Here is a 144,179-nt window from a genome sequence, read left to right as displayed (position 1 = left end):
ATGTGGATTGAGTGAAGGCAACAATATTAGTAGAACACATCAGTGAGAGTTTGAGCAAAATCGGACAATCCGTTCAAAAGTTATGAATTTTTGAAGTTTCTGCTCAGTCACGGCTGGATGAAAAGACTACTATAGCTTGTGATGTCACATGAGTACAATGATATAAAGAAAGAATAAAGAACATTCAACATATTTCCATTTTTCTCGCATAACAAAAGAACACTTGACTTCTCTCTTTCAGAAGGCAGGGGGAATAATATTACCCTTAACATACGTCAGTAGCAAGTCGAAAAAATGTGCACTTTATTCAAAAAGTAAAGTTTTGTGAAATTCTCTTTTTATTTTCCTTATATAGTTGTACGCATGTGACATCATACACTGTAGTAGTCTTCTCTTCCAGCAGTGACTGTGCAGATACTTAAAATATTTGTAACTTTTGAACGGATTATCCAATTTTCCTCAAACTTTCACTGATGTGTTCTGCTAATATTGCTGCATTCTCTCAATCCTTACGTATATGAAGGTGGACTTGTCCTTTAACAACAGAGCAGCATATTACACTTCAACCCTTTCAATGCCAGGTACTCTGGACAGTGTGTACAACGCTATGGGGGTTTCTTTGCCAATCAGCACACACAGCACACAAAGAGTTTAACACTGACGAGTACTTACCTGCATTTCGGATCCAAGCCACAGAAGAATGGGATGATATAAAAAGATTTCCTGCCCACGCATTCAGTCTTTTTCTGCAGCACGCACTCTTCATAACTCTATTAAATGGCGAGATCCAAGAGAGGAATATAAATCCATCTGTTCCATTGTGATAATTTCATAAATTTCATGTGTAATTTAGTCACTTGACCATTTATTCTGGGGTGGGTGTGGGTGTTTGTGATCTGGGACACATGTGTTGTGGTTTAGTGGTTTAGATTATGTGGTCCCTGGTTCAAGTCCCTTTGCCACAGCAGAAGTGCCCCGAGGCAAGGGATTGACTCTACCCGCATTGCCTAGTCCATGGGAGAGGACTGCACCTATTCAGTCCCAGAAATCTTATTTCCGTGTTTTAGTGCTGTACTTCTTTCACCTAATGGGTACAAAGAGTTTGGTTTCACAAAAAAAAAAAAAAAAATGGCAAAATGCTATTTTGAAACATATGAAAGTCAGTCCATCATCATAGCAAAATAAAACCTTTCCAGTGACACCTCACTTGTTACACAGCAAGGAATGTTCTAAAAGTTGCATTTAAAGAAAACCCCATATTTTTGACATTACTATCGTTGCTTTTAGCAACTTTAATTGCAAACATTTCAAATTAAAAAGAATGGAGTTAACTCCTTATGCCATGAAACTCTTTAAGTTCTTTCTCATTTGAGCTGTTTGTTTTTTCATATGCATAAAAGGGGAAAAAATTCATGTCTGCAAAAGATTTATCGTGTTCCTTCCTTTTTCCTTTGCAAAAGAAGAAATCAAATGTCCAACATGCTGCATTCAGAAATCTGTCATTTTCATAATTATGTGTTTTTTTTTCAAGTACTGACCAAGAAGTTTTGAAATTCTTTCAGACTGCAAAGTTTATAGCACTATTGTACAAAATACAGGATGGAAATGGAGAGGTTTTTTTTCAGCAGCTGACAGACCATTTTACACAACTCACCCTCTCCCCACCCCCAAAAACCTAACAAAACAATACAAAACAACAACAACAAGGGTATTCATTCCTTGCTTTAAAGCTCATAAAAACCAAAGAATTTCATCACCAAACCCTCTGCTCACATCCCCCGAATTTCAAACTATTCTGCGGTCTCTCAATATACAACGTAGTTCGTGGAAGCATTGAACGACATGATTTTCAGGATATATGTTCTCCATTAAAACAGCAAAGTACACTTGTGAGAGGGCTGTCACAGTCTCGCTCCTTTTGCCCTCCTCTATGGCTCTCAATTCTTAGAGCTGAATAGTATACAAATATCGACTGCTGCAGAGGGAGATGGTAAAACTATTTGCACCGAGGTGATGTCTCAACAGTGCTATGTCCCGAGACGAAGTCGAGGGACATGGCACTGTTGAGACATCACCGAGGTCAAATAGTTTTACCATGGCCCGAATGAAAGCAGTCGATATTTGTTTTATATCCCTCTCGAGCATTTTACTAGAGTAATGACGGTTCCCTTTTGGAAAAGTGTGCAGGTTTCGTGAACGATAAATCTAACGTTAGGCTGTAGCAGTGCAGCAGCAGTGCGTGCAGCGCGTAGCGAACGACACCGCTGCGCTGTTGTTGATTCCTACACACGAGCTACACTACAGCGTGCAAAACTCCGAAAGATCGAGGTCCAGGACTACGTTAGAAGTAGGCCTAAAGCGGCTTCGTTACCCAGATCATCTTCAAAATCGGTTTTAGTTTATTCCTAATTCGTACCTGATATGGTGTCCTCCTGCGATTATTCTTCCGTTACTGGAAGCAGTCACTTTGTCAATTGAGCTGAATGCATTGATCACGTATCACACGTCCACACGTTACACACCGACCGGCCACGCCATCGCACCACACAGATTTCTGTAATGCTGTCGCACATCACACCGCGCGCTCTCTTAGCGCTAGCTAGCTAGCTACAAGCCACAGGACTGTCGCTCAAAAGTATCGCTACTACGCGCACTGCGTACATTCTTAAGTGAGAAATGTAGATATCGATCACACGATCACGATGGGTGCAAATCGTGGATTCCCAAAAGTACTATATCACGCTGGCTAGTAACCAATTGCACTGCATCCAGCTGCTCGTAGCTAGCTAGTAAAACTACACCATGTTCGTGCTCTGTACAATCCTATGGCAAGAAGCTTTACATGAGGGATATAAATTACACTATAATATATCATAATATTGGTTCACATTTTAGGACATTTTTTTTCTTTTTCTTTTTTTTTTAATCACATAGGCATAACCCTCTTCTCTTATTTGGTACCATTAAATCGCCTGGTCCAAACTTCTATCTGTTCTCCGTTTCTTTTTCACAAACATTGATTACCGTATACTAGGGGTTTACAGCCAAACAAGCTTGCTTTCATGTAGGTCCTATCATACTTGTACAAACCCATTTCGATTTCGACCAGTTATCATTACAATTACCGTGTCATTATCATGTTGTTTTTGTACATTGGTGACAAGGTAAAGAACTTGTGCTATTATTTCTGATGTAATATTTTCAAATAAGGAGTATGAAATAAATAAATGAATTGAATTGAATTGAACTGAATTATGCTACAGGTGAAGAGATTTTGAGAAATTGAGAAAATTTACCATAACTCTGGCTGGGTCTGTTGAGTTTGCGCTGAATTTCCTTTCATTTTTCATCTCGTCACCATAGCGAATGAAGTAGTACTGTGACACCGCCCTCTGAAGAGGATCCCTGATGATGTTGATGTATTTTGGCCGAGGAGCACCATACCTGAAAAACGAAACAAAATAAAACGGGAAGTGTGGAAAGTGAAGTGATGTCATTTCAGCCATTCAAAACACACAGGCCACTATGTGCCACAGCCTAGGAGACAAATTTGGTTGATTTTGCTTACTTTTGCTTACTTCGGCCTTTAACCCTTGCTGGTTTAGTCTGTGACACTCAAACACGATCAGAAGGGAACAAATGCCCAGTAAGAAAATGGCAAAGGTAATTTTACAAAACTCATATATATAGCCACATTTCATTATCTTTTTTCTCTTTTTAAATTCTTTTAATTAATAATTCTCTTTTTGCATACATGTTATCAGAACAAAATAAAATCTTACTCTACAATCTCAGGATATATATTCATTGCAACCCATATTACCATGTATATTGTTTGTTTTTGCATATTGTTTACAAGGTAAAGAACCTGTGCTATTATTTCTGATGTAATAGTCACAAATGATAAGTATGAAAAGTAAATGAATTGAATTGAATTGAATTGAAAATATGATACACAAACACGCATTATGTAATACACACATACACACACACAGACATCATATCTACAGTGTAAGTAAATCTTTATGATAATATCCAAACACCTGCTGTTATTTCTTTTTTCACTATTGAAGTCACTTCTCACTGTAGATATATGATATTTGCACTTGAACAGAAATTACCTGAGAACTTTCTCTGCCTGGGAAGAGGGTAAGCTCCCCACCCCCACCCCTCCCCTCCAACACACACCTACCCTCCCCCTGCTTGGTCAGTTCAATTCGCTCCCTCGCCAGGATTCTACCGCTTTCTCAAATCTATACATTGGCAAGTATCTCAATTTGTATGCCCAAAGACTCCACTAGTACTTGTACAGTGCATCTACGGTATCTACAGGCATTCTGATACGCCTGGCACCCGAAACAAAGTGTGTGAAAGGAAAAACCCATTACTCATGCTGGTTTCACTCGGGGAAAAAAAGTTGATGGTCCAATCCTATGGCACAACTGGGCCTAATTCAGGCACTTCCCCTCCCCTCTATGGAAGGGTTTTATGAGAGAAAGTGACAAAGACTATAGTCGGTCGTCGGCAGGAAGGGACGGACGGCAGGAAGGGACGGACGATTGTGTGATCCTGAATCATCATTGGCTGTCACTTGGGACAACGCACACTTTCAATCCACTGCCCTACATTCATGTGATCCTATTTTGCGAATCAAAGTCGGCATGGAAAATAGAATTGTACCTTTAGGGTCCTGCTTACCTTTGGGAGCAGTGATTTAAAAAATGTTCAAGATATCAGATTTGGTGCATATGTGTAGGTCTGTTGTGTCACAAAACATCCTACCGTATACAATTTTCACAACATCCACTGTATACAATTTTCACAATAGAGCCTAAAATATAAGGAGATATCAGTATTTTTCTCAATAAACCATAACTGTAGATGGTTAAGTCTGGAAAATTCTATTTACTATTGTTCACATTTTGTGTATTTGATAATACTTAACATTGACTATAATATGAATTCACATTTTTACAGAGGCTGTTACTGTTACTATCCCTCATCCACATGTTAGAACTATTTTAAAGCACTAATGCTTGGTTTTTGTTTTATTTGCAAATGGTAAATTATGCCTTTAATTCCTATGCAATTGCCGCCTTCTCCTTTTAAACCCTTTCCACAGCCGAATGTCAGGTGCTTGCTTGCTTACATATACATATGATGCACAGGTCTGAGTGCGTCAGTTGAAATAGAATGGGGGACGATTATCTATTACTTTTTTGTTTGCCAGAAATCCATTTTTGGGTATTCCTGTAACCTGATGGCAAATATACTGGATGCATTTCCTTGGCTAGCCATAGATGCCAAGCTTACAGTTACTTGACAAAGTTACTGGATGCATGGTTATAACTAGCCAATAAAGCATCTCCAACTATAGTGCATGAAATGCTTGCTTGGTGTGCAAACTCTTGCTACTGTACATGCACATGTGCATGATCACATGTTTGCAGTGGCTATTGTGCACGAATCATGGTCGTTTGAGGCAACGTGCCACCAGTAAATAATCAACTCACAGTTTTAAATCACTAAGAATGCAGAATTTTCTCAACATATTCTATTAACTGACTTCATGAGATAGGTTAGTATAACTGGTGAGCTCCATTTTCCACATTAAAGTGACAAACCACTTTAACTAAGGCTCAGAGTCAACTTTTTGCATAGAAAATAATTCTTGGTGGCTCGATCTGCTTGATCATTTATCATAATGTATAGTCCATACTACAGGCATATATACAAAGCCCTGCATACTATAAGGGCAAGCTCTTAGCCCGTTGAGGACAGACTGATTTTGCTAGCAAACACGCATTTCCCATAGACACCTGCCCGAGTATACTCTGGGCTCGTCCGCAACGGGTTAACTACAGGAAAACAACATCCTTCCTGCTGTGAGAGTACAGATTGAACACAACTTTCATATTCATCTGATTTTGGGACTTGTTGTGTTGTAAACAGTCCTTCAACCTCATACCACACAGGAAAGGGGGTAAAGGCCATAACATTTTGGGTGCCTATCAGTGATCATATCTGACTATGCCACACTTGTGGAGTAATGACATCCAACTGCCGTGCCCATTTGCCCACATCCCTTCAACCAAATTTATGTTAGTCCCTTGCGTGCACATTCATTAATGGAGACCTTAACTTCACCGACTGATCGCTTTTAGATGTGGGCTACATTTCTCGACTCTTCTACAAGGCAAAGCATATAACACATGCACACACACATAATTTATTGCTGAAGTATGACATACAGAAAGATCGACAGAATGTTGTGTGGCAAGGACATAAGTGTATACTTTTGAAGTTTTGTATAGCTTTTATAAGATACATATAAATACATCTAGGCCGAAGCCAAATGGATTAGTCCTAGGGCCTTTTGAGATCTGCAAATATGACTTCAATGTTATTATTTATGAGCTCGGAAAAAGCCCAATCAGCACACCAATCCTACTGAAAAATTCAGCACTCAGTAATTCAATCTGATGTATGATCTACCAATCTAAACCGCTTGGCTCATTCATCAGAGTTCAAAGTGAAATATCAATTACTGTAAAACACGAGATGAAAATTTCGCGAATTGGAGCCGACGGCCTTTCTCGCAACATAAAATTTTTCGTGACTTGCCACTGGCATCCAATGCATATTGTGTAGGCAAGAACTTTCACGTGCATTTAATTTCGCAAATGCTGCCGCTCGCTAAATTCGCAAAATCAAAATGCATGTGAACATTCCTCATTTTACAGTAATATGAGTCTCTTCAAACAATCCTCTCCTGGGTGGCCAGCATTGTTTGTTTGTCTGTTTGTTTGTTTTTGGCAACTAATACACAGTTAGCAAATGTAGGAATTCAGAGGTGCAAGAACTGAAATCAAAAGGCCCACTCGAGAGCTGGGGTTGCCCCACACCGTCTGGCTTTGCTCACAATTGTCACAGTGAGAGGGCTTGTGACAAAGGCTAATGAACAGCTTGCCTGTGTAGAGAAGTTGGGAGACATCTGCCCTGTAACCTGAAGCTAGATCTCACTGTTATCATACTGTGTCTGCCAAGAGAAGATGCTTGTTTAACCCCAAATACTCTGACCCCTGGGTACTTGTAGCCCTCATAAGTTGTTGAGAATCGTCAACATTTCGTAATTTCATATTCCTCTTGAAGTGAACTCCATCTTCCCTTTAAAGTAAAGCAATGAACAGTATGCACCACAAAATAGCGAGTCTAAATTTATGCGAATAGGGATTTCCCGACAATTTCACAAGTACAATGTAGATAAATTCGCAATTATGGAGTACAGTACTGAATTCATGGAGAAATGTATGTGTGCACATCATATTCATGTAGGGATCAGAGGCATTTTTGTGTGTCTTTAAATTCGTGAATAGCAAAGTATTGGGCATATAGAGTATCGTAGTATATTACTTCTTTTCCCTACTCCTTTGCTAACTTTCACATCTTCTCCCTTTCATCTACTTCCCCCTTTATTCTCTGGGGGAGAAATGGGGGAGGAGCGGCAAGGGGCAAGTCAACAAGTGGGAAATTTGAAAATGGAATACATCGTGTACTTGTACTAGATTCAAGTTTAATGAGGTTCTCAATCAGTATAAACATGCTATATTATAGATATTTTAGAGATTCATAGACACAGGTAGTACATACATTATAGATATGTGTATCAATTTATTTAAATACCAATTTACATTCGATCTGACTTGTATGATCCTCTACTTTTACTAGTATGCTTTTATCGGCATGCGACTTTTCCTCTCTTTTTCCACTGGAAGGTGTTTTTTTTCTGTTACTTTTTGGACAATAAAGCATCTTGAATCATGAATTGAATTTTATATGGTATTTCTCATTTGATCCCATTGCCTTCCTTTACATTCCCTTCTTCTTTCTCATCGTCTTCCATCTCTGCTTCTACAGTATATCTTCATTCCCTTCGTTCTCCCCATCCTTCCACTTCTTCCTCTTCCTTTTCCTTTCTATATCTCTTCATTCTCCTCCACGCCCTCTTCCGACTCCTCCGACTCCTCACAACCATTATTACTCTGTACAAGTACCTAACTTTGTATCTTATATCTTTAATGTATACCTCTTATACCACATCAGGGAAAGAGCTGTATGTAATCACATCATTAAACTGTAACACTGCATTGACTATCCCTGTGTATACTGGGGTTGGTGTCTATGGGAAATGTGTGTTGTAGCCATATCAGCCAGTCCTCAATGGGTTAATGTGCGACCTAGATTGCCATAATATCCGTACAGGCTGTTAACTTAACCCGTTGAGGACGGTTTGATTTTGCCACAACACACATTTCCCACGGACGCGTGCCTGAGCATACTCGGGACTTGTCCTCAATTTGGGTAATTACTCATTTGTTTTTTCTTTCTTTTTTCTTGCGAATGCATGTGAGGCAAGACTGTATGCTTTTTAATTCAATACATTACGTGCCTACTGTGGTGCAACCGAAGGCCAAAAACATTCTCTTTAAAGGGATCGTATAGTTTTGGTTGAGACCTAATTTCAGGTTTCTAACTAGTAAGATAATGAGAAACCTCTTTAATATGAAATGTGAAAGAGCATGTAATTCCATGAGAAATTCAATGTTTATTTGATGAAAATTGGTTTTGAAATGGCTGAGATATCCAAAACAGAGCGATTCTAATAAAGTGTGGGACCCACATTTTATTACTATCGCTTTGTCTTACTTTGTTTTTGGATGTTTCAGTCATTCCAAACCATATTTTCATCAAATAAACTTTGAATTTCTCTTAAAATGGTATGCTCTATACTATTTCATAAGTGTTTTCTTGGTATCTCGCAAAAAGTTACAAGCCCAATTTTCATCTCCACCAATACTGTACCATCCCTTTAAAGTTTAGCTGTGGAAGCAGCACGAGAGTCATGTGCCACACTGGGATTAAATCTCAACAGAAATCACTGCACTGCGAAGGATTTGGCAAATTAACTGAAAATTGGCATGCTCCTTGACAACATCCTGTTTTTTCTCTCTTTTTTTTTCTGTAAAATTTGCCAAATTTAATTGTCTTATCTCCATTTGAATAGGTATAATTATACAAGGTTGTCTAGCAGCATGAATTCAGAATTCCATATCCCCCTCCCATTCATGTATGTTTGAAGTACTATAAAAGTGGGTATTTTTGCATTTTCATGAGTAATTTTAAGCGCTCAGCCAGGAAAGATATTTTTTTTTGATGTTTTTAATTCAATTCAATCATAGTTTATTTCCAATCATCGAAAATCAAAAAACATAGTACAAAGTATACATGTGATGAAATAAGGTTCAAACGTTTGCAAAAGATTCATGTAATATATATACGAGACAAATTATAGAACAACATATAACATGTACAATATTTAGGAAAAACACTGTATAAATTCTTCGTGGGCGAGCGGAAAATAAATTCGATTATGGAAAATAGTGATCCACTAAAAAGCAAAGCTTGTCGGACGTGGATTGCTAGATAAATAATGAGTAAATTATATACTATTCTATGATAATATACATGTAATTATTTTGAGATACACCGGTTGGGAAAAAAATATAGAATACCAATGCTAGTGCCCGGACACTGCTCACTGAACCACGTGCACCGGGAAAATATGATAAGGACAACACGTTCGTACACACATTCGATTAATTTAATTCTGTGAAATCAAGGCATTACTAAATACATAACATAGATTCATTAAAGTCACTCCTTCAAACAATTTTTTTTTCAGGCAGCATTATATGTGTTAGTAGTAGTAGCAGTATTTGTAATTGTAGTTATACATGATTGCTAACTGTAGTTATATGTGGATGTACTTATTCATTGTTTTCTTCTTCACTCGTTCTCTACCTTTGTTTTCACTTCCCTAGCGCTTAGAAATGTGATACTAAGTGCTCTATAAATGTTATGTATTATCATGTGAATATTGCAGTTAAACCTGCACACAGCTTTGTCATTGAAACTAAGCCATATAAGATTCTTGTTTGGATCAGACCATGATCAGTTTGGGACCACGGAGAAGAGTGAAATGAGGAAAAAAAGGGGCGCAGCATGTAAACGAGACTAGCAGAACTGATCTCCCGTTGACATGGAGAATTTACAGGGAGTATCATATGTCCACATAGGACTTTTTTCAAGCACCTCCTTAAGATCGAGCACTGCTCTTAAGGAGGCGAGGATAGAAATGGATATCCTCAGAAAAAAGAAGAAGTAAAAGTGAAGTGGCTATGGAAAAGGGGTCAGGGAGGTCTGACCCTCAATCCAGCCAAATCTCTGGAACGGCTGATACAGTTTAAAGGGTGTGTACAGTTCTGGTTGAGGTGAGGATTTAGCTTTTAACATTTTGCGAGATATTCAGAAACCACTCTATGAGATGTCAAAGAGCATGCAATTCTAAGGGGTATCAAAAGTTTATTTGATGAAAATCGGTTTTGAAATGGCTGAGATATCAAAAAACAAGGTGAAAGAAAGAGATCATAATAAAAGGCGTAGCCTGTCGCCTTTTATCATCATCACTTTTTGGGATATCTCTGCCATTTGAAAACCAATTTTCATCAAATAAACGTTGAATCCTTCTTAAAATTACATGCTTTTTCATATTTCATAAAAGGTTTCTCAGTATCTCACTTAGGAATGTTCAAAACATGAATCCCCACCTAAACCAGTACTGTACAGTCCCTTTAAAGTGCAATCTAGTTCTTAACAGAGAATTTTCTCTGTCAACTATATCTCGGGAAGCACTTATATTGATTAAGCTTCACTAGCCTGCGGGATATAACACGGTATAACATCATCACTCTCTTAAATATTGAGCCCTGGAGACGAGCATCAGAAGAAATGAATGAGACATTTCAAAGGAATGGTATTCCAATTAGGTATTGGTTGAGGTGAGGATTCAACTTTTAAAATGTTGCAAGAAATTTAGAAACCATTCTATGAAATGTTAAAAGAGTATACAATTCTAAAGGGAATCCAAATTTTATTTCTAATTGATGACAATCGGTTTTGAAATGACTGAGATATCCAAAGACAAGGTAAAACAAAGAGATCCGAATAAAAGTCATAGCCTGTCGCATTTTATTAGGATCGCTTTTTTGGATACCGGTATCTCAGCCATTTCAAGACCATTAAGAATTTCATATTCATATAAGAAGTTTCTCATAATCTCATAAACACACACACACACACAAAAAGTTGGAAACCTGCAACCCTATCTAATCCAAAACTCTATCATCCCTTAAACAAATGCTGTTGTTATTGGGTCTTTTTTTAATTCACCAAATGAATGATCCATTCTATAGTTCCAAATTACTAAATTATACTCTCTTTTTCTTGTCTCCCCTCCCCCATTAACACTATAGTTCCTTGGTCAAGAATTCACAGACGGAAATTGTTGCTATTCAAAGTAGGGCAAATTTTGTGGTTGTCGAGGGCAACTTTTGCAATAAAAGCATGCATAATATGAATACAGGCACATTACTGAAATGGTCTCATACGTTCTTCAATGCAGACTTTGGAGAGCAGTTTGCTTGTGATAAAAGAAAAAAAACCACATTCTGTGTAAATGCTCTTCCATTTTATGACAACTTCAATCATCTCGCTAAACTATGTGTACATATGTGCTCGTAACACAGAACCATGAAAAATTTTACAAAAATAATACATGACAAAGACAGGGGAAAGAGGGATTACAAGGAAATATGTAACACCATATTCAGAGTATATGAGTCCAATAATAGCAAAGAGTACAGGGAAAGCATGGGGGTGGGGGGGGGGGTTGGACCCAATCCAGAGTACAGCTGTCTGTCACGGTGACTGTACTCTAGATGAAAGTGGCAGCGACAAACTGAACGTGACATTGATGGTGGTGACTCACAAGGGTTTATGATACCTATTCCTGTGCAGTGCCAATATCGTTTCCCATCCAGCATTCCACTGCTCTATGACAACGAGGGGTGGGGTGTGGGTGGGTGGGGAGGAGGCAAAATTAAAAATACTCACTATTTCCTCTTTCTGCCTGGCCAATTAGAGTCATACTGATCATCGTCTAATTGTCTCAGCCTTAATTGGTAGCATTTGTTAACCCGTTGAGGACAAGCAAGCATCTAGCGGAAACACCTGTTGTGGCAAAATCAGTTTGTCCTCAATGGGTTGAAAATCTTTTTCCTCACTTGTTTGGCCTAAATAGTTATCTGGGCCCCATTTCATAAAAGATGTCAGGATAGTAACTCTTGCTAGAATAACAACTTTCATCTGCAACAGCCAATCAGGAAGCTGGATTCTTGTCATTATCATGACAATTGCCATTCCAGCCAGAGTTGCTTTCATATCAACTTTTTTTAAATGAAATGGGGCCCTAGTCTAAGTAGTTATCTGTGCCCCACATTTCCTTACACCTGACTTTATTCTGGGACATACAATTTTGTATGACTGCAAATAGCCTACATTGTAACAAGCTTGCTCTTTGTAAGTAGACCCCATCATATTTCTCCAACTTTGTAAGATTATAGTCACCAATACTACTGTAAACAAACCATTATATTCATTTTCCTTTCAAAACAGTTTATACATTCAGGTGAATGTTTAACATAATTTCTATTTTGTAACTTTTGCACTTGTATGATCATGTCTATTTGTCAATAGCTAGCTGCACCAATCACTGTCGCACATTAAAAAGAAAGAAAGAAAGAAAGAAAAACTTTACCGATTTGCATTGATATATGTGTAGGGATTTATTTTGAACCAGTTATACTAGTGTATCCCCCCTCTGTTCATTTTAATGATGCTTTTGATGATGCTTTTTTACATTTTTCTGTTCACTGACTGGGGTCAAAGTATAGTCACTTTTGCAGGGTGTAGTAACACCCACTGAAAGAGTAGCTCAAGAGAATGTGGACAGCAGAAGTTTGTGAAAGGCAGCAAGAGTACAATGGGTATGGGGAGAGTGCTGATGATGCTCCCCCCCCCCCCCTAAAAAAAAAAAATCTAAACTACATTGTATGCAAACCTTGGTCTTACCTTCAGAGTTCTTGTTAACTCTGAGAATGCCACATGTATGTTGTTGCTTTTTTCCACTATGGCAGAGTGACACCTTCATGTTTTCTTAGATATGAGGGAGTCCCACATGTGGGTTTTCATATAAAATTACATCAAAGATTGCACAGTCATCATCTTCGTCGATGATGTTGGAAACCAGTATGGAGAGCATGGCGAATTTCATCTCTTGACAATCTGCCAGCATGCCATATTTAAAATTCGAAAGAGAAAGTGTAACCTGTTAAAAAGTCCTGCTTCAGTTGATTACCAATGGTAGCATTATTAACTAGAAAAGCACTCTGAGAGCACAGACCTCCGCCAAGCATGAAGCTTATTTCCACCACTACACTGATCTTGTTCTTCCATACAGATATCATACGTACACACAACATCGGTGCTAAAAGTCGCCAGATTTCCAAATATAGAAGCCTTTGTTACATCATAAGCCTTCAGCTGCACGGCGCGCCTCGCCCCAGCAGAAACTAGAGCACGCACTTTAGTGCGCGCAGGCAAACATCAAATATGCGCAGCCTGAACTCCCAAGTTCACTGACCCTACCTGCCAAAACATCAAAAATTCTTCATAAATTCCCCCAAAATTCTTGGATCAATACCAAAAGTTAATCGTTTGTTACTTGTGTCATTCTCAACCTTTCCTGCAAGTTTCATCCCAATCCGTTAACTACTTTTTGAGTTATTTTGCACACGGACAAACTAACTAATGAATGAACACACAAACCAACAGTAACGAAAACATAACCTCCTCCCTTGGCGGAGGTAATTAATACATTGGCTCTGGATGAAGACTAGCTGGGCGTGTTTAAGGTTACAAGTCAGCGGGTAGCAAAAGGTCAGTGGGCCAGCAGCGCCTCTGATTGGGACAGCGGTTGGGACAGGGGGAATCCACTTCCCATCCTGGCATTGTACTATCTATCAACGAGCTGTTCCTTCCTGCTCCGTGTTTCAGGTTTCTGCTCCTAAACTTTGATGCGAAACAGTTGTCCCTCCCGTCTGGGGGAGACCGACGGGCAAACTTCCTTGCCTCAGTCTCCTCTATGGCTACCCACTATTGTTATCCGGCAACACATTCATACAATTCAGCTCCTGGCAAATGGTGTAAAAAAAGAAAAACGGAAAGGAAACAATATTGGCCAAAACACAACCCTCAGGATGTGTGGGATATATGTAATGTATCCAAACCTGTTACTAGCTACAGCAACCCACATCTCAGTTTGCAGTGAGTGTTTTTTGTGGTCATAAAATATGTACATGTATTTTGATGACTACTTACAGATATTCAATACGTTGGTGTCTGTTATTTTAGGCACAATTTTCCTAGGTCCTCTTCTAGATCCAAATTGTCATGGACCCAAAAGCCCTGTTTTGAAAGTCCATGCAAAATCTTGCTGAGACATATAAGGCCCTATATACACTTTGTATAGTATGACAGGTCGGAATATTATGCATAAAGCAAGAACCTGTGCAAGTTTCATTCATTCATTTTTTTTCAAGGTACTAATTTCCTCAACCCATAAAGAGAAATGATAAGGAAATAGTATTCTCCATGTCTTCTGAAGGTGCTACATTGTACATTGTAGCTCAAGTGCACTTTTAATGCCAGAGGGAATTTAATTTCAATGAACATTTCTTTTTTTCCATTCCACAACCATTGCTCTTCTACTGTGACATCGCAAATGGTTGTCGAGTTCCAACAAGACATGGTGGCAAATGGAATTAACCAAATTTCCAATATTCTCGACTTTCAAACAGACTGTCTCATTTTCTTCAACCTCTTCATGTTTTCCTAATCTTTGGAACTGCAGTCCCTTAATCAACATATTTCATACATTTAGGGAAACTTCTCCCTTTAAGGTCTTTTTACGTGCTTTCAAGAAAGCTGGGATGTCGGGAGCAACCACATCCTCAAAATCAAATGGCATAATGCCATGATGTCGTAACATCATGAAGTCATACTTGTAGCCTCAAGGTTGTCTCCTACCCTGTAAGACTGCTGTGGTACATGTTAAACATAATGACAGGATATTCAATGAATCCATCAAAAGGCTCACTTCGGTTACAGTTTCATTCGACGTAACGCCCTATATAGGCTACCCTCTCCCCAAGGGAAAAATATTGTGGAAATTGTGTGGCTTAAAAAAAAAAAATACTGATACACGATGAATGATACAGGGCTCGACACCAACCTCTGGTGTGTGTGTGTGTTTTGTTTTTTTTTGGTCTGGTGGCCACTACAATCTTTCAATCTGACATTTTAGTAGCCAGAAAAAGATATGAAGTGGCCCAAAATAAAAGCAAAAGTAACAATCTAATTTGAATCTTAGTTGCCTGCGAGTGATCGGGCCACCAAAAGAGAAATTTGGTGGCCCGACACCAATTCCAAGTGGCCTGGGCCACCGGGCCTCCGCTACTATCGAGCCCTGGATATACGAGGGAGATTGTGTTCTATCAGCTCGTCACATTCAGTCAAAAAAAGGCAGAGCAGCCCTGGAAAAGACTAGCAAGTCAGACATACACTGTTCATGACCTCTCTCAATCAAGGTCAACACAATTACTGCCCACGAGGTTGCTGGGTCACAAAGTTACTTTTGTCGAGTCTGTCGGGGAAGACAACACAATTACCATCATTATATCCACCACACCTCACCATCTGGACTTCTGATTTATTTTCTTTTTCTACCCACACTGCTGGATTGCAGCAGATGTGCACATGAAATATTTACTTCATGCCGCCGAAGGAGAGAGAAAAAAAATACTAAGGGATGTTTCATTCATCCAACATTCTTTCTGGTTTGACCTCCGGCATTCAGACAGTGAAATAACAGTGAACAGATGGATGGAACATTACTGATGAGATATACAGACTCATCTGCAAAATGGCTGCTCTTACATTCACTAGGGGCATTCACATTGAGGGTGAAATACCGTCGTGGTATTTAATCACTCAGTCCTTCGTAATGTGAATGCAAGCACACATCACACAAACTATGCCACAAAATATGTCACAAACTGTGGTACATGTACTCAGGGTGGTAATTCAAACTTCACATGAAAGAAGCATGCGAGATTTAATTGGGTCAGCAAATTACCATGGTAATACAAATGTGAATACATCTCGCGAAGGGTCAAGGAGCCTTTTCAGGCTAGAAGAAGGATTCTTTTTTGTTTCATTGTTTTCCTTTCATCAGTGTCCTGAGCATGATTTCATTCAATACAAAAACATAGACTATTGTTAGAAAAATAAAGCAGATATATATGCCTGTTTATCAAGAGATGTTTGTCTCGTTTTAAATAGGTCATCAAGAAAAATCATATGTGCTGTCTGTACATTACCTTACTTCAAACTTCTAAAACTTTTACAGTAAAGTGGTCTTTAACGAGTCTGTGCAATTTCCTTCTCTCACAGTCGATCCATAAACATTAAACTTGCTGCATAAACCTGCTGCGTGATAAATCTTACAACCAAGACACATTATTCCAGCATGGAGATTTGACTTCAGGTCAGAAGAGTGTTTTTTTGTTTTTGTTTTTTGTCTGTGTGAATGCCGATGGGTCCCCAAGTTCAGACATTCAGGTTTGAGCGTCGGCATGAGCTAGCAAATCTGCTGGCATTGTGTGTGTGTATGGGGGGGGGGGGGGGGGTAAAATGGTGGTTTTGACTAGAGGCAATGGTACATGTAGTCCTACTGGAGACGAACTCCACCTTGTGCCTTTGTTATGCGGAACTAAAAAAAGAAAGTATTGCTATTTGCTGTTTGGACAATGAATTGGGGTCAACTGCATGCCACAGGACACAAAAAAACCTTTGCATGCTGGCCGAGAATTGTGAAGCCATGCCTGAAAGTTGTGTAGTATGTAAACATAGACATCAATGGGACCTGTTAGAGGGGGAAAAAAGTGAAAATACAGAGCATAGCCCCTCTAGCAAATCTACTAACCCTGATATTCAGTAAACAGGAATGAATGGGGGAAAGCGTTGCTTAAAAAAAAATAATAATCACAAAGGAGATGTTTTTCACTCATCTCATATACATCTGCCGGCCACTATCAGTGGGTGTACTTACATACATGAATGCAAGGTTGTGTGAATAGGAATTTTCCTTTAAAAATCAACAGGAATATAGTTGGCAGGCATGTTCTGGCTCAATTGTTCAATGTGCATTCACAGTGTAGGAAATGTGTATGCTGTTCATGTTACTTTACCATCCCATTCCCAGGTAAGTTGCTGGGTATTGGCTATCAGAACCCCTGCTGAACATTAAAGGTGCATGGTCCTGGTGTTTTAGTCAAATGCGTATGCGGGCGCACGGCGCAAAATTCCTATATAGAGACCTATGCTATCGACTCCTCTTTGGGGCTTACGCTGTGGCCCACTTCCCCGAGTCCGAAGAAGTCCGATTCACTGTAGTCAGTGGTCCGATCACAGTTCGGCTCATGATTCGTCTGAGGGGGATGACAGCTTTAACAAACTTTTTTTGTGATGTCATAATAAGAAGCACATATGCACGCACCCTGGCATTACTACAGACTGCGCGATGCACAGAGACGACAACGAAGGCAACATTACTTAGCAACACCTACGCAATTTACACTTGATGACAGCTCAACTTCGGTAATCTTCGTATCAATACTAATGGTGATCGGCAGTATCATCAATAGCGCCCTCTACACTACTGGGACTATGCACCTTTAACATTTTCATACTACGTGGGCATTATCAATGAATATTATGTATCCTGCAGGTTGTGTTGGAATGAAGGACACACCAAAAGGCATGTAAAAACATGGGTCATAGGAACTGATTTACTGGAAGAAAGAAGGCATCCAAATATGACCATCATGCAATCCTCTAAATCCTAAGCTTACCTTGTAAAGTTGACGAAATGGAGGTGCCGCTGATACATGTATGGGGCGTTCACTTCACGCAGGATGGAGACAAGTTTTTCCTGTGGAATTAAAGACAGGATACGTAAGGAACTCATCCTCCTACAACAACAGGATACTTACAAATGAATCTACTCCACCCATCTGTTGTAATGACATCAGTAGTTATAGATAAGCTCCTTATTTCACTCAATTGTTTCCATTCTTTTAACCTGTTGCATACTGAATTCTGAAATCCCCATATGCTTAGTAAACAGGCCACCGGGTTCCTGTATGGAACAGGTTAAAAATAATTTTTCCTCATATTACTGGAAGGTCACCTGTCATGTTATTTGTCATGCACTGATTGTTGCTACGTCTGGCAAGTCAGAGACAAATCACAGAACAACTACCCCACCCGCCTGAGGCAATTAGTAAATCTCAATGCAGGGCAAGTATTAAAGTGAAAAGGCACTTGCCCACTATTTTCGTGAATTTTGTGAGTCGGGTGCTAGTCGCGAAATTAAAGAAACATGAAAATAATGACTATGATCCCGATATGAATGTGATGCACAAATATAATACATTTCTCTGTCCATTACAGTACTCCACAATTGCAAATTTGTTGAATATTCTTTATATTTTCTTTGTATTGTTCTACATAAGTGACATCATCAACTGTAGTAGTCTTCTCATCCAGCAGTGACGGTAGAGAAACTGTAAAAATTAAGGTGAAACTGTGGAAATTTTTCCATAAAGATATGCCATATTTAATCAAAAAGCAATCGATGAGTAGTAGGTCCAACATCTCTTAATTTCTGGGCTGTTTCATCAAAATATGCTAACTGGCAAAGGGACATCGACTGGGCAACAAACTACTAGACTGAGATGATCTCCCACAGAAATATCTGGCACTTGTCACTGAAATACTACTTGAGCAGCAACTGCCTGGCCAATTACGACTGCCTACCTCTTCTGAAGTTGTGATGTGTTTGTCATTGAACGTCTGTGAGCAGATGAGAAAGAAGTGGTTCCTCGCCGCTAAGGTGTGCAAAAGTTCCAAGATGGAACGACTGCCGCATTTCCCCACACGGTTGAAGATCACATGATCTTCCTGAACAAGAAATGAATTTATAAGGGAATAGTGTTTACTTACAGTGGTGCAGTTGAATTTTTCAAATCGTGTACTGTACGAGCCGACATTTGCATAATTTTGCGAATCATGACAGTAGCAATGGACAAATTCAAAAGCATGCAAAAACAGCAAAGCACAAAAATATCAGTCCTTAAAGGACAAGTCCACCTTCATATACATACACTACATGTGGATTGAGTGAATGCAGCAACATTTAATAGTAGAACACATCAGTGAAAGTTTGAGGAAAATTGGACAATCTGTTTAAAGTTACGAACATTTGAAGTTTCTGTACAGTCACTGCAGTTTATGATGTCACATGCATAGACTGATATAATGAAAATATAAAGAGAATTTCACAAAATTTAATAGTTTGAAAAAAAAAGCACACATTCCCTCAACTTGTCACTGACGTATGTTTAGGGTAATATCATTCCCCCTGCCTCCTGAAAGAGGCGAGTCAAGTGCTATTTTATTGTGCAAGAAAAGTGAAAATATGCTAAATTTTCTTTATATCATTTTACAAATGTGACAGCACAAGCTGAAGTAATCTTCTCATCGAGCAGTGACTGAGCAGAAACTTCAAAAATAACTTTTGAACGGATTGTCTGATTCCCCTCAAACTTTCACCGATGTGTTCTACTAATACGGAGCTGCATTCACTCAATCGGCATTTTATATTTAAAGGTGGACTTGTCCTTATAATTCAGAAATCTTAGTCCAGGGGGTTGCTCTCACTGGTGCAGCGATAGGCTAGTCTTGTACAACAACCCTCTCCTCGCTTCTCTTGCAATCACTACAGCAGGAAGGCCTTACTTTGACAAAGACTACATCTCGTATACTGACATGGACGTACAACTGTACCATGCAGAGTGCATTTTTGCCAATCATTCCAAGGAATATGATACAGCATCCTTGGCAGACAACATTCGATCTGCATCTTCCTGTGACACAAATAAAACACACTTTTCTCATTGCACTGGGACTGCAAGTCACTTGCACATATCCTATGTCCACATGCTTACATGCTGTATTCTGTGTCAAAATGTAATATCGAATGTTCTTCTTGAGGCATATAGGCCTACCTGCCAACATTCAATGGATGAAGGACCTGTATTATGTAAAAATTGTACCCCATTTTTTTTCTTGAATCATTTATTTTGATATGATTCCATTTCGATCAAACTTTGACAGCGTACAATGTATTCTGACTTTACAGGCAGGAGTTAGTCCTGTGTTAAATTGCATTTATGAAGTGTTGACTACATAATATGAACGTGTTTGAGCTATAGACCGACACACTCAAAACAATATCTAATTGGGAGTTGGGGGGGGGGGGGGGGTAGGAGGTTTGAGCATCAGAATAAAAAAACAAAACAAAACACAATAACAAACTCAGCACGTCAGGAATGTTGGGGTGGGGGTTTGAGTCTACAGATCAAAATCATTTAGGTAGCTCTATCATATGCCCCAAATAATATTTCAAATTCGATCATGAAGTACATATCATTTTGGTGTAAGATTCCAAATTTGATGAAAACAAGTACAGGATAAAATTAGTTGTACATGTACCTGCTCTTCTCTCCCCCCCCCCCCCCCAATCCCCATCACCAAGTCATTGCCCTTTGCATGTGTGCAAGCCATCCTTCAGAGATAATGCCTCCATTCATTCTACATCAACACCCTCTCTCTCTCTCATCAGCTCACACACCATCCATGTACACAGGCAGCATGGCTAGCGAAATAAACATAGGAACAGAAACACTGTGTGTCTGTGTATCCTTTGAACTTCTATCTACACCCCCATATAAATAGTTTGCATACCAAGGGGTTGAGGTATTGGGATGCAGGGATATAAGCTGCTTGTGTACATATCTTGGGAGTAATGATGTCCAATCAGTTTAGTCTGTATTGTACAGACCATGTTTTTATTTTTTACTCAATGATTTTTTTTTTTTTTTTTTTTTGGGGGGGGGGGAGGGGGAGGGAGTAGTAGACTAGTCTATCTTTGGGGCAATCTTAAAGGGATGGTGCAGTTTTGGTTGAGATGGGGCTACAGGTTTCCAGCATTTTTTAATGATTTTTTTTTTAGATAATGAGAAACCTCTTATGAAATATGAAAGAGCATAATAATTCTAAGATGAATTCTAAATCTATTTGACAAAACTTGGTTTTGAAATGACTGAGATATCCATAAGAAAGCAATCCTAAACAAAAGGTAGGACCCACCTTTTATTAGGATGGCTTTGTTTTACTTTGTTTTTGGATTCATATCTCAGCCATTTCAAAACCAATTTTCATCAAATGAACTTTGAATTCCTATTAGAATCATATGCTCTTTAGCATTTCATAAAGTGGTTTCTAACTATCTTGCCAAAAGTCAAAGGCTGAATCCTCAACTCAACCTTTGATACTACACTATCTCTTTGATATCAGACAAAATGTTGTGAGAAATTATCAGGTATTTGCCCTGCATGGTTTCATTACAAGTGTTTTTCAGGAACAGTACAGGTCATCAAATAACACAGGATTTCTAGTTGTGAAGGAATAATATATGTGCATAAAAATGCATAAAAGTATCTAATTCACAGAGAGACCCACTGTACTTATGGCACCAGATTCTAGTAGGCCTACATAGTAGCATTATGTAAGCTCTTGAAAACAATGAAATTGAAACATGCTGACCGGTTTGTGTAAAAGAATTCAGAATGTTCAGATTGTCAAAGAAAAACAAAATGTAGCCACCGGAGAGGTGTATGATACTAAAAAGTGCCGAAATTCCTACTCAGTGGACATGGGCGACAGGGTCTGATGCATTAGACTATCACCATGTCTTACCAATTCAGTTTTTTATTGATTTCCTGGGGCGGTGAAAAAACAAGTTTAGTGAAATACCAGCAGTATCATTCTTGAATCTCACTGTGTCATTACATTTGGGGTCAAAGGTCAGCTCAGCCCTCCTCCTCCTCCTCCTGCCCCTACTCACTAAAAAAAACCAAAAAACAATGAACTGTTGCAGAGCTCTTTCGCTGCATCAAATCAGAGCTTTTCCTATAGGCCTAAATCTAATACTGTATAAGTGGAAATTTTCACGGTGTTGTAATTTTCGCACATTTCGCGCAACCAAAAACTAGCGTGAAAATAAAAGCACGCAAATGTTTTTGCTTGCCATTATATGTTCCTGTGCGTGATGTCCTGATTCCGTGAAATTAAAAACACGCGAAACTCTTCTTAACCGGGCCCAGCGCGAAAAATTAGTCGCGCGAAAATATCCACTTTTACAGTACATGATATGTAGTTAATTATATCACTTTATAGTGAGTGAACTCCAGTTATGACGAACACTGTTACAACAAAATATTTGCTACAATGAGGTAAAAATTCAGATCCCCAAAGTAGCACCTAAATATGTCTCTACTGTATACACTGTTATTTTCGCCAATGAGGAAGTCATGGACATTTTCGCGCGATGTTGCTTTCGCGAACTGACGCTGATAATGTAAATGCACTATTACCTGTAGTGCATGGAGACATTTTCGCTTGCTGTTAAATTCGTGATCCAACTGTGATTCGCGAAATTTGCGAAAATTAAACCCTCACGAAAATAACAGCTTAGGCCTATACAGTATTACTCTACTGGTTGAATATATATTCCAAAAGTTTCAGTACAGCTGAAGAAAACTCCTGGTCCCAAGGACTTTGTTGTCATGGGAATTGCCTGTAGTCTAATATTGAACAAAAACTAATTTTGCGAACTGTTCTTCCATGGTAAATTCGAAATACCCTTCATAAGTTCTTGGTAGAAAAGATGCTGTATTCCAAAAATAATTGAATAAAAATGATAGATTATGAAAATGAAGCTTTTCCATGAGCTTCGTGTTGCACTGCATTTTGTTGTATCAGTGTTATGATGTATCATCAGTTGCCAAATGGTCAAGCTTTGTGCTTATTCTTGTACTACACAAGTTGTAGCTACCATTCTGTATGGAATATAGGTAGGCCTATATGCAACAAAAATAATTACATAAGATGTATACTTTGTTTTAGTAAATGTAATTAACAATGTTGAAATTGTACAATTAACTGTACTTTGTGAAGCCATATTTGTATGACATACAATGTCAAATCAAATTGCTGAAATTTGATGTACAATGTAATTAAAGAGATGACATGCAGAGAATGCCTAATTAATATGCTTCCTTTGGGTTTTCATCTCATTTGCTACGAGTTGCATTTGACACTCTGATGAGTTCCAAATAGTTCAATATTGAGACCACAATGGTGTTTTGAAAAAATGGGCTGTATTTTGAGCGTGTTGAATACCTAGTCCAATCTGTCTAGACATCTCCCCTGCTGAAGAGACTATTTTTAGACTCTCCTCCTCGAGGTCGGGGGAGAAAAAGTACAAACCACACATCCATGTGCACTTGACCTGACATCCCCTCGTGACGTGAAAGCAGTGCACAGGTGGTTGGGATATCAGCTCCTATAGGGCACTTGAGATATTGGCTGAGCAATCGATTCAGGAAGAGGGTGGTTAGGGGTCCCGCCCTCCTCTGCTGGCTGACGTTTCACACACACACACACACACACACACACAGAGTATACTAGTCAGGGGCGGATCCAGGAATCGGGTAAAGAGGGAGCGCCTTTAATTTATTATACAAAATTAAAGGGGAGTGCACGCACCCCATCCCCCCACATTTTTTCGTTTTATTTCTTTTGTTTAAAAAAAAAATAAAGGGGGAGCGCGTGCCCAGTGCGCCCCGCCTATCTGCCACTGCTAGAATATCATGCCATGGTAAAGTTCTGTTAATATACTTGTACAGTGTACCATTGTAGGACAGCTAACCTTCTGACTCATATGCGGTCAGACACAACTATTCGTGGAGTTCGTCATGACAAAGGGGAAATGCATTGATACGTTTCCATGCCAACAAGATCATAATACATTGGTTAATAAAGTGGGGAGGGGAGCTACTCTGGGACAGGTAGAAAAAATTCACTTTACTTAAAGGGAATTGAAGTTCATTGAACTGTAAGCTCAAGCTGAATCCAATGGAGTGAAGCCAAACAAAAACAGCAACAAAAGTTTCTTTGCAATCAGACAAAACGGGGCTAGTTTTTATATATCCTCAACTTTTCTGTTGGTTTGCATGAAAAATGTAAATAATTTTGCCCTTTACTTCACAACTCTATCTTTCCAAACTTGTCACTGATTAGTCAACAAACCTCTAGAAAAAAAAAACACCTGACCTATTAGGTGTGTATAAATAAATATTACCTTTTCTATTCATTTCTACAAGAGATGTTGGAAAAGAATACTAATGTGCAGGCTGGTGGGAGATCACCGAGGTGATGACACTGTCAACTCATCTACTTTACTCATTATTGTTTTAATTTTTATCATGTACTGTTTCATACGAGCTTGAAAAAAAAATCTGAAATCAGGGTCCCATTTCATAAAGCTTGTTATCACTAACTGCCACATTTCTATAGGGCTTTTTACACTTGTGTTTCTTAACCCCGGACTTTCTCTGACCCAGGACTATCGTTAGTCCCGTACCAATTTTTTCAGCTTTTTACACTGGCCAATTAGTCCCGTACTATCTCTTGTCCGGGGCTAAGGAGAAAACTGACCTTTTTACACTCGTATTTCTTAGCCCCGGACTTTCCAAACCACATGAATATTCATAATTACGCTGTGTACTGTACACGTACACGCACGCACCGGCAGCACTTGATTGCCTCGTTTCTGATTGGTCAGTGAGGGTCGGACTTCGTCTCTGTCGCTTAGCCCAGGATTATTTTTTCGTTCTGTTTACACTCACTTGCTTGGCACCGCAATTGCGAAAAAATAATCCTGGGCTAAGCGACAGAGACGAATTGCGGTGCTAACCCCTGCTATTTTGCAGGGCCAGATAGTACCGTACTATCGGTGGGGCTAGCCCACTTTGGCAAAAACGAGTGTAAACAGAAAGTGGGCTAAGGATAGTCCCGTACCAACGGTAGGGCTAAGGCCCCCCCTTAGCCCCACCGTTGGTCCGGGGCTAAGCAAAAATTTACAAGTGTAAAAAGCCCTTATGACAAATTTGCTCTCAGCCTATCAGATGCAAGGATTTCAGTAGCAAACAACTATTGTAACTTGTTATTGATAACAAGTTTTATGAAACGCCCCCCCCCCCCCCCCCCCCCCCCCCCGATTAAGCTCTGAACTCTGACATGCCTGGTTCTTCCTCTCAATGTATGAATTTCTCAGTACAATTTATGCATTCATCAGTGCTACAGTGTACATCACACATGTTTCATCGGTGTACATCACACACGTTTCACTCCCAACATATATTTAGGGTCTGTGCAATTTTGTATTAATGACTTTGCATTTTTGATATAATTTGCCATAGTCAGACGTCAGCATGTTTAAAAGATTCAATGCATCAATAGTATATTATAATGTTCTATTTTTATAGTCTCAAACATACCTCTTCATTCCATTAGTATTTCAGTTTAATTAGTTAGGATATAAAGTTTGATGTATGGAATTGTTAATTAATCATCAGTCTTTTTTTTATGTATGTGATCTGTTTGTTATTCTTGTCGTGTAATGCTCTGTTATCTTGCCAGTGGACGAAAATTTTCTGTATTTTTTAAATCAGACAATAAATGATTGAATTTAATTGAACTGAATTGAATTGCTTCTTTGTCATCTGACAATTCTTACAATGTCCTTATTCACAAAGGGAGTTGAAATCATATCATGGTTTTTATCCAATCAAAGGACTAAAACAAGCATGAAATAGTAAGACATACATAATACATTGCTTTCAGGCATGCCAGAGTGTGTTCATTATCGGACATTCAAAAATGGCATACCTCAGTATGCAATTTGTCGCACACATACAGTGTACATGCCACAAAAACTAACTGATTACTGTAAAGTAGAAATGATTGTGGTGTTGAAATGTTTGTGTACTTCGTGCGACATGAAACTAGTGTGAAAATAAACACATGCAAATAATCAATTTGCTTGTATTACGTATATTCATTGTATCTCTTTGATGCCACGGCATGAAAAACATACAAAATTAATATCACCTGACCGAGTGTGGAGCAAATTACTCACACAAAAATTTCCACTTTTACAGTAATCCATGGACTAAATGATCTAAAAGTTATCTTTGTGAATCAAAGTTTCATACCTCATTTGAGTGAAAGTGACCGGTCCCCACTGAAGCTGGCAGTTGTGGTGGATGGTCAAAGTATTTGTCGTACCATTTGATCTGCCAATGCTGCTTCCAAAGAGGACAAAATTTCAAGGAGAAAAGATTTTGAGAAGGTCGAAAGAGGTTAGGAAAACAAGGCCAACATCTAAACTGCTCAAATCAAAATTAAAATCACATACATTATCCAGTTCAGAATTTACTTCCCCTAACCTTCCAATAAAAAAAGGCAAACGCAAATATCTCTGATAAAGAAAATAGGTAACTTTTGGGTTCTTATCAAGAAATCACAATCATTCCCAAGATATCTACAGTGTAATATTCCTTGGCATACAGTCAACTGAATCTTGACATGTTTTCTAAATGTACGGACCAAAATATATTCCTCTATCCATCTCTTTCTCTATCTCTCTTATTCATCTCAACTTGAAGATGATATAGTTTATAGGTGGCCGACATGCTTTTTCACTAATAGATGTGAACTGAGGCACAATTCTAATGCCTTTCTGCTATCCCCCTTTCTACATGTAAAATAAATGTTTCTACTGTCACAATACAGAAATTATGAGTTCTTCTTCAAATACAATGTACATGTACATGACTCCATTAATCAAGAAAGCCTATCTGTCTAGTATATACAAAATACCATCAAGCATATCTGTACTTTTCTCTCTTTCTCTCTTTTCCTTTGTTTAAACATGCTCAAATACATTGCCCTTTGACAGATCAAACAATTGATTTATTTTGTTGCCCACTTGATCACTCAAGATCAGACTAAGACGGTTTCTTGTAAAGTACAGGTGTGTACATCATGTAGTTTCATTGCTATCACAAGGCCTTGTTCACTGCACTCAAAACACATTTTGAATTGTATACTGCATATATCTCAAACATACCTCTCAAATCACTTTTGACCATCACAATTACATTGTGATGATGAACTTGAACATTCCTTTACCCTCTCCAAATTTTATATCAGATGTCAATAAAAACAAGACTTCTATAGTCTGATTGAACATTTGATTTTATTCTGTTCAGTATAGCTTCTGCAAACTTGAAGACATAGTTATTCCACTTTCATGACATTCAAATCAAACTATCTAACTTTATGTGTGAAAAATATCAAATTAAAGGTTACAAAAGAAGTGACATTTGTAATACAAGTTCTTTTGGAGTGCAAGTGTACATTGCACGCAGACGAAATTTAGTTGAAGAAAAGAAGTTTGGTTTCCCATACAAGCCTACCAAATTGAAATATAAAGATGTTAAGTTTTTGTCAGCATTTTGTTACCTTTCTATTTCTCCAATCTGGATCCTCACCCTGTTCATTGTTGCCTCCTGCTACAAAATAAGATTAAAGAAAAAGAGAGAGTATTTGAAATGAGGATTTTGTCTTGTAAACACAAATATTTTCCATAAGATCTATCAAAATCAAGATATCTCCTGCACAATGCTTGTATACTGCCTATGGTTGCCATCACACTATCAATGGCTTCATATGTTGCGAATACAAGCCAATTTGACTGAACATCAAATCAGATGAATATTATCTATTTTATAAGGTTACAATAGTTTGTATGACTAGAGCACTGAATCATTTCGATTAGGTACTTCGGGCAAGGGAGAGAAATTCCAGCGCTGGCAACATGAAAATCTTAACTGGCACAGAGTCTAGTACCGTTACGGGCAATTTTGATACAAAATTTTATACTATTCTTTTGTATGGATTCTTGACCAGTCAACTTCCATCGGCAAAGACAGATAAATTTGTCTGTCCAGAGGAGTTTTGTAATCATTTTTTGTACTTGTACAGCTCTCCTCATAAAGCCCGAGGGGCCAGAATCTGTGAAGCCAGACGTAGTAATCTCCATGGAACATATCCCTGATGACAAGATTAAAAATCCGACCTTTTGGTCAACCAGTGGCATTAGGCCTACCCTTCTGACAAACTTTTCATATATTCATGGTATGATTCATTCCTTCAATATTTTTTTTCATAAGCTTGACACCGAGAGGAGAGCATGGCTTTCATGTTTGACAGGAAAACATGTTAAATATGTTTAAATGCTACCGACATTAATGACAGGATAGCTAACTGCAAGACCTGTAAAAACAGAGCTATATACAATGAGCACATATTGCTGCAATTCTACTTTAGAACGTCACTTGAAATTGTCGATTAAAGAAGAGTGTTCTACTTCTCTAATACGTTTCATCGTTTATTTTCAAAATTCAATTCTTTTAGTACATACCTTCATTGCTTGGCAGAAGACTCGTAGAAGACAATTTGGAGGAAGGCTGCTGCTCTAATGTTGAAATATTTCCTTGTGAATCTTGCACTAAACTTAGATTGTCTAGTGTTTGTTTCCAATTTCTGTTGCTAATGAAAGTAGTACGAGTTCTGTTGTAAATGTATCGCTTTTTGGCAACTGACAGGAGAAAATAAGAGAGACTGTGATTATTATTTGGATCACTACTGCTTGGAGAAGAGGTTATTAACAGCCAAACCGCCAGGCAACAAAGGGCCATGAGCTGCAATTTGATGAAAGAAGACACTTTTGAAGATGGCATCTTGGCAGAATTCGACACAAAAAGAGGAGAGAGTCGCTAGAAACGAGCAATAGAGTACGGTATATTCCAAGCGATACCACCATCACATCGTCATCGGCAAACGTCGCGTTCTGTACGACCACCGCAGCTACTACAGCACAGGCCAGGCGAGGAAGATGTGGCCCATATAGGCTACACAGGATCCTAGGAGCCAAGGCGTGTTGTATAAAGATGACGTTCAGGATTCATGTCCAGTCCAGTAACTCGCTCATTTTATTTAGCTCAGTTCTCCACAACCAAATCGAGAAGTCTCGCTTGCACTTGTTGCTGTCCTCTTCATTCAAAGGGAGCGTGTCCACTTACAAACGGCAGTTACTCTAGAGAAGACGTTATTATTCCGGCACTTTCGGGAAAGAACCCCATCTCATCGACATCTCCCGAACGAGCAAGTGGATTACACATCGCATTGCGAATATGAAAACCTACGATGCAAGGAGTCCTCTGACCTGTAAACGTTGGACAGTCGAAATTTGTACGAATCGTACAATCTCTGTATACTTACACATTCATCATTTGAGACACTCGCAATTTGTACAAAAATATAGATATTCCCGAGCAAACCACAGTGGGCTGTAACTGGAGGAGAAAGGTAATTTCGAGTAGAGTACGAAATACTTAGCTCGTACGTACACCACGTACCGCGTGCGTGCGAGCGAGACGACGAGTATTTTATGTGTGCGAGGTGATTGTATGGACACCATGGTACCATACCGCGAGGGAGTTCCGTAATATTTTCACAACAAAAGAAATGGGCGGATCCGACCACTTACTTTCTACCAATCACGTTTCCTGTAGAAAGTGATCAGTGAAATTTGCGTTTTGCAAGATAGCGATGTGCGTGAACACCCACTACACGGGCTCTTCTCAGAAAATATTTACAAAATTAATTTGCGTGTAGGGCCTACTGATGTGATCTTTAATAAGAACGAGCATTTTATGCGTACGTGGTTGAAAACCAAGGAGTTCCTAAAAAGTGCTATTTCAGCCTTGTTCACAGTTCAAATTTATTCTATTTTCTGTGAATTTCTTCAGAGGGGGAGGGAGAGAGGGAGAGAGGTGGAGAGAGAGATTGATGAAATACGGTACACTTTTTTTCTGAAACAGGCAAAAGTTGTTTTTTTTTTTTTTGGGGGGGGGGGGAGGGTCAAGAATCTGACGACGACTGCAGAGTCCAAACTTGAACAATTGTCACAATTTTCATAAAGTCAATGCTCGGATTATTCCATAACGGTTCTCTTCCTGAATTATCACTTATGTTCACTGGTATATTTCTTTTTTTTTTCTCTGTTCTCTACTTGGTTTATATATACCTTCTTTTTGTTACATTTTCCTCTCTCTCTCACTTCCATCCACATCGTTCTTGTTTTTGTTACAATATAGGCTAGGTATTTCTAAAATTGATGACATGATTGAACCATTACAATCGTATCAGCAGTTGTCCCTTTGATTTCTATCAGAGGTGGAAATCATACTAGTTGGCTTTTATATCATTAGACATTCATCTCTTTGTTTTTTTAGATGTTGCACTTTATCTCGCCCCTATGGACGCAATTAAAGGGATAGTCCATCCTGATGTTACGTTGCTTTGTGTGGAAACATATATATCAGAGTATAGATCAGTGAACATTTTTTTTGAGAAAAAAATAGACACACAGACACAGACACACAGTGATGAACTCACAAAGTTCTAGAGAGTAAAACGAACCGGCAACTCCGTGACATAGGTTTTGAATAACTTTTTTTCTTTTTTTTTCAGTTTTACTAATTTTCTCAAACATATTTGCACAGACAGCATAGTACGTTAAGGAAATTAACAAATGTTACTCTTATTATATAGGCCTACCAAAAACAGAGCTGAACAATTTTGGTTTTCAAAAGAATGACAAAATGTGTGTTTTTGTGTACAAACAAAATGGAGAGATGCTCATTATCTAAGTCGCACTGGCTGCCAAAATCTGAAATTCCTATATATTTCTTTATTGGTAGTGAAAAATGGAAACAAAAATAAAGTTTTATCTTGTCTATGGTGGTGAATCCAAAATCTGGATGATGCAACTTTTTGCAGTCTTGAGGATTTTGAGATATCAAAGGCAGCTGCAAAAAAAAAAAAATAATAATAAATTCCCATATATTTTCATTTAAATGGTGAAGGCAAATTGTGCTCCGCTCTTAATTCTAATGGCTCATATAACTTATTTTGTATGTCCATCTCCCCAAGAGTTTTCACTGATCTGCTTTTCTGCTTCTTTTTTTTTTTTTTGGATTTCGTACAAAGCAATATTAGTATCAGGATAAAATTCTTCTTAAAGTGCAAGCAATGTGGTGTCAGTTTCCCAATATAACTAGAGATTGGGATGTTCTGCCGATCAAAGGGAACTGCCAGTGTACTCACCCAGAAACCTCATGATCTGGAGCCAATCAAAGTGTATTAATCCTCTTCGTGCCTCATTAATTACCTCTCCATAGGTTTGTGTTTTAAATTTGTGCACATTTGGCTCATTGGCTCAGAAAGGGTTAATCCCAAACATCCCGCTCTCTATTTTTTTTTATAGCTTCTTTTCAAAACATTTCCGTTGCATGCATGTCTGCAGAATTTCATCTGCTTGAGATTCTTTGATCCAAGTGGTATCATCCTTCCTTTTTTTTCCCTCTCTCATTTTCTCTCTCTAATGAAAATGTTCTGATCCTCGGTGTTTTCAGGCTTTTCATGGACAATTGTTTCAAGACAAATGTTGGTAATTATATTAGATAAATGGATGAAAATTTCAAGCTTGTAGGGAAGAATATTATACCTAGGTAGTCACATAGTAGTAATGTCTTTGATTTTGCCAAAGACGCTTGTAGGTTGACTGTGTATCAGGGAATGTTCCTTTCTTTAAAAAGATTGAAAAAAATACACACACATATATAAATAATTGAATATATATATATATATATATATATATATATATATATATATATATACATATAATTGTGTGTGTGTGTGTGTTATTCAATGTAAATAACTGAAATAAAAGTGTGGCAAAGGATTGGTAGTACATAGAGATAATGATATGGAACATATACATACCCAGTGTTTGACAATCATCCATTTGAAAACAAGTTTAAGAAAGGAATAATCTATCACACAGCTCATTCTCCCATTTTGCACTTCATAAATATGTGTATGATGAACACAGTGTATTCCTGTTATAATGCAGTACTCAGGACTGTCAATTTTCTTTTCTTACATTGAAATTTTGTTATAACCAAGCAATAAAGTGTATAGTTATATAGATAATTTTGGGATGTGATATTGATTTTGTTGTAACAAGGATTTTGCTATAATCGTGTTAGTTATAACGGGAGTGCAATATACAACATTAAATAATTTTCTCTTTCCTTTTGTATCACTGCTGAGGCAGCTATCCATCTAAACTCAGTTTTTTTAATTGAAGTCTAACAGCAAACTGTGCAATTTGCTTCATCCTACATTACTACTTGAGAGTGAACACAGACTAATAAGAGGATTCTCTGCACACATTTCTCTGTATGTACAATGTACAACGTTTACATAATTGTCCCTTTATTTGCTGCCATCCTTGGGCAAAAAACATGAAAACGAATCAAACCAAAGTCAAGATGGTGTCCACAGCAACACTAACATGATAATTCAAGTGACCAAGTGATTTCAGAACAACGTTCATGTCCACTTTTACACTTTATCTCTGATGATCAGATCAACAATAATCAATACATAGACATGCACATATAGGCACTTTGAGTAATTCTTTTCAATCAATCAGCGGATCCCGTTCTAATGAAGTCCTCAGGACCAGCAGTTTTCCTTCATATAATATAAGGAAGGAAATTTTGTTATAACCAAACAAATGAACAATAAAAGACATTGAGCCAATAATTTTGCAATCTGGAATTTTTTTTCCTTCACTGGAACTGGAATTTAGTTATAACTGTGTTCATTACAACAGGAGTGCACTGTACTGAAGTTCGGTTGAATCTCTTTTGTTCATATGTCAAATTTCCATAAATGTAGAAAAAGGAAGAATTAGCCTTGACAGGTCAGTGACCTCTACAGTTCCTGTAAATCCATTACATTTATACCGATAAAAATAATAAATTAATAATAGATAATGATAAATAAATATTTCGCGAGGTTTTTATCTTCATGAATTTTGTGAGTCAGGTGCTATTCACGAAATTAAAGACACGCAAAAATAATGACTCTGATCATGATATGAATGTGACGCACACGCATACATTTCTTTGTTCAGTACAGTACTCAACTGTCCTGAATTAACCACTCGCGAAATCATCGGGAAGTCCCGATTCGCGAAAATTTAGACTCACTAAATATATGACATATACAGTATTACGCTGTGTTTATTTTCACAAATTTTGTATTAAAGTTGAACGATATTCATGGAACTGACAACATGCAAAACCTGTCTTCGGTAAAACAAATACAATTCATACCTTCTCGAAGATGGAAGATTGTCAACTTTGCTTCTGTACACGGAATAATACTTGTTTTTATTCTATTGCCATGAGCTTTTACCATCCCTTAATTCAATACCTTGTCAAATTGTGTAACAAGATGCAATGCTTACAAAACATATGGAGTCACTGAAACTCCTGAGCACAAGTAAAATGACTTGAACACAGGAACAAGATGCAAACAAGAAAATCAGGTCATCGTAAAATGAACACACATATTAATATGTAGGACAATGTGTAAAAGCCAAGTGGGCATCTATTTACACTGGAAATGTTACAGAAATGGCTGAATTTTCATCTTCAAATAACATTAACAAAATAGATTTTAAGCATGGGAGCTTGTCCCATGCATATGCATACCTACATCATTCTGTTATTAGATCCAAGAGTATGCAGTCTTCATTTTTTTCTTATAGTAATTTTGATTCTTTAGTGTCATTAATGATAATTGAGAAATTATCAAGGTGGGAAATCTATGAGAACAACTTTTTGTCTTGCTTTATACATTTAAGTTACATTGAACTACTTTCAATTTGAGGTTTAGGTAAGAGTGTTATGATGTTGGAATCTAATGACAGACATTAATACCAACATCTTCACTGAAATGCATGGCTCAAGGATGAAAACTGTTGTAGAATGAAAAGACTATCAAATTCAAGTCTTTGATGTATGTTATCATTTACAAGCTAGTACATTCTTGACATACTGCACCATCAATCAGGTGCAGACATACGTTTCCAACATAATTCACATATAACATTGACAGTTATGCAAGGTACTGCTGCCAGTAAAACAAATACAAGACATACCTTCTTGAAAATGGAAGATTGCAAATGTTACTTTTGCACAAACTTTGACAGTTATGCAAATATGAGTAAAGAAATATCAATAAAGCAGAGTACAAATGTAAATATGAAACCTACGAGTAATAGTTCATCAAGCAAAGGTGGCTTGACTTTAGCAGCATCATGTTATCCTCTGCACTGATATGGTCTGATGTAAACCGTATGCTTTTCATCTCTCCTGGTGGAAATCTGCTGTGCAATTTGCATGCTAATCTCTGATGGTTGGTCACTGTTTTAACAACCGTCAGCTACATTAGTGTGTGTGATGTACTTGCGTGTGTGTCAAGACTCTATCCACGTCTATATTAAAACTCATCAATAATCAATGATAAAAGCTGACAATCATCATCAGTGTAAACATTATAAATGAAAAATAATCTATGCGGTGATAAACATACTTGGCAATTATACAAATGTCTAAACATGAGGAAACACTAAGTTAAAAAAAAAAAATCTATCTCTGAGCAAATTAAACAAACAAGCCAACAAGGTATCTTGACTCTTCCTATCTAAAACTGAAAAAACAGAGTTAAAACTTTTCAAAGGCTATTAAACTGCTGCCTGATGATGTTAATACCGGTAAACTTACTGAAACAAGAAAACATGCTCAATACTGCAGTTCCTCCGCTTCTGAAGTAACCACAAACTGTATCATGGTGCGTTATCCACGTTGGGATCAACTCCCATAAGTGACATCCCACTTTACAAGAAGAAACATTAAACTTCTCAAGCTGGAGATACTTCTCTTTGGAAGTCTATGAGTTTGTGCAGAATCAAACTAGTGTTGCATGCTGCTCGAAAGTCTGCAATCTCCAGAGCTATTCCTCCATGTTTTCCTTGACCTTGGTGGAACTGACCTTGGCTTGTATCTCTGAAAACAGTGAGGTCATCTAAAAGATAAAGGAGACAAAGTGTTATCACTCATAGCATACAGGTCTGGAGAGTCAAACTTCTGTGATTATGATCATCCTCTCTATCTTTACCATGGCAGAACACTGTCATCTTTGAAATCCAGAATTCACATCAACAGTTCGTTCTCAAAATGTTCCCACTTTATCAAATCAATGATTAAACAAAATATAGAAAGAAGGTGGTAAAAACGTCTGCTTTTATAGGTATGTTCCTTTTGATCGCTTTAAGGTTCATCCACAGGCAAAATTTAGGAAAAAGAAAATTAATGAAATGTGGCTTGTTTGATCACACACGCAAATAGCTTGAACTCTTTATGTGCCGCGTTCGCACGCCCGACTAAGTCGACGGCATGTCAACTTCGCATGTTCTGCTCAAATGCACAAACCAGCCCAACATGATCAATAATTCACCAAATGGACGCAGCGCAATGATTCCATTCATGTTACATGTAGCTTGCATTTGATGTGGTGATTGACTATCAAGGGGTGTTCCCTACTGAATTTGTGAATATATTCCAAGTTTTTGTCACTGTTTTATGTGCAAGAATCATTCCCCTTATACAAAAATGTAGCTATTCTGGTCATTTGAAAGAAAAGCAAGCGTATGTAGATTTATTGTACAATTAACATCAAAGCAAAGCTTGGCATTGTCTCTACAATCTTGCTCATTACATGTCCAGGGTAACATAAAAGTTTCACAGATGCGAAAAACAGAATGTCTTTCCCAAAGCATGACTACTTTGCTGTCTCAGAATAATGTGGCACAAAGGGGGTTTACGCCACGACAAAAAGACTTAATGGCAGTTATAATCCCTCATGGAACAGAAGATTAGCAAGAGATGGCGCTGTTGCAAAATTTGGCGTTGTTGATGCTACTCAAGGTTTCTACCTTTTCCTCGTAGTTCCGTTTGAGACCGGTCAAATGGCCCATGAGTTCCATGCCCAGAGAGCACCAGACATCGGCCAGGCTGTACTGACCAGCGCTGAAGGGACGTTTGTTGGTCCACATTCCAATGTTAATATCAGGAAAGGAAACAAGAATTATGCAGCATGAATTCATTCTGTGCATCAATACTGAATTTTAAATATATATATTCTGGTTACAATGTGTTAGGCATAATACTGATTGGATAACAATGATGGTAATGATAATGATAATGATAATAATAATGATGGGATTCAAATCTTGACACTTACTTGATAAATCAGAGTCATTCTGTGGTAGCTTTTATTCTTCAAATCATAACATAAATACCAAATTTGAAACAGAGTGGGATGAAATGGCTATGGTATTTAACAGCTGTAGCATGAGTTCATCAAACTGACCACAATAAACTCACCTCACAAAGCAAGTGCTCAGCAGAAAATGGCTCAGAATTGCCACTGTGTACCCACTTTAGTTTCACAGAAGCCCACTTTTTAAACTACAGCACATAAGGCAATAACAACACACACCCAATGCTACCCTGCATACATAATCTATGGGCATGCACACAGTGAAACTTTCAACTTCTAGCAGTAGTGCAGTGTTCAACTTAAAGCAGTAGAGAAAACAGCTAAACACTGTACCACTAACCTGTATGAATAAATGCCTGTGTTCCAAGCTTTGGTCATCAACCACAGAATTTCCATCTCTGGATATTTCTCCTTAGCAGTGTACGAAAAACAAACACATGAAACAGTAAAACATATTAAACATTACAGACCATAAACATATAATGTAAATGAAAAGCTGTCGTGTACAAAACTTGCAGGCATAGTTAAACACAGTCAAGCCTTTTACTGTAAATTCTGCAGTATTTATATTTTTATGAATTTGAAGTCGCAAAATCAACAAACAGCAACAAACTTGCCCCCGTTACACAAATGAAAGTTTTATTCTTTATATCATAGTATTATGATTATAACATTATATCTTGGATGGAAAGTTTATCCTCAAGTAATTGGTTGAAAGAGTTTCACGTGATTATAGGTATTATCAGCTATGTCAGAACGTTGGCATGCTTGACACCCCATGGCGTACTTGTGAAATGATGTCACTTTCTATGACAACATTTTCCGAATAGATTATACTACGTGTGAAATGATATGTCACAGCTCATTAATTGTACCTACTACGAACAGTAAACTCCTGCCGAATACTAGTGTTCAGTGGTCATACAAGCACTCGAATACCTGTCATGGGCAACTCATGCGGGGTCATGGCTACAACGTTTTTCAATTTCTGATCACTCGCTCTGTTGCCCGAGGCCCACTGGCTGGAGCGTCAGCTTCCAATGGGACATATATTTTTAAACAATTCTATCAGTCATCTGCTTGATGTGAAGATGGAATCCCTCAGAAATAAGCCATTTGGTGAATTTACTGACAAAGATTTGAACGAGTCCATCACACCAGTGGACAGTGAAAAAACATAGAAGCAAATCAAATATTGACTATCAGTTTTCCGGAGATTTCATTCAGAGGTTGGACAGTCAGAGAGATTTGAGGATCTTAGCCTTGAAGGCCTCATGGAATCTTTTGTCACAGTTCTACGCCGGAGCACAAGACAAGGAGGGAGAGTTGCACACAGAAAAGTCACTGCAAGATATTCAGTTTGGGCTTCAACACTATTTCATGAAAACTACAGAGAAGTGGGCATTGTGAAGGGTGAACAATTTCCTCATTCTAACAAGACTTTAAAGGCTCCTCTCGTAAAATTGAAGACCAGTGGCAAGGCCAATGTGAAGCATCACGCCCCTATCAGTAATGATCATATGGCATGTATTCGAGCCACCCTTAACCCGTTGAGGATGGACTGATTTTGCTATAACGTGCATTTCTGACCTGCCCGAGTATTCTCGGGACTCGTCCTCAGTGGGTTTATTTAGATATGGCTGAAGGTCTGCAAAGGAAGGTGTTTCTCAACACAATGATATAATTTGCGATCAACTGGATGGAAAATATTAGAGAGATGAACACTGATCATTTTGTTCTCCATGTGGAAGGTAACAATGAATATCACACGCTTCGAGACACGCACACTAGAAACCATCAAACCGATGAAGAGAAAAGTCAAGGCGGACGAATGCATGCTATCACAGGAATTAACCCTACGTGTCCTGTTACGAACATGAAAAAGATGGTCTACCTGTCCAGCGAATAGAGACACTACGGTAATGATATGCGTACACGTTCTATAATTTAAAGCACTCTGTTATTATTATCATTATTATTATTGTTGTTGTTGTTGTTGTTATCATTATTATTATTATTATCATTATTATTATTATTATTATTATTATTATTACTACTACTACTACTACTACTACTACTACTAGTACTACTACTACTACTACTACTGTTATTATTGTTGCTGTTGTTATTATTATTATTATTATTATTATTATTATTACTGTTAATCTTTTGTACGTACGGATGTGACAGAGGCCAAAGCGGAGGGTTTGTGATGAAGATGGAGTGTGGCATGCCAATTCACTTTCAGGAAAATGGACTCTCCTATCTGCAAGATGACTACTGATACATCTGTGAAGCTGCTGGTTGTTCAAAGCACTACACAGCAATCATTCATTGTGAGCAACTAGTATCACCTTGCTAGACTATGTACAGTATGCATTTGACAGGTCACCACTCTGAGACATTGATAAAGAACTATGCATGTACTAGTGAGCATATCAAGCATCAGATATCTGACACCTTGTCTGCAGTTCATTCTGATCAGCCATCAACATCTGTAACATCAGATGATAAAGAAAATGACAACATTGATAATGATGGCACAGCCCGACAGTCAGCTTCTAAGGATTCTGAGCTTTGAAGAAATTCTCAATTAACAACCACAACAACTGCCAACACAAGCCAAACTGGGCCCTGTTTCATAAAGCTGTTCGTAAAGTTACGATCAACTTACGAGCGACTGGTGATCAGTTCTTGTGCTGAATTATTAAAATTCTGATAAGTATAGCACATCAGAGCTGATCACCAGTCGCTCGTAAGTTGTTCGTAACTTTACGAACAGCTTTATGAAACAGGGCCCAGGACCGGATGTTTAGATCAATGAACATGAAGCAACAAAATCTCCAACCCCAGCAATATCATTTCCATGGCTGTGTTGCAAATTCTTATAACAATTAGCCATGCATAACAAAAACCACACAATCGAAAGATGTAGATAGTGTAAATATGTTGAGACAATAGTTTGACATATCAAGACTTTTTCATTGAAAATCATTAAAAATCATTAAAACTTGGATTTCACTGAAATTGGTTATAGGCACAAGACTGCAAGATAGGATACACCTTACAAGTAACAATGCAAACCTTTAATCTCTTTCATTTCTTTTTAAGTTTTTGATTCAAAACAGAAAACAAATATACTCTGCGTAGTTGTGAGTTCCTGGTTAAAACTATGCGCCTCAGTGACTCTAAAACAGCACAATTTACTTTGGGGCTGCATCCCTCAGTGAATACTACAATTTTGGAGTCACCTCTGGACAGAGATGAAATTTAAAGTATATATGAATGAATGAACTCTTCACCGAAATGTCCCAATTTTTCCAATGTTACCCCCTTTGAATTGGCAAGTGTGAACAAGTGTGAACATGACTGGACGGTGCTTACCTTGTGTTCACTCTCCAGGACCTTGAGGACCACCTTGTAGTGACCCCAGGCCTCTTCCCTACCGGACTGCTGAGGGCTCTCTCCCTCACCCAAGCACAGTCGGATCAGGCTGTGAACTGTTTTGCTGCAAGAGGGGGAACATACAGAAATGTTGTTGAGAAAAAAGCATTAGTTAGATTGTAACATGTCCCTTTTAATTCTGCTGGAGCCTTGCGAGTGTATGTTACTGTTCTTTGTAGATGAATATCAGATAGTTTCTATGCCATGTCTGCACATTTTAATGCCCCCCCCCAAAAAAAAAACAACAACCAAAAACAAAGGGGCAAACGTGATCTGCTTGCATGTGGATTGGAATTATTGACTTGATACCAAAAACCCACTCGCTTACATTTCATTCTTGTCTTGAATGAATCAAATAATATTATTTCACGTCATTTCTCTTCTCATTCTCTGGTTCTATTTCTTTGCTCTCTATAATGTTTACCTCCCAATACAATTCCATTCACTTCCATTTGGGTCAAATATTAATTTTCCAATTCAACTGTACTCTGTGTGACAACCTTCGAATTCTAATTTCCATTCAAGTCTCCATTCTTTTTCGCACCTCGATCCAAACCTATTTTCCATTCCAATTTCATTCTGTTCTGTTATGCTTTAATTCTAATTTCCATTTCAATTCATTCTGTTCCCAGGCTTTCAAGTTCTTTTTTCCATTCCAATCTTCAGTCCATTCAGCGACTCTTAAATCCTTACTTTCAATGCAACGACCATTCTGCCCCATGACTTGCGGTTCTTGCTATGTTTCAAATCCATTTTTCCAATTTCCCAATTTTCGACTCAATCTCATAGGACATTTTCCCAAATCAGCCAATCAATGACTGACCTACCTGCACCTTTCCAGGTCAACCTGTGGGGACTTGAGATGTCTGTCTAGGGCTGCCTGCAGGAGGCGCTTGCTCAGCTGCTTGTAGTGGGCAGGAGGCTCAATGGCTAGTGCTGGGCACATGAAGAAAATAAGTCAGCAAAAACGTGACAGGCAACTCCCTTTATAACAAAGTCCTTGGGACCAGCAGTTTCCTTTCGATACATCAAAATTTCATTTCAGACAAACAGTAAAATATGTAGAGATATACATGTATACATAGATAAAGATTTCAGGACCTGAATTTTTATTTCATCATGACCAGTTTCGTTATAACCGTGTTCATCATGACCAGTTTCATTATAACCGTGTTCATCATAACAAGAGTGCACTGTAAGCATTTCATTACTTTTCAACTACAATCATATCCTTTCCCTTCACCTCAATTACAGAAATATCACATTATTTATTTCCCTAGTGTATTTTTACTCCTTTCACTTTTGTCCTGGTTTCAATTCTCATCTTACCTGTTCGCTTTGGAATGTACTCCTGATATATTTTTTTTCATTAATTAACACATGGAATATTTCATAAATATATAGTTAAAAGTTTTTACACCCATCTTGCATGGATTTTGTATGCTTTTAACATAGCGTGTAACTAAACTCAATAAATAATAGTTTTATCTTATTGAAATTTTGTGAAATTGGAATAATTTTTGCATATGGGCAGTAAGAAATTGTGATTCATTAAAAACTAGAAATGTCGCTATGGCGACTGATGCCTCCGCCATAATGCATGATTCTCCCAATAGGCATATAGTACAATGTCTTCACAATGTGTGATCCATGACAGTTTCACATAACTGGCAAAATATTGATATGACAGGTTTGTCAGAAATGACTCGAATGTTCACTTTCCTTGAACTGGGTTTGCTATAATTGTCGAAGAGTGAAGGGTACACATATTTGGGGATTTGAGAATTTTTACTTGAATTCTGACGGACCCTTTTATAAGTTTATGCATTGAGTAATTTGCAAGGTATGAAGAAAGAGTGTAATTACAGTTCAAAATAGATTTTTTTTTTTTTTTTTTTTTGGGGGGGGGGCATTGAAACCTGGCCTTTGACCCTTAACCTTTGACCCGTGACATTCTGGCTGGAAATTTCCTGGAGAATCTCCATTAGGCAATATATATTAAGTTTGAAAACTAATAATGCAAGCATTTCATATACTAGTGTATGAGGGAAATAGTAAAATATTGAGGAGTTGACCTTGACCTTTGACCCCATGACTATTGACCTATGACCCCTAAATTCACTAGATAATCTCTGCCGTTCAGTACATGCGTATGTACCAAGTTCCATGAAGATACATTGAACCATTTGTGAGAAAAGTGATACTACAACATTTTCACCTAACCTTTGACCTTTTGACCTTTGACCTAATGACATGAAACTCTCTCTGGAGAATCTTTATGCAGTAGTACATATCTACACCAAGTTTCAAGAAAATACCTTGGGGCATTGCATAGATATTGGGGAAATAGCAACATTTTTAGCATTTGACCTTGACCTTTTGACCTTTGACCTCTTGCCAATGTCACTAAAATCTACTCAACTAATTGTCCCATCATACATCATCTTTGGACCAAGTTTGGTGAAAGCTACTTCATCCAGTTTTGAGTTATCACGTAAACAGATAAATTTCAGGATTTGACCTTGATCTTTGACCTTTGACCTCAGTCCGATTTCACTAAAAAACTAATCAAGTAATTGTCCCATCATACATCATCCTCCGACAAAGTTTGGTGAAATTTGCCCCATCCAGTCTTGAGTTATCGCGTAAACGGATACAATTTCATGATTTGACCTTGACCTTTGACCTTTGACCTTTGGCGGATTTCACCCAAAATCTAATCAACTAATTGCCCCATCATACTTCATACTTGGACCAAGTTTGGTAGAATTCAAGTCAATATTACTCAAGTTATCGCGTAAACGAAAGCGGACGGACGTACGGACGTACGGACGTACGGACGGACGGACGGACAACCCGAAAACATAATGCCTCCGGCACCACTTCGTGGCGGAGGCATAAACAAAATAATCCACGGTAGGATGAGGGAGATAGTGGAACTATAGTTTCTTCCCTCCAAGGTGTCATACAGCTTATGAGACTTACCAGCCAGAGTTTCAATCGTCTTGATGTCATGGGCGGAGGAGGAGAGAGCCTGAGTGATGAGGTTCTCCAGGGCCGACTGACGTCCAAGCTTGGCAAGGGCCTCAAACTCGTGGAGCAGCAGCATGGATGGCGCTCGATCCTTGCTGCCAGCATCTGAGGTGGGAGGATGCAGAAATGTGATTGAATCACCTATCATTTCAATGTGGTAGAAATCTGCAAAAGATTTTGCAAAATCATGCAAATATTTTTGCTTTATATGTACCACTAGGTAATGTTTCATTTCCGCAGAATTACAAACATGCGACATTCATCTTAATTGGCAGAGCACGAAAAATTACTTGTTAATGCTCTTTTATATCCACTTTTATAGCACTCCATTCACTGCCATTCAGCTAATTATAGCAAGCAACTCTAGAAGGAGTTCCTGTCTTCATTCAGGTATCTTGTTAAGATTTGGAAGAGCAAAGAAAAAGAAATGCTTTTTTTTTTTAGCACTGATGATTCTGAGATAAAATTCCAATATCAGTATCTACAAATGGGCATCTTTGATACTATTTTTTTCTTTTAGTTACTTTTACTATGTAGAAAAAAATTATGACATATGGAAATTGACCACAATTTTCCTATCAAAATCATTCATACTAGTCTATGATTGCTGCAGATGAGATTGAGCAAAACATAAACGTACACGTCTGACAAAATTCTATTGCAGATGGGAGCAAGTTCAAATTTCAAGATTTTTACCATCTGTGCTGAATTTTTACCATAAGTGTCTCAAATAAGAATACCGTACATCAGCTATCTATGATGTAACAGGTTGACTAGTTAATAAGAGCTCATCTCAAGGATTAAGTTAATCCAAGACCACCAAGTCCACGGCCTTTAAGGACCCTCAGACTGGCTTCACTGACCCTCTCAATAAAAATCGCAGTTTGGCCTCTGACATTTTATGATGTCCTTTCTAGAACTTTTCACTTATGCAACTGTAATAGCCCTGTAATATCTCTTGATTTAAGCTGTGTCATTTATTAGATATGGAATCACAGCCACTCACCACCATCTCCTAGGTTCTGAAGCAGATGACATATGTTCCGACAAGTTTCCACATGCTCCAACACTTTCTCCAATACAGGGGTCTGCATGAACAAGAAATACATGAAATTTTTTTATATCATTAATGATAAGATGGATGATAATATTAGCAATATTGATGATAACAATAGTATTTATTGTTAGAATCAGGATAGCACTTGTGTCATTGTCTGTACCAATGTCAGCATTTGACTATAAGCATTTGTTACAGATACAGTTGTTATTAAACACAATGCACTATTGTTGCTTTTACATAACATTACATTGTTCATTGATTGCTGCATACAGTAATGGAAGGAGCAGCAGTATTAATCCGTTGAGGACGGGCTGAATTTGCTACAACACACATTTCCCAAAGACACTGCCCAAGTGAAACGTGAAGTGAAGTGAAGTGAAACGAAGTGAAATAAAGTTAAGTGAAGTGAAGTGAAAGTGAAGTGAAGCGAAGTGAAATGAAGTGAAATAAAGTGAAGTGTAGTGAAGTGAAGTGAAGTGAGTGAGTGAACTGAAGTGAAGTAAGTGAGTGAAGTGAAGTGAAGTGAAGTGAAGTGAAGTGAAGTGAAGTGAAGTGAGTGAAATGAAGTGAAGTGAGTGGAGTGAAGTGAAGTGAAGTGAAGTGAAGTGAAGTGAAGTGAAGTGAAGTGAAGTGAAGTGAAGTGAAGTGAGTGAACTGAAGTGAAGTAAGTGAGTGAAGTGAAGTGAAGTAGGTGAAGTGAAGTGAGTGAAATGAAGTGAAGTGAGTGGAGTGAAGTGAAGTGAAGTGAAGTGAGTGAAATGAAGTGAAGTGAGTGGAGTGAAGTGAAGTGAAGTGAAGTGAAGTGAAGCAAAGTGAAGTGAAATAAAGTGAAGTGAAGGGAGTGAAGTGACGTGAAGCGAAGTGAAGTGAAGTAAGTGAGTGAAGTGAAGTGAAGTGAAGTGAATTAAGTGAGTGAGTGAGTGAAGTGAAGTGAAGTGAAGTAAGTGAGTGAAGTGAAGTGAAGTGAAAAGTGAAGTGAAGTGAAAAGTGAAGTGAAGTGAAAAGTGAAAAGTGAAAAGTGAAGTGAAGTGAAGTGAAGTGAAGTGAAGTGAAGTGAAGTGAAGTGAAGTGAAGTGAAGTGAAGTGAAGTGAAGTGAAGTGAAGTGAAGTGAGTGGAGTGAAGTGAAGTGAAGTGAAGTGAAGTGAGTGAACTGAAGTGAAGTAAGTGAGTGAAGTGAAGTAAAGTAAAGTAAAGTAAAGTAAAGTAAAGTAAAGTAAAGTAAAGTAAAGTGAAGTGAGTGAAGTGAAGTGAAGTGAAGTGAAGTGAAGTGAAGTGAAGTGAAGTGAAGTGAAGTGAAGTGAAGTGAAGTGAAGTGAAGTGAAGCGAAGTGAAGTGAAATAAAGTGAAGTGAAGGGAGTGAAGTGACGTGAAGCGAAGTGAAGTGAAGTGAAGTAAGTGAGTGAAGTGAAGTGAAGTGAAGTGAATTAAGTGAGTGAGTGAAGTGAAGTGAAGTGAAGTAAGTGAGTGAAGTGAAGTGAAGTGAAGTGAAGTGAAAAGTGAAGTGAAGTGAAAAGTGAAGTGAAGTGAAAAGTGAAGTGAAGTGAAGTGAAGTGAAGTGAAGTGAAGTGAAGTGAAGTGAAGTGAAGTGAAGTGAAGTGGAAAGTGAAGTGAAGTGAAATAAAGTGAAGTGAAGTGAAGTGAAGTGAAGTGAAGTGAAGTGAAGTGAAGTGAAGTGAGTGAAATGAAGTGAAGTAAGTGAGTGAGTGAAGTGAAGTGAAGTAAGAGAGTGAAGTGAAGTGAAGTAAGAGAGTGAAGTGAAGTGAAAAGTGAAGTGAAGTGAAGTGAAGTGGAAAGCGAAGTGAAGTGAAAAGTGAAGTGAAGTGAAACAGTGACTGGAACAGGGCCCCTAGCATTCAAGTGTGCAGACCTACACAAATTAACAGTCATTCACATCACATATTACAAAACTAAAGTTTGAAAATGTGTTAATTAGGGGCCCAATTTCATAAAAGGTGGAATGGGAACTTTAAATACCAACAGCCATTCAGGAAGCTGGATAGTTGTCATTACCATGACAGTTGCCATTCCATCAAAAGTTGATATCGTATCAATTTTTCTATGAAATAGGGCCCAGGATGTGTGAACAGCACTCATCCCTCCTCCACACCTTGTTCCCTCCTGGAGTCATCTCTCTGGCTGTCTGAAGTCCTGCTGCTGCAGCCATCACCAAACAAGTCTTCTGTCTCCCAAGGTTGTTGGCATCGTTTGGGAGAAGCTCACAGAGCTGTGGATGGCAGTGAATGAAGGGGTTGCAGGGACAGAAACATTACTGTCGATTTGATATGCGTGTAATAAATGGTAATACCACCAACCTTGCCTTCCACTTAAAATATTCATATGGTTTTTGTGAATACTCTCTAGCAACCCCCTCCCCCCCCCCAAAAAAAAGAAAAAACTAGAAATATCACTAAAGGTGATTAATACCCCCGCCCCGTGACGACAGTCTTACCCAAGGAATGATCTTTCCTTGATCTTCTGCCATTTAAATGCCGTTACCATGGCAACGCAGCTTCCGACACGTCCGAAAAATATGTCTTGCACATCTTCTCACCAAGACTATTGTGCGTGCCACATTTCATGAGCTTCAGTCGAATACAGAGGAAGTAGTTCAATCCGCAAGATCTTTCCTTGATCTTCTGCCATTTATATGCTGTTACCATGGCAACGTAGCTTCTGACACATCCGAAAAATATGTCTTCCACATCTTCCCACCAAGATCAAGGTGTGTGCCACATTTCATAAGCCTTGGTTAAAAAACTGAGGAAGTAGTTAAATCCGCAAGATCTTTCCTTGATCTTCTGCCATTAATATGCCGTTACCATGGCAACGTACTTTCGGGTACTGTCAAAAAATGCGTCTTGCACGTCTACAACCAAAGGCACACATCTGTACCAAGTTTCATGGAAATTGGGCAAAAACTGAGGAAGTAGTTTGCAACACAAAATTTTCCATCATTTTGGCTCATAATATGTGAGCTGTTACCATGGCAACATACTTTTTGTCACTGTCAAGAAATGTGTCATGCTGACCTATATCCTAAGACAAACATTCAATATGAATTCCATGAGAATTGGAAGAACACTGATGAAGCAGTTTTGCCATTAAGCATTTTGCCCTATATTTTACCAATAACATGCCGTTACCATGGCAACGCACTTTTTGCCACTGCGGAAATATGTGTCTTGCACATTAACATATTCAGATGAACATCTGTACCTAATTTCATAAAAATTGATCAAAAACTGTGGGAGGAGTTCGCGACGCAAGATTTGTACCCATTTTTGCCCATAATATGCCGTTACCATGGCAACGTACTTTTGGGTACTGTCAAAAAATACGTCTTGCACATCTACAACCCAAGGCACACATCTGTGCCAAGTTTTATGGGAATCGGTTGAAAACTGAGGAAGTAGTTCGCGACGCAAGATTTGCAACGGACCGACCGCCCGACCGACCGCCCGACCGCCCGACCGTCCGCTGATTCCTATATATACCCCCTTCAAACTTCGTTTGGCGGGGGTATAAAAAAGAAAAAAAAGAGAGAGCTACCACTACGGCTTCAAGGTTTGAGTTTTAACCCGTTGAGGACGAGTCCCGAGTATACTCGGGCAGGTGTCTATGGGAAATGTGTGCTGTAGCAAAATCAAACCGTCCTCAACGGGTTAAGATACTACTTCTTCATAAGTACTACTCAATAAGTATTAGTCACACTAGTGTGTACATGATTTTCCACAGTGATTTAGACAAGATTTATGACACTACAATGAAAACTTCATACATTTTGCATATGTATACTTAGCACTGCTTTGATTGAATACTGACAGATTAACAACTTTCTGTAAAGATGAAACAGTAACTCATCATGTTAAGACTAGAATATCTGAGTGATATGCAGAGATTGTACAAGGGGATAAATTTGATACAAACAGAGCTTTCGTTAATAGAAAAAATATCAATATTGACATTCTCCGTTGATAAGTTATACTAGTCAGACACTATCACACACACTTTTAGCAAGAGTGCTCATTTAAGTCGAAACACTGTACAGCATTATTTTGCCATTGTCTGCATTCAAGGACATGGAAGAGTTTAAAAGAGTAGACCATGGTAAAGCTTGGTGTGTGTTTCACCTTTCCACAGAGTTCAAAGAACTTGCAGGTCAGTCGACTGTCAGTGGAGTGTTCAATGGCCAGGTTCCAGGCTGATGAAAAAACAAAACAAAACAAAAAAACATGCAGCGTAAACAGTGTCAGGTGATCCCATTTTAGGAACTTGACTGATACGAGCCAATGAAATTCACTGGCCTGAATACACAAAGGCAATTTAACTCCAGTCCTTGGACTCTGCAAATTAAGATTGCATGTATATGAAAATGACACTTTGTGAATGCCAATGGACATCCAATGATTAGCATGCACTGACATGTGCATGTACAAGCTACACCTATTTCACACTTGTTTTAGTCCATGGAGTACACTCGTGATATTTCCCTTTTTTTTGGTTTTTTTATAATGAAAACTATCTACACTTAGACTCTCAAAATGTTTTTGTGTCAAAAAAAAATGTGTTGTAACTGTGGTGATATTGAAGAATATGTGGCAGATTATTCAACTTCAATGAGTTGAGATTTAAATAGAAGTGGAAGTCAGGAAATGTAATCTCCTTCAGTTCAATGTAGGAAAGAAGATATGATTGAAGAACTTTGCCTTAAAATTCATTGGCATGTTCATCTATTTCTTCTTTCCATTTTGAAGCAGAGATCATTGAGCAACAAAAAAAATCTACCCCTGATGGAGTATAGAAGATATACAAATTGTCCCCATTACCACTGAAGAGTATAATTACGGATAAAAACCAAAGGCAACATAAAATCTTACATTGTATATTGATATTTAAAGAAGCCATGCATAAGTGGTGAAACAAATGCACTTTGTGTCATGCCATTACCAATGGTATATCTATTTCGCAGCAATGTCATGAAAGCTATTCAATTTAAAGTAAACCAACCAAACCCAGGGGTGTGAGAGTACTTGCAGAAAAACAAAAAATCTTGAAAAGAAATGGAAACTTATGAAAAAAAGTCCGAAGTGCACTGAACTGTGAAAATTTAAATAGATTTGAAATGCCAGAAAGTCTGAAAAGTGGGCTTTGACCAGAGTGAACAAATCTGAAATCAGATTAAACCATGAACTTTCACATCCCTGCAAACAGTGACACATTTACATTCACTAGATTACTAAATTTTTTGCATTGTTATTATTATCATTATAATAATAATGATAATAATAATAATGATAATTATTATTATTATTATTATTGTTATTATTATTATTGTCATTGTTGTCATTATTATTATTACCATCATCATCATAAGCATTATTTGTTCACCATTACAGGAAAGCATGCAATTGTTACATATCATTAGTAGCCCCATATCTGTTGCCTATAGTCATTCTCACAAAGTAGGACAAAACTCACCGACTTTCATGAACCATGCAGCCTCGTTCCGCCGGGTCTCTTCATCACTGAGTGATACCACTTCAAGCTCTGCCAGACTCTTCAGGTGCACCAAGACTGTGGATGAAATAGAAATTGAGACTTGCCTATTATCTTCTTCTTCTTCATTATAATCATTATTATTGTTGTAATCATTATCATCATTATTATTATTGTTATTATTATTATTATCATCATAATTATTAATATTATCATTATTTTTTTATTATTATTATTACTACTACTACTACTTCTACTACTACTTCTATTTTTTCAAATTCAAATTCAAATTCAAAGGTTTTATTTTCACTTCTTTCAACAGAATGTACAAAAAGTATAAATTCGACATGCGTTTGAAGGAATGATACATAGATAGCAAAAAAATAACATTTGTCAGTAGTCATTACAAAATGAGGCATTTTTCATGGAAACATATTTATACATTCGGCGAAAAAAAGTGGAGGTACCCACTCAAGAGACTATGCCTGTACAATGTGGGCACCTCACAGGAGAAAAAAAAATTACTGTAGCCCACTACCTTAAAGGTACCCTTTACCACTGGGAGCAGTGATAAATAGATTTTCAGGTGATTACATTTGATGCACAAATGTAGGCCAGTTGTATCACAAAACATCCTACCATATAGAAATTTTGCAATAAAGCCTAAAGGAGATATCACTATTTTTCTCAATAAACTATAACTGTAAACTGTTTAGTCTAGAAACAATCTTATTATAACTATTGTTCACATTTTGTAGATTTAACAATACTTAACATTGATTCCACTGATTAACATTTTTAGATTTGTTTCCATCCCTAACTCACATTTTAGAACTATTTTGAAGCACCAAAGCTTGGTTTTTGTTTCATCTGCAAATGGTTCATAATGTCTTTAACATGAACTTAGTTTTAGATGCTTGTTACTATGCTGCGAAGGTCACAAGGCACGAAGTTAATACATGGGTAGAATTTCAAAACTGTTGGTTGGTGACAAAAAAAAAATCGGGTATATATACCTATCCATGTAAAGAGCAGCGCTAAAACAATATATCTCCTTCAAGTCCTCAGAAAGGGGTAACCTGAGCTTTTAAGCTACACCTGTACATGCATGATCATTACATTGTAGGCCTACACTTTTATTTATGATCTATTGCAGAGAGGTTAGCGCACTGTTGATTTGGTTCTTTTCAATTTTTATTTCAAGAAGTTTCTTTGGCAAAATGGGTATGTTGAAGCTGGTGGTTCCATTGAACAGTTTCATTGAAATTTCCTTAATTTGACTTGCATGAACTACATATATGATTATCAAAGACGAGCAACAAATACCTTAGTCTTGGGTAGCAGACATCTTTACCCAATGGCAATTTGTTATTTCCTTTCAATGAGAAATTTCAAAAGTGCAGAGTTGCCTTACATCATTCAAGAACTACATGTATAGCGACAGAAAGAAGCCCCGTAAACGTTCCGTGACTTTAAATATTTGGTCATCATCATTTTATGTAATCTGTCATACCTGATTCTAAGTATTCTGCCACAACATTTGCCTCACTCCTGAAACACAAACAAACAAACAAACAAATGACAGGAATCATTCACAGCACTCTAGTTGAATTTGATGCATTTTTTCTAACATTTTGGTTGTGTGTTGGGTGTGGTCTTCGAACGAGTAGCAGGGGGAGCCATGATAGCTGGTAGAAGCGTCCTCCCAATTACAGAACAGAAGAAAACTCAGACCAAGTTGTAGGGGTGTGGGTATCAAATGCAGACAAGCGCTGGTTTTGAAAAATAGCGTGAATTAAGGTATTTGTGTTGAAATAAAAGTGGTAGCCGAGAGAGCAGGAACAACTGCATGTCTGTCTCCATATGTGCAATTGACTGTCCAATGAGAGATGATTTGATGAATGAAATCCTTCATATATCCGAAAGACATAAGTCTGAAAGATAATCATTATTGATGGTTGTTTTGAAGGGAGAAAAAAAAGAGAGCAAAAGATGTGGACAATACTATGGTCACAACTACATGATTACATGTAACAGCAACTTTTAGTAGATTATCATATCACATCACATCACATCATCACACCAGTAGTCTTTCATTTTAAAGTGCTCTAGGAGAAGGAGGAATTAGTCTTGTCGTTTCACATTTTGCTCTATGTCCAAAAAAAAAAAAAGGGTGAAGTTGTGAAAAGGCCTATAAAAAGAAGCAGTATTGCTACTTGGAAACGGATATTACACAGACTTGTTGATTTATTGCTTTCAATATGTACAATAACATTTCCAATCGGCTATGACATGGTATACTCGATTTCTGTAAGCAATGGATAAAACTGACACACTCTCAAGAATTTTATTGCTTACTTTGGATCTCTGCTCCCTTCAGACAGGGTCAACCTCAGTCTAGTTAGGCATCTAGGAACAAAGAAAAACATTATTTCATAGCTCGATTATCCAACGTTTTTTCTTTTCTGTGAGTCCAAAGGTGGTCTATATGATCAGCATTCACACAAAATATTACAAACTAAAGATGACGTGAAATGTCTAACCTCATCACACTGCCACAATGTACGTACAAGTACTGACATGATTTTAATTAAATTCTTTGTTATCAATCCTGTCCATAATCGAAAAGTTCATACGTAACAATTAATAATCAATACTTCTACATAAAAAAAAATGTTTACATGTAGAACTATCTTGATACATTCATCTAAAGATATCACCTGGTACTTGAACAACTTGCAATCAATGGACAGTAACATTAATATTTATAAAATTGCTTGAGCCTTTTTGTGATATAACCTTAAATGTTTTATCGGGGAAGCATAAAGTATCACCTGAAACAAGTGAGAATCTGCCGAGGATCCATGGAGCTGTGGACTAAGTTTTCTAGGGCAGCTATGGCAACATGCTTGTTACTTCTCTGGGAAAGAGACAAAGTAAAATTGAGAAAGAGAGAGAGAAAAAAAATACAAGCAAATAATAGGAGAGCACATTCATTCGAGATATGCGCAGTGACAGATTTGTTAAATGTTTTTCTCAATCGATTCAGTGATATATTCCTTCATATTTTCAAGGGATAGTGAGTGTTAGTTTTGAGTGAAGAATGACATTCCAGTAGTCCATGACAACAGTGATGATGTGTTCATTGCACAGAAGTACTGGAAATTTGTACAAACCTCAAAAGCTAGCTGAGCAGCCAGTGAAATGAGACTGTGAACTTCTTCCTGATGTGGAAGATCCTGTGTGGTTTCCTGGCCCGATGCAGCTGCACCGAGCTTTTGAATGGCAGCGATGGCTGGGAAAGACAGAAAAAGCAATGGTCATCAATAACAGTGCAAAAAGTTACAATGTGGATGAGGTAATGTGGAGTGAGGGAAAGGACCTATGAGCATTCTCACTATATGCTTTCATGTATTTGACATGCCGGATAAGAATATCTTTAATTAAAGTTAATGAAAATTTTCAAGACACATTTCTGGGATCAGTGCAATGTCAGTTATCTATATCCATTCAACTCTTCAGCAACTTCTATGTCTGTACTAGTGTAATAAAATATTCAAAAGCATCACATGATCCACTTACAAAGAATCAGGTGACCAACTCATATAGAATACCACATGACTCACTACAAAGCATCACATGACTCACCCTGTTCATCCTTGCCCTGGTTGATGGCTACTTTGAAGAGTAAGTAGTGTGTGTAGAGGTTGCTGGGGTCATTCCTCTCTGCCTCCCCCATTGCTTCCTCAGCCTGAAAGTAGACATAACGTATTCAAAATGCAACAATATCCACAAATGTGACCGTGCATCTCAAAACGAACAAAAAAAGTCGCACGTACTGATTTTGTGTGAGGACTCAAAACCGGTGAAATGGGTCATCTGAGCTGATCTTGACTTTTTCATATTTTCTGGAAGAGTAAATCTTCTTCTACATTATGCTAAATTTTGGGATCATAAAATGGGCAGGAAAGTGTGTTTTCTTGCAGTTTTCAAAATGATTTGAATCTTAATTTTATTCTTTCTTTTTCCCCTTTGCAATACAGGCAAGGAGAGTGGGATGATTAATAATCTTTAGAAGTTCATTGAAATTGGTTCCATGGAAAAAACAATCTGACAAAATAACTGTGCTATTGAAAAGATTCTCACACTGAAAGTAACCCAAGAGATGGTAATGTCTTTACCAGGAAGCTTCAGCTTCAGTGGTCTACTGGCAGCCTTACCTTCTGGAACTGCTGCAGTCTGATGTAGCAGGAAGCTCTATTCCTCTGCAGCTTGGCGATGTTTGTCTTCTCCATGTCCGGGTTGTCAGCCAGCAAGCTGAGGGAGAAGTTGTACCACACCAGGGCGTCGCCGCAGTCGTCCCCCTACCATGTGAGGCCATCCAATGCAAGGGAGAGGGGAAATCATTGTGGCTCATGTAGGCTTGTATGAAAACTTTGCATGTAACTTTGTATGTTTCAGTGAGTTTGTAATACCTTGCCGCCAACTGAAAGTTTGTGTATGTTAAAACCAGAAATTTTCAAATTATGCATGAAACTTTTGCAAAATCTATGAAAAGCTAAGATTTGCAAAAGTAAAATGCATGCAGAAGTTATTGTCTACACAGTGCAAGTTGCCAGTGGCAATTCATGAAAGTTTCATGTCACGAAAAAGGCCATAGGCTCCAATTTACAAAAGTTTCATCCTGCAAATGTTTCTGATTTTATAGTGCTCCCTTCCACAAGGAATAGTTTATACATCAAATAACAGTTTGAAGCTTCCAAAATGTGATAATCAGTCTGATCACTGCTAGGAAATAGATATATCATTGCACGAGTTCACAGAAAATAAGAAGAATAGTATGGGTGAATAAAGAATGAAAATTGGGTTATTCCTTTCCAATAGGAATAGTTGGCAGGTATAAACAGGGGTCGCACTTAACTTTTTTTTTAACTAGCCAGGTGGACTACTTAGAATCAATTTTGACACTGAAGCAATATTTTGGCTAGCCAGACGGACTAGCAACTTCAGAATTTTATGATTTTTAGCTAGTCCGATGTGATTTTGGGTGGCCAATGGCCAGCGGACCATCGCTAATTTCGAACCCTGTATAAATAACTACTGATGTTCCTACTAAAAACAACAACGAAAAGCAAGATCAATATTCATTCAGCAGTTATAAATTCATGTTTGTTTTTTTCATTTTACCCCATTTAAAGAATGATGAAACTCAGGTTTTTAAAATGGCAACCATTTCACATGATGACCTCATGTACTATAATGAAACTCAGGTTTACTTTGACAATAAAAACTATTTCAGTTAATGACCTTATGTGTATAATGAAATTCAGGGTTACAAAATTATAGCTTTTTAAGACAATGACCTCATTAGTAAATTGAAAGTCAGGTTTACTAATTAACAACTATTTCAGGCAATGACAGTAATACCAAGCATGCCATGATACGAGTGTGATTTTGACAGGTAACAATTGTCAATTGGATTCAATTCAATTCAATTCAATTCAATTCAATTCAATTCAATTCAATTCAATTCAAATGATTTTAACTCTTTATGTGCCATGTTCACATGCCCGACTCATTCGACGACGCGCCAACTCTATATATTCTGCTCAAAACCACACACAAACCCAAAACAATTGATAAATTGCCAAATGCCGCAGTGCAATGAAAACAATTCTTGTGATTTATTTCCTGTTACATGTAGCTTGCGTTTTATGTGGTGATTGACTATCAAGAGGTGTTCCTTACCAGATTTGCGAGTAAGATCTAAGTTTCTGTCACTGTTTTGTGTGCAAAAGTCATGCCTTTTATGCAGTAATTTAGCTACTGGTCAATGAAAGAAAAGCCATCATAGATTTGTCGTACAGTTTATAAGAAAGCAAAACTTGAAATTTTCACTACAACTTTGCTCATTTACATCATGTCCAGGCCCCGGGGTAACAAAATTCTATGATTTGAATACAGAATGTTCTCCTAAAGCGTGACTACGCAATTGCCTCAGGACAATGTGGCACACAGGGGGTTTACACCAAGGCACACACAGAGTTATTAGAGAATACACACACCTCATAGGCCTCTGCTGCCTGTTCCCACAGTAAAACATGTAGCTGCCTCAGTGCACTGCCATCCAAGGCTGCATGGTGATCTACAGCAAAGCATTACATAAGTTGTCATCTATTTCTTTCACTTCTAAAACGCAGCTCAACTTTGCTCACTTCCAACACAAGTTATTGGGGGTTGGCTGGCAGCCACCTTTATCAGGGGTAGATATGAATATGTTAAGTCCTCATTTTCTTGGAGGAGTTGATCATTGGACCTGGAGGTTTAGGGACAAAATCCTGGTGCCAAACAAACTACCTAGACTGGCCCTTTGCACTAGATTAAAGCTAGATTCAGCTAAGTTATACCACACCAGGTACTCATTGAGAACGTTGATACAAAATTCATAACATAAACTGAAATGAAGAGTGTCAGTCCTTGTACAGTGGTGAAAATGCACACGAGGCTTGCATAAGAGTCATGTGATTTCATTAGAAAGAGTCACATGATTTCATCTCAAAGAGCACTGTGATTTTATTTGAGGGAGTAACATTATTATTTCCCAGTGTGGGAAGAGTGAAATGAAAAGCGGCAGTCCTCTCATAATGGCGACGATGTGATTACGGCATGTGAAAGATTACTGTCATTTCATTTGCCATACATTACTCCAACAAGTTAGAAAATGCCTAGGGTTAGGCAACATCACAACAGCATTTTAACAGGGCAAAATCTGAGCTGACACAAAGCTGTTTGCAAGTTATTCAACAATGCATTGTGTTACTGTGGAGGCATGCAGTCATGATGCAATGTTTGTTCTCACCTGAAATGATGGTCTCCACTAGACTCCTTGCCTGCTGCAGCCTTTTGTTGCGAGTCAACAGCTCCAGCTGCAATACCAGCAGCTTACCCAGACCGGCTGAGCCGGCGAAACGGCTGGTCAGACGCCTACAGGCTGTCAGGGACAAGTCATTCCTACAGAGAAGGGATAATAATTGTGGCAAGGAATAGAATTCAAGAACTGTCTTGAGGTACCACACCCCCCCCCCCCACCACCACCACCCCTTTTTCCTCTACTCATGCACTTTTCGCTCATTATTAGAGATCGAATTGTAGTATGGATACCACGAAATTATAGTGACATAGGACCCCACTTATTCAGTGTGCACACATGCACTTGCATGAAGAGTAAACAGAGGCGGAGTGGTACAGGCAATAAACAGAGACTGTGCTTAGTGGGGTCCTATTTGACGATAATGTCGCTATCACTATAATCAGGGTGACACTACAACATCCCTCATTTTGATGGCATCAACTACCAAGGAAATCTCGTCTACAAAAATTCATAACTTGACAGGGGAGGAGAGATTAACCTGTTGAGCATGAGTCCCGAGCATACTCGGGCAGGGGTCTATGGGAAATGCATGTTATAGCAAAATCAGCCCATCCTCAACAGGTTGAGAGAAAGAAGAACAGACCAAAAGTGACTCTTTGAGGGGAGTTCAGTATTTGACCTGTCTGGTAAAATGAATTGAAAGCAGTTCCTAAACACAGGTTGTAATATTTCTATACACATGATATTAGCATAACCATAGCCTTTATCCCTCTCAGATTAATGTCTCATTCTATTTGAGTAAATTCCTCTCCTTTCAATATGACTATTAAATGACTCATACAGTTAACTTACTTGTCATGTTTGGCCAGCAGTTTGACTGTTTCAATGGCCAACTCAACGGACAAATCTTTATGAACAATGGCCTCCTCTACAGCTATTGAGGAAACAAGAAACAAAATGAATGTATTCAGTCTTGTGTGACGGATTTGTGTCTTTTACTGTGATTTCATACATTATACTTAGTGTCAAGATAAAGGGTTTTCATGGTAAATACAACAAACTTCTTTGCAGTGCCATATCATGTGACACTCCATCAATTAGACCTCAATCAATAGGGAGTCTATCCACTCTTTCCTCACATCAAACAACTATTTCATTTTATCAGGAGGATGTAACATTACAATATTATGCCAATATCACACAGGAAAAACTAAAAATGCACACTTTTCTCCAGAAGAAGTGTTTGGAGGAAAAGTAAATAGTATCATAGAGGAAAGTCATGAGCAAATTTAAACATACCATATTTCATTGAAATACCCAAACAGTGGGTTTGGGCGTGGGGCACTTGGGAAAGAGGAAAAGAGCAGCTTGGCCAGATAAGGAACATTATGTCGTCTTGGGGTCAAGACGGTCACTACCTAGAGGTCCAGTAAGGTGAAAGCCGAAGGGTCATCTTTAGGTGTGGTAGCTAATCTCCGGACATTACTGATGTATGTAGTGATTGGTGAAGTATGAGAGACTTACCAGCCTGAAGCAGCTTACTGTCAATGGTTTCACTCAAGAGAATTATCTTGATCTTCAGATGGAGACCAAATGGGTGACTGTGCTCCTGAAGATGAAATCAATGAGTAGCATAGATAGAGGGAAGGAGACTGATGGATAATCAGATATGACATATTCCTTTTTCATTTCTTTTAATACATTTTGTCATATGCATATCACATTGCAAACTGTAGAATTCAGCTTGTCACTTATAAAAGATGTAATACTGCTTTCCAGTTGCAGAAAACTTGTCCTTTCCACCATACAATAAGAAAAAGTTTTCATCTGGGGCTCTTTTCTTTTCATTCTACCTTTTTCCTGCGGTGTGTAAAGGAGCCAGGGAAGGTTGCTGGTATGTTGTCCAAACATGTTGATAAAGGCAGTTTGAAAATGAGGATTTCAGTATGTCTTTTACCAACAATTTTGTTCACTCTGAAAATGATCACACATGCACAGAGTAGCACACTGCAGCCACAGTCACTCATCAAAGCTACAATAGCTATATCAAGGCATGCCAACTGCAATTTCAATCTAGCCATCACATTACAGAATTTCTTCATCATCTTGGACAACTGGAGAATACTGGAAGTAGTGATGGCAAAGAAAGGGAGATCAAAGCAACATATTCTCCTCCCTGCTAGCTGAACTGGAAGATTAATGGGCAATATAGATAAACCATATCAGGGAAATTACCCCCCCCCCCCCCCGACTAAATACTAGTTAGTGGTAAGGTTAGAGAAAAGATTAGGGTTAGGGTTAGGTTAAGGTTTAGAGTTTGGGTTAGGGTTAGGATTAGGTGTAGGATTAGGATAAGGATTAGGATTAGGAGAAGGGTCCGGGGAAATTACCCAGGGGTAATTGCCCTGGACCCATTTTGTTTTTTCTGATGCATGTTACCCTCAGTGAATGATATGTGGTGTAAAGGGAGAGGGTTTGGAGGAAGGGGTAGCACTGCATTTATGCGGTTTAGTGGTTCAGGGGGAGGGGAAGGGGGGGGGGGAGGGGGGACTCACAGCATTGGCCAGACTGACGGCATTGAGGGCCTTCTGAGAATACTGCACTGCATCCCAATCCAGGTAGGCACTGGCAAGGAGACGGAGGGTCTTTGCCTGATATCATCAAAAAAAAAAAATCATGGTGCTCATTTTGCAGCTTGGAAAGGAGCCATGCGTACATGTAATCTTTTACAGGCAATATAAAGTGAACAATTTCTACATTTTATTACCAATTTTTTTTTTTCAACAAAACCATTCAACAAAGATAGAGGAAAAGGCTAAATTTATCATCCTCAGTTATTGGTTCAAGCACTAACTTTTCCTACTCGTGGAATTAATATTGATCGTGACTGAAAGGGAGCTTTATTGAAGTCCCTTTGACTTGCCAAAAAAATGAGTTTTGATTATTTCTTCTGGTTCTTCGCCTTCCTGCACTACTTCTTTCAGTCCTGAAGATTATTGCAGCTAGTTTACCCTATTTGTCTGTGCGTGTGAGTGTACGTGCGCCTATGTGAGCATGTACTTATAATCAAGGGCACTTCTGTAGAAGGGTGCAAGTTGGCTATTAAGAGCAAGAACAAAATAAGATACATCTCATGTGATAGGTCAGAAATAACCTTTAACTGTTTGACTTCTGTATTATATATCCTGCATGTTAGCACACAAACAAAGCTAGTGTCACTTACCTGCATTTTGCTGTCAATATCATGGCAATCTTTCCCAAGCTCATAGCTTTGTCTGGTAGAAAATACATGTAATCGGAGAATATTCATTAATTCCTTATTCATTTGTTAAAATTCCCCTTCTCCAACAGAAGCACAGAAGTACAAAACTTTGTAGAAAAAAGTGCATATTATATCAACATGAGAGTGTTGAATAAAAAACTTCTGTAAGTATGTATGCTATCAACAAGGTTAAAAAACAAGGCAAGTGAGAAATTGTGTCTCGCCCATTCGCGTACAAGAAATTAATATTTTTCTAACTCCCAGAGGTTCATTGACCCGCCTATGACCTTTGACCTTGTGGCGACCTTCAACTTCCCAAGGGACATTTACCATCCAAGTTTGGTCACAAACGGACTTAGGGATCAAAAGTTATGAGCCACAATCGAAACGCGCCATAAAAACTTAACATTGGGCCCTAAAAGTCTGTTGACCCCTTTCTGTGACCTTTGACCTTGTGATAACCTTCACCTCCCCAAGGGACATCTACCATCCAAGTTTGGTCACAAACGGACAAAGGGATCAAAAGTTATGAGCCGCAATCGAAACGCACCCTAAAAACTTAACATTGGTCCCTAAAAATTCATTGACCCCTGTCTGTGACCTTTGACCTTGTGATGACCTTCACCTCCCCAAGGGACATCTACCATCCAAGTTTGGTCACAAACGGACAAAGGGATCCAAAGTTATGAGCCACAATCGAAACGCACCCTAAAAACTTAACATTGGGCCCTAAAAGTTCATTGACCCCTGTCTGTGACCTTTGACCTTGTGATGACCTTCACCTCCCCAAGGGACATCTACCATCCAAGTGTGGCCACAAACGGACAAGGGGATCAAAAGTTATGAGCCACAATCGAAACGCACCCTAAAAACTTAACATTGGGCCCTAAAAGTTTGTTGACCCCTGTCTGTGACCTTTGACCTTGTGATGACCTTCGACTCCCCAAGGGACATCTACCATCCAAGTTTGGTCACAAACGGACAAAGGGATCAAGTTATGAGCCATAGGCCTAATCAAAACGTGCCATAAAAACTTAACATTGGGCCCTAAAAGTTTGTTGACCCCTGTCTGTGACCTTTGACCTTGTGGTAACCTTCAAATTCCCAAGGGACATCTGCCATCTAAGTTTGGTCACAAACAGACAGATACATCAAAAGTTACGAGCAATAAACGAAACGCGCCCTAAAAACTTAACATTGGGCCCTAAAGTTCATTGACCTCTGCCTGTAACCTTTGCCCTTGAGGTACCCTTCATGTTTTGTAAAATGTGTAACTTTGTATAACCACTCTTCCCTCCAAGTTTGATTGAAAATGAAATCCTCAGTAGAGAGTTATTCAAGTTTTTGTAGCGTTACGGACAGACGACAGACGGACGGACGGACGACGGATGGATGGACGGACGACGGACGGACAGACGCCGCAGGTGATCCCTTAGTCTCCCCACACCTCCGGTGGGCTCGACAAAAATCATGATTGATATACATTTAACAGTTTATACAACAGGACATAAAGTCATTCCTCTACCCGAGAATAAAGCGATGGTTTGTATGCATGTTAAACTGCAGATGAAGAAGTAAACATAGCTCTTCTAAAACATGAAGTGACTAACTGCCGGGTTGCCAGCCCTCAAAAAATGAAAAAAAGCATGTTGATTTGGGCATGTCATGTCAATGAGCTACCCTCTACCACAAACGACTGTTTAACCCGTTGAAGACTAGCCCGGCATACTTGGGCAGGTGTCTATGGGAAATGCATGCTGTTTGAAAAATCAGCCCATCCTCAACGGGTTAAAATCATGATGGTTACCGTGTGCTTCACCTTTCCTCAGAGTCTCCTTTCTATCTATTTCTTATTTTCAAACCCTAAATCTTAACTAGCATTTGTACAAAGGCATCTATCTACAGTGTCCTTTCATACCTATCCCTATGTTAATGATCTGCACATAAAATCTCAGGTACATGATCTCCTTTGAATTTTAGAGTTATGATCTATGAGGCTGACCATGGAACTTCTTACACCTGTAAATGTAATGACAGCTTTTACAGCTTACCACTGTCATAATATATGCATGTCGGATCTCAGTGTTTGAGACAAGCAGTTAGAACCAACAATTAGGGAAAAGAGTTACAAAAAAAAAAATACTCACAAGTATTCAATAGGAAGCTCTTTGAACACAGAAACATTAAAATTATAAGATAACCACAGGAACACGAAGAGGTGAAGTGATCCATGGCAAGTACAATCAGTGCTTGACTGAATTTTGGACAACCTCACAATTATCTAGGTACTTGAACAGAAATGCCTGAACAAAATAGACACTTTTTTGCAGTACAACTCATATGTTTGTCCCCCTCCCAGTACATCTGTATATACAGTATGTGTGTGTGTGTGGGGGGGGGGGGGGGGGCATAAGTACATTTCTGGTGAAAAATATGATGTAAGGTCACACATTTCTTGAACAATCCAAATAATCACTTGTTGCTAGGAGAAAGTTGTGATGAACAATAAAGACAAACTTTGCTTTAAAAAAAAATGAGCTGCATATTTACCTCAGCCAGGAAACAGCAGATTCAAACTTTGCTTTAAAAAAAGATGAGCTGCATATTTACCTCAGCCAGGAAACAGCAGATTCAAACTTCTCGCTCTTTTGTGCATCACAGCCAAAGTTGTAGCACAGCTTGGCCAAAAGTGATGTCTGCAAATAAATATTATGACTTGCTAAAAATTATTGAATTCAGTTAACATATGATATTATTTTACCAATCTTCTGAAAGCTGAAATCCAAGCATTTTGATCTGTATGACGTAAGATGTCCAATTTAAGTTTTGCTTCACATTTGAAAGGTAATATTTTGTTTTCTTCACGGGAAATATCTAGCATGGAATACATATACAAATCAAACATCGGTATTTCAGGACTCTGTAAGCCTTATTTGCAACAAGATGGTACTCTTGCAACAAGATAGTATTTTTCTCTTTGTTTCTGTCATGACAAGCTTTCAAAGACTTCTTCATATTGTGATGGACATTGAAACACAATCTTCTGAAAAGTCAGGAAAGGGAGGGAATGGCACTGATTAAAGGGAAATACAGAAAATATGCTACATGAAGTGTACAACATGAAATACATGGCGACGTGACAAACCCTGTTGAAAGCAACTGGAGGTTGGATATTGTAGATTGTTATGAAGCGATAGATGTACATGGGCATGAGAATATGAATAATGAGAAATTGTGAAGGAATATAGAGTAGCTAAGGTAGTAGGGACAAAATTATATTGGACTATTATACCTCTGTGGTCAAAGTTGACAGGAGAGCTGTGGCTTTTTCAATCCACTCCAAGCCTTGACTGTGGTCCTCTTGTGCCACAGACTGGAGAGGGAAAAGAATGACAAATTTCAATTTATGTATATGAAATTATTCCTTTTATGTCAATGTATGATGTACATCTGTGCAATTTGTTCTTTGGTCGCCAGTCATATTTTTAATGAAGACTTTTTCAATTCAATTAAAAAAACAAAATAATATGGTAGAGTCACATGGGCAGACGGATGGATAGATTGATGGTCAGATGAATGGATGGATGGACATGTGGAATATGTTACAACAATGCCTCTGACTTCAAGTTCCATAGGCAAAAGGCAAAAATAAATTTGCATGATATGAAATATTGCAAAATATCTTTGACACTCATGCAAAGACTATGGAAAGAAAGTGAAATTTCGCAGAACAAGACCATGCATTTTCTGGGCCATAGACTATGTTAATCAATTTTGATATTCATTATACAGAACAAACACTGTTCAGACTGTGCTTGTTTTTTAGTACAAGCACTTGTTTTTGAAAATAAACTACACCGTTTCTCTTTGTATGTATGTGTTGTTCATTTGGTGAAATTCAGTTGGCTTTACTTCATTTTTAGTAATATCCATGCATCTTTTATTTACATGCTACTTCATGTTGAGAATTTAACAAACAATACATCAACCGTGATGGCTAGATTGTACGATATTCATGCCACAGCCATAGGAAACAGTTCAGACTGCAGTAAAGTTCTACACATCATAAGTGGAAGTAGATAAACTTTGTACATTCATTTTCCAAATTGAAAGCTGGACGATGATATTCCTCTTCATGCATTTGTTTTCATAGACTGGTGTAATTCAAATTGGCTAACCCATTGAAGACAAGCTGACTTTGCTACAACACGCATTTCCCATAGACCCCAGCCAGAGAACACTTGGGACTTGTCTTCAACGGGTCAATAATGTCTGGATCAATTTTTTCACACAATAATCATCACTTTGCAATCTACAAGCCTGTACCTTGGTAACTTACCACCTTGGCCTTGTAGCAGTAAATCTTGAATGCCTCTCTGTCCACTTCTTTCTTTTTTTCCGCCATCCAGGCACTCTCGGCCAATGACAGACCAGAATCACCTGCCGTCTGAACGTGCCTCTTCAGCTTGTCTAATCCCTGTGAGCGCCACATATGCGGACATACATTCAGTATAGGGCACTCGTGTCATAACAAACATGCTTATAACAAAATTCTCCTTACAACGAAGTAAAAGTGTGGGTCCCAAAATTATCATCTATACATTTTTCTATAGATTACTGTTTGGGTACAGTGGACTCCCGTTATAACGAAGTTCTCCGGACCGGCAGATTTCTTTTCTGATATCAAAATTTTGTTATAGCCATGTTCGTTATAACAGGAGTGCACTGTATAACAAAATTTTGATATGACAAAAGAAAAAGGTAGGCCCTGACAACAATAACAGGAGTGCATAGTATTAAAGTTTGACTAGGGTGGATTAATACTGCATGCATGTGAAAATGTCTGCAGGATCATCCTTCTAGAAATTCATTACTAGTACTTTGGGGGTGTGGTTTATATGTTGGGGGGTGATAACTGATCGATGCAGGTACTGAAGGGAGCTTTGACAATTTCACACTTAAAATGGTACAATCTGGTGTATGCTTTCTGTTGGGGGGGGGGGGGTTCAGCGTGAGAACTTGTTCATCAGAATGAGACAATCAGAACTGGATGAATTGCATGAGTCTAGTGCTGATTACATGAGAGTTGAAAACCCCATTATGCATGGTGACACTATGACCCCTCATCTATTGGCAATGGGATGCTACCATCAGATAGGTATGGTTTTAACACTGATTTATTCAAGATTCAGAAGAAATTACTGCCTCCCTATGGTTTTAACAGTTATATTCAATATTCATTTGACTATTGATATTTCTACAAGCATTTATTTATTTCAAGACTACTTCCAGACATCAATAGTAACATTCAGAGACTGGAAAGTTGCTGTATTGTGTGGCTTAAAACTGTTAAATGCAATCTAACAACATTTACCTCCAATGAAAGAGTGAGACACTGCTCTGCCATTGGCAGCTGGTCACAATCTAGAGAGGCAGATGTGATAAAAGCAGACAAAATCTTATGGAATATCCATTCTGTCTTCCAGAGATGATTATTGAGAGTAGCTCCCCTTGTAATGTATCATTGATCATAAATCAAGAATAAAGGGATTTAGTCATCATATTCTAGCAAATTACCTCAAAATCATAGCTGACTGAATTTATCAATGGCTTTGCAGCACAGGAAGCAACATATGTGACCGTGCATCACAAAACGAACAAAAAGTCGCACGCACTGATTTTGTGTGCAGACTGAAAATAGGTGAAAAGGGTCAATTTGGTCAATCTTGACTTTTTTATATTTTCTAAAGAGCAAGTCTTCTTCTACACTATGTAAAAATTTGGTATCATAAACTGAACAGGAAAGCGTGTTTCTTAGCAGTTTATCTTGAACACTTTTTTTAGAATAATGTGATTAGGTGTGTCTTTAGAGTCCCCCTTTCATTTCTTTAAAAAAAAAACTGTAAACACTCTTCACTTTCAACTCTAATAACTTTAGAAAAGATAACACAACTGCTTTGCAAGTTGGCATTTATCATGGACAGAATGTGTTAATAGAACATGCTCAATTTCAGCTTGATCTGATAATCCCTTCATTGTGGTTAAACCGATTGTTTTCATCCTTTTTTTTTGTCCCATTCATTGCACAGGTAGCACGGCTTGGTGAAGAGTACACACTTGAATAGACCCTGTGCTTCAGAGCCTCTTTTCTCAGTTCACACTTTTCCGGAGTGTGTGCTTTCTTTCCAATATTTAGAAAGGTTAGGAGAGCCCATTTGTTATGAGTTATACATCATTTTAAAGCTTGAAGTCTGCTCTTTCAGAATATACTCTTAACTAAAAATCCATGTCTGGCGACTTTTTGTGTGTTTTGTGGCGCAGGGTCACATATGAACTTTATTTAATGTCCCTTGCCAAACTAGCTAGATTATAGAGGGAGGGTCACTATAGAGCCTGGCTCTCACAAATGACTCCAATATAGCATCTTTTATTCTGAGCAATAAAAGTAACTCTGAAACTGAGCAACACCATTCATAACAATGTGGCATTATATTCACTCTGCATATTCTGGAAATGCAATTCATCAGTTAAAGAAATCATTATAAGGACTATATCTACCAGTGTGATTTCGGACACTGCACATAACAAGTTAAACAATCTATTGAAATTTCTCTAGGTTTCTACTTTGGAATATCAAAGAACATTTCCTTAAAAGAACTTTACAATACACAATTTCATAACAAATATTTGTGTTTGAATAGTAGTGTCTCAGGCTCTTTTTTTTTTTAAATTAAGAATTCCAAAGCAGCAGCAGTATAAAAGGTATTACTCATATGTAAAAGAGCCTACCTAGCCAGGCACTAGCAGCTTTACTTGCCATCTGTGAAGAATGGGTGAAGAAAGGAAATGAAAACTACAACAGCACCAACCACAACATAAAATTAGCTTCTACCGGTAGTCACTGCATTGCTAAAGAAATGTGGTTGACATAGTTCAGTAAAAATGAATAATGGTCTTAACCTGGCACTGATCCAGATGTTTTCCTCTTTTTTTCTACCTTTTTTGTTGGGGGGGGGGGGGGGGGTGGGTGGGGAGGAGGACATTACATACATTTTTTTTCAAGTAAATAAGAAATGAAATATGCAGAGACAAGCCAAAGTGAGCTCACATAGATTATAGCATTGACCAAATGAGCTTGGCAGTAACCATCTTGATGATATATCATGGTTGTTGGTAGAAGGCAGTTGGTCCAAAATTACTGACTTTCACTATGTTAATAGTGTAACAATAAATGCTTTGATTGACGCACAAAAATGAGGGTAATTATTTAGCAATGCACTTACAATCCGAGTATCACACGTAAAATAGGTACTATCTTGAACAATTTACTTACCATTACATGCCTTTTCTGCACAGTGAAGTTGTCAGCTGACAATCCACTTGTGAAGGCAAGGTTGCTTGCAAGATGGCGCACTGCGATATGAAACAAGACATTGCAGGTGGTTACACACAACTACAAGGCTGCGACCATTCTGGGGGTGGGTACTATTAGTTTAACCCTGGTCATGAACAATATCTTTGAAACTAACACCTTTCTTTTTCTCAACATAGAAGAGGTAGACAGAGAGAAAAAATAATTGCCAGGTCATTCAATCCGTTAAATCTTGGAAGTTGAAATATTCATGAATACATATGTGTGAATGAATTTGTGTTCTGAGATTATAAGTTCTCTTTTGGATTAAAATATGCTTTGCAGACTGCACAGACGGAACTACAATGTACAACTCAGTATTCAAGGTCAATCCCTTAGTGGCATTCAAGATTTGAAAAAAAAAATCTGACTGCTTTGATCATCCTGCCACTTCTTAACTGTGCACCAGGTGCTAAATATGATTAAGTTTAATTTTTTATTTACGGGCTAACAGAGACCAAATTAACACTGACAGTGGTAATGATAGTAGTGATGATAACGATAACTTCAAACAATGATAATACTAATACTCATGAAATTGATAATAATGATAACTGGACAAACCAATGAAAACCTGAAAAGCTATGTGTCTTGCACCTTCATAAAAAGGGGTATTTTTTTTAGCTGGAAAAAAAAAAACCCCAACAGCAACTAAACCTTACTCAAAAGAGATGCACCAAACTTCATACTGACTCAGCCATATCATCCAATCAACTTGTAATTACTTATCGTTAATATTCCTTTCTCACATTTTGCATTGAGGATGTCAGTGATGCTTGTGCCAGACTTCTTGGCTACGGCAATGTTCCACAGAGTGAGGGCACACTGCTCCATCTGAAGATAAAACACAATGAGCATGGTCATTGATGGTCATGTCTGATTCAGTCACATCATATGAATATATTGCAACACTTTGGGTGTTATTTGCAAAATCTTGACAAAATTAACCCGTTGAGGACAGTTTGATTTTGCTACAACATGCATTTCCCATAGAGGCTTGCCCGAGTATACTAATTGGGACTTGTCCTCGACGGGTTAAAATCCGTCTGTTATGTGTGTTACCTTTGATTATTGACACACAGACTAATTAGGTGGTTGATGGGAATATAATGCAATAGTATTAAAGATATGGTGGCTTGATTGGTGAGTGCATGGCTCATTAATGATCTGAATGATTGATGGGTTGACAGACTGACTAATTAAGGGCTTGGACATTGGCAAAATTACTGATTTGAATTGCTTGCCTTGTAAGTTATGGGTGAATGCATGATTTAGAAAAAGTGATACTCTGGATGGTACAAGGCCACTTGCCTGGGATAATTCACAATAAATGGCAACTGATTAGTGGGATGGTACTTCATGAGGGTAGACCTAGCTGTAGGAGCTATGCTGTATAAAATCACCTGCCTATTTATCAAAGAGCTTAGCCAGGTGGGTGTTTTGTCATTGGTGTTTAAGGGAACCACAGTGAAGATTAACAAAAGAAAAGTAAACATGGCTTTGATTTAAACCACCTTTGTGAATCAAATAATTAAGTACTTAATTTGACGAAAACTTATGTATTGACCCCGCTTTCGCGGTCACTGCAGACCATGGTTTGAAGGTTGTTGAGCAATGAAGCTAACCTGAGAGCCCTTTTCTTTCACCAGTCGGTCCAGGACTTCTCCACCCAGGCTGTGTAATGAGTGAGACAGATCCATCAGCTGATTGGCGATGCCATCACACCTCTCCTCTTCGTCCTCTTTGCACAGCTCATCAACAAGACCTGGTTTTACATGACGTATAACAAAGACAACAGTTCATACCTTGATTGAATAAAAAGTTCACACAGGAACATGATATGTGACCCATAAATACAAAAACTTGACACTAAGTGACAGAGTCATCAGATAATTATCTTCTGATTTTGGGATAAAATTTGTAAATTCTCCACATCGTTGAAAGGGATGATACAGTTTTGGTGGAGATGTGGCTTCAGGTTTCTAATGCTTTTTGAAGATGATTTTGTCAGATAATATGAAACCTCTAATGATATAATGAAAGAACATACTAATTCTACAAGGCACCCAAACTTTCTTTGATGAAAATTGGTTAGAAATGGCCAATATCCAAAATAAAGCAATCCTAATAAAAAGCAGGAACCACCTTTTATTAAGATTGCTTTTTTTTTTTATATTGCAGCCATTCAAAACCGATTTTCATCAAATAAACTTTGAATTCCTCGTAGCATTATATGCTCTTTCATTATTTCATGTGATGTTTCAAAGTATCTCGCAAAACGTTAAGAATGTAAGATGAATCCTTACCTCAACTAATATTAGACCATCCCTTTAAACCATCCTATTCATTTCCCAGCACCAAAATACAGAAATAGTATGAAAGCCAGTCACAAAAAAAAAATGAAAACATTTCCAATAGAACAATTTCTACATGCAGTCAAATAAGCATGAGATTAAACATTCAAACACAAGCTAACAACAACCGAAGTAATCACCTCACTTTGAATTGTACCTGTATTCAGTCAAAAATCTGAAACCTATTTCTTGCCCACTCCGCACCTTCTTGCCATTAATTTCCTTTGTGTATCAAAACATTACTACAAAGCACAGATGACTACAAAATATAGGACATGGGGATTGGTGACAAGGCAGTCTTTACAATAAAACATCAAGCATCAAGCTGGAGGGGGGGGGGGGCATCAAAGGAAGTAATCAGACTTCACAAAAAGCAAAGAAACAAACACGGCTTTGCAAGCCCAAGTTTGGTATTGTCTCACTATCTAAAACATTGTTATGTAAATGCATGATAGTGTTCTTTTTGTATCGTTAAAGTTTACACATGATGGCTCACCTTCAAGCTCTTGAACAACACTAGCCATCACTGTCCTTTCAAATTCTGCTTGGGAAAACAGAGAAAATAAACACAATATACACCTAAACATCATCAGGCATAATCTGATATGCATCTATAATTCTACACTGTCCTTTGGTCATTTGCAACGTCACTTGCTTGAAAAAATGTGTGTAGATCGTAGCAGATACAATATGCAATAGCAAAGATTGATGGCAAGACACTGCGATCAAAGCAAACTCTTCATGTAGAATCCGTCAATGATATAAATTTTCTGCACACAAAACAAAACATGTCAGGGGCGGATCCAGGAATTCCGTAAAGGGGAGGCACCTCTACAAAATTAAGGGGAGGGGGCGCATGTGCCCCATTTTTTCCTTTTTATTTCTTTTGTGTGTTTTTTTTTTTAAATCAAGGGGGGGGGGGGGGCACACGATGCCCCCTCTGGATCAGCCACTGCATATCCAATCATACACAAGCACTTAAGAGGTTCTACATCTAACACAGTTGCCAGGGTCAGAAAGCTGCTACTGTGCTAGTTGTGACATTACTACTAGTGCTACGTAGTACTAGGTGTGGCATGTTATTGCTGCTCAAGGAAGTATATTATTATAGCAACCGAGTAGTTGGACTAGGATGTGGAAGATGTTGTCGCCTTGACCGAAAGATCAGTCTGTATCTGGCCGTTGGGGAATGTTCCGCGGAGACTGCGTCTGGCTTCACGGATCCCCTCCGTATACTGAGAGCGATAACGTGAAAAATATAAAAGACTCCTCCGCACAGACGGATCTTTCTGTCCAGTTGTCGCCTTGCAACAGTGTTCAGAGCTTTAGCACTAAATTGTTTTTAGTTGTAAATTGTAGAAAGTGCTGTTCTAGTTCTTACTTTTCTAGTTCTGAAGACCACTCAAACACTACACAAAAGCCAAGGGAATTACAACCACTCACCCCCCCCCCCCCCCCTCACCAAGGCCGTGTGGGTACCATGCCGTCAATCCCTCGTTTGAGGCGAGTCCCCAACTGGGGCATACCCAAAGTGGGGTGCGTATATTTGTCGTTTGGGAGTTGGGAGTCGAAGTACTTGTCCATTGCAAATAAACTTTCTGCTCAGGCGTGACAAACCTGGAGGCCAAGCCAGGGTTTGATGACTCCAGCAGCTGTCGTATTACGTAAGAGCATGATAAGGATATCTGCCTGTGGCAGACCATTCAAAGTGAACTCAATTTTCTCTATCCTTTCTAAAGTTTTCAATTTTATATTCTATTGAGGAATTCTATGGTCATCCATTTTACATTTCGAACGAAAAAAATCGACCCGTAAATAACGAAAATACAGGAATAAGAAGGAGAGCATTGCCAGTTTGCCGGTGCTGACAATGTGCTATTTGGCAGTGAGTTACAACGGGGAGGTGAGACTACCTCCCTGGTTACAATCAGCCTGCTGACTGGATCATTGAGAAAGCAGCTGTCGTATTACGTAAGAGCATGATAAGGATATCTGCCTGTGGCAGACCATTCAAAGTGAACTCAATTTTCTCTATCCTTTCTAAAGTTTTCAATTTTATATTCTATTGAGAAATTCTATGGTCATCCATTTTACATTTCGAACGAAAAAAATCGACCCGTAAATAACGAAAATACAGGAATAAGAAGGAGAGCATTGCCAGTTTGCCGGTGCTGACAATGTGCTATTTGGCAGTGAGTTACAACGGGGAGGTGAGACTACCTCCCTGCAGGGAGGTGCAAGAAAGCCACCTCCCTGCTCCCTGGTTACAATCAGCCTGCTGACTGGATCATTGAGAAAGAGAGAGAGAGGGAGAGAGAGAGAGAGAGAGGGGGGGGGGAGAGCGAGGGGGAGAGAGGGATGGAGAGGGGGGAGAGATGGGGGAGGGAGAAGGGGAGAGCAAAATGGAATGACAATAGTTACGGTCACTACAGTACAGGCATGCTCTGTCTGCATACGCTGAATGTCTACACTCACACACACACACGTACACACACACACGCACCATGGAGCTACATGGCCCATGCCAAAACCAAAACAATCTCCTCCTCTCGCGGTGCCCCCCCCCCCCCCCCCCTCCTGTGGTGCTGTGGCGATGACTGATGCTTAGATTAGGCCAGGGTCAAGAAACAGGTGTTTTATATCTTTGACTTTAAGTCATTGATTGCCAAGATATGCACTGGCATTATTTACTGGGGTGTAGCCTCTTCAAACGAGAGATTTGCGTCATGACATTGTACTGTGCACGGGTCGTGGCACTTCTTGTGTTTCAAGTTTAGGCCTACAGCAATCTAGAACTCTACCTGGTTCGGGTCATTACGTTATCAGTTTGGACAGGTAACAAATTAATGCGTAGGCCTACAAGAAATTTCACTGTTTGTGTTTAATATAACTAGACATAGAATACAAAATCTGGGAAAGACTTGTTCGTGATATATGTGGATTCTTACATTAGATACACTGCCACTGGTAGCTAGAAACTGGTATGGTTAGACCTACGAGTACTATAGATCTAGGCCTAGTACTAGTAACTACCACTGTACCAGGTCCAGGTACTCATCGACCGCCTAATTTTTATTTGCTTGATAAGAATATTTAACACTGAAATTCACGTAAAAACTTGAGCTACGACGACTGAGAAAATTCAGCACTACCAAATGCTGTTGTTCCCTTTTTAATTCGAAGTTTCAGTGCAAAAGTATCGCCGTCGAACTTGAGTGGCCTCTTCTCAGCTCCCCGACGTGCCGCTCCTTTTTTAGATCGACCGCTGTTTTTGCACTGCACACAAACCGAGTTGTATTAAACACCGAAGAGCTACCGTGTTCATGGTCCATACTGCTTGGCCCTTATCCACTCGTTACATTTCTAGCGTTAGGACAGTAGACCCTAATGGACGTTCTAACTCCCAACACTACAGTACATTTTGTAGTTTATTAATATTATAGTCAGGGAACTCACATTTTATCAATGCGTGTCGTGATACTTTCACATCTTCTGCTGATGATGGATTCCTGGCCGTGGATGGGGGCTCTATTCATCTCATCTCAGTCAAGTAGGCCTAGTATATACTGCATTTATTGTCACTGGTATAGTGGTCCATGTACAATAGTGTAGGCCGATTCTGTGACGCGCTATGTGTATTTGGCATGGGCGCAGCCGGCCACAATGGGTGTCTTAGCCGACCCCCCCTTCCCATTTCCCACCCCTCTCCCTACATTAGCACGCGCGCAGATTGAAAAACTGCTTTAGCCAATGGGCGTCTCGGACTGAGTGCGCGAGTGCTTGCTTAGTGCGCGAACCTTTGTTACAAGTGCGTGATAAACATGTTGCCCGGGGTGGGGGATCAGAGCAGGGGGGGGGGGGGGGGGGGTCGGCTCAGTAACCCACTATGGCTGCGCTGCGCCCAGTGCCATGAAATGTCTGCTGCCCTCAACGAACCTGAATCGGTCTATAGTCCACAATGACAATGACAATGACAATGACAATGTTTTTTTTTATTTTCCCATGTCACTCAAATATAGAGTATTGGGGAAAATCAAATCATGGTACAGAGTGATAACACGAAAACGAAGAAATATACAATTTATAACTACTATTTACATTATTTACAAATCAACAGCAAAGCATAGTAGATAATATACATTTGATATAGTTGGCGAAATTCTTGAACGAAATGCGTTTGATAAACTATATACATTATTTACAATCAGCAGTAAAAACAACAATAGAAAGGATGCATGTATGTATGAATGGAAATCTTGACTGAGTATGTATGTGGTTAATTAATCAAAGTATGCAGATGGGTTAAAAGAAAATATCTTAGATGATATTGATTAAAATTTCTGCTAGGCAACACCGGGTATTAGCATTATCATTTATAATTGCTATCTGTATCGAGTTCAAGACACTGTTACAATATGAAATTGATCTTAAAGAGAGTGAAAAACAAAACAAAACAATCCAAATAATTAAATATATATACAAACGAGGAAAAAAAACTGACGAAACACAACTGTACAGTATATATACACATTAATGAAATAACAGAATAAGATATCAAAAAGGGTAATACTAAAGTTTTATGTTAAATGGATCTTCATTATCTCTATCGAAAATTTAGCTAGATTTAGCAGTTCCCTATTACATTCTGTATTGAATAATTGATTCATCTTCAATGTATTTGGGCGGATCCTATAATACGGTTTGACAAACTTTTTTCTGCATGACTCCAACTTTGGGCATTCAAATAAATAATGAAATTCATCTCCTATCCGACTCAGGTTACAAAAGCTACACAGTCTGTTTTGTCTTTCAATTCCGTTATATCTTCCAGAAACTACAGGTAAACGGTGGTTAAGACACCTAAATTTCGCGAGTGAAGTTCTATAAAAACATGGCAATTTAGTTAAATAAGAATCGAATGATAAGGAGCTCTTAAAAATCCTATAGTTGATGCACTGCGTGCTAGTATTAACTTTATTCATCCAGTTTTGAGTATACAAATCACAAAGCCTGAGTTTAATTGCTGGCCTCAGCCACTTAATAGACAAGTGTCCATAGTCTTGCCACACATTCGACAGTCCTAAGTCGTTAAGTATTTTCTGGATGTGTAGTAACCATGGAGAGGAATAAACGTCATGTTGGTGTACAAGCTTTAGGATATTGCACATAATCGTAGATATTTTAACTTCTTTACCATTTATTGTTCGGAACCAAAAATTAACCATTCTTTCCTTTATTGTTCGCGACATTTCAAATCTCCCAAGCTCACCAAGGACCATGCAGTTCATTGTAGTTTTTCTTAATCTTAGCACCTGTTTACAATAATTTGTATGGAAGGCTTCAATTTGCTTTAGATTTTCGTAACCCCATACCTCGCTTCCGTAGATAAGAATTGGCAAAACAAGTTTATCAAAAAGATCTAATTGAATATCTAAAGGCAGCCTTAATTTTCTAGATTTTATCAACAAGTTATACATGGCTCTCTTTGCTTGACTGATTTGTTTATCTTGGGCATTTTTGAAATTATTTCTGTAGCTGAACACTACTCCCAAATATGTATACTCATCAACAACTTCTAATATTTCTGTGTTAAACATAAATGGTTTAAATCTCCTGACCTTTCCTCTCGAGAAAATAATCACTTTCGTTTTACTGATATTGACTTGGAGAGACCATAACTTACAGTATTCACTGAGAGCATTGAAAGCCAACTGTAATTCGTTTTCGCTTGTTGCTAGTATCAGCGTATCGTCTGCATACAGAAGCGAATAAAGTTTTAAAAGAACGTCTTTGCCATTGTCGAACATGAGCTCCTTCATATTTTTTGGTAACAAATGAACACCATCGAATCTCTCTCTCATGTATAACTCAAAATCGTTCAAATATATAGCAAAGAGAAGAGGGGATAAATTCTCACCTTGTCTGACACCCATATTGCAATTGAAAAAACCAGACCTCTCATTATTACTTATTACACAAGATTTAAGATGGGAGTACATATTATATATTACTCTGAACACTTTCCCCTTGACGTTGTTTTGTACTATAAGCTTATACCACAAAGATGTTCTGTCTATTGAATCAAATGCCTTTTTGTAATCTACGAAGGCGCAGTATAATCTTTTCTTTTGGGAAAGATACAAATCTATGACAGAATGCAGCACAAATACGTGGTCAATTGTGGAATAATTCTCTCGAAATCCTGCTTGTTCTTCACCAATGAGATCTAAGGAATTTAGATATTGATTGAGTCTTTCATTTATAATGGAAGAAAATAGTTTTTCAACACAACTTAACAATGAAATACCGCGATAATTATCTGGATCATCAATGGAGCCTTTCTTTTTATAGATTGGACGAATAAGACCTATGGACCATTCTGTTGGTATGATCCCTGTATCAAGAATGACATTAAACAATTTAGTTAACACACCTATCAATGAACCACTGCTATTTTTCAAACACTCGTTCACTATCAAATCACTTCCAGAGCTTTTGTTATTTTTCAGTAGCTTGATATGCTTTACTACTTCTTCCCCAGATATTGGGTTGTTAAATATTTCTGCGTTTGACGAACTTGAAACATTAACATTGCGATTAATCAGGCTACTAAAACTTATACTGTTCTGATTTGGTGGACCATTATCATTCAAGTTTTGAAAGTGCGCCTGAAATGCGTCAATACTGATAGTGCAATTATTTATTTTCTTTTTCGTTTTCGGGTTTAGTATTTTCCAATATTCCTTTGGGTCCTTTGTCTTTAAAGCACGCAGAGATTCATGGGTCTCCCTAAAATACACATCACGAGCATTCTTCGTGGTCTTCCTGTACAGTCGTTTTACTCTTTCTAGCTCACAAATACTAGCGCTGTTAAGAGATTTACATTTTTTCTTTAATTTTAGGTATTTAGCTCGAAGTTCTTTACAGGTGTCATTGAACCAAGGCTTATCATTACGTGTTCTAGGGGGATGAAAGTGTCTTTTTTTAGAATCAAACGTTTTCACCATATTTGCCTTGGACGCAGCCTCAACATAAACTTTTTGAATTGATTCGTACAACGCATCTAAGGTGTCTTGACTAGGCTCATCTTGCACTGCGTCGATTTTGTCTGAAATAGAATCTATAAGTTTTTCATCCAAACCTCCTCTAAACTCATTAGCTAAGGATCTGTCCCATATAATCTTTATAGTTTTTGTAGTTGAATGCAAATTTTCGTCTTCAAGCCGAATTCGTTTATCATCTTCTGAACAGTCAGTATCATTATTCTCTTCCAAACATTCAATATCATTACGTAACATAACACGTATTGCGTGGTGTTTGTCAGAAATTGTGTCATCAAATGGATCTACCGCAAAATCTTTAACAAGCTGAAAAGAATCACTTGAAAACAGACAATAATCAATGGTAGGCCTACTTAAGTTTGCAAAAGTAAAGTTGCCTGGAATATCGCTGCCTACACGGCCATTTAAAATAGACAGATCGAATGCTTTGCATAGATCAATGAGATTCTTTCCATTAACATTAACACAATTATCGAGAACTCGAGTTCTACGCACAGAACTCGAGTTCTACGCACCGAACTAAAACAGAGTGGAATGCGTGTTCACCCAGGAAATACGCAGCCACCAAAACTTGCTACCACCGCCATTTTGTTCGGTCAATTTTTTCCTTATATGGAGTGCGGGCTGTATCTCCGAAGCGCAAGACCATTGTCATGTACAAACGTGCATTGTTACGTCATAATCACTAGCCACTGGACGGCGTACTCTTGCTTGCGCGCGTACCAGTGGCCCAGTCTGACCGCGCCTAAGCGTGCACTCCATATAAGGAAAAATTGACCGAACAAGATGGCGACGCAACACGGTAATTTGGCTGCACGGTCTCGTGTATGTTGGGAGTAGGGACACGCATTCCACTATGTTTTAGTTCGGTGGTTCTACGTCTCTGGCTAGCTACTAGCGGCATTTATAAAATGGGTTCAAGAATGTAGCCAATAGGAAGCGCTGAAATGAGTCACGTGGCTTTGGTTACTCAGTCCCATTGCACTGCGTGTTAAATCCTATTGCCGATCGTCTGTGCGCGCGGCAGCTCCTTTGAATTAATTGCATGCATACGCGCTGTCAATCCTGTAAACAACTTCTAGTTCGGGCTGCCGGCCGCCGGCCTTGTGCAAACATGTGTGGCGTGCGCGTACGTATGATACGTACAGTACAGTACACCAAGCGTTGTGGTATTGTTGAAGGGCAAATCCAACGATTTAGCAGGTTAATTCTCACGCCGTTTTCAAAGTATGTTGTGAAATTGCTGCCTAAATGATAAAGTTGTTGCTTTGCAAGTGCAAAACTGTTGACTGAATGGTGAAATTATTGTTTTGCAACTGTAAATATGTTGCCTAAATGGTAAAGTTGATACTTTTCAATTATAAAGTTGTTGCCTAAATGATGGAATTGTCGCTTTGCATTTGCAAAGTTGTCGCCTAAATGGTAAAGTAGTTGTTTTGCAATTGTAAAGTTGTTACCTGAATGGTAAAATTGTTGCCTTTGATGGTAAAAAGCTGTTGCTGAAATTGTACAGTTGCTGCCTGATTGGTAAAGTTGTTTTGCTATTGTAAAGTTGTTGCCTATGATGGTAAAGTTGTTGCTTTTGAATTGTAAAGTTGTTGCCGATGATGGTAAAGTTGTTGCCTGAATGGTAAAATTGTTGCCTAGATGGTAAAGTTGTTGCCTAAATGGTAAAGCTCGTGCTTAAATTGTAAAGTTGTTGGTTTGCAATTGTAAAGCTGTTGCCTAAATGGAAGAGTGAAAAATTGTTGCCTTGCGATTGTAAGGTTGTTGTGTTTGATGATGCTTTGCAGTTGTAAAGTTGTTGTTTAAATGGTATTGTTTTGCAATTGTAAAGTTGTTGCTAGTTGGTAAAGTTGTTGCCTAAATGGTAAAGTTGTTGCTTAAATTGTAAAGTTGTTGGTTTGCAATTGTAAAGCTGTTGCCTAAATGGAAGAGTGAAAAATTGTTGCCTTGCGATTGTAAAGTTGTTGCGTTTGATGGTAAACTTGTTGCCTAAATGGTAAAGTTGTTGCTTTGCAAGTGCAAAGCTGCTAACTGAATGGTGAAATTATTGTTTTGCAACTGTTAAGATGTTGCCTAAATGGTAAAGTTGATACTTTTCAATTATAAAGTTATTGTCTAAATGGTAAAATTGTCGCTTTGCATTTGTGAGGTTATTGCATGGCATTTGTAAAGTTAATGCTTAAATGGTAAAGTTGTTGCATGAATGGTAAAGTTGATGTTTTGCAATTGTAAAGTTGATGCCTATGATGGTAAAGTTGATGCTTTTGAATTTTAAAGTTGTTGCCTGAATAGCAAAATTGTTGCTTTTGACGGTAAAGTTGTTGCTTGAATTATAAAGTTGTTGCCTAAATGGTAAAGTCCTTACCTAAATGGTAAAACTGTTGTTTTTCAATTATAAAGTTGTCGCCTATAATGGTAAAGTTGCTGCTTTGGAATTGTAAAGTTGTTGCCAAAGCGGTAAAGTTAATGTTAACTTTGATGGTAAGGTTGTTGCTTAAATTGGAAAGATGTTGCTTTGCACTTGTAAAGTTCTTTAAATGGTAAAATTGTTTTGCAATTGTAATGTATTGCCTAAATGGTAAAGTTGTTGCTTAACTGGTGAAATTGTTGTTTTGCAATTGTAAAGTGGTTGCCTAAAGTTGTTGCTCCGGAATTACAAAGTTGTTGCTTAAATGGTAAAGTTGTTGCTTTGGAATTGCAAAGTTGTTGCCTAAACGGTAAAGATGCTGCTTTGCAATGGTAAAATTGTTGCTTTGCAATTGTAAAATCATCTCTTTACAATTGCAAACTTGTTGCCTAAATTGTAAACTATTGCCTTAGTGGTAAAGGTGTTGCCTTGCAATTGTTAAAGGACAAGTCCACCTTTATATACATATGGATTGAGTGAATGCAGCAATATTAGTAGAACACATCAGTGAAAGTTTGGGGAAAATCGGACAATCGGTTCAAAAGTTATGAATTTTTAAAGTATCTGCGTAGTCACTGCTGGATGAGAAGACTACTACAGTGTATGATGTCATATGCGTACAACCATATAAAGAAGATAAAAAGAGAATTTCACAAAACTTTACCTCTTGAATAAAGTGCACTTTTCTTCGACTTGTTACTGACATATGTTAAGGGTAATATTATTCCCCCTGCCTTCTGAAAGAGAGAAGTCATGTGTTCTTTTGTTATGCGAGAAAAGTGAAAATATGTTGAATTTTCTTTATTCTTTCTTTATATCGTTGTACTCATGTGACATCACAAGCTATAGTGGTCTTCTCATCCAGCCTTGAGAGAGCAGAAACTTCAAAAATTCATAACTTTTGAACGGATTGTCCGATTTTCCTCAAACTGTCAATGATGTACTCTACTAATATTGCTGCTTTCACTCAACCCACATGTCTATGAAGGTGAACTTGTCCTTTAAGTTAATGCTTTGTAATTGTAAAGTCGTTGCTTTGCAATTGTGAAGTTGCTGCCTAAATGGTAACGTTGCTTTGCCATTGTAACGTTGTTGCCTGAATTGTGAGGTGTAGCTTTGCAATTGTATAGTTGTTGACTAGCACGAAAGGAGGCACTCATTCCTGGATGACCCAGTCCGAGGGAAAGCGCCTTTCCATGAAAACTCTTGTGGAGAGGGTCCCGGGAAGGCGGATATTTCTCTTGGGGCGCATTCCACTGCTACACCGGCATGGTTTCCTCTCGCTTTGCTTGATACTGAACAATGACAGCATTGCTGTCAGTTATCCCCATTTTACATTGAACAAGACCTTTGACAGACCGCTGAAAGACCGGAGAACTTATAACCGATCTCCCAATGTTCTCTCAGTAAACTTTCAAAGATCTCCGAGGTCTTTCATAATTCTTAGTTGATCTCTCAGAGAGTTTAATGGTCTCTATGGTCTCCTTGGTCTTCATTTTTTTAGACGGTTCAAAATAATCTTTCAGCGGTATGTCAAGAGAATAGTCCTTTACAAGCCTTTCAGTGGTATTTCAGCAGTCTTTCAGCTATATCTCAGTTAGCACTCGAAGATCTTATTTAGCCTGTCAAATATCTTTCTATAATCTCTCAAGAATTACACGTTTGTATGTTTTTTTTTTAAGATCACGGAAAGAGTTTCGAGATGTCATAGTGGGATGATTAAAAGATCAGACTCTCCGAGATCTTGATTGGTCTCTCGAAAATCTTAGGGATTATTTCAAAATTATGATCTCTCTGTGATCTGTCAATAGTCTTTACAGATATGGAGGGGAGAGCCAGGAATGACAGTTTAACGTGTGTAAGATTAATTGGAATCACATAAACAAGACGTCATCATGTTCATCGTTCTGCGTGCCATAAAACGCATATTTTTCCTATCATCCGAAAACCTTTTTGCCCCAAGACTGAATAATTAAATTCGATGTGTTAGACAGAATAAATTATTTTGATACTTGAATAGCGTCAGGACTCGGTGACGAATTGTGATCTTAACAAATGAAGATACATGTACTTAATTAATATCCCTTGTTGGAATTGTAGGCTGTCATTAGCCATAAATGTACACATCGTATGTGCGCTTAATGGCAACGACTCTTAATAAACCATTTTTTTTATCGCCCGGCCATATATTATAATATTCCAGAATTCATCTTTGTTTGTAAAGTGGTAATAATCTGCGCTCAGGAGCTGGAGTGTTTGAACGACACTAACGATGCTGTGCGGTGCGTTATTGCTAGGTAACCATCATTCGTATTCTTTCTCGTCACTTGAGAAAGGAGCCTCGTAACACCGTGTCTTGACGGATAGGAAACAAATATCAATTCTGACGAGGGACATGATGGGGTTTATCATTGTGCCACCAGTCATACCAGTGGTATGTTGCTTCTGGAATCAAGCTTCTTGAGCGAATGGAGTTATTTGATGAAGTCGTTGGTAACGAATACAATAATAGTTAAAACAGTTTGAGGAATCGTGTCAAAAATGATGATTTCTGTCGTTACAGCCGTGCTATTCTCTGTAACTCTGACTGTAACCATCGTTGCATATCCCGTAACCATCTTCGTCATCTATCGCAGAGATGTGTTTGACGGGGTGCAAAAACTTCTCTATCAGTTCTTTGTGATGCTAGATTTTATCACCGCTATTTTGTCATGCACTTTGAAGCTTATCATCATATATAAAGGAGGGGCATGGCCACATGTCAGTTGCCTAGTTTTGGCAATAGTTTGCGTGACTTTGGTATATATATCACAAATCCTGATATTGTGTTTAATCAGCTTCGAGCGATATATCGCTATCGTTTGGCCACTTCGATACTCCAGCGTGGTGACGCCATTTCGCGCTAAACTGGCTATCGCCTTTCTGCTCCTCATGAACCTGTGCTTACCATCACTTCCTCTGACTAATATTTTGGGCATGAGATCCATGTTTGAACGAGTCTGTGGGTTTCCTGAAAACAGCGAGGAATCATTCGTCTCACTGATAATATTCTTACCAACATTTGTGCTAGTCCTTGCTGCCATGGCTTGTAACTTCCATGTAGTGGTCGTTGCCTATCGACAAGGCAAGCGTGATCGCAAAGCCTTCCCACGCAACTCAACAGCCAGCGGTGGGACAGACGAGGCCCAACCGCTCCCGAGTCCTCCTCGTTCGAACTTCAAGGGCTTAGCTACACTTCTCGTCGTCACTTTAACCAACGTCATAGTGTCCCTCTATGTATATATTCCATACACGATGAACTATTTCTACGGCGAGTTTCCATCTTGGCTAACAGATGTATTGATGTACCTCGTTTGCACAAATAGTATTTTCAACACTTTGATCTTCATTTGCACAAATAGAGCATTTAGAAAGGCGTATGGTCAAATTGTTGTTTCTCTCTTATCTACTTTTACTTGGCGTCCTGAAAGCAACTCTAATGTAAGTAGCCCACATTAGCACAGTTCAGCACAATATCGGGCTTATAATTATGCTTATCCCGTGCGGACTATTGGATTGTCATAAAGATAAACACTGGTCTTCTCTTTGTCTTGTCATCTTCAGTTACTTCTCGCTATGTAAGTCGGTCAATAAAGAGTTAAATTTTGAATTTAAACAAAGCTACAAATTTTATGCGCTATATCGTGGAAGAAACAGCGGGTCACGTCACCCTTACAAAGACAGCGGAGCTATGGACATGCTTCACGTTTTACCGGAACTGTAAAGAATAATATAAATTGCACACAGAGTCTTCTTTCCAGTAGTTGAATGGAATTAGACAAAAGCGGTTACTGAAGAGCTAAAGATTTTAAGAGCAAGTGAGACGATGTGCTATAAGGGTATCCTCCCATAGTTTTGCTGTTGGTGCAAGTTGGAGGGCATGTTGGCAATAATTTAGGCAGGATTGATGTTATACAGTGCGGGAGTTGACCCATACTTTGTACCCCATCACCGATTTGTGTTTGGCTCGTCTTTTTTTGAGGATTTAGACGCTGAACGTTTTGAAGCATATAGTTTATTACTGCGAGTCTAAAGACAACAGCGTACATACATAATCAGTGCTGTACAATCTCCGCGTTCTTTGTGATGTTTTTTCTCGAAGAGATGCCAGATGTTTACATGTGTATCCCGTGCATGACATGTCAGTCTGCAACAGCGCATGCACCAGCATCTTCAAAGCACTTGACCTATGTCTTCTAATATGCAGGGCGGGGGACTAGAACGATGTTCCGCCACAGGAGTGTGCTGGTGGAGTTTGCCTTTTTGGAGGTAGCACCAAGACTGCTGAAAGAATCATTGGCTTCAAGATACTGGGCTGCCGTTGGATTATCGGGATAACATTTGTAGATCTAATGGAAGAGACTGGATCAGTAGTTGAACAGATTCGGCGCCTAAAAGAGCACATATTGATAATTGTTCCTTAAACATTATTCAGTAAAAAGTGGTGAGGAAGTGAAAAAAAAAGGTACGGTTCAACATCCCTGTTCTGTCTTATTATCAAGAGTATTGTCATATGACTCTGAGACTCTGTGCCGAGTACGCTTCCCACTTATGTTGAAGTTTAGTAATCGTTGGCTGAGGAAGGTCCTAATTGCAAACCCTCCCACCATTTGCCTTGTCAATAAGGGTTATTGAAGACAAATGGATGAGCATGTTCAGATTTATATCCACCCTTGAATCATTTCTTTTCATGAAGCAGTGTAGGCCTAAAATTCTGGAATTCGTGAAGCTTCTGAAGTGATTTTGCTGTAAATGAGATTTTTTGAAAAAATTAGAATAAAATGGACTCTGACCACACAGTGTGATTTTAGTTGCTTGCTGTGTTTGGTCATAACTCACACTTTTTTCTCTTTTTTGTGTGTGTTCATGGATATTTGCCTTTATACGTCATGCTCACGAATGGAAAACTAACTTGGAAAAAATAAAAGTCGGGTACGCCAACGTTTTTTATCTCAAAAGTCAAGCATTTGCGCGGACAGTCGCTTTGAACCCGTCTGCTTTCATGTGTATTCTATTTCTATTTTTTTCTATTTTATGTTATTCTATTCAACGTCTCTGTACAAAATATATAATATTCATGAACTGCGTAAGAGTATTATGGGGGACAAACCAATCATAATATGTACATGCAAACCAAACCTATGAATCTTACCAGGCCACATAGTACATAGTTTATTGACTGCCTTTCAGGGCATTGATATCTAAAATGCCCCAAATAACAGCAGTCCATTTTTTCAATGCACAGAATGGAATTTTAATCGAAATTAAGTTGATGGATCATAGTATTTAATTGTGAATATTTGTGCACTTATAAACTTTGGCATTAGGATCATATTGCATAAGGGTCACGTAACTCTCGCGCTATGGATGTCAAGCGTTACATCTTTAAGGGTTCATGTGTATGTTAGTATGTACCAAACCAAAAGAGGTCAATATAGTGATATGAGTTTTACCAATTTGATCAGAGCTAAAGAGCGTTCCAGGGCCAAATTGTCTGTTCATACAGAGTTTGAGAGGGGTTCAGGAGCGCTCTTAGAGCACTCTTAATGGCCTGTCATAAATGGGGTATAAAACAAAAAGGACCTCTCGCCAAAGTGCTCGGCTTCTACGACTATAATAATAATAATAATACAATACATTTATAAGGCGCTTAATACCGATGTTTCTAAGCGCACAGTTTACCGGAAAATTAATATCTATACCAGAATGATAAAAAATACCAAAATACAAGTACAAACATACCAAAAAGAAAAAAAATAGATACAGTGTATAATTACGATAAATAATGAAAATCAAAACCAGTGCACACCTCCATTGACCGACCCACAACTGGACTATTCCAAAGAACTATCTACTAAAAAGATAAGTCTTAAGCAAAATCTTAAACTAATTAACGGAAGTGGCTTGATGTATAATTTAAGCGGGTAGAGAATTCCAGAGAGAAGGGGCAATTGTAGAAAAAGCACGATCACCGTATTTTGTGGAAGTACGTGGTCCAGGAGTCAATTGCATTGTAGAGGATGAACGGAGGGATCTTAAGGAAGTAATGGAACGTAAAGAAACAAGATCTGTGAGATACCTGGGGGCTTGCCCATTCAGAATTTTGTACGTAAGCAAAAGAACTTTAAAAGATATGCGGTGATGTATGGGAAGCCAGTGGAGAGAACGGAGGATTGGAGTTATGGGCTCGGATTTCCTGGAGAGGGAGACAAGTCTTGCGGCAGAATTTTGTACCCGTTGAAGTGGGAATATATGTGTCTGAGGGAGGTTAGAAAATATGGAATTGCAATAATCTAGATGACAAGAAACAAATGCATGAGTTAATTTGGCAGTTGTAGGTCGGTCAAGTAGTTTCCTCATCTTCCCAATTTTGAACAATCCAAAAGATGCTGCCTTACAAATGTGCTTAATGTGGTGTTGAAGGGTAAGATTTATGTCAATGATCAAACCAAGATCGCGTACCCATTCACTACACTTGGTAGAAACATTATCAGAAACTAAATCTGGGAATGGATTGGTGTTTCTATGTTTGGAATATATATGGATCATCTCTGATTTTTGTTCATTGAGGCAAAGCTTATTGTTTGAGGACCAGATTTTGATAAAGACAGTTCTGAAGTTTTTGAGCTGCTTCAGCCGTCTCATTTGGTTTGAGTGTAACATAAATCTGTGTGTCGTCAGCATTTTGAACAATCCAAAAGATGCTGCCTTACAAATGTGCTTAATGTGGTGTTGAAGGGTAAGATTTATGTCAATGATCAAACCAAGATCGCGTACCCATTCACTACACTTAGTAGAAACATTATCAGAAACTAAATCTGGGAATGGATTGGTGTTTCTATGTTTGGAATATATATGGATCATCTCTGATTTTTGTTCATTGAGGCAAAGCTTATTGTTTGAGGACCAGATTTTGATAAAGACAGTTCTGAAGTTTTTGAGCTGCTTCAGCCGTCTCATTTGGTTTGAGTGTAACATAAATCTGTGTGTCGTCAGCATACACCAAATGCTGAACGCCTTGGTGGGATTCAATGACTTTTGACAATGGACTGGTATATAGAAGAAAAAGGAGTGGCCCAACCACAGAACCTTGCGGAACCCCGCAGGTCAGGGGGAATGGTGAAGACAGCGTGTCATTGATGATGACTCGTTGAGTACGGCTGTGAAGATATGAACGGATCCAGTCAAGAACAGTTCCGGATATCAGGAAGTCTTTTTCAAGGCGGCGAAGTAACACACTGTGGTCAATAGTGTCAAAAGCAGCTGTGTAGTCCAGAAGTATTAACGCTGCTTCATTTCCCTTGTCTACGGCCAGTAGAAGATCATTGAAAAGTTTAACCAAGGCAGTTTCTGTCGAATGATGATTTCGATATGCGGATTGAAAAATAGGAAACATGCCAGACTATAGGAGCTAATAGCGTCATGAGGGCCTTTGACTTGACAACAAGGCTCTCCCTGGCTCGCTCCATGGTAGACTTGCTAAGGGGGTAAACGCTGCATTTTTAGTACAAATGCCCTACTTGGCACATATGTTCCCTAGGGCAAATGAAAAATTTTCATCTAAAGAGACAATCTGTATCTATGCAAATAAGCCTTAATTTGCATAATTTATGCAGAAATACATATACAAATTATTAAAAGATATATGTGCATCCAGCAGAAGTACCTACAGTGTAATTTGGTAGAAGTATTCTAAAGAGTAAGTGGAAACATTCCTGCAAAAATAGATTTCATACCTATGTAAATAAACATAAAATATGCATAATTATGCAAGTTATTGTGCAAAAATCTGCATTTTTGAAAGAATTTCTAATCTATTAAGCACTGGATCTTGTAGTACAAAGTTTGAACCTGGGATGGATGTTCCTTGGGTCAAAACCAAATGATATATCTAAAGAGACAAACTGTCTCTATGCAAACAGCCTGTTATTTGCATAATATGCATATCAAAATCTACACATAGATAATCAGAATAAACAAAGAGCAATTATGTGACAATGTCTTAAATCGCTTTGAACTTAATATCCAAAAAGCTAATAGAATAAGACAATATTCTCACAACAACACTTTTCAGTTGCTTAAGTTGTTTCCATATCATTTAATCAACTTAGGTATTTTATGCATGAATAATGTTAATAAGTGTACAAGACGTGAAATTTCGAAACATATTGATCTTTGAAATGATTTTTATTATCAAATTTCCCTCATTGCATAAATGCCATGCAGGGTGGGAAAAATAGCAATCGATAGTGACACTCTTAAAATATGATTATGCAAATATAAAAGTAGGGCCTATAGGAACAGATGCAAATTGGAACAATATTGCTTACAAAAGGATTGTTTTTCCCTTGCAAACAGTACACAACTGAGGTCATGGTTAGAAATCATTACAAAAAAAAACACTACAATAGTGAAAGTGTGAATTCTGATTTTCATTGTGTTTTGTATATGCACCGAAGCGAATAAGGGGCTTTTTATATCAAACTGATTATAAACTTGTATAAATCATGTGGATTATATGGATTAAGGGTATCTGCACACATTAAGAACTTACAAGCTTGAGTTAGAAACAAAGTCTGTTTCTGAAAAAAAAAACGTTCCCTCAGTATGATATGAGCTGCTATGGCATGGAAACTATGCTAGGAAATTTATACACAATAACATTTAGATAAGGCAATAATTTATGCAAAAATTGTCATGTGAACAATAATCTTAGTCTCTGACTTAAAATCAGTCAATTTCAATGATAAATCAAAGCAGAAATGATATGTTCATAGCCATAAAAGAGTATATTAGATGGCGTTTACAATTACTAGGATGTGATTTGTGAACAGATAGTCACATGCTACTGTTTACGAGGATCGTAAATATCATATTCTCCCTGGTTGTGATTGTTTTTCCTTGGGATAATGTAACTCCCTGGCGGTCCAAAGAATGTTATGTTCCACCACATACCAGCTAATACCTGTATAGATGATTATGATCTACATCATCTTGAAGCTTTTTCCAAAAAAAAATTATGTTAACTGGTTTTGTGTAAAGATGTCAGAGGTTAAAATAACAAATACACAGGTAAAAATGTAAAAGGTAAGAATGTCAGAGGTTATATACATGTGTACATCAAAATTAACTTTCATGCGACCCATACATTTAATGCAATGACGGTAATGACTATACCATGTCAATGAATTCCATGTCCTTTCCTGCTTATCAAGAGGAAATAAAAACACTTGAGAGGGGAGGGCTTAACATTTTTTCGATAATCAACAAGGGTATCACTGTCACGAAAGAACGTGCACAAATATGTACTAAATTTCATGATACCTTGATTCACATTCAAGATATGGAAGAAAAAGTGAAATATAGCACTTTCATCAGAGCTTTGACCTTTTGGCAGGAAATTTCCCAGAGAATCTCCATAATAGGTAATACATGTATATGTTAAGTTTCAAGAAAAATCCTACAAGCATTGCAAAAATATGTGGGAAATAGTGAAATTTGATGTTTGACCCTTGACCTTTGACAAATGTGACCCTGCGCCTCAAACAAACACGAATTTTTAGTTAAGACCGTATTCTGAAAGAGCAGACTTTAAGCTTTAAACTGATGTATAACTCAAATCAAATGGACTCTCCTAACCTGTCTAAATATTGGAAAGAATGCACAAACTCAGGAAAAGTGTGAACTGAGAAAAGAGGCTCTGAAGTACAGTGTCTATTTAAGAGCTTAATCTTTACCAAACCGTGCTGGCTGTGCGATGAATGGGACAAAAAACAGGAAGTAAACCACCAGAGTAACAACAATGAAGGGATTATCAGATTAAACTGAAATTAAGCATGCCTCATTAACACATTCTGTCCATAATTAATGCCAACTTTCAAAGCAGTAGCACTATCCTTTCAAGAGTTGAAAGTGAAGAGTGTGGACAAGGTTTTTCAGAAATGAAAAAGGGATTCTAAAGACACACTTAATCATACTATTCTACCAAAAATGTTCGATATAAACTGCTAAAAAACACACTTTCCTGCCCGTTTTATGATACCAAATTTTAGCATAATGTAAAAGAAGACCCACGTTTCAGAAAATATGAAAAAGTCCAGTTCGGCTAGGTTGACCCACTTCACTTATTTTCAGTCCTCACGCAAAATCAGTATGTGCGACTTTATGTTCGTTTTCAGGTGCACGGTCACAAATGACCCCTAAATTCCCTAGAAAATCCCTGCCAGTGCTAAGTTCCATGAAGACACCTTGAACCATTTGCGAGATACAGAGACAAAAGTGAACATTTTCACCTGACCTTTGACCTTTGACCTCTTGACCTGAAACTCTCTGAAGAATCTTATGTTGGTTGGTATATATATATATATATATATATATATATATATATATAGTACATGTATGCAGTCACTAAGTTTCAAGAAAATACCTTCAGGCATTGCATAGATATGAGGGAAATAATGAAATTTTAGCATTGACGTTGAAATTTTTGACCTTTGACCTCTTGCCGATTTTTACTTAAAAACTGCTTAATTAATTGCCCCATCATACGTCATCCTTGGACCAAGTTTGGTGAAATTTGCTTAATCCAGTCTTGAGTTATCACATAAACTGAAACAAGTCGACCTTGACCATTGACTTCCAGTACATTCGGGTATTAATATGCACAATATGCTAATTAGGTGGTATTTGCATAGTGAAAATGTTTTGATATTACAAACGAGAAATAATGTTTTGATATTACAAGCCATTTCCTTTTGACTAAAGGATATGCATGATACTTTGGTAGTTTTTATCATATAATGCAGTTCTTATACTGTAAGAAAAACTTTAAAAATAATGTTTTTACTTTACTTTCTTTAGTAATTATGTAAATTAGCTAGTAATGATGGTTCAATAATTCAAATTCTTTTTTCATTTTGTTTCATAGAGTGTTTCTAAAGGTTTATATCTATCTAGGAAGATATTTAAGGGGGGTTTCATTGTTTACATATGAATCAATTTGAATAACTCGCATAATCATGCAAATTTTATGTTTATTTACATAGGTATGAAATCAATTTTTGCAGGAATTGTGTACACATACTCTATAGAATATACTTCTACCAAATTGGGTATTTCTGCTGGATGCACATATATTTTTGTAACAATTTTTATATGTATTTTTGCATAAATTATGCAAATTAAGGCTTATTTGCATATAAGATACAGATTGTCTCTTTAGATGGAAAAATTCCAACTGTGCCGAGGAACATGTGTGCCAAATAGGACATTTGTACTATAAAATGCAGCGATCATCCCTTTTTTCGCCCTTAGCAAGCCTACTACCATCATGGTTTACTCTTCCAGTCTCGGAGACTAATTCATACACAGATTGGGCCCGGTGGAGGAGAGCTCAAGTATAGGCCCGACTGTCTGTTCATAGATATTTTACAAGGCTTCGGGAGCTCTCTTCGAGTGCTCTAAATTCCTAATATCAAATCAGCTAAAGAGGTCCACACCGTTGTCAATGAATAGATGTGGAGAAAGAGAATAATAGTGTGTATCAGATGAATTGGAAGTACGAGATTATATAGTTATGGATGATTATCATTTTGCTCGCCATGGTGTTGTTGGTACGTCTTCCTATCACTCGATAACACTTTTTTTTTTTTTTTTGCCGTATAAGGCCGGCAGTTAAACCTGACGCGTTGCAGAATCAACTATTTTTAGTATTTACATTAAAGCGTTATGAGTCAACATAACGTAATCCAATCAGTAAAGTCGGCTGTTCCTATTGCGTTTGAGGGTAATGAATACTTTAACCCCTTGTCAAATACATAGTAGGCTGTAGTCAACCATCGCTGCCACATTACACAAAGTCCACATGGGCACTAAATCGTGCCAACCTTTAATAAATGATATTGCAAGCGCCTCGCCATATTATATTTCACTGTTCAATGAAAGGGTAGGCTTATCAAATTCTCTTCCCGTTCACGTGCTACAGTGTTTGAATAACAACCGATGTGTGATGCGTTATTGCTAGGTGACCATCACTTGGCTTCTTTCTCATCATCCGAGAAAGGAGCCTCATAACACCGTGTCTCTGCTGGGGGGGAAAAGTTCTTTTTGAATGGAGAGATTTTGGAATGATGGTGTGCCACCATAGTTACGTTTTTTCTTCTAGAATGAAGTTTCTTATGCGAATGGACTTATCTAACGAAGGCGTTGATAACAGACACAAAAGTGCAGTCAAGGTATTTTGAGGAATCGTGTGGAAAATGACAGTTTCCGCCGCTAAAGCCGTGCTTTTCTCTGTAACTCTCGCTGTGACCATCGCTGTATATCCTGTAACAATTTTCGTTATCTTTCGCAGAGATGTGTTTGACGGGGTGCAAAAACTTCTCTATCAGTTCTTTGTGGTGCTGGATTTTGTCGCCTCTATCTTGTCGTGCACTTTCAACCTTATAATCATATCTCAAGGAGGGGTATGGCCGCATATGGCCTGCGTAGTCCTGTCAGTAATTTGCGTTACGTTAGTATTTCTATCCTCGATCCTGGTCTTGTGTTTGATCAGCTTCGAGCGATATATCGCAATCGTCTGGCCACTTCGATACCTCAACGTCGTGACGCCATTTCGCACCAAAGTTGGAATCGCTCTCCTGCTCTTTGCGAACCTGTGTTTCCCGGCGTTTCCTCTGACGAACTTTTACGGCATAAGATCCATGTTTGAAATTGTCTGCCAGTTTCCTGATAATAGCAAGCAGTCATTCGTCACACTGATAATATTCTTACCCCCATTTGTGCTAGTCCTTGCTGCCGTGGCTTGTAACTTTCATGTAATGGTCGTTGCCTATCGACAAGGGAAGCGTGATCGCAAAGCCTTCCCTCACAACTCAGCAGCCAGCCATGGGACAGGCGAGGCGCAGCCGCTCCCGAGTCCTCCCCGTTCGAACCTCAAGGGCTTAGCTACACTTCTAGTCGTGACTTTCACCAACGTCATAGTATCCCTCTACTTGTATATCCCTTTCGTGATGACCTACTTCTACAGCTCGTTCCCCTCTTGGCTGACCGATATATTGATGTTTTTAGTTTGTACAAATAGTATTATCAACACTTTGATCTTCTTTTGCACAAACAGAGCGTTTAGAAAGGAATATGCCCAAATAGTTACGTCTTTCTTTTTTAGATTTCGTTGTAGGCCTTTAAGCACCGATCGGTAACCCACATCAACTTAGTTCAGCACACATTGTATGCAGAATGGAATTCCTTTACGAAGAGAGAATACTATACAACTTGGGAACCTTTCAAACCTCGCAAACACTTCTTGTCATCTTGCAGTGCAGTAAACATCCTGAATTTTTCTGTATGTTTTATCTTTGTCAATGCAGAATGAACAGCACAATTTTGAATCTTAACAGAACCACAAATTGTTACCTGCTTTTTTTGTGCGAGAAACGCAGCTCATCTCATAATCGGATCGCGAAGTTAGACTTGCACTTTTTGCCGAAAATCGAAATGATAAAACTTAATATCTTGCACAACCCGAATACATTTCAAAAGCCAGATGGAGCCCAGGGAGAACAGTTTGTTGATGACCTAGAGTTCAAGCGAGTGGTACGTAAGGGGAAATTCTAAGGGTATCCTCCTAATCTTGCCGTGATGGGTGCAGGTTGGCAATGGGGAAGAGATCAGGTAGTTTATCAGTTCGTACCCCCATCACCACGTCGTGTCGTGCTTATCTTTGTCTCTGAGGATGTAGATGCTGAAGGTGTTGAAGCACAGTCGAGATGAGTATCAAAAGTTTGAGGACAACAGTACAATCTGTACAATCTCCACGTTCGTCATGCTCTAATTCTTGATGAAATGGATATCATGCACTGTCTGACAGATGCTATTTCATTATAGTCCGCTACTACGCACTAGCGTTTTGTAGAGAATTAAGGACCTTTGTCTGCAACGCAGGGGGACACCCCAGAACTATAAGTGTTCCTCTGAAGGAAGACACTTCTTGGAGATGGCATTTATACTGCTGAAAGTTTAGCTTAAGATCCTTGACTTGGGATGGAGTATCGAGAGCCTGTTTGGAGATCTGACAGACGGAGGTAATTGGTTCAGTATTTGAACGGACTTCAGAGCACAGATTGTTCATTTTTGTGTAAGCATTATCCAGTTAAAAAATCGATGTGAGGAACCGAAGCAAATATGGATCCTGGTACATCCCTAATCTCTCCTGTAATTACAAGTGTTGTAAGAAAATGTTACACAATTCCGATACTGTGGAAAAAACGCGACCCATTTACCCCTTTTGTTTCACTGTAGAAATGACGAGCCGCCCTTGTTGGCTAAAGAATATTCTCATGTTCCCTTCTGTCGCGAACCCCCTTTTCGATCAGTCAACCAACACATTAGCAGGAAAATGTATGAGCATGGTCAATATTTTTATCGACCTTTTATTATTTCATGAAATATAGGGAAATACTGGAATTCATGAAGCTCCTGACATAGCTATGCTGTGAGAGTTGATGATATTGAATTATATCTATATGGCTTAATGATTTTGAATAATATATATATATATATATATATATATGTGTGTGTGTGTGTGTGTGTGTGTGTGTGTGAAATGAGTTCCTTGCTCTATTTCGTATACCTCAAACCAGTTTTGTTCATGAAGACTCGCCTTTGTCATGTTTGTACCGTGCTTACAATGACTGAAAACTGGTGTTTGATTTAATATGCAGTAAGTCATCAGACGCTCTTAATACACACTACTTACCAATGCTTGCTCAGATGCCATAGAAATTCACATGAGCCATTCACTCAGAATGTATTTTGTCCTGGGTTTTATTGGTTCTTTCGTAAAATGTTAAATCATTCAAAAAATGACCTATACTCAACAGCGATGACGATTACGATATGAGAAATGAAATCAACATGGCTATGTCTTCCCTCTTTTCTTTTCTTTTTTTTGGTACTTCCTCCTTTTCTTCTTCTCTTCTCTCTATCACTTCATCTCCCCCTCTCTCCCTCTCAATCCCCCTCTCCTCGTTCTCCATTATAATGTCGATTCACGCTATGTATGTGCAATATAGCTTTAATATTACAGATTTGATATTTGCATAATAGCGCATTCTTTTCTGCTGCGCTCTTGTCAATCAATGTTTGGCGTCAATTACGCGGTAGAAGGCATCTCAGCCGATGATGAGAGAAAAACATGATACCCGTACTGTCTGTAAAATGGAAGAAAACACAAATCTACAATCTGCGATGCTGTTATTGGCGTAAATCAAGTCGTGAAGTGTCAGCGTGGAACTGTCAAGGAAGCAAAATCAAGTTCCCTTACTCATTTCATTCCCATCAAAACGAGAAAATACCGCCTGAACAAACACCGCACGGATACTTCTCATGTTTCTACTGATTTTTAGAATTGACGCTGGAACCTCAAAGGTTATGCCAGAAATGATACTGTGTCTTTAAGGTCAATTCAAATCTATTTTGCGAAACTGATCAAGACTCATATTACAGTTGAACACTGCTCCCCCCCCCCAAAAAAAAGGAGCTGCATGGTCATTTAGTACTGCTATCAGAGTCACTGTTAAATTGTGTCATTAATCTTGAGAAAATGTGTCCAAAACTGCTACATAATGCTTCAAAAATGGAAAAGTGGAAAAGAACGGATTTGTTGTTGCGTTTTAACATTTAACAAGCTGGAATTCGCTTGTTAAATGAATAGTTATGTTGTGTGTGTGTGTGTGTGTGTGTGTGCGTGCGTGTGTGTGTGAGTGGGTGTGTGGGTGTGCGTGTGCTTGCCTATGGTGTATCTTTTAACAACACATTGTAAATTAGGATCCTTTTTAAATACATGTACATGTGTAGATACTGTATAGAGTGTGTGTATGTGCTAATGTAACCGAGTTTAATGTGATAGAAGTGATTGTAGCACCACCTGCACCAACAAAAATGGAAGGGACAGAAATCTAAATCTCAAGAACAGAATATTTTTAATGTCCTTTTCTGATCCCCCAAACATATGGTTCGTTTGTTTGTTAGTTAGGATGTTCTTTCTCTCTCACCTGCCGTTTTTTTTTTTACAGTATTAATCATTTTTCTTTGTCTGAAATGCACGCTTGTTTGTCTTTTTTTTTAATGATTTGAATCATGTGATATGTGAAGTCTTGTTTTTTTTTCCTGCTTTATGTTTTAACAAGTCTATTGATATAAATGTAATGTTGTAAGTGATTAAGGTGTTTTTTTTTCTGGTGAATGACATGAATGCAATATATATTTTTGTCATATCGTATTTGAGAATGTTTATAACAACCTCTGCATCAACAAGTGCAAGTAACCAGTATATGTAAAATAAGCACAGAATATGTTTTTATGTTCATTGTTGATTTCATTTCCAATTTTTCATTTTTCCTCATATGCCATGTGCCATTTTTTAAAGTCTCAGGCAAACTTTTCTGACTCAGCCAGTGCAATACTGCCATACACAATAGTGCAATACCTGCCTTCTTATGTTCTGTGTTATGTGATCTGTGATATATGAAGATTTTTTTCTTTTTTTATGTTTGACCAATTGTTTTGAAATATGAAATCAATGTTTTAAGTAACAATGATAATAAATTAAGGGGTTTTTGTTTTTTGGGGGGTGGGGTGAACGTGATATTGATTGTTGTAAGAGTAATACGTTTGTAAACGATGGTTTTGTTGTAATGATATCAAATGTGTGGTTATGATAATGATAATCAATTTTGGATATTGCTATATAGTGAATAAAATAAGGTAGAAGTAAAAAAAAAGTGAAAGTTGGATAATGTAAAGCTGAAAAAAAAGGAAAAGAGAGAAAATGAAGAATAAGAAGAACAAAAAGAAGAGAAAAAGGAAAACAATGGAAGATGAGAAAGAAGTTGAATTTACAGATATTTTTAAAGTAATCGTGATTATTTATGGTAATGAGAATAGCGATGTTAGAAATTGTATATAGGAATTGTGTTTTTGTTTTGAATGTTGATATTGTGTGACGAATATGTTTGATATTCATTTTTCATTTTATTTATTTTATACAATCTTGTACATATTTTATAGTATCGTGCTTATTTCTGTAAAATGTCTGCAATCCAGCCTGCGGGCTGCAATGGACATTACTCAATAAAATACCCTTTCAATTCAATTCAATTCAATTCAACATCATTCTATCTGAGCACCGCTACGCTGCTCTGGTATGACAGCAACTCAATTAGGCCACCAGGTTACGTTTGACAGTGATTACTAATGTGCTAATCAGTGTGATTTGCCAACTGGTGTATCGACTAAATTTACCCGGATCGATTGCTACAGAATGTCGCTTAGCACATAGATATCTTGATGGTGAACTACCTAAACATGCATGCATGGACATTGGCCTGGATGTGATTGCGCAGCTGAAATGATTCAGCCCTTCATCGTAGGAGTGGGGATCTTTCAGACTTTCTACCATGGCAGCTAAACAATGATGACCACAGTCATTTGGAAATGACGCATTTTTTTTTTTTTTTTTTGTACCCGGGTGTACAAAATTTTGCTGAATTATGTGATTTTTTTTAAAGCTCTGTGCCCTGGGTCATCAAAAATTGGGTTTAGTGATTTATGTAAGATTTTTTTTTTTCAAAAATGATTTCACCAGTGCAGCAGCATTATTACATATCAGCGCTCATCACACACACTACGCCAGTGTTCTCAGTATTACACAGACGGCAGCACTGTACTTTGCATAACTAGCCATTTGGATGAGGTGAATATCATGTGACGATTTTATAAAATCAAAGCAACCTCATTCTGAATAATTGTTCAAAAATAAATCTAAAAAGGTACATCATTATAATAATCACTGTTATTGTAATTACGACAAAGAAAAAAATCCATATTAGTATTAGGATAGAATTAGTATTAGGATATTATCGCCCAGTGCTAAATTTGGGCAGCATTTTGCAGGCCGTGTGTAAATATACATCTTTCGAAAATGTGATGGCACCATATACGACCCCGAGGTACCGAATTGTGCTTCAAATCTGAAAAAGGACTTCTCGTCAAAGAGCTCGGCTTCTGCAAGCTCTTTGAGAAAGCGAAGCTCACCGTAGCTCGCTCCGGCAGGGATTTTTTCTCACTCCCGCTGATATGGGGGAAAAATCGCATTCTTGTTAACAGATCCTAGATTCATGGAATCACTTGTGGAACATTATGGATAATCGTCATTTTTGCTGTCCATATAGTACTTCATCCTCAATACCCTCAATACCGCCAACTAGGGGCTGACGCGTTACAGACTAAAACTACCTCACTTTAGTAGTTTACATTAAAGCGTAATGAGTCAACAACGGAGAGTGGTCCTGTCTACCCGACTGTATTAATTTTGTTGCGCCACGAAGATGATATTGTAAATACATTAGTCTCTTGTCAAATTTGGAGGCTGTCATCAACTATTACTGCACATATGAATAAATCCACATGAGGATCAATTAGGAAGCTTTAGATTTTGCGACGCAGACGTTGAAGAAGACGATTGCGTTAGCCGTTCTCCTCTCTCCCTGCGTCATGTTGCAAAGTAGCTTTAGATTACGCGAGGACGCAGCTTACACACACAAAAAAATATAACACCCCCACATATAAGTGCATTAAGCAGCTCTCTGCGTTGTGAATTCAGCGGACGTAAAATTAGCCCAGATCTCGTAGTGAAAACTTAGACGACGAGAGATATAGATCGATTTTGATAAGCGATTTCGCGCATGCGCGGAACAGATTTTTTCCCCCTTTGAACGTCCGCTTCACGAAAATCTAAAGCTCCCTATTATCAAATCGCGTGGACCTTTCCTTTAGGAGAGATTTTATTGCCCGTCGATGTATTGCAGTGTTCATTAAAGTTTGGATGACGGGCTGATGTTCTTTGTCGGTCAAGCGCTAGATTGTTTGAATGACGCCAACCATTATTACTATATAGGTAGCCATCATTTCTCGTCACCAAGAAAGAACTGTATCTCAGCATGGAGCAAAACTACAGATTATTCGTGACTGGCGAGATTTGGGAGTTGTGAGGTTGTGCCACTGGTCGTGTGTTGCATTTATTGAATATAGCTCCATGCGGGAAAGGATGCAGAATTGGTTACTGCATGATAGCGAAGACAAAAGTAGTCAAATCGAGGAGTCGTGTCAAAAATGGTCATCTCACTCGCCAATGCCGTGCTGTTCTCCATAACTCTGGCTGTTACCATCATTGCATATCCCGTAACCATTTACGTCATCTATCGCAGAGATGTATTTGAAGGGGTGCAAAAACTTCTCTATCAGTCATTCGTTGTAGTAGATTTTGTTACCGGTATTTTTTCATGCATTGTAAAGTTTACCATCATATCTAAAGGAGGCGCATGGCCGCATATCACTTGCCTAGTCCTTGTAGCAGGTTGCGTATCGCTGGTGTTTCTATCGTCGATCCTGATTGTGTGTTTGATCAGCTTCGAGCGATATATCGCCATTGTCTGGCCGCTTCGATACCCCAACCTGGTGACGCCATTTCGCGCCAAAGTCGGAATCGCCGTGATGCTAATCGTGAGTTTGTGTTTACCGGCCTTAATTCCTCTGACCAACTTTCAGGGCGTGAGATCTATGTTTGAAACAATCTGCGGGTTTCCTGAAAACGGCGAGCAGTCTTTTGTCACGCTAATAATATTCTTTCCCACATTTTTGCCAGTTCTTGCTGCCGTGATGTGCAACTTCCACGTAATAGTCGTCGCCTATCGACAAGGGAAGCGTGATCGCAAAGCCTTCCCTCACAACTCAACAGCCAGCGATGGGACAGGCGAGGCCCAACAGTTCCCGATTCCTTCCCGTTCGAACCTCAAGGGTTTAGCTACACTTCTAGTCGTGACGTTCACTAACATCATAGTGTCCCTTTATATGTACATCCCTTTCACCATGACTATTATGTACGGTTCGTTTCCCTCTTGGCTGGCCGATGTTTTAACATACCTTGTTTGCGCTAATAGCATTTGTAACACTTTGATCTTCATTGGGACAAATAGAGCGTTCAGAAAGGCATATGCCCAAACAGTTGTTTCTATCTTTTCTGGCTTTACTCGCTGTTCTATAAGCAACACTAATAGTGACCCACCTTAGCACAGTGGTGCACACATTGGGTGTGTATGTGCATAATAATTGAGGCTCTTAGGGATATAGGAGATAACAAAAGCATTTACAATGTGCACCGATACTCTGACTAATATCTTGTACACACTTTTTTTTTTTTTTTTTTTTTTTTGGTCTTGTACTCATTGCACTATCAATTCTTCAAACATCCTGGTTATTTCTGACTCGGGTTAGTCCGTCAATGGAGAGCGAACAGCGCGGTTTGAATTTTTAAAAAGCTACAAATCTTAAGTGCTATTATTTAACAACAGTTCCCCTCATTCTGTCGTGGAGCTAAACATGTGAATTTTGCCAGAAATGATCAAGAACTTTACATCCCAACTACTTCCAAACAGCCAGATGGAGTCCAGGAAGAACAGTTTGTTGATAAGCAAGAGTTGGAGTGAGTTGGGCGATGGACTTCTTACATGAGGGTGTCCTCCTCATGGTGTCTTGGATAAAGGTTGCCAATAGGTAAGAGGGAAGTCTACCAAGCGGTTGACACATCTGTTCTACACCATCGCCATCTTGTGTTGTGCTCATCTTCTGTGGAGGAACAGACACCGAAGCATGTAACTGATACAATTATTGCAAGATTGAGTAAAACTGTGTGCATATTGGCGCTGCACGGTCTCCGCGTTTGTGACGTTCTTATCGATAGTAACATAATTATCGACAACAGATGGATATTATGGGTATTCCATGATAGTCCGCACCAGCGTATGTACCAACCTGTCGTGACGTCATGTAGTGTTTGACATTTATCTACAATACCGGGTCGGATATTGGTGTTCCACTGAAAGAAGACACTGCCATGGTGGAGTTTGCCGTCTTGAAGACGGCATTGAGACTGGAACAAAAGTGCTGTCGTGCATTTCATTCGCATCAAAACGAGAAAACATTGTTTCCGTTTGAATAAACATTGCACGGATATATGGTTCTCATGTTCCTACTTTTTCAGGCTTGACGTTGGAACGACAAAGATTATGCATGCCGAAAATGATATTGCGTCTTCAATGTCAATTCAATTCAATTTTGAGAGTCTGATTTTGAACTCGTCATGACTCTTGTCACCGTTTCACTGTGTTAATTCCCAATTATCGAATATAGTTTATTTATGGTCATTTAGTACAGGTACTAATGTCACTATTATTCTGTATAGCAGATGAGATTGTGACTGTTAATACCGCCTACTGATACGAAAAGAGGAAAAAGTGAGGGACTGGATTTGCTGTAAACTGTAGATTTTTTGTCGTTCTATATAGACATTGATGTTTAGTTCTATGGATTTATCAGAGGCTTTTGTTGCTGATAATATATAAATGTCGCACATGTACGAAGACCTTAACTGAATGTATTTCTAAAGAAAAATGTCAAATGAAGAATGGAAAGCGTGAGCCACGCAATTTATAAGGAACTAGATCTTCATTAAAAGAAACCTGTACTGACATTTTCTACTTGTCTGATAATTCTAATCTACATTTTTTTGATGCCTACAACTGGAAAGAGAGGATTCTAAAACCCAGGATAAGCCTGTAATGATTTTTTGAAAAAAATGAAAACGAGCAAGCCAAGGAACGATCCACACAATTTGGCATACGTCACAGGTGCCAACCTCCGACTTTAGCAACACGAACTACACATGTCAATTTACTGATGAAATCTCACACGAAGTACTGCAAAAACTGTTATTTAGTAAAATTGCAATATGGAGTTGAAGTAAACATGTTGAACAATATTTATTAATTTTTAAAAGGAATTTCTTCAAAATATTTTTATTTAGATAGAATTTGTGGGGAATATTCCAGATATGCAAAAGAAAATTGGCATCATTGTCCGAACGTGCTGCCCATAGAAAACTGTGTGTATAACGTTGCACTAACTATGCATTGATGATAAGCGATAATGGTTCGACATCACAGTTCAAACTATCTAACGAAGATGAGGACTGAGTGATTCCTAAAATCTAAATCCAAAAAAATAGTCAACGGCAATCACGGTTTACGCCTATAGTTAGAAGAAAACAGCACCCAGAACATATAGACTCTAGACTAGAACTAGGACTAGGACTAGTGGGCAGTCAAGGACCGAGAAGATTCTACTCGCCGCCCCGCCCGTCGACAGCTGTACGTGCACAGCGCTCAATAGGCACAGCGTAAACGTTTAGTATTGTCACGGTCGGTCTCTCTTCGGAACATAGTCGTATGTGGCATAGTTATTAGGAGATTGTGAGTGTGAAGTACTGGGTCGGAGAAGTGTGAGAAGACATGTATTGTTCCTGTGAGATTCCGTGATAGATGAGGTTGGTAGCGGGCCTCACGGGCTGTAGAGTGGATGTTGAAGCATGACAGACTGCACTAAGACTCGAGATTCCGGTTCACAATAACTTTATTAAGGCGACAATACACTCGCCTGCTCCACATGACATTCAATACATGTACACGGTATAACATTGTCGTTCTTGTGATCTGCCGAAGTCTGACACTAACAGAGTAATCTTATCCCAATCTCAATGTAATCTGCCTAACAAAGAGAAACCCTGCTCTATTTATAGTGGACATGACAGTGACCGTCAGTGTGGCTAGCTGTCAATCACGTTTACAAAGCAGACGGTCAAATTAGACACACCAGAACCAGCGTAAACAAGAAACAAAGAACAAGAAGGGAGAAGAGGAGAGAGAGAGACTAGACGGGGAACAAAGAACAACATAGGAGAGGGGAAGAGAGGAGGACCGGATTACAAACAAAGGACAACATAGGAGAGGGCAAGAGAGAGGGACTGGACGAGAACAAAGAACAACATAAGCGAGGGAGAGAGGGAGACGAGGCGAGAGACAAAGAACAACATAAGAGACAATGGACGAGCTAATTAAGGCGAAGAGAAGAGAAGAGACAGAGAAGACGCTGAGCTGGCAGTTGTTACGGTCAAGTTCACACAAATGAATGCAAGGCGGTCACAGTGAATTGAAATGAACAAATCTTCCGGAGCTTTATTAGGAATTTGCTTAACAATCAGTTTCCAACCGGAATAATGATAATTGTTCAAAACATTACAGAGAAATTAACCATAACAATTGAATGTTAGATCGGATCGTTTCAACAAAAGATAACTCAGAGACAGATTATGTAATACCTGGCCAGGGTTTTACCCTAACAGAACCAACGTCGGGGCCCAACTCATCTGCGACGTGACGGGGAGGCGACGCCAGACGCTATCATATCACGTGGAGAGCGCGTCGATGCACGGGGACGTCGTCGAATCAGCAGGCGACGCTATCTCACTCAGGTCAGCTTGCAGCTCCGCGACTACGCCGGGTAAAAGGGCGTTGGCTGCCAGGTGCGCGTTGCCACTCACACAGTCTCGACGCCCTGGATCGACCTCGGCGTGGCTCCCACTAGTTGCCGTGTAGCAATCACAGGAATCACAGGTGGGCGTTGGCTCCAGACCGCCTGGTGGTTCGCCTGGCCAAGTCAACGAAAAGTTATCGACGCCGTCGTCGTCGAAGGGAAACGGGCTAGAAGCAGGTTGACATCTCCTGGATTACCCTGCTGTTTAGCACTTTAACTCAGTCCGCAGGATACTTGTCTCAGGGAGAGCAATTTCTCCCAAGACCATGGACGGGACGTTGAGAAAGTTATAACGGTCCTCTCTAACCGGAGTCTGATTGTCGACTGACGCGACCAATGCATTTTTAACATGAGCATTATTACATACATGGAAAATTCCGTCAGGCACGCCCAGCTTAATATATTCATAACATTAAACTCAACCTGGGCGAAGTGTGTAAGGCTGCGGTTCAAAACGACTGACTCAAAAGGAGATTACGTAACTGGTGGTGTTTATAAACATTCGCGATCGTGCACGTGTGATCGCATACACATGATCATAAAACATGAAGACCACATTGTTAAGTGATTACATGGGCAAATTCGTAACACAGTGTACCTCGCTTACACAACAGAAACACACAGAGCATATTACCTAGCTTACATAACAAAAACACAACAGATTACTGAACGCTATACTTAATCATATACGTATAAATATAAAACCGTTACAGTATGCAATACATACCCCTGCTGCCAGAACTTGAAGAAAGTCCAGACGAAAGTCCAGACTCCAAGGTCTAGCGTTGCCGCTAGATCTAGGCCCTTGTCCTGCAGGCTCTGTTGTTTCTGTGCTGAATTTTGCAGGTAAGGTATCTGCTTTATGGATTTTCAATGTTTTTGTAGTCGAGATAAATCTCATGGTGGTCGTATTAACACCATGGACTAACTTAGATCTAGTTTTAGGACCCATACCTCGGAAGAGTGGCCTGACCACGTAGATACAAACAGTGCCGCCGCTTCGCGATCCAAGCGCTGGTGTATTAAACGCTAGGCATAGTGCTAGAGTACTTCCGTATCCATGTAGATATCTCAAAATTCACTTAACCAAATTGCACCAAAATCACAAGAAATATTTTATGACTCATGTCCACTTGCTCACGCTAATTGGAACCAAATCGCAAGTCGGGAAGCATAAGTGAAGTTGTCGACTTTCCTGTCGTCGCTAAAAACAATCTGCTCTGTAGGACTAAACAAGAGTGATCGCGGCGTAGTAGCCCTAGAGAGGCCCTACGGCCTGCGCACGCACAGACTGAAGTTCGCCATTTAATATCATGAGACAAATCTTTCAAGTAATCGGGAGCAAAAAATCAATTTATAAATTATTTGAGCTAAGTTGAATGAAAAATAAAGTTCGTAAATCACACAAATCGCCAAAATTATGACATTTTTTAGTTTAGTTCCCGCGTAAATTCCCCGTTCGCACAGTACTAGTCGGCTAACTTCAGCTCTAGATTGTGCATGTCGTGTTTACCAAGATCTCTCGCGAAGAGTGAGGTTATTTTCGTGACAACTTGAAAGTCGGCGTCAATATTGATACTTCTCGATTACCGATTTCGTTCAAATATGAAACAGTATTTTGAAATATGCTTAGAAGTATATCCTGTAATTTTGGTGCGATTTGGTTCAGCGAAATTTGAGACAGCTGCATGGATAGGACAGTACACAAGTGCCGCCTGCTAGCTAAATTGGGCCTAAGCGTCGTCTGCTACTCGGCACGATTTAACGCACGCGTATGCGAGGGCTTGTAATCAGAGATATATTTGGCACCTGTGACATCACGACATCCGGGCTCGTCAGCTCATTAGCATAATTCTCGCCAAAAAAGTGCCATTTTCAACATGAAGTTACGGGCTAAATCGTTATGAAATTTTGGTTCTGTTTGCACCTCTGGGTCTTTTAGAATTAAAAGAACAACATATAAAAAAATTAAAAACCAGTACAATGCCCTTTTAAGATCCGGTCGGTAATTTTTTCCCCATTTTCGAAGCATTAGACGGCATTTACAGCCCCACTTGTCTCATAGTTAACTTTTACACAACAATCGTACCACTAATAGCCGTACTAAATGACCATAACTATTAACATTAAATCCCATAATAGGAAGAATAATTCATAATCGTGAACATAAATCAAACTCTACAGATGCACTTCGTCTGAAACATGCTACAAAATTACAGGAATGTGTTAATTATGATTATTTAGACGAGAAAAGAGAAATATTCATTACAGATTTGCATGAAAGTGATAAACACCTTATGTAAAAAGGTAAATGAGAAATCCCCTTAATGAAATATGAAAATATGCTTGTTTGGGATAACCATAATATGGCAAAGATTTTTAATGCTAATCTTTTCTTTTTTTGGGGGGGGGGGGGGCTTTTTTTTAATTTGGCTTTAGGTTGCTAGGAATATTTCACTTGTCAATAAATAATTTGAAGAATTTGTTGATGATGTAAATTCTAACTAGTAATCTTTTTTTTCCAACAAATTAAAAGAAATGAAAAGAGCGATGATTTAGTGAAACACAATATATGAATAAATAAACATATATAGGTATATGTATTTGTATATATATATATATATAGCGAAAACTATATATATATATATATATATATATATATATATATAATTCGTATTATATTATATTTAAACATATATACGCATATGTATTTGTATATATATGTTTCTATAATTTGGGAACCTCTTTCCCCTATTTGATAATGATTCAGATTATCAGACGATAGATTTTCATGGAATCATCACACGAGTCATTTTGGTATGTTGTTAACGAGAAATGTAGCCATCTTGTATGTACTGAGATATTTTACCTTGATTCTAAAACAATGATCGTATCACAGACTTTATCCTCTCCGATCTTTATAGTATTCTTGTCTGTATTAGATGATTCATGCGAAGAGTATTTTCCTTTATTACAATAATGTATTGATTTTGTGTATCTATGTACATAAACATGTCTTATATTGTAATTGAACTTTTATTGGTATTGAAATAATGAAATTAAGAATAATAAAATGAAGCAATATCTTGATAAATTATGTATAATTCAGAAGAGAGTGATAGGATCACAATATGACTTGTAATGATAGATTACCCACAGATAATATATCATTTTGTGATAGTAAAATACTTGAGAGTGATTTATATCATTTTCATATATGTAGCAATAAGAAAGAAACTTACTGTTGCGATTATCATTAAGGACATTTCCGTACCTCTGGACATGTAACTTACAGGTAACCGACACTTACAAGCTGCTTGTTCTTTAGGTTTCCCTCCATAATGATTTATTATATGATCTTTGTCAGTTCTAGAAAAATTGTTATGTATTGCTTGTATGTTTTGATGTTTTGTAATGTTGTAATCTTATGCAAAGATAAATCAAAATAAATCTAATTCAATCTTTAAATCAAGTCATTAGCACTGTTCACAGGTGTCTTGATCACTTTGATAGTGGTAGTAGAATACAGATTGCTTCTTTGTAGTTTTTCCCCTTTCTTTATGTTCAATTGAACATCGCTATACAGCTCAGATAGCAACTTAATTGGGCCACCTAATAACGAATATTGTTCGGTAATTTTGATCAATGTGCGAAACAGATTTGCCAGCTACCGAGGAAATCTGTAGTACAACGACTGATTTTACCGCAATCTGTTCTGTTGAAATAAGATAGCATCTTGTGAGTGGCGCAGTGGTGTTGACATGCTCGCAAAAGTAACGAATGAGGGATCATAATGTCTCGTGATATCAATGCAAGGGAATAATAACATGATTGATTGTTCTGCCCCTTGCACCTTGTTGCAGTGTCGTAAAGGTATGGTATTTTTTTTACCTGTAATCGTCTGTTTGATCAGGTTGTGTGAGATTGTACAGCGCCACCATTTGTCCACTTTGTCGTGCCGATCAGACAGCCTCCGTTCCGTCGAGCCACTGGTTACAATCACTGACATCATGCATTCAGATTTCATGCATAATCATTTTCGCCGGAGACATTGCCCATGGCAACCCGAAGGCTGATCCAGACAGTTATTAATAGACCAGTTCGTAATTCCACTTTGCGCATGAGCAGAAAAAGGTCATTTGTACCAACAGGCAATCTGGTTTATTAATTCACTGACATAAGTATCTGTGATGTGATGATTATTCAGATGATCCTTGTTTAAATAGTGCTTGCCAGCACATCCACCTGATAGCAAGCCTGGCATTTGGCAATGTCAAAAGAAAAAGGTTGTTATGAACAATGTATCTTTTCATATGGAATGAATTTTTGTTCATTTTTGATCAGATTTCAGGTTTTAATGAAGTTGTTAAATGACTGTGAAATAATGATACTTATAAAGACAATTTAAAAGGTAAGGTATCTTGCAATAGTAAAAAATAGTGATTAAGAACTAGGTAATAAAATTTCCAAACATTTTTACTTTCATCCCTTTGTTACCACATATCTCAACCTCTACTTATTCATTTTTTTTTCTTTCTTACGTTCCCTATTCCAAGGCCGTTTCAAATTCGTCAGTTTATTTTCTCCCATGCCACTTCAGCCTCTGCTCACGCATTCTTTATTTTCCAGACTTCTCAGTTAAGTCTCATTCTTTTCATTTTCTGTCAGCAGCCATCGCACCCTCTACTTGTCTTTTCATCATTCTCAATCACATAAACATCTCACATCATCACCCTATAATTTTTTGTCTCTTCCTCGTCCTCAATCACATAAACACATCTCAAAAACAATGTAAAACCACTTAAACTGAATCAACTTTCAATCACCAGTGATATTCAATGGGGGAAAACAGCTATAAGTTTTCATTCAAACAAACATGTAATTTCACCCTCTGTTTACACACTTGTTTTCTGACATCTCACTGTCATTTTTAATACTTCATTTCATTTTATTTCTCCAGCCATCAAACCCTCCACTTAAGTTATTTCTTCATCTTCCATCACACAAACACAAATCAAAAACTTTGTAAAAATTGACACAAGAAATCCAACTTTCAATCAATCGATGTCCAGTATAAAAAGACATATATGTTCATAAAAACAAATATGTATATTTATTTCGAATTATTTTAGTACATATATTGCTAAGGTAACATACCCATACAAGCTATACCTCTTCGGATGGAATTGTCTCAGTGAAACGTTTTAAGTTTGAATCTCCTATACAAACTATACGTATTTGGGATAAGATTGTCAAAGTGAAAGGCATGTACTATGATATCAAGCTTGGGTAACATACAACCTGTCCAGATAAAATTGTCCCAGTGAAACATGGTAAGATAAGATAACAAATAACTCGGATAAAATTGTCTAAGTGAAAGATGGTTCGGATAAAAGGCTATTTGGATAAAATTGTGTCAGTTTGACATGGTACGATAGGACAACATACAAACTGTTCAGATGAAATTGTCCCAGTGTAATAGAAAGATAGGATAACAAGCTATTCGGATAAAATTGTCCCAGTGAAGCATAGCATAAAAGGCTATTCGGATAAAATTGTCCCAGTGTAACATGGTAAGGTGGGATAACTTACAAACTGTTTACATGAAAATGTCCCAATGAAGCATACTACAATACGATAACAGACTGTTCGGATAAAATCGTCTCTAAGTGAAACATAACAAGATAGGATAACAGACTATTCGGATAAAATTGTCCCAGGCCAGTGTAACATGGTAGGATAGGATAACAGACTATTCGGATAAAACTGTCCCAGTGTAACATGGTAGGATAGGATACAAGACTATTCGGATAAAATTATCCAAGGAAAACATAACAAGATAGGATAACAGACTATTCGGATAAAATTGTCCCAGTCTAACATGGTAGGATAGGATAACAGACTATTTGGATAAAATTATCCAAGGAAAACATAACAAGATAGGATAACAGACTATTCGGATAAAATTGTCCCAGGCCAGTGTAACATGGTAGGATAGGATAACAGACTATTCGAATAAAATTGTCCCAGTGTAACATGGTAGGATAGGATACCAGACTATTCGGATAAAATTATCCAAGGAAAGCATAACAAGATAGGATAACAGACTATTCAGATAAAATTGTCCCAGGCCAGTGTAACATGGTAGGATAGGATAACAGACTATTCGGATAAAATTGTCCCAGTGTAACATGGTAGGATAGGATACCAGACTATTTGGATAAAATTATCCAAGGAAAGCATAACAAGATAGGATAACAGACTATTCGGATAAAATTGTCCCAGTGTAACATGGTAGGATAGGATACCAGACTATTCGGATAAAATTATCCAAGGAAAACATAACAAGATAGGATAACAGACAATGAGAATAAAATTGTCCCAGTGTAACATGGTAGGATAGGATAACATACTATTCGGATAAAATTATCCAAGGAAAACATAATAAGATAGGATACCAGACTATTCAGATAAAATAATCCAAGGAAAACATAACAAGATAGGATAACAGACTATTAGGATAAAATTGTCCCAGTGTAACATGGTAGGATAGGATACCAGACTATTCGGATAAAATTGTCCCAGTGTAACATGGTAGGATAGGATACCAGACTATTCGGATAAAATTGTCCCAGTGTAACATGGTAGGATAGGATAACAGACTATTCGGATAAAACTGTCCCAGTGTAACATGGTAGGATAGGATACAAGACTATTCGGATAAAATTATCCAAGGAAAACATAACAAGATAGGATAACAGACTATTCGGATAAAATTGTCCCAGTCTAACATGGTAGGATAGGATAACAGACTATTTGGATAAAATTATCCAAGGAAAACATAACAAGATAGGATAACAGACTATTCGGATAAAATTGTCCCAGGCCAGTGTAACATGGTAGGATAGGATAACAGACTATTCGAATAAAATTGTCCCAGTGTAACATGGTAGGATAGGATACCAGACTATTCGGATAAAATTATCCAAGGAAAGCATAACAAGATAGGATAACAGACTATTCAGATAAAATTGTCCCAGGCCAGTGTAACATGGTAGGATAGGATAACAGACTATTCGGATAAAATTGTCCCAGTGTAACATGGTAGGATAGGATACCAGACTATTTGGATAAAATTATCCAAGGAAAGCATAACAAGATAGGATAACAGACTATTCGGATAAAATTGTCCCAGTGTAACATGGTAGGATAGGATACCAGACTATTCGGATAAAATTATCCAAGGAAAACATAACAAGATAGGATAACAGACAATGAGAATAAAATTGTCCCAGTGTAACATGGTAGGATAGGATAACATACTATTCGGATAAAATTATCCAAGGAAAACATAATAAGATAGGATACCAGACTATTCAGATAAAATAATCCAAGGAAAACATAACAAGATAGGATAACAGACTATTAGGATAAAATTGTCCCAGTGTAACATGGTAGGATAGGATACCAGACTATTCGGATAAAATTGTCCCAGTGTAACATGGTAGGATAGGATACCAGACTATTCGGATAAAATTGTCCCAGTGTAACATGGTAGGATAGGATACCAGATTATTCGGATAAAATTGTCCCAGTGTAACATGGTAGGATAGGATACCAGACTATTCGGATAAATTTATCCAAGGGAAACATAACAAGATAGGATAACAGACTATTCGGATAAAATTATCCAAGGGAAACATAACAAGATAGGATAACAGACTATTCGGATAAAATCATCCCATATAGAATACAAACTGTTTGGATAAAATTGTCCAAGTGAAACAAGAAACTGATTGGATAAAATTGTCCCACTGAAACATACTAAGATAGGATACCAGACTATTTGGATAAAATCATCCCATACAACATACTTAACTGTTAGGATAAAATTGTCCTCGTGAAACATACATGTACTAAGACAGGATAACAGACTATTCGGATAATATTGTCTTAGTGAAACATACAAACTGATCAGATAAAATTGTCCCACTGAAACATACTAAGATAGGATAACAGACTATTCTAATAAAATTATCCCATATAGAATACAAACTGTTTGGATAATATTGTCCAAGTGAAACATACAAACTGATCAGATAAAATTGTCCCACTGAAACATACTACAATAGGATAACAGACTATTCGGATAATATTGTCCTAGTGAAACATACAAACTGATCAGATAAGATTGTCTCACTGAAACGTACTAAGATAGGATAACAAGCTTATTGGATGATATTGTTCCTGTGAAATTTTTTGAATAAAATGTGTAAATGAAACATATCAAGTAAGGATAACAGAGATAAGCTATTCTTACTAAGAATGGGACTTAATCTACAAGTATCATCTGCCAGGCTACTCAGGGCCTAAGCTGACACTGTATTCAGACAAAATTATCCCAATGAAACCTATGCTAAGTTTGAATAGCATGTGAACAATTCAAACAAAGTCAGTGAAACATATCAGGTTTTAATAAACTACAAACTACTTTGAGAGAATTGTCCTTATCAAACATTTGAAATATATCCAAATGATTCAAATAAGATAAATTGTTTCCAGTGAAACATCTCAAATCTGCACAAAATTTGAACTATACAGATAAGCTCATCCCGATGGCCAACTACGTTTGTATAACATACAAATGATTCAGTTAAATTGTCCTAGAAAAAAATCAAATTTTGAGAACACTTGAACTATTTGGATAAAATTGTCAGTGATACAATCAAGTATGGCTAACAAACATTACTTGCATAAAATCATCCCGCTGAAACATCTCAAGATTGGATAAACAACAAACTGTTAAAACAAATTGTCCTAGTGACACATCAAGTTACATAAGCTTTGCATCTCACAACGATAAAATCATTAGTAATCCCGGGGCCCTGTTTTATGAAGAGTTGTAATCAAGCAGGAACATTGAGACGGATGTGTGCTTACAACAAAATTATTCATAATTTTCCAATATCAAAATATATAAAGTATTGTGATAGTGTATGCTAAAAAGGACCTTATTTTCCAGACATTGACCTTTACAATAAAAAATGTAAAAGTATAAACAAATATAAGTGGCAAGAATTGCAATAAAATCAAATTGAAAACTATAATTTTATACAGTGCAGGAAAGGGAAGTGGTAAATTGGTAGAGGCTTTACAAAATCTGAGCTGACTAAAATGAAGCTAAAAAGAGCAAGAAATATACAATAAATGCTTCACAGATAATACTAAAGACCTGAAATGTCTTGTCCTTTGCACTCACAGGCTGTGATTAAAGTGCACAGCTCTTATGCAATACACGGTGATTCTTCTACAAAGACACTCGTATAACTCAGAAAGGCAAGAAGTAATAAATACCCAACTGACTGCCCAAAGCTGTGCTAACAGATATTGGCAGGAAATCTGTCAGAACAGCAAGTCAGCCACTGACAGTGGCGATACCTGAAGGAGGTATGCCAGTGTGAAGAAGGCTCGTGATCCATCTGCAACCAAGTTAGCCACTCTGAAATCATCTGCTGGGACAGCACCACAGACCATTTATAGCAAAGCTCACAAAAGCTATTGATTTTACAAAAACAAAGATGATCACAGTGATTGCAACAATTACCATGGAATCCACATATTTCTTCTCAGCACTGTTGGAAAGACCTTTACATGCATAATCCTGTCCAGACTACAACTGCTTGCCTCTCAAATTTACCCAGAATCAGTGTGGCTCTAGAACAGGAAGATAAACTGCTAACATTGTGTTCTCGATTATATGCAAACTTCAGGAGAGGTCCAGAGAGCAGAGAATGCCATCATATGTGGCCTTCATTGATCCGACCAAGGCCTTGGACTTATAAGTCAGTAAAAAAGGCCTCTTCATCCTCCCTCAAAAAAAAAAAAATATATCTACCAAAGGTGCTGGGATTCATTAAATCTTCAATGATGATATGAAAGGCACCATACAACACAATATCAGCCATCTTCTGAATAAAAAACTGCATATAAAGCAAGTGTGCCTTGCTCCCACATTATTTGGCATCACCTTCTCCCTGGCACTGTCACATGCGATGCCTTTGAGACATCAGGTGATGGAGTGTTAACTGTAGACCAAGTAACAAAAAACTGTTCAATCCCTCACATCTGTGTCCTGATCAAGGAGATGCTCCTTGGTGATGCTGCTGCTCTGGTATCACACAAAGAGGAAACCCTGTAAAGGCTCATCAACTACTTTGAGCAAGCATGTACAGACTTTGGCTTAGTTGTATACGCCTAAAGAAGACCAACACCATGGGTCAGGCTACATCAGAAATCTCACACATATTGGATCCACAGACTGCAAGAGGTGGAAAATTTAACCTATCTTGCCTTTACTGTCACCTTCAACCTGTCCCTAATTGGTGCCAAGCTCAGCATACCCAATGGCAAAGCAGCTGTTGTGGTGGCTCAACTCTCTGGGCATAAGACGACAACAGGTTAAAGCTGACCAAGATCACAAAAATAAAGATCTACCAGGCATAGGTACTAGTACTCTACTGTGTAGCAGTGAGACCTGGATGATAAACACATGCCCAAGACCGTCACCTAAGAACTGTCTTTTACCTATGCCTCTGCCTCTAGAAAATCTGTGGCATCTAATGGCAGGATCTTTGTCACCTCTGCACCAGCTGCCAGAGCTAGTGCTTGTCACAGATAGGACTATACAGCCAGAGCAGGAGAGGTAAATAACATGCAATGTTAAAAAGAAAAAAAAACAACAACAACAACAACAAAACAAGAGACTGGACTATTTTCATGTGTAATTCCATTGTCTTCGTTTTCAGAGACAAGATGGTGTTAACTACTTTGCTCATCACTTAAGATGTGGCAGACGGTGTCGTCTCTCCCCCCCCCCCCCCCCCCCCATCCTTGAGCTCAAGGTGATCCCCAATTGGAGAATGGAGCCTGTTTCAAATGCATCTCTGCCATATCACCTCTAGTGATAACATCTGCAAAGTTTGGTGAAAATTTGACAATGTGTTTTCAAGAAAGAGATGAAAATATTAAAGTTAGTCCCCAATTCCAATACCTGAACAAAATTGAAACTACAGTCATAAATGTACCTACTCATAGCATCAACTCAGCTCTATAACTTCTGGTTCTAGAAAAGAAGATTTTCAAACATTCCCTATATAGAGGAGTTTGGGGGCCCACAGGGAAGCATGGCCTCTGTTTGAAAAAAAAAAAAATATGGAGATCCTATCCTAGTAGTAATGCTAATTGCCAAGTTTAGTGAAAATCTGTTTCAAGCCCAGGTTTCCAAGAAAAAGTAACAAATGTAAAAAAAATGCAGGACAGGATGTATGATGACAGATAGAAAGTGTTTGGTTCAGGTGAAGTCCTTCTATTCTGCTGAGTCAAGTTCGGAAAACTCGTAGTCGCTCCCACTAGAATCTACAGGGATGGTTGTTGGGTTGAATAACGTGAGCCTCCTCGGCATCCTCCCAAGCTGGATCGTCTCATCCTGAATGGCATCTGCACAATAGATGAAAAGAGATGAAAACAGGAAATGGAATATTGAAATAGAGCATGCTACCTGAAATGGAGGTATGGAAATAGTTTCAGAATGCACACATACTCCATTCTTTAATTTCCTGTAAATGACTCAGATTTTTGTTTGCAATTCATGATTTCTTAGCTTAGACTATGGAGAACATTTAGTAATAAGAAACTGCATATGAATGATATGATGAGAGTTCCCTTAACTTGGTGATTGACTAAATAATTCAAGTTTCTATTCCACATAGGAAATGCACTAATCAAGCTAAATGGAATTACCTGTCTTCACCATTTAATTACTCTGTGTTTGTGCATGCTTCACAAGCATTCCATAAATCATTTGGCCACTCAATGACAAACGCCACTGATTAAATTAGGAAAATTCTAAAATTGTTACCATTGCTAGTGTTTATAAGATCTGGAACATAATACATTCAACAGAATCATAAATGTACTCAAATTTATCATTATCTAGCTACCGTATTCCTATAGAATTTGTGAGGGGTAGAAATCATCTCTCATATTCTCTGAAAGAAAGAAAGAAAGAAAGAAAGAAAGAAAGAAAGAAAGAAAGAAAGAAAGAAAGAAACTAAACATGTTGTGTGTCCATAGTAAATGGATGCCCCTGCTGACTGTGATCAGGAAGTTGTATAATTTAGTGTGATGTACCTCAACAACAGAATAGTAAAATCAGTCAGCCATTTCTCAAGTTATCGCATGAAGTAAAGTTTTAATTGAAATGCCTACACACCAAAAAAATAAAAATCCATTTGATATATATCAATTTATTAAGGAAAACCAATATGCACATGTAAGGAGACGTGACTTTCTGCAAGCACATTGCGAATTAGAACTTGACATGTATTTTAGAATGATATAACCACACACCAAAAATTACCGGTATCAAAATTTGGCCAACATGTTTTCAAGTTATTACAGAGAAACTAACTTGGGACTGAAAGACAGATGAATGACAAGACATGAACAGATACTTCAAATGCAAGCACGCATACAAGACGCAACCATGAATACATAGAGGCCTACTTGATGACTTCATGCTTCCTATTTTGACATACCATACTCCTTCACTGCAAGTGCGACCTGGTCCTGGGCATCTGAAAACGTAGACAGGATGGACTGCACCATGTCCTCTTCTGTCACCACTCTCCTCATTGTGTAATAGCGCCTTTCACTAGTAGCTGCAGTTACGTACCTTGCTGTCAAGAGGAGGATTCAAAGAAAAATATGAGAAACAGTGTTTTGTTATAAAGTAATGACTTAATTAATGTAACATGAAGGCAAGATTAAACCTGGCATTCACATTGTAATAGAGTAATTAAATACATCACCAAATTTACTGGCCATGCATATAAAGTATACAGTAAAGTGTGACAGATCTTTTTTTTTTTAATGTGTGTGATGGTTTTGTGAGTAACTGTATAACCCTATCATAATGTTCTTTCAAAATTAGGAATATTATCAACAAATCAGATATGCATCACCGTGTAATTTGAACTGACAGAAAGAAAAAAGAAACAATTACAACAATATAATGTTTCCATGCCAAATAATGAAAGGCCAGAATCTTGGGGATTTTTGTGTTATCCCCACCACGCAAAAACCCTGTCATCTATATAGTAGCCTAGCATGTGATAAATGATCTCATATCATGGGAGCAACAGAAATGCTGACTTATAATCTACACATACTGCACTTCAAGCTTAAGCATATAAGCCAACTTACCACTATTTTCTCCAGCAACAACACTCTCCCCACATATTTCAAAGCCTTGATTCTCCAGTTGCTGCTGCCATTTGTACGCAATGGCAATGGTGTCTGAAATTACGATAACATTGGCAGAGCCATCCTTCAGATCTCTGCTCACCTTGCTCATGTTAGTTGTTGAATCCTGGAAACAATGAAAAACGGTTACATAGCATTTTGAATTTAAGATCGTGGTATATTTAAGAAAATGATATTGTACTTAAATTCAATTTTTATGATATGAATGATTATACATTCCTACTTGAGGAAATAATTGAGGGGAGAAAATCGAATTATATAATTACTTCCGGCATTCGATCTAAAATAAAAGAGACCCGGGAATGGAACCCACCTGCCTGTATGCCGCACAAAATCTACTCAAAATGCAATTCAACAGTGTTAAATTTTCTTATTGTAATATCATAAAGCACACAATTTTACAGACATTTTACAGGACTACACATATGTCATGCAGTCTTATCATTAAGCCTCTGTCGCCTTTAAAATTCATTATATGGTCCATCTAGTTTCCTTTGGTGATACAACATCTGATACACCTACCTCATATGTTTCTTGAAATCAGGCAAGATAAATGTACAACATTAATAACAACATGAAAGAGAAGGGAAAGACCCTTAGTAGCCACTTAGCTTTCTTAAAGGACAAGTTCACCTTCATAAACATAAGGATTGAGAGAATGCAACAGTATTAGTAGAACACATCAGTGAAAGTTTGAGGAAAATTGGACAATCGATGCAAAAGTTATGAATTTTTAAAATTTTTGTGTTGGAACCGCTGGATGAGGAGACTACTACAGCTTGTAAGTCATATGCATACAACATTATAGAGAAAATGTAAAAGAAAATTCAACATATTTTCTCTTTTCTCGCATAATAAAAGAGCACTTGACTTGCCTCTTTCTAAAAGGAAGGGGAATAATATTACCCATAACATTTGTCGGTAACGAGTCAGGGGAATGTGTACTTTTTTTTAAAAGATGGAATTTTGTGAAATTCTCTTTATATTTTCCTTATATTGTTGTACGCATGTGACATCTAAGTTATTCATACACTGCAGTAGTCTTCTCATCCAGCGGTTACTGTACAAAAACTTCAAAAATTCATAACTTTTGAAAGGATTGTCTGATTTTCCTCAAACTTTCAATGATGTGTTCTACTAATATTGCTACATTCTCTCAATCCTTATGTTTATGAAGGTGAACTTGTCCTTTAAATTACACACATGTAGTTGCATGGGAGGGTAGAGTTTCACATCAGCTAAGATTTTGCTGTTGAAAGTGCAAATGCAATGAAAACAGGCATGCACATAGCGTTTGACATTATATCCAAGCCTGTATCACTCATTTGTCCCAAACTGTTAATTTTGCTAATTAATTCATGAAATCAGAATTTCTGCTTTATACCACAAAATTAAGATTAAAATCTGTACAGCAGCAAATGGACGTGTATGCGACCATGGACAATGAAGAGAGCAGATGAATGCCTTATTTATTCTGCATTGCCACTGATCTGGGATTTTTATCCTGGACTGCCAACTACTGACCTAGTTAATCCATTTATATAATATAACAATGGAAAAAAGTCTTTCACATTTTTGGGATAGCATTTGCTACACCTAGATCATGCATCCCCCCCCCCCCCCGGCTGTGGCTAGACATGATTAGAGCACATCAATGCAAAGGTCTTGAAGCATTTCATTCTTACCACTTCAAGGATGGTGAGGCGGACAGGGGATTCTCTTAATGTGGATGATGTGCCGGCATTTACTCCTGTCTTTGGCTGTGTGGCTTCCTGGACATAGTTAAAGAAATCCCTTGGGATCGCCTTCTTGAAGTCCATGCCTATGATAAATGAGATATAATGCATATAAATTGTCATATTATGTGGTTACTGTAACTTCACAAAGTTATGTACAGTGCATTATTGAAAAAAAAACAACAACTAGATTTCTACAGCATTTTTCCCTGGGAAAAATGTTAAATGAAATATCAAATATATTTTTCAACTTTTGTTTGACCTCCTATACATCACAGCATGATCACAAACAGTTTAAAATGAATGAGAATGGGAGTTCACAGGTAAGCCCCCTCCCACACCCCCCCCCCCCTCAAAAAAACAGAAAGAAGAAGAATGCACAGTTATTAGCATTTTTCACATTCCTGGTTTGTGGGTGGGGCAAATTGGGGCATTTTTTTTTTTTGGGGGGGGGGGGGGGCAATAACAAAAACTTGTTGCAAAAAGACTCCACTCTATATTACAAAGGTCATTGACCCTCCTGGTGGCCTTTGACCTTGTAGTGACTTTTGGATGCTTCAAATATCTGTTGGTTAGTATGATCGATCTTCCATCAAAGTTTGATTGGATATTGGAGCATTAAGCACACAGTTTTTTCTTTTTTAAGTTTTTGTAATTGTAACAGATTGAAGGAGGGACAATAGACGGACACACGGACAGACATCAAAGTGATCTCTTAGCCTCACTCCACCAAGACAAAAATTTTTTAAACTAAACAAATTTTTAAACTAAACATTGTTGTGAAGACACTCAAGAGGAGGAATGTAGTTTTCAAATAGTCATTTGAGGCCTTTTGCATTTGTTTTCTTGGATTGAAAGAAACTATTCAGTCCTTTAACTCTTTCTGTGCCACAGTGTAAACTCCTTGTGTGCTACATTATTCTGAGACTGCAATATAGGCATGGTTTGAGAAAACATTCTGGCTTAACATCCACACACGCTTTTATAGACTTTTGTTATGTTGGACATGTAATGAGCAAAGTTGTAGAGAAAATGTCAAGCTCTGCTATGATGTAAATTCTAAGACATACAGGTGTATATATGATTGTTTTTCTTTCAAATGACCAGTAAGTCTATAGTTTCTAGACATACTTTGCCCACAAAACAGTGATGAAAATTTAAATTTACTCGAAAATCCATTAGGAAACACTGCTTGATATTTAACCACCAGATGATCCAAGCTACATGTGAAAGGAATGGAATTGCAAGTAAAACTTTCATTGTACTGCAGTGTTTGGTGATTTATCAATCAGTGTCAGCGGGTTTGTGTGTTTGAGCAAAAAATTCAAACTTGGCACACTGTCGACCGAGTTGGTCATGTGAATGTGGCACATACATAGTTGAATAAACACTTCACATTCAATTTCATTCAAATGGAGTAAACTAGCCAAGAACTAGGACCTTTTGAATTAAATTGTATACATGCAGAAAATATAAGTGGAGACGAACCAATGAATTGCTCCAGATCCGCATCACTGGTGTACTCTGGGTACTCCATGCAGCATTCCTCCCACGATTTCTTCTTAGCCAGAAGCTGGAACTCTGTCCGAACTCCTTGTATCCCCTTCAGCCGCTTTGCCGACGTCTTAAGTTGGTGGAGCTCCACTTCCCCATTCACTGCCTGGGTAAGGAGGGAATACCTCTCTTCCTCTCTCAAACCTTGAAGAGACATGAACACCTATAAAAAGAAGATGAAAGATACAACACTAAGTAATATGGAAGAAACTAGAACTATCACTGACTGTGATTAATACCCTCACTCAAACCTGAGGGAGTTAGCTCACTCCTCAATATTTTTGTATTTTTCTTTGAACAAAAAACTCTGGTTACCATGGCAAAGCATTGTTTACGTTGACAAAACACCCCACACTGGGGTAGTAGCACAATCTACAATATCTTTGTGAATTTTGTCTTAAAACATTGTTACCATGATAACACATTCCATGACAATGATAAAAGATGAAGTCTACATAACTTCATATCACAGTGGTCATATATGCAAAATTTAAAGTCACATGTCAAAAACAAAGGGATTTAGCATTATAGCTCAATCCACAATATTTTTGTGCACTTTACAGAGAGAAAATGCTTTTACCATGGCAACACATTATTCAGCCTTGGTGAAAGATATGTTTGGCACATCTGAAATGTATATCAGGCTGATTCCTGTTACCATCATACACACTATGAGTGGGTGGGGGTGTAACACTAAATAGATCCAGTCCATCAAGTATTTACTTTATATCATACATTGTACTACTGTAAAAGTATGTCCAAACAAACCTCAATATGTTTATTTCGTACAATGAATCAGACATGCTAGTTGCGATGGTTAGAGATCCACCCCAAAATTGAAGGTCCATTCTGTTCTGTTTTAGTAACGTACTATAAGACCTGTACCTGGCTAGACATGGGTTTACACCATCCGGGCACCAGAAGAATCATTTTTTTTTTCCATGTAACTTGTAAGTAACATGTGCAAGATTGGTAATTTTCACTAAAGTAAAAATATATATCACATCATAAATTATATATTTGATGAAATGAGTGCAAATTTGTCATCAGAACAGACTTGATTCAAGAGGAAAAGACTCAAATTAAATTATTACAAAACATGATGACACAGCGGAAAACTCACCGTTTGCTTCAAAGCTTTTCCATTTTTTTCCGCATAGAGCGTGAAAAGACGCTCCATTTTTGCATAGCATCTCCGGCTGTACAGCGCCATTTGGAACGTTGTTTCCAATTTCTTCCGATCCTATGTATATTGACAAAGTTTTATGACATATTTAGTGCATAGAAGTCTCATAAGAAATGTACCAATTTACCAAGAGAGAGAGAGAAAAAAAAATGGAACTCCCAAATAAACAGAAGAGCATATGTAAACATTAATGACTAGAAATGTCGGTAAGGCGACTGGTATGCCTCTGCCATAATGCATGATTCTCCTAATAGGTCTATAGTACATGTGGACAATGTGTGATTACATTTTCACAAAATTGGCAAAAAATTAAAATGACAAGTTTGTCACAAATGTGTTGAATGTTCACCTTCCTTGACTTAGGTTTAATTGAATGAATAGGAGAGCATGTAATTTGTATTTGGGGATTTAAGGACTTTAACTTGACTTTGCCCATTCATAAGTTTATGCATTGAGTAATTTTCAAGGTATGGAGAAAAAGTGCAATTTCTGTATTGAATAGTACATTGTTACCATTTTCATCTGGCCTTTGACTCTAAAATTCATAGGATAATCACTGTCAAGCAGAACATACATAGATATGTAGTAAGTTTCAAGATAACTTGAACCACTTCTGAGATATGGAGGAAAAAGTTAGTTCAGATCGCTCCCTTGATCTTTGACCTTTTGACCTTTGAGGAAAAAAAAAACGAAAAAAAAGTTTCCAGAGAATCTCTATTAGGTTATACATGCATACAAAAAGTGTAAAAAAAATAATAATCCTGTTGGCATTGCATAAATATGAGGGAAATAGTAAAGTGCCCCAAACTTTCACCAGATAATACATGTATACACTAAGTTTTAAGAGCAGAGATCTTCAGGCATTGCATAGATATGGAGGAAATAGTGAAATTTTATGTATTTGACCTTGACCTTTGACCTTGAGCATGTGAACCCAAAAGTTGATAGGCACAACTTCACCCCCAATACACACACATGCTAAGTTTCATTAGGATACCTCAAAAGGTTTTTTAGTTACGCTGTCCACAAAATTCATTATGGACGGAAGGACGGACGGACGAACAACCCGAAAACATAATGCCTTCGGCACCACTTCGTGGCGGAGGCATAAAAACTGCTTGATAAAACATAATGGAAATGGCTCATTTATATCGATCTACAAATTCAAATCAGATGAGAGACACATCCAGAGTCACACATACAATTTTCTTCCCAACTCAAAAACACCTACCAGATTAAAAAACAAACAAACGAGGAACAAGGAAAGACAGCATTTATTTCGAAATATTCTCCTATACACAAGTATGCATAAATTATCTACAATAATGTATAAAAATGATATACCTCTCACTTCACAAGAACTCCTGGATCAAAACTTAGAGGGAATGCTCCTTCCACTGAAAGGGAACGCAAACCCAAAGAACAATGTGGATTGAGTGAAAGCAACAACATTAGCAGAACATGTCAGTGAAAGTTTGAGGAAAATCGGACAATCGATGCAAAAGTTATGAATTTTTAAAGTTTTGGTGTTGGAACCGCTGGATGAAGAGACTACGAGAAGTTATGACGTATGAGTGGACAACAATATAAAGAAAATATAAAGAAAATTCCACAAATATTCATTTTTCATGAAAATTACAAATTCCATCAACTTGATATTGACATATGTTAAGGGTAGCAATTATTCCCCCTGCTTTCTGAAAGCGGTTAGTCAAGTGCTCATTCATAATGCTAGAAAAGTGGATTTTTGTTAAATTCTTTATATTTTCTTTGTATTGTTGTCCACTTATACGTCACAACCTCTAGTAGTCTCCTCATCCAGCGGTTCCAACACCAAAATTTTAAGAATTCATAACTTTTGCATCGATTGTCCGATCATCCTCAAACTTTCACTGATGTGTTCTACTAATGTTGCTGCTTTAACTCACTTCACATTGGTCTTTGGATTTACATTCCATTTAACATTTATCTGCTCACCCTGGGGTTTGTAGACAAACATCCTAAAGCAGCAGCCGCCTGCTTCCTCCAGGAATCTTGCACCCTTGTAGGTGGCTCGTCAGCGTCCTCATCCAGGTCATGGATGCTGTAGAGCAGCCTTCTGCACACTGCCACCTTGGCTTGAAGGGTCGGTACATCATCTATGAGCAAACTTTGCTCTTGCTGAAATAAGGCTGCGATCTGCAAGGCCTCGGCAATCCCCACAGCCCCGTGCACCCTCACGGTACATTTCCTGAGATGTGCAAACCTACAAAGCAAAGACAAGAGGGAAATGAAAGAAAAAACACAATCAAGTACATTGCTTGTTATTCACTAAGCACTTTTTTTTTCTAACAAAGCCACAAGTGTCTCTTAATAATGAAATATTTCCAGACATCAAACATTATTTAATAGTATCCAGACCACTAATATCTTTAAAAAATACTAATTACTGACCTCAACTGATTTCCACATTGGTAAAGAATTTTTGGCAAAGTAGAACATGTCTGAATATTGTGATATAGGACAGATTCGAGAAAACCATAACAATCTATAACGTTAATGTCTTGGAATATGCTCTAGAGATAACAGATGCTATCTTTAGAGGTTTGATAGTGAAATTACACCAGTAAATTTTAAGATCACTTCAAAGCCCTCAAACAGAACTAAAATACGGCTTTGACAACAATTGGTTGCTATTTCAATTGGAAGAATGCACTTTCCTAGGGTCAGACTTACTATCTGTAAACACTTAGGGTGTTATGATGTAGTGGTTCATTCACCTGGCACGCAGTCAAAGGGTATGTTGTGAGTATGAATTTTAGCCCTGCACTAGGGTTCTTTAAAATAGGAAGATTTTAATCTACTTTTTCCAATCTCAACTCAGGTGCTAGCTGAGTTTCTGGTATGATTTATCTTCGAATGTCCTCCTGTGTACATGGCTATTAAAGCTGGGTGAATTGTATTGAGCACAGAAGAGTACATACATTTGTTAAGATTTTGATATATCGTTTGTAAATATTTTAGATGGACTGACAGCTATTTTGGCTGGATACAATTGTACATATACCCGCCTGGTAAGTCACTTTTTCCCTTTTCCCCCTTACATTAACAATCGACCAATGTAGGGTTTCCAGCCAACATGACAATAAAAAGGGTGACAAAAGTTGATTTTTTATCACATACTTCTCGTCCCCAATCAAGTCGAGGAGTGCTGCTAGAAGATTACATCCAGCGAGGAGCATGTATCTGGAGGACTCTGCTCTCTCTGGGTGCCAGTCCTCGTCAATGCTCATGACAGGAAGGATGGGAATTTGAATTTGAGGGTTGGCTACGATCGCTGCTTTGTAGGCCTCCACCCGGCTTGCTGATGCCTTTATCAGGGTGTACATGGCATTTCCTTCTTCGATGTTTGCCAGGGGAACCTCAAAAATACCTGTGGCCATAAAAAGTGGGATTGAAGTTTTGAAAAGAACAGAAAAGAAAAAGTAATAAAAACACACCCTTCTGGATACATTAAAAAAAAAAATTAAGTGTCAAATAGCCATGTCTCATATACAACACTGTGTACTTGTGTACCACTCTCTAGGCCTACATGTTAATTTATAAACTTTGAAGAACAATAACAAGAAATTAACAGAAATGAACATGCAAGATTTATTTTTCTAAACTTATGTGAGAATGACAGCAAAAAGAAAAAGAAAAAGAAAAAGAGAAAGAAAATATGGGATGACCCCAAGGATGTTAAACAGGGGCAAGTTTCAGTTGACTTAGCAGCACTTGAAATACCTACTGGCTGTAGGTTATTTGCCGCCATCCCCCTCCCACTGGCCACCGTTCACAGCCACATTTTATTACTCACTTTGCCCCTTCGAGTGGATTTGTGGTCTTGACCCAAATTTGATGAAACTGAGGCCTGATTTAGTAACAAATGTGTTTTTGTTTTGTTTTTTGTTTTTTTAAGATGTTTTCCTGTGGTGGTGCAGATCAATACATGATGTGCAGTCATATTCGCATATATCTGTTGAATACCATTTTTTTTGTGTGTGTGTGTGTGTGTTTTTCTCCTCCCAGTGAATCTCTTACTTTCAGTAGACAAAAATAAATGAAGCTTGAGCTGCAGCTAATCAACATAAATAAGTCATCGAATCAAATCAAACAAACCTTTGCAGCTTTGCTGCACATTGACACCCCGTTTGTCTCGCTGTCGCTTTCTGTGTGTTGCCTTTGTTGGATTCCTTGGGGTGGAACACAACAGGGGCTGAACCTCCCTCTCAAGGTCGTCAAGAGTGAAAGCCTCCAGATCAAATTCTTGGCACATGGAGACAGTGTCCATTTCATCTCCTTGCATCACCAGTTTCTTGCCACTAGCCATCGTAAGCTACAAGAGAAAGATAAGGGGAAAAAATGAAAAACATTGAATTACTTTTCTTGGTACCTTTCAGTTGGCCAAGATTGGACTTCTGTTCATACAAAACAATCATGTTGGCACATGTTGCAATTGCAGACACATTTGGTGCAGCCAGCAATAGTCTCACATTCTATCTGGTAGCCGTAAGTCATATACCTATGGGGTAAGAAAGAATTGTCTGCTGTTGACAAACTGTGTTATTGCCTGAAGAAATGATAACACTTCAAAAATAATGACCTTCTGGCTGGAAATTTCCAAGAGAATCTCCATTAAGTAATACATGTACATATATTAAATTTTAAAACTATATGCAATCATTGCATATACTAGTATATGAGGGAAATAGTAACATTTTGAGGAGTTGACCTTGACCTTTGACCCCCTGACTATTGACCCATGACCCCTAAATTCCCTAGATAATCCCTGCCAGTCAGTACATGCATATGTATCAAGTTCCATGAAGATACATTGAACCATTTGTGAGAAAAGTGATATTGCAACATTTTCACCTAACCTTTGACCTTTTGACCTTTGACCTTGTGACATGAAACTTTCTCTGGAGAATCTTTACACAGTAGTACATGTCTACACTAAGTTTCAAGAAAATAACTGCGGCATTGCATAGATATGGGGGAAATAGCAACATTTTTAGCATTTGACCTTGACCTTTTGACCTTTGACCTCTTGTCAATGTCACTAGAATCTACTCAACTAATTGTCCCATCATACATCAAAAGGGGTAAATTTAGAAGAAAAACAAACAAGCTCCCATGGCCTATAGTTCATAGGACTGACACTGTGAATATAAAATTTTATAACTTGAACGTGTGTCACATGCTATCTCACTAGTTTTCACACTTGCAATGACACTTACTGTAAAACATGATATATTCGCGGCACAAAATTTTCGCGAATTGGAGCCGACAGCCTTTTTCGTGGCAAGAAATTTTTGCGAATTGCCTCTTGCGTTCAATGCATATAGTGTAGATCAGACATTTCGCGTGCATTTTAATTTCGTGAATCTTGGTGCTCGCAAAATTCGCGAAATTAAAATGCACGCGAACATTTCTCGTTTTACAGTAATTGATTTTCACATCACATGCACAACTTTTCTCTTCACCTGCCATGACACTAGCTACAGTTTGTAGCTTACTCACCACAGCCATATTTACTTGTCACATTTGCCACTACACTTGCACGTACATGTACGATCCCTTGCACTAATATCATATCTATACATGTATGCCTTTGGTTATGCTATGGAATATGGCAAAGAATAATCAAAGATATCTGTCAACACATGACAGTCAGGATATTCCACACTGATTTTTTCCATAATATACAATTTTACACCAAATAGAACATATGTCAGCATGGCTGCACTCTTATTTGTTTCTGCCCAATCTTGGCTAAAACATGCAATGTGTACTTGATAAGTCTGTAGACATTATATTGAATTTGGCTGTACTGGCAACTTATAGGGAAATTCCTATGCAGTTGAAAGCTATTCTGATAACAATGAAAGATTGAATAAAATTGGATGCATTTATAATATTAATAAGGAAGTTACTGCATTTTGAAATTTCTCTTATTTTTCAGGAAACCATTATTAACCATTTTATTGTGCAGTTGAAATGAGTAAAGTAACATAAGTTGGACAGACAAAACTGAAACAGTTTTGTCTAAGTACAAAAATTGTAATGTACAATACCCAATGAAGTACAGTACTGGTATAGAATTCTAATTAACAAAATGTTCAATGGGATTTTATAGCGGCTGTTAACTTTAAACTTTATCCACATACTTTTTTTTTTTTTTTCTGGTGCCACTTGCATGAAGGTTTCACTACTGCCAATCCAACCCTAGAAATGGTTCAATCATCACTAACTCTGTTGGTGAAGGCCTACATATTACCAGCACTTGCTTTTAACACATTTATCTGGCCTAAAGTTTATATCTCAACTTCCAGGTATCAATGCCACCAACAACAAATCATGCCTAGAAAACTTTCACTCTAGTCAACAATCGTGTCACCATTTTTTGTCACTCATCCCTTTACATACTGTTTGAGATCTACAGGTTCCTACTGTGTCAAATCTGATCACGAAATATTCATCATGAAGAATCAGTAACCTACAATGTATAACAATTACACAATGTCTGTACTAATAAACTTAAACGGGGGGGGGGGGGGGGGGTTCAGTGACTCTTTGCTTCTGATGAAGTGACATGTGTAACTTCCTTATTCAAGACTGCAGTCAAAAGGGGCCTAAGCTTTGGATCCTAGCAGAATATTCATTAGAGACAAAATGACAGACATCATCATGTAGGGAAAACAATCACACAATGGACTACACACATTAACCACAGTCTGTGGAGGATTATGGGTCCACACAAAACATTGAAATCAACAGGGACAGTTAAAGCAGGGAGTCAAACAGGACAGCAAGGGGGATTAAAACAATGGTGTGAACAGACAAAAGGCAGAGGTCAGCAAGTAATGAACCCAAGGATTATAGGGGCAAACTGCAAAGGATAAAGATGAATAGGGAGGCAACATCAAACATAATGAGGAACAACACAAGGATAAAGAATAAGAAAAGAGTGAAAAAGCAACACCATGAGTGAATGGGGAGGGTAGTGAACAAGCAGCATCCCTAAACTCAATGTACAAAGATATGGCAACAGAAAAGAAAGAGACAGAGAGCCAACCAACTCATGAAAAGTAAAATATATAACAAGGTATTTTAAACAAAAAGTGTGATAGCTTTCTCTACATGTTTGACAAGTAGCCTCTGACAAAGATTCTGCTATGACCATCAGCTCAGGTTTTGCTTCTCTTTTTTTTCCTTCTAATTCTACTTACTTCTAATAAATTGACCTGCCTTTATTGGATTAGCAATTTCCAGTAGCCTTTTATTTTTGCTACTTCTATAGATTCATACATATGCAATTGCCAGCATATTCCTTGTTCAGGAATTACTCATGATTAATTGTCAGATTATGTTAACCATCCTTATTTGGGATTGCCCTTTGCAGGGGTACCTGTTTCATCAGATCAAATATAGAAGTCTGCTTCTTCATCTTAGTGGTACATGTGCGCATTGAATATTCCCTGTAGAGGATTGTTGCTTATTCCAGTAGAAGAAAACCTTCAGTAACTCTTGCAACTATCATTAACTTGTGCAACCAATCCTCATCTGCTTTATTTCTTTTCAATAACATTTCTTCTTTACAACTGTGCCAAATCTGTTAAAGGGGTATAGTATTGGTTGAGTGAATTCAGCTTTTAACTTTTGTGAGATACTTAGAAACCACTATATGAACTATTGAAGAGCATACCATTTGAATATGAATTGGTTTTGAAATGGTTGAGATATTCAAAAATGAAGTAAAATAAAACAAAGTGATCCTTATAAAAGGTGGGTACGGTACCACCTTTGAATAGTAGGGCCTAACATTTTTTTTTTTTTTTTTTTTTTTTTGGGGGGGGGGCATCTCAGCCAGTTCAAAACCAATTTTCATCAAATGACCTTAAATTCCTCTAAGGATTATATAGTTTTTCAGATTTCATAGAGTTTTCTTACTGGATCTAACAAAGAAAAGTTGGAAACTGGAGGTTCGATCTCAAACCAAAACTATACCATCCCTTTGAGTACTGTAGTTGCATGTACGATTGTACCTGGGCCAGGGTCCCAGAACCTGCTCTCCTTCTCTATCACCATTGTTCCTTTTGCCTATTTTTATTAGAACAGTGGTTTTGTTAATGAGACAATAAATGCATTTTATCTTGACACTAGTCTCAGACTCGAGTGTCATACAGTGTGTACTCACAATATGTATGTGTACAATGTAGACTACTTGTCATACAGAGAGAACAGGTTAAGGCTAGACTGTGTGACTTTGGGCGCCAGATGACAATCAGCCAGCTTGTCATCCTCGACCTGACCCAAGTCAAATTGGTTGTGGCAACAATTTGTTGTTGTCACTGTAAGTGATCATCACTTGGCCGAAATTGTACCTGCTTCACCTCGTCCAGTACGGTAATCCAGCATGATTTACACATCACATATTTTCATGTGTTTTTGTTGAACAGTAGCAGGCACACTGACCAAAATTAATACTGAATTTACCCAGCAACTTAGTGCAAGGATGAGAATAGAATTAATGTTAGGCCTATCTAGTTAACTAGGAAAGGGCCAAGGGGAATTATTTCTAATGTTCAACAGTAACGTTAATGTTATTGTTAGACTAATGTTACTATCTGTAACGTTAGTATTGTTAGACATTTTAGACGAATATCAAAAATTTAATGGAGAAATGCCATACCCATAGAGATGAAAAGTCTTCATTTCACTCAGGCCTATTGTTACAGTTACTGAGTTACCAGTTTAAAGATTGTGCAAAATATATTTGAAAAAAAAAAAACTAATTTAGTCTAGGCCTAACTAACAGTTAGGCCTAAAGTGAGGACCTGAGGTCATGTTATCAACCTTGACTCTGAGAAGACACACACACCCCACACAGACACACACACCGCACACACATATCAAACATCAGCTAACTGGAGCTAGTTAGATGATATTGATAAAGATAACTTACCATCACTTTATTGTCCTCCCGCCTCTGGATGTCTGTGAGATGGGCATAAGTAGACTTGGTCCTCTTCGATTTTGCCTTTGTCCCATTGACAACGAGGAAGACAAAACTATTACTGTCATCTTCACTCGAGTTGCTGTTCGATTCTCTGGAAAGCGACCAGCTGCAACGCCGATGATGACTTGTCATGTTGTCGTTGGTGGCTTAGGTAGCCGGCTTGATCCAAGCTTTTTTGGATACCCCGTTACTCAACAAAACGTAACTTCTAATAAATTTGTAGGAGCAAACGTAGCGAGCAAATGTCGACTAACAAGTATTGAAGTAGCTAACGTAAGAGTTAGAGTAGCCCAAATCCTGATTAGACTATAAATTACAGAGTTGGTTGTGGGTCGTCAGAGAGCGCGAGTGATTCACAATACAAGTCAGTGAACTCTCAAACCACGAACATAAACAATAAAGCTGAAAGCTAAAGGTGCACTCACAGGCGCTACGCAGTGAAATTAAAATGTGGCGCGTGCGGGTTGTGCGCACGCAAACGACGTCGATGGGGGGGGGGGGGGGGGGGGGGGGGGGTGGTACGTAAGTACAAAGTACAGTGTACATTACGCGTGTACATTACGCGTGTACGGGAGTTATTGTTGTTGTTCTTACTTTGTCTAGTAGCCATAAACTCGTAGTTTGGTTTCCAGACCCTTGTTTTGCCAACTAGACTCCGCGGCAACAAAGTCGTTGCTTTTGCAGAAAGAATGCAAACACAGATCTATGTATAGTTCTGAGCATCCAAAGGAGAAAATCCACCTTAACCTGCTCCACTTTTCGACGTTGAGGGTGTCAATATCCCAATATCCAGTAACAAAAATATCCCAATATCTAGTAACAAAAATATTACGAGCAGATTGTCTGGAAGTTAGACTAGAAACTCCGCGAATACTTTAAGCGTAAATATTCATAAATGAATGATACACGCCTTAAAATTACAATAACAATAACAACACCATGATAGTGACTTACAGTATACATTGTACCTCTTACCTACGCCAGGAGTTCTCAAAAATCTGGCTACCGTACATTATGAAATATATTATCAAGCCATATCAAAATACTATAAGTCAATAGGACCTAAAGTCACGTTAAGTTTCGTTTTGTTTTGTTTTGTTTTGTTTTGTTTTTTTTTCAAATAAAATTGTAATGCAAGAATTCGACCCATTCAAAAGGCTGCTACTCTTATGCGCCGATCTGCATAGAAACTTTCCTCACAGTAGCGTCTCAGTGCTCCTGGCTTTTGGAAAAGGTGTGCCGATTGAAGAATTTTTTTTTATTCTTTGTACTGGTTATCTTTTCTTGCTCTTATCTAAACCTTCTCATAACTGTTTGTGGAATAGGCTGATGCGTCTTGGTGACATACAGCCCATTAAAATCACAGCAAACAAACGAGAAGACCGTACAGAAGAATCAAACACACCACGCACCACAAATTTAAACAACATCAAAAGTTTAGTTATCCGCGTACATGTATAGTTCAGGTTATTGATATAAGACAATAAAGGCAAAGCTTAAAAATACACACACATACGGAAGCCATGTTCGCGAAAGATAACCACATAGTGTCGAGCGAGATAACAATATACTGAATGTAGTCGTATTTTGCCAGATACAAGTTACGCAGATCAGTCAATACAAGCATGACAGGCACGTTTGGTAGTGCAAGCAATTTTATCTTGCTCGCAAGATATCTTGCGTCGAAAAGAAAATAAGTAAATGAATATAGATGAACCTAATAACAATAACAACACAAACAAACAAACGAGGTTTATAGATTTGGTATACCCATGCCAAGATTATTTCAAAAATACGTTACTTCATTTTGAATAGGCGTAATTTGCTATTTTCTGAAATCGGGTGTAATATGATTATTATGAGGAGTATACCATCACATCGAGAACAGTATGAAGGGGATTTAGTTTACCGCCATGCAGGGAGGTATAACATACTGTCGAATTCTATTTCATACAAACAATATTGTATCATCTACAAAAGGTTTCAAATTATCCGTTTCATGTCTATCTCCCTCACTTTCTATCACCAGTCCTGTTTTAAATGCTGAAGTACCTGCAAACTTGTATTTGATTTTCATTGCTCGTTGAGCAAGGAGACCGGCAGTATACTGACAATCATGTCATAATACTGTCAGATACAGTGCACCGGTCCGGCAATTGTCCGGGTCACAAACAAACGAGGTTTTGTTATACCCAATGATACCATGCTGTACAGCAATCTCTTCACATTATTCACTATACAGTACGCATGCATTAGGACAATAGCGTTTTCCTTCTTTTGTAAGTAAGCGTGGGGACGATTAGAGTTGTTCACTTAAAGACAAAAGGACGAAAGACTTGCGAGGTCCCGTCAAAAGAAAAGCTGACCCTCTCCCAGGGACAAACAAAAGCAGCTATTGAGTCGTCCAACAGGACAGCGTCCAAGTGGAGCACCTCGAGTGGAACGGCATAGGTCATGACACGCACATCCAATACACAATAAAGATGGTTTAGAGGCACTGATTACCATTCATGGGAGCAGTGATTTAAAAAAGTGTTCAAGATATCACATTTGATGCATTTGTGTAGGTCAGTTGTGTCACAAAACATCATACCACTTCGTCATAAAGACTTCAATATGAGCAGATATCACCTTTTTTTCTCTATACGTTATTAACACGTGATGTCGACGGTTTCGTCTATGACATTTTCATCAAAACTAATATTGTTCACATTTTGCATATTTGACAATAGTGCCTACTTAACACTAACTTACTGATTCAGTTTTTCACATTTAATTGTTTCTATCCCTGACCCAGATTTTAGAACTATATTGAGAAGCACTCAAGCTGGGTTTTCCATCTGCAAATGATAAAGAATGCCTTTAAAAATGAGTCTTTTGATCTACACTGAGGAGGGTGTGCTTGCTGCGGAAAAGCATGTATATACTCAAAATAGTTTAATGCAAGCGACAGCTATAATGCCATCACACCACATTGATACATCAGTGACGTGGGGTGTGTGTGTGTGTGGGGGGGGGGGTATGTAATGTGTGTGTGTAATGATATAATATATGGGTTGGTGGTTGTGAATGTGGGTGTGCTTTTGGTTTGGTGAATCGGGTTTGGTGGGATTGGGATTTGATTTGAAGAAGGATAGTTATAAATTGTTTTGAAAGGTGTTTGGAGGATACTAGGATGGATGTAGATTTGTTTTGGTTGGGAGGGGAAGGATTGGTTGGGTATGTTTTTTTTATGAATGATTTCATTCTAAATTTTTATAACGTATATATATCTTGTATGTATATGCTCTTGTAAGTGATAATGAGTTACATGATTAGACATAATAAAATCATGTAGGTTATGTATATGTTAATATTTTCTCATGAGGGATCATCAGTGGGATTGATTCATAATCGAGTTATTTACGTTGAAGAGAGATTTTGCAGTATTATAGATTGGAAAATGGATATGTTTGTGTTTTGCATTACATTAATTTGTACTGTTTTTGTTCAAGTGACATCTATGGGTTTATTCATGAACGATTTAAATGAAATCAGAAATATCAAAGGAAATACCAAAAGTGTGTGTGTCGGTGTGTGTGTGTGTGTGTGTGTGTGTGTGTGTGAGTGGGTGTGTGTATACCATTATGTGTAAGTGTATTGGTTCACCAGATATGTGATATATCGGATATTCTATAAAATGAGCATGTACTGGTTTTCGCTCTGTTCATACTCGCCCATTGGAGACCATGCTCAATGGCACGTCGGGACAAAGGTTGCGCCGATTTAGGCGTCGATGGCAAAGATTTTCCCTCAGGTTCCAGCCTCCTATGTTTGACTGTTACACATCAGAGTTTTTATTTTTAATAAACGGCGGTAAAACATGGTTGTTGCTCGGATTGCAACCAGTGGCGAATCCATTGGTGATGAGTCTTGATAGAGTCCCGGCCCAAAAATGTGGGAAGACATAATTTATGACAAATTTTTCAATTTTAATTTCAATTTCAATTTCAATTTTATTTTCGTATTTCTCGATGGAAAATACATATCAAAATATAACAAAATATAATACAGAAAGTCCAGCTTGGATACATATACAGTGTATACAACAAGAAATACAAACATAGTATAGCGGTCGATGTGGGAAAGAGTCGAAAAATGGAAGACATGAATCCACAATATCATTCTTATGTGATATACCAGCCAGCTGCAATGCCGCATGAAAAAGGAAAGAAAGAAGGAGAACTATGACGCTATGCGACGCGACCGAAGGTCTTTAAAGAAGTATTATAGAAGGAAAAACGCCGTTTGGCACGAATTTGAGAGAGCATGCAACTACTATAATTAAGATATGCATAAGTCTGTTCACAACTGCAACAATATGAAAAATACACCCCCAAAAAACAAACAAACAAACAAACAAACAAACTAACTAACAAACACACACACACACACATCCCTCTATAATTCCAAGGAGAGTGAATAGATTGTGCATGCACTTGAAACGTTTCAACAAATAAAATGGCGCTATATAGTATGCTGTTCCATCATTAATATCACCATTATTGCGTCTCCCCTTATCATTTTTCTTTTTTCTTCTTTGTAATGTATAGATTTGTTTGTTTTTTCTTTTCTTTCTTGTCTTTGGTTTTCCGGCAGTGCAAGGACCCTATAGAAAATGTAACAAATCTTCAAGTTCCCGAATTTTACGGCAAAATAAGAGAAGTAATACTGGAACAATCCATGGCTAAGCACTTCTCTGAAACCGGGCTATGCATTATGTCTAGCTTATAGGTATAGAGGGAGGGCTCTGATGCTTCGATCATTCCTTTTGATTACACTAATAGAAATATTTTTAAAGGAATGGAGAAAAAGGTATCGGAATTACATCATGCATGTATAGGTTCGACAAGCTTCGGGATACGGATGCGTCACAAAACAGGAAAGAAAGGGAGTGAGAGAGAGAAGGGGAGAGGGAGAGGGAGATATAGAATGAGACAGAGAGGAGTTGTAATGATGATGATGGACTAATTCTACCCTAATTTGATATAATGTTTATGTCCCGGGCCGAAACTCCTGACCCTGTATATTTGGATTATACTCAATGTTCTACGGTTGTTCCTCTTATTCAAATAAGGGAGTGTGGATATACAGGGTGTAGTTTATATCTTTTCTATTTGTTTTATTGCTTGATTTTTTTGTATTCTTTCCATGTTTTTGTTTTGTTTTGTTTTTTTTTTTGTTTTTGTTTTTTTTTTCAGCTTAAGATTTCAGTTTTGCAATTCCCTCTTCTTAATGGGGCCTCTGCTCGTGAGTAATCATAATCAATGCGTCCTCTTCTCAGCTTCCAACCGTCGACTATCACTGCTGGGCTGTGCAAAGTAAATTTTAACGGCTTATCGAGTTTTAAATAATCTGACTAATTTTATTTCTACACTTGACTTTAAAAGTTGCAAAGATATAAGATTATAGTTATCGTCTGTCTACAGCATGAGTCACTGTTTTTCTAGTGGCGATAGGCCTACCATATGCGACTTTTGCATATCCGCAGCATAATCTTGTGCATGCCATATTCTTGCCAGTATTAGGGCCTGTGACTGTATAAAAAAGGAAAAGCTTGCTTGGTGGGTACATGACATTAATAATACGAAGTATAATATATCGCAACAATTTCCGACCGAGCTTGATAATTTTCATTTTGATTAAGAGAGTGCAGCTGTATCATGATAACCTGATTTTTAGACGGGATATTATTATAGTGAAAACAAAGAAACAGACAGTAAGCAAACAGCAACAAAACGCGCCCCTGATCATATTATTATTGCAGGGTCCATCAGCAGGACATAACATAGGCCTAGAAGCTGTGGCTACTAGATGGATTTTGGTGCCAGCGAGCTAAAAAAAAAGTATTTTCTGAGGTTTCAGAGAATATCAATTCGTATCAAAACTTAGCTCGTTGGACATACCCCTATATATGGCCCGTGGACGTTGGGATCCATGGGTAAAGTCCTGGTGGAGGTCAAGGGGATGCAGAGTCAGAAGATTATGGTTGGTTTTTCCATCTCTTTTCCTATATATTCCGTCCCTAATTTCTCTCTCACTTTTCTTTCTCTCTCCCTTTTCTTCTCTTTATCTCCTTTCTGCCCTCTTATGGCTCCCCTTTCCTCTCCTTTCCCCTTTCATCTCTTTCTCTTCTTTGTATATATACATAGTCTGCAAAACTCTTTTTGGTCGTTAAGAAGTCTACATCAAGATCATGTATTATCACACACCACTGACACAGTCCCAGTGCCCCTGTATATACGCCTCCCAATTAATATTCTACTTACCATTAATGTGATATGTTGGCCTTGCTGATGTTGACTTCATGTGTACCTTAATATTGTAATATGTTTGTTTACCTCTTGGTTTATCATCCAGTAAAATGTTTAAGAATTTGTCGTAATTGATATTGGTATTTGAATTTATTTGGCGTTTATCATTCTCCTATAAGAACATTTACGCCATATCTTTTATGACATTGTGTAAAATTACTTTCAAGGGACAGTATAGTTTTGGTTGAGACCTAACTTCAGGTTTCTTACACTTTTGGGTGAGATAATGAGAAACCTCCTATATGAAATGTGAGAGATCGACATGTAATTCCAAGAAGAATTCAAGGTTTGATGAGAATGGGTTTTGAAATGGCTGAGGTACCCACAACAGGACAATATCCTAATAAAAGGTGGGACCCAGCTTTTATTACGATCGCTTTATTTTACTTTGTTTTTGGATGTCTCGCCATTCGAAAACCGATTTTCATCAAATAAGCTTTGAATTCCTCTAAGAATGGTGTGCTCTGCACTATGTCATTATAGTGGCCGGTTTCTTAACTCGCAAAAAGTTAAAAGCCCAAACCTCGCCTCCATCAATACTGTACCATCCATTTGAATTCCAAATTCAATACTACATTATTTTTGATTATGATAGGATGATGATAGATAAATACCAATTATGTCCGGCAATATCAAATAATATAGCCTATATACATCTCTAGAAGTTGCCCCAATCGGCGGTCGTATACTGAAATCTACACTTGGCACCCCATGTGCAAGTTCAGTGCGCCAACCCGACTCGCTGGCAAGTGAATAGTAGTCTTGGCGCAGACTCCTTCACAACCAACAAGGGTTTGTGCCTGCAAACCACTAGTAACAGGCACCTATTATATTCTCATTCGAGTTAAATTGATACTAGTACCCACATAGGGTCTACGTACTTTAAATTGTTGAGTGCAAATTGAACTTATTTGAATTATCTGATTCCTTCCCTGTTATCGATCCAAAAATAAAAGATTTAAAAAAAATCGTTTTTGTTTCTTTCTTGTAATGTTATCAAATCTCCTTCGATCGACAGTTACCATCCTTTCTTCTCCTGGTTAATACAGACAAGCCTACAGTCTGTCGTTGAGTTTTACGAAATTTTTCTGATACATATTAGGACCTATAGGTCTCTAATTGTCACTTTCACTGCATATCCAAAATAATTATTTTTCAGGGCCTGTTAAATCATTCGTCTGGTCCGAAGACTAACCCACTCTCTTCCCCCACCACTGTCAGCTGCCCGCACACTACGTGTACTACAAAATAATGACAAACTGTAGTAGTAAATAGTAATCCCCCATAGGCCCCGCCCATCCTAAACACACCACACACAAATTAGTGAAGTTATTGATCGCCTTGACTCCGCGTGTATGCCCTGTCTGGCACGCTCCCGTGATTCCCACGTGCGTGCATGCGCATGTGTATACAAAACAATGCATTGGGTTTACAACGTGCCCACGTCACGCTCATGAAGTTTGCGCTTTTGACTAGACGTCGACCGCGCGCTACTTCTTACGCAATCACGATTGCTAGGGACCGATTACCGGCCACGAAGATGAAGATGAATTTACCCCCGGCCCCTACCCGAACTGTTAGTGTTTGTTTCCATTACTAGTAATTGGTTACACGTTAATGCCGACATAGTGGAAGGGAGATGTCTTCGAAGTGTAAGCGACAAAGAATATACAATGGGGATGAGGCTCGAGAACTTTTCGAAGCTCTGTACTTTTCAGAACCCGCAACAAGTGATACCGAGAATGGCGATACCAAAGAGCAAGGCGGTCGGTCACTGCAGGAATCTGATCCTGCCGGTGCCACCGCTAGTTCTAACGGATCAAGTGATACTGAGACAGACAGTGATTCCAGTTTTGACAGTTCGACTTCGTTGAGGGCAACATCAAGCACCACCACCAGCCAGTCCCAGCATGATGACAACGGTTTTGCTTCTATTGCAAAGGACAAGGTAGGCCTAAAAAGCCTTTGACCAAGCTACTGACTAGCTACATGATAAACAATCTTGTCTCAGACTCAACTCGGTGATTTAACATAGCGGATGGTAATGGTGCATGGTGTAACGGTTAATTGTTAGAACTGGAACTCTAACAGTTAGCCCTTAAAATATTTTCTGTGGTAGGTTTACTTACAGTATAGATCTAATATTAATTGGATGGAAGTTTATGACAGTGTCAATGTCAATAACCTTCAATGCATATGGTTACTTTTAAGTGACAGCTTTGTTTGAGGTGAAGTTACATGTATATTTTTGGATCTCTAATTTATTTTGTTGACACACTTTTGGTCGTGATGTCACTGAATCCTAGCTGGAGTCAGGGGCAGGTTGTGTTAGCAGTGAGACTGAGTGTTGATATTGCGCTCAAGCTATTGAAGTCTAGCCTCTTCCAAGGTTGGTTGCTGAGACAAGTAATGTAATACTAGGCAATAACAACTTTTTAATTAGCTAGCAATGTGGTTATTTTTTTTTTTATCTCTCTCTCTCTCTCTCTCTCCATTTATCTCCTTTGCCTTTGGTATTATGATTTATAGGCTTCTTCAGACTGGCTCTAGTCATGGCAAGTTGAAGAGTAGGGAGAGTGTGGGACCCTGAGATAATTTTGCAATTATTTTGGCATGGTTATAGAATTGTATTTACATGTAGACCATACTACATCTGATGTCTCGACTACTGATATTTCTGTGAATAGATCCTAGTGATTTCTGTTACAAGATCCTGTTTGGTTAAAAAGCCAGAAGACAGAAGTTGACAATATTGAATTCCATAGTTTTGGAATAATTAAATGAAGACCTGTAATGAATGTTATATTTTGGATCTTGCAAACAACATTGTTAGCAAAGGAAGGGCTAAAGAATACTTTAACATTTAAGTGTGCCTCATTTGAAAATGACTGTAATGTGTATGTGAAATAAACTAATTTAAGGTACATGTACATTGTAGGTAACCAAAATGCAGGTATGTTAGTGAGATAGAGTCTAACATAAGTTTCCTCTCCCTATTTCATTCTTTTGAAGATTTGATAAGCATGGAACAATGTACCAAAACAAGAGGAAAGCTCAAAGTAGAAGTATTAATTATTATTTATGTGTAGTTGAGAGAGTTGCAGAAAGCAAGGGCAGGATGATGAGTAAAGTAGACTAATATGACTTGCTAGTAGACTTCATTTGTTTTTGGTGGTCAACTGGGAGTGTTCAAAATGCTTGATGCCAGTTTTGGATCACCACTGACCAAAAGTCAGTGACCAAGATCACTGACAGAGTGAGTGGATGTTGCAGAATTTGTAGTGGGCCATTATTTCCTGGGAAAATCATGTAGGTTACGTAGAGAGATGAATTGAACTGTTAATTTGATGATTATTTTTTTTCTCTTTTTTTTTCAGACAGAGAAAAAGACTTGGCTTGTCTTTTAGGTTAGATAACATCTATTATACTGGGGTATGTTATACATGTACTACACATCTGGGGCATGGGATGTATGAGAAATGGGCAGCAACATCATTGGCAAGATAAGGTCTGTAATTAAGATGTGATGGTTTCATAGCTAACTGACTTACTTTTGTTCAAAAACCCATAAAGTAAACAAACAACCAAGTGAGAACCATTGGTGAACCCCTAAGGAATTTCGTAAGTAGGCACATTACAATTAAACTATGCTGGTACATGCAGAACATCAGTTGTAACAGTACAATGTAATTAGGTACAATTGTACAGTACATGTATGCACTCATAGACAGAAAATTTATGTACCGTACCGGTATAGATTGTCAAAATTGATTATGTCACCAATTTCAGCATTTAGACCTAAAATTATCTCAAAGCTGATAAGCTTTGCTCAGAACATATTTGATTATCAGTAAACTGCCTGGTACAGTGATTGATAAGTGCTGAATGCATGAATACCCCCCAATGAGTAACCATGTCAATAATTATTTGTATCCCATACATCAGATGCTTATAAAGTACCAATATAGTCTGAGAGTGTTTTGTTGGGGGAAAATGCAGAGAGAGAGAGAGAGAGAGAAGAAGAAGAAGAAGAAAATGGAAAGAATAAGTGTGAGACAGTTATTGAGAAATTGTGGTTTTACTGACTACAAAAAGTATAAGTGACATACTTTATGTACAGCGCCATGAATGTAAAGTCAGTTTTTATATCAATTTTTTTTTTTCAGGTGAGCACATGTAGTAGACATGCATGTGATCCAACAGATGGGCTGCCCCAAACGAGGGAAGGAGACTGTGACAGAGGTATGTGTTCTTTGACTACTCTTCACGTTTAGGTTGTTTTGGTGGGTTTGTTGCACTCCAGCAAAAGAAATGTCACAGCAGTTTTGTACATGCTCATGTTGCAAACTAATGTCCAGACAAGATATCCCACCTTTTGTAAAGAAGGTCCAATTTTTGCAATTCAAAAGGAAAAAAATCATAGAATGTTGAATGTTTGAAGGAAATAGGATTAATGTTGAGAAAGTTACATAGTTTTACAGGTAGGTCAACACTTAGCTGTCACTATGTACTGTCAGTTTAACTACAGCTGTAGTGTACAGGCTGCAGGAGATAATCCTTTGACCTCATCAAGTGCACATAGGTACTAATCTCTACACACTCTCAGAGAGAACAGGTGCCACTTAGAGAACAATAGACTTACCCTAACAGAGGATTAGGGAAGTGGAGAGGGTGCCACTAATTAGAAGACAATAGAAACAGGTAGCCTGTTCAGCAGGGAACCTGTGACAGATAACAAATAGCAAATTTTCAACTTGATCGTTACAGGTTAACCTTTTCTGTAGGGATCAACTTTGCAGTTAATGGGAGGGCAACAATCAAGTTTTCACTCTCATGTCCAAAGTTTACATGTTACACTGACTTTGTGTGTAACAGCACTTTTATTCTGGGTTCCACTGTGCAAAGAATTTTTATTTGGTTTTGATATTCAGAAGAATGGTGTCAAAAATAGTCATGTCACCAGTCCAGTTCTTCTATTTAGAATTAAAACTGGTTAAAAGGCTGATTTTGTGATTTCTATTTTTTGCATTTATTTTAAACATGTCATGTAACTACTTGAATGTTTTAAAGGGATTTTAAAGGGATTCAAAATGGTAAATTTCATTTTTGACCAGGCGCATTACTGGCCACACACCTTCAACCTGCCCAACATTTAATGATGCAAGTGAATTGGTTTTCTGTGAAAGTGACTCATGTATTCAATTTTGATGTCAACACAAAAGTGCATAGAAAAATTGTAATGAGAATTATTTTTCTTTTATTCAATCTTTTTCTCTGATCTCTGCGATCGGACTTACAACATTGTAGATGAACCTGGAGATCCCTCATTCACCGAAGTGGATTTGTCAATGAGTGAGTTACATTGTACAAGGAACAGATTAAAAATTCCTATGCAGCATTTACATTATGTTCCTGGAAGCCATGGCAGTTCCATTTGGCAAAAAGTGCAGTATGCCGCCGGAGCATTTTGTCTCTGCATCCAGATTTTATTGAGGCTTGCAAAGTTTTCTCATACATTTGCAGCCCATCACATTGTCTCAAGTCCTGTCCTATTTTTCATCTGTGGACTGAAACAGGGTTGCCTTGGCCACAGGGAACATATGATGTAACTGTTACATTAACTGTATGCTCTCAGGGTGCTGTAGGATTAGTGAGAAGATTTGTCTTTCTCAGGTTGTTGCAGGAACTAAATGACAATGTCTACTTTTGTTTTTACTTTGGTTTCTCCATGCTATTGTCCATAGCCAACTGCAATATCTTATTTATAGAGTTGTCTCTCCTAAAAAAGTAATATGTCATGCACCTGACATAGAGAAATTAACTCAAGTTCATAAAAATCAAACTGGGGCCATTTGAACTCAATGTGAAGAGGTAGAATGTTTTTGATAATGTTTAGCAGTAATTGATACCAGGTAATAATTTTATTGAATGTCACAGTGATGAATATGTAATCATTGCAACAACAACAAAAAATGCACTCATGGCACTTATTTCCCCATTCATATCCATTATTGTACAGCAATGCCAAACAATGTTTGCCCTGGTAGCATACTGCTGAATATTAAATCTTTCCTCAAAGCAATGTTCTTAAATCATTCCTGTGAAATAGCTAAAGCTGTGATTCTCTTCTTCTTTCTTTTAGGCAGTGACTCTGATTCAGATACATGGAATAAGGATGATGAAGGAGGAGCTATATCAGAGGTCGACTTAAGCAATACTACAGGTTTGTAAATTTTGTCACCAACATAACCTTCCAGCATATATACCACCTTTTCACATTAATTGTATATTTTAAAGGTGAAAATGAATTCTTTATATTGGATGGAATATTTAAAGTACTTTTGTTTAAAAGAAAAAAATGTTGCTTGAGTTAATTGACTTGCTGTGACATGGTGAAAAGTCTTTAATAGAATTACCTGATTGATGAGACATTGAGTCCAATATCTAGAGAGTGATGTGTACTTCACACAAAAGTTATTAAAAAATCATTTTCCAAACCTTTTCTAATCGTTAATTGTAATATCTTAAGGGTAGAGGTATATTTGAAGAGCAATCCTTCTTGGGAACATTTCTATTATGGCACCCTTCCAAACTGACACACACAAAAAAAAGAATAAGAAAGCTTACAATTACTTAGCCTATCTTTCAGATATGTATGCTTTAGTCTTGAAGGGAGGTGCAGTAGCGGGAAAGGTGATATTTTTGAAATGTAGTTACATTGTCAGCTGGAATGAAAATTACTTCATGTACAATGTAATGCAGTGCATTGAATCATTTCACTGAAAGTCAAACATTAGAGAAACAAATGTGCAGAACGGATCAATATATCAAATAAATAAAAAAGCAACAACTTCTCACATGCCTGTACATACCCACTTTCACATTTGTACGATATGGACAAATGAGTATAGTAGCATATGTGATAGGTGTACAAGTGCCTACATCACTATTCCTTTGGGGAAAGTTCAGGGTCAATCCTTTAGCTCATGTTAGAAAAGTGATAGTTGAATGCATTATCACTTTTCCTTTTACTAAAAATCTCACGAAATAGATAAATGACTGATCATTATTCTTAACCCTAACTAGGCCGGGCTACTTAGGTAGTTGATAGAGCCGGGGGGCTCCCCCCTCCAGATCTCGGCCGACGACCGCGCGATCGCGACGAAAATTGGCACACACATTGCCTATGATTTAATCTGAAATACTATGAAGTTATTTTTTCAAAAAAAAATCATCATTTATGCTAAATTATGCTAATTTATGCATGATGATGCATAAAATCAGACTATTTCGTATAAATCACAAAATAAAGCTCAAAACAGGCACATTTTTTTGTGTAAATATTCTTTTTAGTGTCCTTAGCAAATGTAATTAAAAGAATTGTGATATCAGAACAAATTCTTAAGTATTTTATTGTTTTTTTGAATTTCTTATGTATTTCTTTGTTTTTCAACTTTATGTTTTTCATTGTTTTTTCGATGAAATTTGTCCGCGACATCGCTCTGAACAAGAAAATATGTTATTCATTGATTTTAATCAATGAAACACCAAAATAATCATGCTTTAATGAAATTTGCCTGTAAGCACAGTTTGCATTGAAATTGTACACGAATTAATGTTTTTGAGCAATTTTTGGTCTGACATGCATGTACATATTTATGCGTAACTTCGGAACCGTGCACCCGGGCATCACAAATTTGGTGTCAAAAGATGCGGGAGACTCGAAAGAAAAAAGTCATGAAATGTCGCGGCGCTAGCTTTTTGCGATTGCGATACATTGCGCGGAACGTCGAGGGGAGGCCTCGGAGCCCCCCCGGCCTAGTTAGGGTTAAGATGTGCATGTAGGGTTTGACGCTGAAGCCCAACATTCCTGAAAAGTAACACATGTTTGTACAATTTAATCATTGTTTTTTTGTTTTTGTTTTTTGTTCCATGATTATAGAAGTGGAGGCTAGTCATGGTTACAGAGAAGATGGCAGTCATGTCAGATTACTGACAGATGTTTCTGAAGTTGACATATCGGTGGACAGTGAAGGTAATCTTTTACCACCTTAAAGGGACTTTACAGTACCAGTTGAGGTGGGGATTCATGTTTTGAACATTCCTAAGTGAGATAATGAGAAACCTCTTGTGAGATATGAAAGAGCATGTAATTTTAAGAAGATTTCGACGTTTATTTGATGAAAATTGGTTTTCAAATGTTTCAGATATAAAAAAAAAGTGATGGTAATAAAAGACTACTGGCCACACCTTTTATTAGGATCTCTTTATTTCACCTTGTTTTTGGATATCTCAGCCATTTAAAAACCAATTGCCTAGCACTATTCCTTTGGGGAAAGATCAGGGTCAATCCTTTAGCTCATGTTAGAAAAGTGATAGTTGAATGCATTATCACTTTTTCTTTTACTTAAAATCCCAGGAAATAGATAAATGACTGATCATTATTTTTAAGATGTGCATGTGGTGTAGGGTTTGACGCTGAAGCCCAACATTCCTGAAAAGTAACACATGTTTTTACAATTTAATCATTGTTTTTTTTTTTTGTTACATGATTACAGAAGTGGAGGCTAGTCATGGTTACAGAGATGATGGCAGTCATGTCAGATTACTGACAGATGTTTCTGAAGTTGACATATCGGTGGACAGTGAAGGTAATCTTTTACCACCACATATTTCT

At 38.0% G+C, this 144,179-nt stretch overlaps 3 protein-coding genes across 3 annotated transcripts in view; all 3 read right to left on the bottom strand.

Annotated features, from left to right (window-relative positions):
- Window positions 1-19,929, bottom strand: part of LOC139731495 (uronyl 2-sulfotransferase-like) — a 24,883-nt gene extending 4,954 nt beyond the window's left edge. Inside the window, exons 1-5 of the mRNA XM_071642382.1 lie at window positions 19,879-19,929; window positions 18,898-19,041; window positions 17,931-18,010; window positions 3,297-3,444; window positions 673-770 (exon numbers count right to left, since the gene is read on the bottom strand). Of these exons, the coding sequence (XP_071498483.1) occupies window positions 673-770; window positions 3,297-3,444; window positions 17,931-18,010; window positions 18,898-19,041; window positions 19,879-19,929 (521 nt within the window). The remainder of the gene's footprint in view (window positions 1-672; window positions 771-3,296; window positions 3,445-17,930; window positions 18,011-18,897; window positions 19,042-19,878) is intronic.
- A 15,120-nt stretch (window positions 19,930-35,049) lies between these two features.
- Window positions 35,050-69,834, bottom strand: LOC139731484 (testis-expressed protein 11-like). Its single transcript, XM_071642371.1, has 31 exons — window positions 69,807-69,834; window positions 68,582-68,721; window positions 67,706-67,790; window positions 66,879-66,958; window positions 66,335-66,365; window positions 64,920-64,969; window positions 63,885-64,022; window positions 62,838-62,918; window positions 62,156-62,241; window positions 59,507-59,558; window positions 58,839-58,934; window positions 57,808-57,892; window positions 57,136-57,217; window positions 56,272-56,423; window positions 55,478-55,557; window positions 53,633-53,776; window positions 53,061-53,163; window positions 52,589-52,707; window positions 52,247-52,332; window positions 51,771-51,821; window positions 50,926-50,963; window positions 49,395-49,490; window positions 48,047-48,117; window positions 46,024-46,140; window positions 43,862-43,943; window positions 42,808-42,960; window positions 40,650-40,758; window positions 39,763-39,886; window positions 36,719-36,789; window positions 36,032-36,125; window positions 35,050-35,121 (listed from the first exon to the last, which is right to left on the bottom strand). The coding sequence occupies exons 1-31, from the start codon at window positions 69,832-69,834 to the stop codon at window positions 35,050-35,052; spliced, it is 2,796 nt and encodes a 931-aa protein (XP_071498472.1).
- Window positions 69,835-113,672: 43,838 nt separating this feature from the next.
- LOC139731473 (uncharacterized) lies at window positions 113,673-129,281 on the bottom strand. The gene is made up of 10 exons (XM_071642361.1): window positions 129,096-129,281; window positions 124,247-124,463; window positions 123,269-123,518; window positions 122,084-122,351; window positions 120,044-120,163; window positions 118,855-119,083; window positions 117,316-117,452; window positions 115,571-115,736; window positions 114,904-115,044; window positions 113,673-113,803 (listed from the first exon to the last, which is right to left on the bottom strand). Exons 1-10 carry the CDS (start codon window positions 129,279-129,281, stop codon window positions 113,673-113,675), a joined length of 1,845 nt encoding a protein of 614 aa, XP_071498462.1.
- Between the last annotated feature and the right edge of the window lie 14,898 nt (window positions 129,282-144,179).

Source organism: Diadema antillarum, unplaced genomic scaffold, assembly GCF_040938485.1.
Source record: "Diadema antillarum isolate AM-2024a unplaced genomic scaffold, OU_Dant_1.0 scf00000022, whole genome shotgun sequence".
Lineage (NCBI taxonomy): Eukaryota > Metazoa > Echinodermata > Echinoidea > Diadematoida > Diadematidae > Diadema > Diadema antillarum.
The sequence above is the reverse complement of the archived record's forward strand: the minus strand, read 5'-3'. Positions and strand labels throughout refer to the sequence as shown.

Bases quoted from the DNA above. Each gene is read 5' to 3' on its own strand.
- LOC139731473 (XM_071642361.1), bottom strand. From the start codon at position 129,281: ATGACAAGTCATCATCGGCGTTGCAGCTGGTCGCTTTCCAGAGAATCG. The intron at 119,084-120,043 runs GTGAGTTTTCCG...TTCTTTTTATAG, and splicing joins GAAAAGCTTTGAAGCAAACG to GTGTTCATGTCTCTTCAAGG. The intron at 117,453-118,854 runs GTTCGTCTCCAC...CATTTATCATAG, and splicing joins GGATCTGGAGCAATTCATTG to GCATGGACTTCAAGAAGGCG.
- LOC139731484 (XM_071642371.1), bottom strand. From the start codon at position 69,834: ATGGCTAGTGTTGTTCAAGAGCTTGAAG. The intron at 36,126-36,718 runs GTTAGTGGTACA...ACGTCCCTTCAG, and splicing joins ACAGGCATTTATTCATACAG to CGCTGGTCAGTACAGCCTGG. The intron at 35,122-36,031 runs GTAGAAACCTTG...TTTATCTTTTAG, and splicing joins AACGGAACTACGAGGAAAAG to ATGACCTCACTGTTTTCAGA.